The sequence below is a fragment of the Gopherus evgoodei genome, chromosome 3 (genome assembly GCF_007399415.2).
Source record: "Gopherus evgoodei ecotype Sinaloan lineage chromosome 3, rGopEvg1_v1.p, whole genome shotgun sequence".
Taxonomy (NCBI): Eukaryota; Metazoa; Chordata; order Testudines; family Testudinidae; genus Gopherus; species Gopherus evgoodei.
Genome location: NC_044324.1, coordinates 39,782,481 through 39,890,094, shown reverse-complemented (window position 1 = coordinate 39,890,094; position 107,614 = coordinate 39,782,481). Strand labels below are relative to the sequence as shown.

The 107,614-nt window shown below is 45.0% G+C and overlaps 1 protein-coding gene across 3 annotated transcripts; it reads left to right on the top strand.

The window, feature by feature from the left end:
- The first annotated feature begins 13,125 nt into the window (after positions 1 to 13,125).
- GRHL1 (grainyhead like transcription factor 1) lies at positions 13,126 to 85,469 on the top strand. 3 transcript variants are annotated; one of them, XM_030555444.1, is made up of 16 exons: positions 13,126 to 13,193; positions 19,267 to 19,453; positions 23,231 to 23,301; positions 24,484 to 24,868; positions 25,679 to 25,755; positions 26,605 to 26,761; positions 27,291 to 27,402; positions 28,398 to 28,492; positions 48,310 to 48,468; positions 63,552 to 63,603; positions 66,575 to 66,714; positions 67,170 to 67,207; positions 67,819 to 67,907; positions 75,443 to 75,528; positions 80,369 to 80,433; positions 83,221 to 85,469. In XM_030555444.1, the coding sequence occupies exons 1-16, from the start codon at positions 13,174 to 13,176 to the stop codon at positions 83,333 to 83,335; spliced, it is 1,848 nt and encodes a 615-aa protein (XP_030411304.1). In that variant the 5' UTR covers positions 13,126 to 13,173; the 3' UTR covers positions 83,336 to 85,469. The 3 variants fall into 3 exon arrangements, with proteins under 3 accessions (XP_030411304.1, XP_030411303.1, XP_030411305.1); XM_030555443.1 differs by having other exon boundaries at positions 63,552 to 63,639; XM_030555445.1 differs by having other exon boundaries at positions 63,552 to 63,639; positions 83,208 to 83,313.
- The last annotated feature ends 22,145 nt before the right edge of the window (positions 85,470 to 107,614 follow it).

Genomic DNA, 107,614 nt, shown 5'->3' with positions numbered 1-107,614 from the left:
TGGTATTGCCAGCCTTACTTCTGCGCTTGTGCTGCCTTCAGAGCTGGGTGCCTGGCCACCCGCCGCTGCTCTCCGGCCACCCAGGTCTGAAAGCAGAGCAGAAATAAGGATAGTAATCGGGGATGTAAATAATGTGTAAAAACAATAACCATGTAACAGATTAAAATTCTATCTGTTACATGATTAAACATTCAAACAAAGGTGTGGGGGGGTCCTGCAGCACCCCCACATTTTAGGTGGGTTTCCACTGCTGGCCCCATGCCCAGGGCTCTGTGCAGAGTGGCAACAGAGCCCTGGGCACGCCAGGATGCCAAGTGCAGGGCTGGCAGCCAGGACCCCAGGGACACTCAGGGCCGGCACCCAGGACCCCAGGGGGAGTTTAATCACTCACAGAAACCAATAAGCATCAATTTTATCAGTTAACCAGTTAAACTTTTACATCGCTAGTAGTAATACCGCAGCCCCCCTAATCAAACCTTGTGTTCCCCCTGCTTCCTTTTGGGTCAGGACCCCCAATATGAGAAATGCATGTCTGCTCTGTGAAATCTGTATAGTATAGGGTGAAAGCACACAAGACCAGATTTCACGGTGGAGACCAGTTTTCATGGTCCATGACATGTTTTTCGTGGCCACGAATTTGGCAGGGCCCTTATCATAGCCCATGTTTTCACATTGTGCCTTCTAATGGGCTTACATACATTTGACCAGGAGTAAGGAGTAAATACCATGTAGGCTGGAATCGTTGTGGCAGATACATGGTTGCCTAACACCATTCTTTGGTTTCTCAGCTAAAATTAATAAAAGCCAGTACCTCCAACCCCTAATAGGGAGCACAATGTTACCAAATTCAATTATACTAAAATCAGCTGACATCTGAAATGATTACCATGGACAGCATGTCTCATGGAGTGGGGGACGGCTCTTAGGGTTTGTCTACACAGCAAAGAAAAACCTGCAGCTGGCTTATGTCAGCTGACTTGGGCTTGTGGGGCTCGAGCTGCGGTGTTGTTTTCATTACTGTGTAGACTGGAGCCCCGAGCTCTGGCATCCTCCCACCCCACAGGATCCTAGAGCCTGGGAGCCAGCTTGAGGCCAGAAGTCTACACAGCAATGAAACAGCCCTGCAGCCTGAACCAGCCACAGGTATCTAGTTACTGTATATACATAATCTTAAAGAGCTTCCAACTTCTCTCATGAGCAAGGAGCCAGGCCACAGTGGTAAGATAATCCCAGAAGATGGCCAGTGCAGTGGGTCCTCTCTAGACATGATGGTCAAGTCCCTTCTGAAAGGGTTTTATGATCAGTCATAGTTTAAATAAAATTATAAAGTTGAAATCTGAAGACTGAGAATGGATCTTGTGGGTTGTAGAAATGGAGATGTACTGCCCTAACTGTCTGGAACCAAGTGAAAAAGCAACAGTCCAACTGTGAAGATCACAGGGAGAGGAGTCCAGAAATGGTTAGGCAGTCAGAGGTAGGTCACAGAAAGCACCTGGAAAGTCTTGCACACCAAGGGGGAGATTCATTCAAAACTGAGCAGGAGGTCAGTGAACGAGATATCCTGCTACCTGGAAAAAAAAAAATCTGTAATTTAGGGTAGTCTTAAAACAAACAGGGAGTCAGAGTAGTGGGTTTGAGATTCTGACATGCTCTGATTCTAGGGAGATTATCCAGTGCCAACAACAAAAACAAATGTGTGTTCAGGGGGATGGAGGAGATTGAGATGTGACTTGTGTTCATTCATACTCAATGATTCATAGCGCTTGTAGAGTGCGTAGGTGCCTTAGGCATATCTAAGATTGAAATAGAAATTGTACTGGGCACGTCAGACAGGTATAAAGAGAGAGACCCAATCCTGATGATTTTATATGTAAATTGACTTAGAGATAAATTTCATGCATGTGTTTTTAGTGCTCCAATTTTTGTTTAGATTTTAAGATTTGTTATCTATGTTGACCCTTCTTAGAGTTTTTAGGCCTTTTGGAAGAAATATCTGATGTGGTTGTGAGAGATGCAGCCCCAGTTGCTATTTTTATCAGCAGTTAGATTATTCTTTAACAAGAATTTAAGTGTCCTTGTCACTTCTTTTTTAAAAAGTTTGAAAGACCATCTCCTTTTATACACTGCCTTCATTGTAAACTACTTATCCTTTTATTGGTGGAAATCTATAGTATTTATCATTTGTTTCAAGTTCATTAGCTAAAAGACCATATACAGTCATAGTATTTAAAGTAATTCGAAAGGCTATATTTAACTTCATTTGAAAGACTACATATGCTTAATTACAGACACAGCTTTCTTTTAAAACTATTGTAGTGGTAAAAATACTGTGTGCATACACAATCTACGAATGTAACAATGCGCCCTTAGATGTTGGAATAAATTAAAGTTGTGCTTTAATAAACGGGAATAAAGCTTGCAATTCATCACCAAACAGTTTGTGCGCCCTGGACACACAGGGTAAGAGTCAGATTTAAAAGTAAAGGGTGTGCCTGTAATGTGCTTGATGTCAGTGCCATCCAGTTTAATCAGTCAACATTTAGTTGGTGTAATGATAGTTAACAACAAGCTGATGAACCACAGGGTGACTTCATCTTCACTCAAGTGTAGTTGTGCTCTCTTGGGACACAACTACTTTGAGTCCAGTCAACACTGCACTGAGGTGGAGCCACATTTCTTAAGCAGACAACTGGGGCTGGATAGCCCAAGGCTAGGGTGTCCACCTCAACCCAGCAGCTTTAACTACTTATTCTCTCTGTTTTTGTTCCATCTTCTTTTTATAATCATTTGCTAACAACATCCAAGGAAAGTCAACATTTCTTGTTTTGCTCTTTACTTTAGGTACTTGAAAAGGGGAAATTATACAAACGAAAATAATTGATACCTGCTTTTGACCTTTATCATTAAAAGATGAATGATCATTTTACAGTACATAGATTAAAATGCACTAAAGTATTTAGCAACTTTGTCTTTCACAATATAAAGTTATTAATTATTGATCTCCATGAGATTGTGAGTACTTTAAAACTTTTTTCCTCTCCCCCTCTGGTACATATGGCTTTGTGTATTATTGTATATTAATGCATGTTTCCAGCTTCAGGAACGCAAATATAACCTCATGACTTAGAAGAATTCACAGAACTCAACTTGCCCTTCTGTTGACTTAGCTAAGAAAGAAAGGGCAAATGAATACACAAAGTGTTACCCTGTCTGAGCCTCTATCAAGATTTACTTGCAAACATTATATAATGGGAAATCTTTTATTTTTTTAATGGAACCTTATGACTCTCAAAGGAATTTGAGAAAATTTGAATTGTACCTCCAGTTAATTGCCTGTCTCAGTTCAAACACTTGACAATGTTCAACTAATAGTCATGTAGTTACACTAACCCATTGAAATCCTGTGTTATTAATTGAACTTTAAAAAAGCTTTTACCATTCTCCAAATATAGTCATGTAAAAATTGACTCTATTCTCTTATGCTGCTAATGTGGTCTACAGTAGGGCATTTAACTGGTGGGCTAGCACCAGTGTATGTGTCAGTGGTACAGTGTGAAGGCAAGCCAGGCTGGTTCAGGTTTGTTTTCTACCACCCGTGATATTCACAGTTGTAATCGCATTGTTTGTAGCCCACAGCACAGCTTCGTAAAGCAGTGGCTTGTGGGAGATTTTGGAAAGCTTGGCATAATTTGAGAATAAATCAAACTCCCTTAATCCCCTGGAAGAGTCCCCTAAATCCCAGTCTCAAAATGGAAGCCTGAATAAACTCTGTTGTTTCATTGTTCAGCAAATAAGGTTTGTGCTGAAGCTTCCAAAAGGTACTTGTGAGGCATCTCCAGAAGTAGTGGTGATTTGATGGAGGGGCAGTACTTGTGGAGATCCATAGACTAACTGGGGAAAATTAAGGCCTGGAATTATTAGAGATCTCACTTAGCTTGTTGTCTTTTTTTTTCCCCTACCACTCTTGGCTTGAGTGAGCCACCCATCAACTTGATTATTACATGTGTCATGTGCTGCTTTAAAAACATTAGTGAGAAGAAGGAATTTGTTTAGGACTGCTTTTTATGCATCGTTTGTTTCAAGACCGAATGAAATGTGTTTTCAGGTAGGTAAGAGTCATATGTACTATCTAGGTGAGTAGGCTGGTATGTGGGCCAACAGATGAAATGTAACTTGTGCTTTAGCCATAGTACCCTATGGATGAATTTCTTCCAATAGAACTCTTTTGTTTCAGCTACTGTGTTGTTTTCTGATTTTCCTCCACCCCTCATTTATCCACCATTCTGAGTCTGGACATGTGCATAGCTCAGCCAGGCACTGTTTATGTTGAGTTCAGCACTTCTGCCCTGACTTGGAACACTGGCCATGCAGCCAGAAAGAAGAGCCGAAGGAGATGCAAGACTCTGAAAACTGCAACAGGTGTGCAGGAACCAGCTATTCCCACTGCACTAATGAGAGGTAGAAAGAAATAAGAGGTAGAGTGAGGCTAGTAGAGTAGAGGATAGGTGAATGCTTCTGTCATGACCCTGTAGCGGTCCTTTCTACAGATGCTAATGGCAACATTCATAAGAACCAAGAAAACTCTTCCCCTGCCCCCAAATATGAAAAATCAGCTCCCAGCGGTATATGGGATATCAAAAACCTATATAACCGCTCAGCCCCTGGTTTGTTCTTCTGTTAAACCAGCTCAGCTGCCATGGGCAGGATTGTGGGTCTGTGCAGTTTACAGCTAGAATTTTGGATCTGTCTGGAAATCCTGCGAATGTAGCAGTATAAGGGACATCACCTATTCTGGCTTGTCATCCACTTGGGCTGCCAATCCCTATTGATCAGACCACGAGATGTTTCCATGGCATCTAGTAGGACAGGAGTTCTCACCCTTTTCCTTTCTGAGCGCTGCCCCGCCCCTGCAACATGCTATAAAAACTCCACAGCCTACCTGTGCCACAATAACTGGTTTTCTGCATATAAAAGCCTCGGCTAGTGTTAGGGGGTAGTAAACAGCACAGTTGCTTGAGGCCCCATGCCACAGGGCCCCCCACAAAGCTACATGGCTCAGCCTTTGGCTTCAGCCCCATGTGGCGAGCTCATGGCCCTGGGCTGCAGCCCCATGTAGTGGCACTTCAACTTTTTTCTGAGGGCCCTAGTGAGTCTATGCTGGCCCTGCTTGGTGAACCCTATGAAACCTGTTCGTGGCCCCCTCAGGGGCCCTGGACCTCTGGTTGAGAACCACTGTAGTAGGATATCTGGCTGAATGGAGAGATGGATCCTGGGATTTTAATCCAGCATCTCAAACAATGGATAAGTTACCCACTCCAGTCCTGATTGATGATTATAGTCATGAGCTGGACTTCAGGTCCTTTTCATAGAATCATAAAATGATAGAAATGTAGGACTAGAGGGGACCTTGAGGTCATGAAATCCAGACCCTTTTTGTCTTCTTACAGCATAGCTTGATGCTCCTGATGATGCCCATTTCTGCCTGTTGCTTGACTAAGTGGTCACACTCCAGAGTATTGAGCATTATTTTGTCCAACTGGCTCTGGATGTCCTCTCCCCAGATTGACACCAGTGCCTGAGCATCAGCCTAGTAAGATGAGCCATCCCAATATAAGATTGTGGTAAAAATTGTTCACTGTGAAAATGACTTGCAACTGAGATCTGTAGTGTGCAGCACTGTCTGTTTGTACAGGTATGTGGCCTCTGGCCAACTCACCTGTGTGAGGTGATTAGGCAGGAACACTAAACAGTGACTAGGGTGCTGTGAAAAGACAGCTGATGGAGCAGCCCCAATGATACAATCTCTATCCATACTGACACAGTGGAGGACCATGTGGTAGTTAGATTTGCACAAAGGAAGTCTCGTCCTAAGTTCAGTTAAAACACCGATGCAAAGGAGAGAGCACTTTTATGCGTGTATAGGAAGAGTCTTTGAAGGGACTGCAAATAGGACTGCCTAGTGGTTAGTGTGCAAAATTCTTTCCAGTGTATGCCAAATTCTTTCCTGTATACTGAGCTCTAGACCTTAAGTTGAATTTAAAAAAATAATATATAAAATGTGAGCCAAATGAATATCAGATGACTTTGTATTATATCCTTTTTCTGTCTTATGTCTAATTTAGACTGGTGGAGCCTGGCCTCCTAGCGTCTGACTCAGTCTGGAAAAAAATGGCAACTGTTTCAGCTGTGGGTGTGTGAATACTTATTTAAAATAACCAATCAGCTCCTTAAAGGATGCCTATAAAACATAGTTTAGCATGGAGGGATATAAATGAAGTGAAAAGAGAACTTGTTCCATTACTTTCCAATTCTTTCTTCATACTTTCTATAGTTCCCCTTTATTTTCTTTTTTTACCCACATTTGTCCATCTCTTCCCTCTTTATTATTTTCTCCTCTCTCTTTCATACCCCAGGTGCTCTCTCCGTCCCATCCCAACTGCCCTCTCCATATTTCCTGAGTCTCCTTATCTGACTTTTCATTTAATCCGCTTCCTTTCTCTCTTTGCACTCACTTATTTCCCAGTTTTGCAGGAACTTCAGCTCTTGGGCACTACTCCCTCCTTTCTTGGGGTTAGCTATAAGGGGAATTGGGATCCAAACTCAGGGTCTCCTCCTTTTTCCAAATCCATGCTTCAGGGGCCACGGGGAACCTTGTTGAGCCTGTTGCAGGAAGGGGAAGGAAGCTTTTGCTAAAGAGTGCTGAAATCCTTCCTGTTTCCTGTAAAGTTGTTTGGGGGAAATTTATCACTTTTTATAGACACCTACATTGCTAACCCCAAACATGGGATCTGTCCTATGGACAGGGACTTTGTTGTCATACAGATTTTATATAAAGCACCTTGGGCTTGATTCTCCACTGCCTTGTACCTTGTGGAGGCACTGACACCTTTACAAAGTTAGTATAACATTTTATTATTTTTTTTGTTCATTAGAGTAGTGCCACATTGTGGTAGGGACTGTACAACCACTTTTGTAGACATTCCCTACCCAGAAGATCCTATAATCTAAATAGGCAAGACAGATGTGGGGTGATCAGTGTGATGGCAGCAAATAGCAAGTAAATTCCACAATTTTTCTTTTATGTTTTTCTCCTTTTGGAAGGGTTCAGTTAGGAGGTGATTTTCTAAACAGAAGGGAAAAGAGAGGGAAAAGTGAAGCAAGGGTGATGAAAGGGACAGGACAGGGAAAAACAGAGAGGGGAGGAAATAAAGAAGGTATATGGGGCAAGAGTGGAATGAGGCTGAGGTGCAGGGACTGTCTGAGGGAGGGGGATGGAGCAAACAGCCAATCAACATAGGGCAGAGAATCTCCTTTCAAAATGCTATGCAGTCAGAGTGGTACAGCTATATGCCACTTCGCACAAGTGTAAATGACTCTACAAGATGCAAGATAGTAGAGAATCAGGATCCATGTCTCCATGATGTAACCCCATTGCAAACATCCGCTTGGGTCTCTTGCATTCAGTGTGTGCAGGATTTGTGCAGTCCTGTTAGTGACATCAGAGATGTATTTACAATGGTATTACAAAGTCTAGCTTGTGACTGGCAGGTTTGTACCATTATGTCTCCTTACTATTGAAATTATTGCAGTATCACTAAGGTTATGTCTATACTTGGACCTAGTGGTGTGATTCCCAGCTCTAGTAGACATACACTCAAACCCCCGCCATAACGTGCCCTGCCATAATGCGAAATCGCATATAACGCGATTGCAGGTTGTCTCCCCTTAAGGTACAGTATAATACAGTATGGTACTGTACCAGTGGTCCCCAACACCATGGCAGAGGAGAGAAGCTGCAGCCCTGCACTTGCTGGGGATAGAGAATTCTGAGGCTGCCGGCGCCAGTGCTCTCTGTCCCCGGCAGGCATGGGGCCGCGGCTTTCCTCTGGCTTCAAGAGGAGTGGCGGCTCCCCACCTACCGGGGACAGAGAACTTCAGGGCTGCGGGCGCCGGTGCTCCCTGTCCCTGGCAGGCGGGGAGCCGCGGCTCCTCTTTAAGTGGGAGGGAAGCCGCGGCCCCGCACCTGCTGGGGACAGAGAGAACCGGTGCCCGCAGCCCCGGAGCTCTCTGTCCCCAGCAGGCGGGGAGCTGCGGCTTCTCTTGTAGCCAGAGGGAAGCCGTGGCCCTGTGCCTGCCAGGGACAGAGAGCACTGGTGCCCGCAGCCCCGGAGTTCTCTGTCCCCAGCAGGTGGGGGGCCGCAGCTCCTCTGCCCTGCTGGGCACTAGGCACCAGGGGCACTAGGCAGTGCACCTGAATGCACCATTTTGGGGACCACCTGACTGATTTGAAACCCCGCTATACTGCGACCCCGCATTTAGCGCGATGGGATTTTTTGGACCCCAAAGGTCACGTTATAGTGGGGTTTCACTGTACTTGTGCTAGCTCTGACTGAACAAGCCTACTTAAAAATATTAGTGTAGCTGCGGTAGCAGAAGCAGTGGCAGCAAGGGCTAGCCGTTGCGAGGATAACCTGCCTGGACCTCATGGATATGTACTTGGGATGGCTAGCCCATGCCACTGCTGCCATGTTCCTGCAGCTACACTACTATTTTTAGTGCACGAGCTCAATAGTGCCAGAGTCTATTTGAGCTGGGAATCAGACCCAGGCTCCAAGTGTAGATGTAGCCAAAGTTGACTGTTATCAATGGATCAGTTGGGCAAGAAGAGCAGTGCCTTTGAAAAGGCAGGAACTTCTATTTAAAGTTTTAAAAACAAAAAAAATCTGATAAACATTCTGTTTGGAAAGAAATGCAGAACATGTGTAACACTTCAATGGGATTTTAGCAATTCAGACCTAATGTAAATAGGGTGACGCCTGACTTCAGGGGTGTGGCTCCCATACCATGCCTGAATTGAGCCCATATAAAGTCTGCCAAGTGTGGTGGTATGTTTAATATTATTATTATTTATTATTTTATTTTTATTATTAAGGATTATGTATAAGCACTACAGAGAGAATAGACTCAAATGAAATTTGCATCTGTGCACCCCCAGGAACTTCAAGACAGAACAAGTGAGCAGTGCGAAAATAAACAACACCTCAGAAAGTTGGAAATCTCTCCCTATGCTTCTAACTTTGAGTTGCTTTTGTGATTTATACTAGAAACGAACCAACACAGATTTTCAAAGAAATATCCAGCATTGTATTATACAGTTGGATACTAGTTTATCATCAGCTATACAGAGAGAGTAAGGAAATATCTTCTGTTTATTCTGGCTGCAAAAGCGGAATATTTTTGTATGTATTTTTTAAAAATAAAGCAGACTTTTATTTTGTGGCACAAAGGACCATCTAAAGCAGTTTACCATTTACTTTGATAGGACGGAGTCTAAATTAGATTACAGTACTTATCTAAGATATTAGATGTTTGCTGCTCCTGAAAATGTTGGTTGCTAGAATGCTAGTTTCAAAAGAGCCAAAGGAAGCGGAGGAAGATAAACACATTCCAGAGGCAGGGCCCTTAGTGCGGATTTGTTCCCTTCAGTTTCATATTTCCTTTGGTTGGTTGAATTGTCTTTCTATGGGTTTTATGTTGGAGTACATCCCTTAAAGTAGTGTAGGGATTTTTATCTGGGAGAGAGAGAGAGACCTTAGTGTACATTCTTTTAAATCACAGTAGCTATCTGAAGCATCTTGATGGATCAGGGCTGTCCTTAGGATTTATGAGGCCCTATGCAGTATTATTAAACTGGTACCCCTAAGCCTGACTTGCTCTTAGCAACACAAACATAAGCTTATAGTATTGGAAAACTTGCCATATGCACTTTATTAAAACCAGTTTAAACAAATTAAGCACACTATAATGCTGATGGACTATGTCTTCCCCGTCCCTCCGCCTAACACACACCAAGCTTTCTATAGCGTAGACGCTGCCACAGCCCAGTGGGGAAGGGATGAGGCAACAAAAGATACCGAGCTGCCCTGCTGGTGGGGGGGATGGGGGAACTGGGTCTCCAGTTACTCCGTGGGACCCTGGCCGAGGGGGCTTACTTGGAACAAGGAGCACCCACTGGTCAGGGTGTCCATCCACTGGGGGCTGGTGCTGCCTTCTGCCCAGCATGGTCCAGGAGCCCCATGCTCGCCAGCTTCCACATTCTAGTAATGGCAGGGCTGGGGCGAGTGCACAGGGTGTGGGTGGAGAGAGGGGAGGAACTGCACGTACAGCACCCTCCCACCAGCGCTGTCCCAGGCCCAGTAGGGGCCTGAGAGTGCAGGGAGGAGGCGGGGGCCACGGCATTGCAACCAGAAACCCCTGGGCCTGCTGCCGAGCCTCCCCCTCGCACCACCAAGTGGTATGAGCCTCTGTGGGGCAGGGGAGAGGAGAGGCCAGAGCAGAGCCACAGAGGTTGAGAGCTCCTCTCTGCCCCGTAACTGGCAAGAGCCCTCAGCTGCCATTCGGCTGGCTGAGAGTAGCGAGGGGGCAGGGACAAGGCAACCCTAGGCCCACGAGCTGAGAGCAGCTGGTGGGGGCGGGGGGGCTGGCCCAAAGAGGAACCAGCGCATGGAGCATTGGGCTGGACCAGAGCACCCGCCCTGACCGCCAACCCCAAAAAGGCCATCCCTGGTCCCAGTGGTGCCCCAAATTTTCTGGTGCTTTACGCAACTGCCTATGCCTAAGGACGGTCCTGTGACAGATGACTCCTAGTATTAATGAAACTCATGCAGCAATATACTTATAACCCAAACTAGCAGTCTCCCTCCCCTACTCCTTCAGGACAGCTTTAAGATATTTCAGGCTATGTCTACACGTCACTTTTGTCGGTAAAACTTATGTTGGTCAGGGATGTGAAAAAAACACACCCTGTACTCACAAAAGTTTTACTGACGAAAAGCGCCAGTGTGGACAGTGCTTTGTCGGCAGGAGATAGATACTCTCCCACCGATAAAGCTACCACCCCTCATTAAGGGTGGTTTTATTTTGTTGGCTGTGCTGCTGCAAGGTATGCAGTGTAGACAAAATATCAGAGGTGATGTTTGTACCTTTTTGGGTGTATAGATACATTTGGTTGTTTGCATTAATGGTGGAACCCAAGAAGGCTTTGAAGTGATGACTGGTGCAGTTCTAGTTCTGTCTTAAACTTTCCCTTCTTCTGTGTCAAAAAAGTTCTGTTAGCAGTCTTCTATGATGGGTGTGTGTAATTGCATTTGGTCACAATATGATTCGTCAGTATGTGCAAGGTTCACACACATTTCTTGTCTCAGATCTTCTCTAGACTAATTTATTCTATGCATGGAAGTAATGCAGAAAAATAAATGACTATGAGGCTAAGGTGGAGTCAGGGGGAAGAATGGGAATCAATGTGCAATGTGAGAAATTTATTTATTAGAAATTGCAGTAGTGCCTTGGGAACCTCGTCCAGTCAGAGACTGTCTTTGTATTTGGGGCTTCATTCTACACTGAAGAGACAGACCCTGTCGCAAAGAGCTATATATTCTCTTGTCTTTTATGACATAAGAATGAGTTTGGCTGAGGGTAGGGGATGCATGTATGTGCATGCATACCTATGTATAGCTTGACAAAACTTCATACCAGCAAAGTGTCTAACGTTAAAGGGCACCTTACCCGTGTCCACCAGGAACATGCCATTAAGTGATACCATCTCCAAAAGCCCTCTGTTGGATCAACCTGCCAGTCCAGAGCTCTTCACCACCCTCTCTGGGGTTCCTTGAAGGGGTTGCTTAAGGGGGTGAGGAGATTTCACCTCCCCACACAAGCGAGGTTGGCACTGCCCCTTGAGGGAGTGAGAGGCCATGAAACAGGCTGTTCTGGTCCAAATCATTTACACTCCTATAAATCTGAAATTACTGCATTGAAGGCTAAGGCAACATGCTGGATTTGAAACCAGTAGTAGAGATCAGAATAATAACTGTCTTTTTTTCCTCAGAAAAGATTTTCAGTGCTTGCTTTGTATCCACTTACGCTGCATGGTCGCTAAATATTTTCCATAATTTACCTACTGCTACTTGTTCTAGAGGAAGAATTGATAAAGTGTAGATGGTGTTCACTACTCCAGTTGTCTTCACTGGTAGACAGGCTCCTAGCAGGATTTATTCCCTACCAGCTGATATGAAAGTTCCTGTAAATGTTGTCTTTAGTATTGTGTTTGAAAGGTCCTGTTCTAAGAGATGTGTTAGGTAACACAATTTAACATTCTAGTGAAGATGAGAAGACTCAGTATGTTCAGACCAGGTTTGAGCTACAGTGGTGCTGTAGGGGGGGAATTTCAGAAAACATTGTGGCAACAAGCTACTGAAATTGTTCAAGTAAGAAAGAGAGAGATGTGCCCAAATACTTCCTATACTTTGTAACATGCAGATAGTAAGGTGGACTAAAGCAAGCCTCTACTTAAGAGATGGCTGTTTTTTGCAGTGGAAAAGTGACTTGTCCATAGGAGAATTCCCCTCTATAACAAGAGTGATCCCAGTGTTCTGAGGAAAGGTGGACAATAAGGAATCATAAGTCACTTAGTTTACAGTTTAATATAACCAATTCCCACCTGGGACTGGACCAATGCCTAGGCCTATGCTGCAGTGGCTAGTGCTTGCCTAGCAGGCTTAAGGCCTAGCTGACTCTTCCACTTCCCAATTTCTGCCATACTTGGGTGTCTTTTGACCTGTGTTGTAACATAAGATACAAGACCTGCACCATCTGCTTCTCTCCAGCTCGGATCTGGTCGCTGCTGAGGCTGTAGCAGAAGCAGGTCGGGGTAAAGGGGGAGGGCCGCGATTTAGGGTCACATGGGTGCTGCCATGGTGGGAGGTCAGGCTGAAGGCGTGGCGAGGGGTGCAGTTCAGAGGGCGTCTGGAGCTCAAGACGCACCTGCCCAGCAAGCGCGGTCTCAGCCTCTGGCTGCCGAGATTCTATTTAGAACCCGCAACTTTGCCAAACCCCGCCCTTCCCTCGAGCCGCCTAATCAGGCGTCTCCCTGGGGAGTTGGGCGACTGAGGCTCCGCCCCCAAGGGAACTCTGCAAGCCAATGGGAAGCGGCCCACAGGTGCGATCCACCTGCGGATCCTAGAGCCACCTAAGCTAGCCAGAAAAGCCGACAAAACCCGTTTGTGCGGCAGGCTGCGCGCTATTCTGGCTCTAGCCCCCTCCTCAGTGCCCGGGCCGCCGCCAGCCACAGTCCCAACCCGCCGGGCCAGTTCTGCCACCCGCTGGCTGCCAGACATGACCCAAGACTACGACAAGTAAGTGAGCGAGCAGGAGAGAGTCTAGGCAGGTCCGACCAGCGTTGCTGCCTATCTCTTTCCACCGGCTGGGGATCCTCGCCCTGTCTTGTGGGCTCCTGCTGGACGGGTGCTGGGGGAGGAGGCTCGGGAGAAGCAGCTGAAGGTGGCTGTCCGTGTAGTACTGCAGGATCCCTAGGAGGGGATGGCAGCAGCCGCTGGAGTGACAGGGGGTTGGCGTCAGCCTCTCCCTGCTGATGGATGTGGGGTGGATGCCCCGTAGCCGGGCACCTGACCCTACTCGGCCCTTGGGGAAATAGTCCTGCTTCTTTCAAGCGGCCCGGCCGGACGCAGGCAGGGAGGGGGGCACTAAGTAGATCCTTGGGGGTCCCTCACGAGCGGGGCTGTGTGTTTGTACGTTGGCAGACTCCGGAGCACCTGCTCCTGCGGCTGCCGGGGGCGAGGTACGGAAACTTCAGCTAGAGCCTAGCGCCTGCCCCCCTTTTCTCCTTCCACGGACCCCGCCTTCCCAGTGCAGCGCGGAGCCTGTGGGCATGCGGGTGTATCGCTGTCCCGCGTAGGGCCGGCGGATGGCCCCAGGGTCAGGCTCTCCCCTCTCTGAGCTGCATGGTGTAAATCATGCTCTTGCGTTAAATCTGCCGAGTTCCCCCCCCCCCGTCGATTTTCCGAACCCGTTCCGCCCCCTGTTTAAATAAAGCACTCTCCAGGCGCGGATCGGGTAACAGTAACCACGAAGTCAGGCGTTGATTTCTGGCAGAGGGAAATCTCACGTCTTCCGCCCGGGAGGAGCACTTCTGACTTAGCTCATAGGTTTCTGTAGTGGCCTCCGAGCTTTAGCCTGCATCTTTGGGACCCATCCACTCCCTTCCCTGTCTGCGTGCAGCGATGGGCTCTCCCGCTTGTTGCCGGGGGGAATCTGTAAGGATCAGCTGGTCACCAGGATCATCCCGTGTCTGAAGTTTAGTTTAGTGCTCTGTTTTTGGAATCTCTCTCTTCTCTCTCCCACTTTGTTATAATCAAACTATGGAGAAGACAGTCCGGCTTTGAAACTCGACACCTGTACTGAGGCGTTGGTCACCATCATCTTCCTCCTCCTCCTCCACTTCTCTTTAAATTCTGAGTGTGCCGAATAATCAGTCCGTGTCTGTGAGGAGGAGCCTCTCAGCCTTCAGAAGTGCATAGGGGGCTGTAGACATTCACCCCTCCCACAACACTTATTTCGATGGGCTTTTCTAATGCAGGATCTTACCGAATTGCCGTGTACTGCTTTTTTCTCCTCTTGAAGATTTAAGAACAAGGGCTGGGAAGTGAGTGAGAGCAGCGTTAACTGGGACGTCATTATTTGAGGCACACCTAGGGTGTTTTTTTAATGACTTGAACATTGTTGCTCTAATTTAAAGAGGTTTCCTGGGCTTGGCCTTTGGCAGTGTTAGACCTTGATGCACAGATTTGTAAAAACTGTTGTTTAAAATACTACAAGCTTCTTATATGCTGTAGGACCAAGATCTGATGGATTTTTATGAAACTTGCGCTACTGGAAAAATGGACTTCCCCAGGTAATCTGGTGTTTTTAGCAATGTCATCTGAAAAATCTAACGATCTTTACCATTTTCAGAAGTCCAAAATATTATATTGTAAACTTTGGGAGCAGAGGCCTTGTCTTTGTGCCTGTATGTTATAAAGTCATAGTCACTATTTGCTCTGTGCAAGTAGGTACTGTGGTGGGGAAAGGGTAGTCTTGTATATAGGCAGACTATTGGACAGGTCCTTACTATATGTGTAATATACAGATTATTTTTTTCGTTACAACGAAATACTTCAGAACTGCTTGGAATTGAAAAAATTGGGTTTGTTTAGTCTGGAAAAGAGAAGCCTGAAAGGGGAAATAAGTTTTCAAGTATGTAACAGATTGTTACAAGGAGGAGAAAGAAAATGTGTTTTTCTTAACCTCTGAGGGTAGGAATAGAAGCAATGGTCTTAAATTGCAGCAGGGGAGTTTAGGTTGGACATTAGGAAAAACTTACTGTCAGAGTGGTTAAGCACTGGAATAAATTGCCTAGAGAAGTTGTGGAATCTCTGTCATTGGAGATTTTTAAGAACAGGTTAAACAAACACCTGTCAGGGATGATCTAGGTAATACTTAGTCCTGCCACAAGTGCAGGGGACTGCAGTAGGTGACCTCTTGAGTTCCCTTCCAGTTCTATGATTCTATGATTTCATGTAGCATTTGCAGCATGGATAATATAGGTTGTTTTCCATTTAAGAACATGGAATACAGGGCAGTACCTAAAATTACTTTTAAAATGCTTTTTCCCCACCAAAATCTCTTTTAAAAACTCAAGTTTGTAAAAGTTATGAACATGTTATAAAATTTGAAATATAAGAATGTGTGCTTTAAATCTCTGTTCTCAAATTTCGAATGTGTGCTTGATATTTACAACAGTGCTTCTTATTACATGTGGAATGCTCCTGCTTTCTGAGAGAGAAATGTGCATGTATGTATAATGTCAGGCGTTCCAAAATTAATTTGATGTTTAATCTCTGTATGGCAGTTTGTTACAAGTTCCAGTAATGCTAATCAGCCAATCAATCAAATATATACAGGGTTTCTTTGTGAAATATTCTGAGGTCCTTGTTAGTGATTTGAGATCCATCAATCATTCAGTTACTACTACCTCTAGATTTTGACAATCTAACTACTAAAAAGAATAAGATTTCACTTCCTTGGAGGGTATTTACCAAAAACTCATGTTCAGCTATCTAGGTTTTTTACAGTATATTTTATAAAAAACACAATATAGTACTGCAAAGTGTAGATGTTTCTTTTAGAACATTTGTGCTTTAAGTGTTGGCTGCTAGTAGTTGAATTCAAACTGATTTGCAAATATGTAACCTTTATCATTAGCTATCTAGATGTGTGTGTATGTATCGCATACTACTTGTTTGTGTATACAGAACTTAGCACCATGGGGTCCTGGTCCATGATGAGGGTTCCTTAGTGCTATAATAATATGAATAATAGTAATTATTCAAAATTGTTCAAGGTGGCCAAATAGGGTGATGGATGCCAGATAAGTACAGAGAGAGAGAGAACCTTGCTAATTCTCAATTTTGACCTGGAGACTCATTACAAATGACTACCTTTTTTTTGGTAACTTGATAAACGGGCAAATTTAAGTCTGAATGTATTACAATATACTTTGTTTACTTGGATAGTTGTAGGCTGGGTCTTTTATAAGTTGTCATTATTCTAGTAAGTGGGTTGTATGCTACTTTATAAAAGTAAATGTCTTTTAAAATGGGAGACCTCATTAAGGCTTTTTCAATCATAGGGAAATGCTCAACAAAATTCCCTAAGGGAGATGAGACCTAACAGCCCCATGTATAAACCTCACTTTGTCTTCTGGACTATAAACTCATTGGTACAGACTGTCTTTATCTCTGTGTTTGTTACAGCACCAACTCTATGCTCTGTGTAAGACAAATAACAGTAAAAAGCACTCTACTATTGAGTAAATGGATTGTGACAATGGGATTTTTTTTCTTTTGAGAAAGAGTTATTGGGTTTGCAGATTAGCAAAGTCAGAAAGAACAGGTTCTACTGCATGAACAAATTGTGCGCACACACGCACAAAAAGTAGGAGAGTATTGCAGGAATAAGTGTGCAGGAATAAGTGACATGAGATCAGTACTGGCACAATATCACTACAGTGCAGAGAACACACATTCCTGTAAGGTTTTCCTACCAATTTACGGTTTGGTCAAGCAGAAAACAAATCAACTTTTTTTCGAGTATTTAAATGCACAATAGAAGACTTATTTCCAAAACTTGCTAATAGCATCCAGTACTTTTATGCACAGATCACGACCAGTATACATATCGAAACCTAAAACTCTTCACAGGTCTATCATCAGAAAAACACATGTTTGACTGTCTTTTTATAAATATGTTCTCATTTTCTTAAAAGAATCTCTAATCCTGTTAAGGGATTGAGTTACTGCCAAACCCTACACTTTGTTGATAATTCTAAAGATAATTCTTTCTACACTCCTTTTAGAGGAGGTAGGTTACCTTTAGGGCAATTGTGCATTTTATTTGGGTGTTGCAACAAGAGACGAGTCTTACAAAAAAAAACACAACACATAGTTTCTGAGTTAACTGGATTTCAGTTTAGTGCTTGTTCAATTCTGAATGGTTTTGCATTTAGATTAATTTTTCTTCCATATGAATCTTCTCTCATTGCTGAAAGAGAATGGTTTTATGGTCTGAACATCAAGTTTAAATCCAGGCGAGGTTGACTCAGCCCTTCAGCTTCAAGAAAGTAGATAAAATGAGTTCCACGCAGTCTACTACAGGTAGTTCAGTCTTTGATAGGACCTTAATCCGAGGGCCTATCCATTCTGCATGGCCATCTAAAAATTCCTTGTAATTTCTAAAATAGTAGGTGTTTGTCCTGTGCCCTTGGAGAAAATTCAAACTCATTCCATTGTTACGCAGTTTGCTGTGCCAGTTTGCTACACTCTACGCCAAAGGTGGCTCATTTTACAGATTGACACACATCCACTCTGTGAATGTATAAATCCCCCTTCATCTAGAAACTGCAAACCCTTACTCACATGAGTTGTCCTTAAATCATGCAAGTGGTCCCCAGGATGTCATTGAGCCCGCTTAGGTGAGTAAGGGTTTACAGATTCAAATCCATAGTTTGCAAAGCACTTAGGAAAATTACTAGGTGAAAGGAGTTATAAATGCAGGATATTTATTAAGTTGACTGTAGTGTTTTATTCCTTCAATATTCTAATATGTTACAATCTTTGAATAGTCCTGAGAGTAAGTTCAACAAAAAAGATGTTTCTATTTCTTTAGGATGTTAGTTGTGTGGTGATGATTTTCTTTTCTTTTTTTTAAGAATTGCTATCTGTCTCTTTTTTCAAAAGTCGAAACACAAAGAACCTGTAGTACACATCAACTAGGCTTCTGTGCACATTGGGGGTGGGAATAAGCATGGGGGAAACTGTTTGAACTGGTTTAAAACCAGTTCAAGCTAACATGGTTTAAACATTGCCTGGCTAATATGGATGAAGCATATATTTTAAAAACTGAATTGAAAATGTTAACTTGTTTAGGCTGGTAAAATTGTGTTTGCTGCAAACACCATTTCTCCCCGCTTCCACACGTTTTGAGTGCTTGGAGTTTTCTCCTTCACAATAAGAACAAAATGTTTTGAACAAATCTAATTATTTTTCATGGAGGTAATACCCACACTTCCTGTGGGGGGGGGAGAGGGAGGAGGGGGAATTGTGTGTAGGTGGTTTTTCTTTCCTGGTAGCCCACTAGGATATTCTCTCAAGACATTGTCACAGATTATCTCAACGGTAAACATACAATACACAGCTTGGCTTCTATTGCCAGAAAATTGCACTGCCTTATTGATTTATGGTCTCCTTTGGCTACATTCCATGTATAGTATTCAGGTAATCAGCAGCTTTTAATAGCTTTCAAATATACCCCAAGAATTAAATACGTTGTCTTGAGGGAGTTGTCAGACATAGGAAAGTAGAGTTAACTCTGTTTTATAACATGACAGTGGTATTTGTTAATGCAAACTCTATCTTGCATGGCAAAGCATGAAACCATTCTCTGTATGGTGCATAGAGAGAGAGCTTGAATGAATTAGTAAGTAGCAAGTTAGTGCTGTACAATATCTTTTTGTTTAGTAATATGCTAATAGTACCGTGAGTCTTAGAACATTAAAAGTGTTGTGAATTTATTAGCCTATTTTGGATTCCAAATATTTGTTAGCAGGCCAGCTATCATCTTCAGTAATTTTATGATCTCACTGATATAATTCCATTGAGTTCAGTGAGGTTACTCCTGATTTCCACTGACATACGTGAGATCAGAATTGTATCTCGTGTCCTTCTGTTGACTAACCATTGTGTAACATTGTCATAATATTAACATAATAAAAACCTGACCACTAATTCTTAAGTGTTACAGTGCATCCAAGAAGTATATAATAAGCATGTTTCACAAACTTTGTAACAAAGATTCATATTTTTATGACCAAAGCAAAAGGCCCGTGTTGGTTCTTCAGAATGACACTCTCTACTCCCAGAGGCGTCCATACACCAGTGAAGATGAAGCCTGGAAGTCCTTCCTTGAAAATCCCCTTACAGCAGCCACCAAAGCCATGATGAGCATCAATGGTGATGAAGACAGTGCAGCTGCCCTGGGATTGCTGTATGACTATTACAAGGTAGGTTGGCACCAGTAACACCTAACAGCCAAAGATGCACTTGTTTTGCCTGCAAGTGCACCTGAAACAGTAATTTGCTAGGGAATGTAATGTAGCTGTTTACATTATTAATAGCTACTATACAATGAGGACTCTGAGTTGGTGGTTCTAACTCTTTACATTTAAAAAAAAAAACCACTTTGATTTTCTGACAATAGATTTATTTTAAGCTAAATAGAAACCAGTTGTTCTGGAATCTTTTTTGTAATAGGTCAGGGTACTTGTGTAGCCTACTGACCCATGTTTTTCAGGATGCAGTTTTTAATAGTTACTAGCTGAAATGCTGGAGAGTGTGTATATGAATATAAGAATGTGGGGGAAGGGACTGTCCTTTTGTGTTCCGTTTGTATAGTGCCTAGCACAGTGATACCCTGGACCTCAACGGGGCCTCATAGGCACTACCACAATATTAATATTATTTATTAATAAGATTTAGGTTGAGATTTTCTAAAGAGCCTAATACAGACAGGTTCCTGAATCCCATTTACTTTCACTGATCTGTTTGCAGGTTCAAAGCGTGGACGGTCTTCTCAGTGCTCTTCCAGACACCAAACGAACATTGTTAATTATTGACAATCACAAACACATTTTCCAGCCTTTAGAACTACTGCACTTGTTATATACAAAAGTACATGCCTATTATTAAGAGTTTAACCAGTTTTTCAAGCAGTGTAGTTGCATGAAACTGCCTGGTATGTGTGTATAGAAGTATTTTGTAATCTGTAATGCACAACTCAGTTTAGTCCTTTAATGCATATGACAAAATAATTGGTGTAAACGTAGTTATAACTGACACTTGTAGGAAAGCTTGTTTTCTGCCTTAAAAAGCCATACCTCTCTGTGCTTGTTTGTTATGCCAGTGAAAAATTCATTTTTTAAATTTGGCAGAGGCTGTAGTGAAGAGCTTTTAGTGAAGCACAAAGAATTTGCTGTGCATTGGTATTTTCTTCAGGGTTTCCTTCCTTACTCATGCCATCTATAAACTGTAGGAAAGGTATGGGGAGGCAAGCGTACGTGCGAAAAAAGTATAAAATATTGGAAGGATTCATCTGTCATTTTCTGAGACTAAGTTAAAGGAGAAGGTGGGAGCTTCCAAGGTCTGGAGCAGAAAATTAAAGCCTGGTGGGGCTGCCACCTGTAAAGGTTTTTGTAGAAAATTTGTAATTTGTTTTCCTCTGAGCCAAGACTAGCCTAACTCTGACAAAAGCGACAGAGTCCTGTGGCACCTTATAGACTAACAGACATATTGGAGCAAGAGCTTTCGTGGGTGAATACCCACTTTGTCAGACCCATGTGGTGGAAATTTCCAGAGACAGGTATAAATATGCAGGCACAGGGCTACTCCTCTAATACTAACTCTGACAGTGTGGCTTGGAAAGCCTTACATCAACAGTTTCAAAAGTTAGTAGTCATTTTTGGGTGCCCAACTTGAGACACCTTGAAAGGGATTCATTTTCAGTAAGTGCTGAGCACATGCCCTCTGAAAATTGGGCCCCTTTAATATGTCTTAAATTAGGCACCCAAAAATGGAAGTTTCCAGAATCCCTAGTCACTCCAGAAAATCTTGACCTACATTCTTCCGATGCTCTCTTACATTCTCTATGCTACTTAAAAGCCACTGGATTTTAAAGGTTTTAATTGGAAGCTATTTAGAAAAGTACTGTTTCTACTAGGGTTTTCTGTCATCAGCCTATAATTACTATTACAAAAAATTAGGCGTTTCCAATATAATTTAAATAGTTTGTATTTGTCAGGTAAAGGTGCGGTATCTGATCATGCTTATGCAGCATGTTTCAGTGCTGGAAGGTCTGGAGTTAATTCCTTCTAATGTATGAATGTATTAGTTCTTGTTTGTTTAAATGGTGTGTGCTATCAGTGTCTTGTAGCTTTTGTGTTTTATCAGAGTAGCCTGGAACCTCAAGATAAGTAAAATTTAATGGCCAAATAAGTAAGAGATCTGCATTTATATTTTTTAACAATATATTTAGGAAGTTTTAACAAGCTTACAAATCCTTGCCGTGTAACTTCAGAGACAAAATAATTACAAAAGTGATCTTTTGTTTACAGATTACTATATTCTTGTATAATCTGATCTCCCTTTAACAGGGTGTTACCATAGTATAAAGTGAGTATCCTTACACTACCCCATGGCATGTCTATTACCAGTGTGTGTGGGTGAGGTTCTGTGGCCTGCAATGTGCAGGAGGTCAGACTAGATGATCATGATGGTCCCTTCTGACCTTTAAAGTCTGAGACTGAATGCAAATATCCTGTTCTCGGTTTAATCCCTAAAGTCAGGATACTGGTGATCTTCTATTGTACATCATATCTCCCCCACAGCTTTATAAAATACTGGCTGGGGTTTTGCGGTTAGGACTGTAAGTAGCCTTCATCTTTAAAAAGTAAAATGTTGTTGGTGTAAAGTGGAGAACTAGATAGCTCAGATGATGAGTAATTGTAGAATATGGAGCATTTTTCTTTGTCCAGGTTACTGGTTCATATCTAGCCCAAGTCAATAGATGACAAAAGCCATTACTGAGAGCTGGTCAGTGACTTACATCAGAAGCATCATAGTCTAGTCAATAGAAAATCACCCTTTATAAACTATTTATAAATATACCCTTAACATAAAGGGTTAATATATGAGTAATAAATATTTTAAATACATTTTTAGAGTCCTAAAGGTCAATAGGTTGCTTATAACCATGGTTTATAGTTAGCTGTAAGCACATCAGCAGAAGGTTTCTATTAATCATGTTTAATCCTTCATAACTTATCAATATATCTTTAATATAAAGTGTGACTGAACAGGATATGGGACTGGGATGTTAGGAACTCATCCAAGTTCTGCTGTTGATTTGTTCTATGGCCTTGAACAAATTGTTCAGAGCCTAATTTTCCAATGTGTTAACTCCAATTGAAGTCAGTGAGTGTTTGTGAGAGCTCAGATCCACTGAAGAGCAGGCCATCAGCCTCTCTCTCTGCTTTCCCATGTATAGAATGAGGATATCATCTACCTTACAGGGGCACAGTGATAATTAGCTACTGTTTGCATACTGCTTTGTGAATATAAAAGACTCTATAAAGGCCAGGTATTGTCATTATTAAACTTAGTGGTCTCATTCTAGTTCCCAGGGAAAGTCCAGGACTAGTCTCAAAAAATATCTGACCAAAAGTGTCTACAGAGGCAAAGGTGTGAATGGGCAATGAGAAACTGGTCTAGACAGCCTCTGTGGGTAGACCGAGGATGTCGCTCTCCAGAGCTGTTGAGCTGATCTTTCCTAAGTAATAAAGTCACCAGACAAACTGAAGCCTGTTAGTTTTCTTTATCAGAGCTACTAGTGACAACTCTTTATTTTCCCTCCAATTCCATTATTCCAGTTGCTGATACTTGATAAGAGATGGTGATCTTTCCAGCCAGGTTGGAAACTTGTCCCTGTCCTAAGGTTTAAGCAGTTTGTCTTGTTTTTTCTATGCAGGAATCTAAATTCCAAAGTAGCACTCCATTGTATTAATTTGGGATTCTTTTAGCAGCATATGGGATAGACTTGACTTCCCAAAACAACAGTGGTGATGATATGTTTTGGCATTGTAAAGAACTTTACAGGTGTTAACTGTACTTTAAATAATTGATGCATAACAGAGTGATACTTAGCTTTCCAAACTGTGGGGAAAAAAGAATGGGCCAACCTTGTTTGGATAAGAACAGTTAAACTCGCACATGACTTATACCTCCAGGTTCCCAGAGAAAGAAGGACTTCAACAGCTAAACCAGATGTAGATCACCCTGACCAAGATCATGGCAAAAGGTACTGGATTCTATTGTTGCACTTTTGCTTTAACTGACATCCTGATATGTTGCTAAGGCTGCTTAAATGAAGTTTGCTACCATAGCTGCAACAGCTCTCCTGCATTTGTAATGGAGATTGCAATCCTTTCTTCTGCACCATCAAGGCACAGCAACTCTTGTAACAACCCAAGGGTTAGATGGTGGAGTTACCATAGGCTTCGGAGTCAGGGTCAGCAGGTACTTGAGGTGCTCTAGGACCAACTAGGGTTTGAATTTTAATTCAGAAAGTCAAGGCTCCATCCACTTCTCATCCCTGCCCACTCACCACCCCCTGTGCAAGAGAGGGAATAGCAAAGCAGTGGAAATGCTCTCTTCCCCCATGTGACAATATCCCTTTCAGGGGCATAAGGAGGTGGCTGATAAGCATTTACTCCCCAGGGTTTACACAAGGTGGCTCATGATTGAGTCTTAATGGGCAGGTCCTGATCTTCCAACTACCCAAGATCAGGTCTTTACATAAACCCCATCAGTTACTAGGTGCTACAGGACTGGATGTATCTGGAATATGTAGTCAGGATTAATTTGAATGGGGTGCCATAAAACATTGCAATGTATTTATGGTTTGTTAATCTGTGGTTCTGATGCATTAATTTCACTTGGATAAATTTTTGCAGTTTTTTCTTTTATTCGGGGTGGGGGCGGAACCCACCAACAAACTATGGAATTTTAAAACATGAATATAAATTAACCTTAAGTCACACTCCTTACTGCCCTCTTCCTACAACACTAACCTGAAGAGAGAGCTGACCAAGACAAGTTTAAATTGTTCCAGCTCTGATAACAAGCTGATTCAGTAGGCTGAGGAAGACAGAAGCCAGTGTGGTGGTATAGCAGGTAAACTTATATATAAGCCAATCAAGTGAGTCCCTCAGTGCTTGATACCCTGTCAGTGGGGCCCTTAGTGTATTGTGTTTTGGGTGACTCAGTTTATGGGCTGTTACTGCTTTAAGGTCAAATATAGTATTCTAGGAGTCAGAAATGGATAAGATTTTTATAAGTTCTAGAAGCCTTACCCCTAGATATAGTTAATCATCACCAATACAGGGAGCTGGTATTCTGTTTCTCCTTAGCCAAAAGCCCAATAAATATTTCTGGTTCTGCCATTTAATGTTTTGTTTTGAACCCTTTTTTTCTCTTAAAGAAACAGCATCCCAACAGAACAATCGCTCATCTCTACTGGAGAAAACAGAGTGCAGGTTCTGAAAAATGTGCCTTTCAATATTGTTCTTCCGCATGCTACCCAAATGGCCATGGACAAGAGAGGCCATCTGACAACCCCTGACACCACTGTTACTGTTTCCATTGCAACAATGCCCACGCATTCAATTAAAACAGAAACACAGCCGCATGGCTTCACTGTGGGTATCCCTCCCACTGTCTACCACCCTGAGCCCCCTGAACGAGTGGTGGTTTTTGACAGGAATCTCAACCCTGATCAGTTTAGTTCCAGTGCTCAGCCTCAGAACTCCCAGAGGCGCACGCCGGACTCCACCTTCTCAGAGACCTTCAAAGAAGGAGTGCAAGAGGTACAGAGATCACTCACTATGTTCTGCGTGTGTGTGTTTGCGCAACCAAATCAGTGTATGGGTATCACGTTGCACCTCTAATAGTTACATAAACCTGAAATCTCAGTCCGGTGGATTAGAAATAGAAGACTTTCCCAGAAAGGTCCATAGGTATAATTTAGTAAATTAAAACTATAAAACAAAAAATCATTATCAAAAGCAAATGGCTAATCTTACAAATGACGGAAGCTTTGGCTAAATAGCTTGTGGAAATAATCTGTCAGCAGCAACAGTGAAATAAATAGTGGGCCAAGTTTACAAGAGCTCTGCGCCTGAAGCTCCCCTTTAAGCACCTAAATAAACTGGTCAGATTTTTCACAAGTGCTCAGTGTCCATTGTCCTCAATGGGGAGCTGCTGGATGCTTGTGACAATCTGGCCGGTTTATTTAGGTGCCTGAATGGGAGCTGAGCTCATACAAAAATCAGACTTTTTTTGTTTTGTTTTTTGTTCTATTGCATCTTTTGAAATCTACAGGGTTCACCATCACTTCACTAATATGAACTTAGAACTTAAAGGGATGTCCATAACATGCAATAGCTAGCAAGCTTCAGGAAGGCTTGATTTTTAAAAGCTGGCCCAGAATGGGCTTGCTAAATCTTGTGCTTAATCGGCATATAAAGCATTATTTGACTGGGGCCCATAAACAGCATACTCTATATGCTAGCCACAATTCCTAGTTATCAGATATTCAAGCCAGCTGAAACAGGATTGTAACCTGGCAGCTGTTGAATTTTTTCTGTTGTTGCTGAATTAATTATCTGTATTTTCAGGTTTTCTTTCCTGCTGAACTAAATCTGCGGATGGCTAGCATGAGTTCAGAGGACTATGTTTTTGACAGCATTGCTGGGTAATACTTCAAGCTTTTTGTTGTCTTGCAGCCGCCTGATCTCTTATAGCCAGTTTGTTCATGACTAATGGGTGCAGCTTACTTATGAATTCTCTTATGGGTTGCCTTTCTTTAGGCAGGATTCTCAGAGGTGCTGAGCACACCTGGTTTTAGCTGGTGCTGAGTGTTTAACAACCTGGAAAGTCATGCCTGCAATATTTAGGAAAACTATCTTTGTTGGGTTGATAATGGCACTGTACTGCTGTCTGAGTCGTGTTGATTTTCTAACCAACTTGGTAGGGTGTGATCATCTAGTCATTTAAGAGAATAATAATTACTGCAGAACTCTCCTGCAGCTGGCTCCCAATTGCCGCACCCTGATAGATGCCCAGAGATGCTTGTCTGCTCTCTCCACATTGAGAATCTACAGCAGGCATTGGAGGTTTGCTGTGTATGGATTTTGTGTATAGAGACCTACGATGGGGAATGGGTGATGTGGGGTTGGTTTGTTTTTAATTGAGAATGAAACATTGGTGGGGGGAGGAAGGGACCTAGCAGCCTTTGAACGACTCTTAACAGCATTTTGGTCATTGATAGAAACTCTTCTGTTACATAAATGAAACATGTTGCAGTAAGCCTGAATAGGCAGCATCCAATCCTACATGTTGATTTTCTCTGCAAAGAGCTTTTCTAAATGTTTTCTCATGAAGAGGATTGATTATCAACAAAGAGCTAGTCTCGCTTCCCCCTCTCTTCCCTATTGAGGGTTTAGTGTCTCAACTAATAAGTCTGAAACTTCTCCAAATTAAATGTAAAACACTTTGCTAAAGAGTTTGCCAGGAAGCTATCAATGTCCTTTTTGTCTCCTAGGAATAACTTTGAATACACCTTAGAAGCTTCCAAGTCACTTCGTCAGAAGCCAGGGGACAGCACAATGACCTACCTAAACAAGGGTCAGTTTTATCCGATCACCCTTAAAGAAGTCAGCAGCAGTGAAGGAGTCCACCACCCAATCAGCAAAGTCAGAGTGAGTGGCAGTTCTTACAGATTCTTGAGAGAAGTGTTGTGGGTATTTATTGCTTATTGGAGGTGCTGGGCTGACTGCCTTGAAGTCCTGTAGACACACAACAATCTAGACTGAAGCCCTCAGAAGCAGGCCCAGCTTTCCCTTTCTGCCATGCCAGTGAAGAGCAGAAGAGGTTAAATTGGTCTCCAGGCCTATTCAGTCACTGGTGTGTCTGAGTCTGCCAAACAAGCAAGTCAGTAGTGGTGATGGGTCTATGTGACATAGACACCTGGAAAGAGAGCATCCAACTCTCTTTATGTGGGCGACTTCTGACTGCCTTGTTCTTTTATGGCCCTGAAGAACATTAGCATGTTTGCTCCCATTCTAAAGAGGATTCTGCTTTGCCAGGTGTAACTTGGCTTTTCCTAAGTTTTGCACACCAAATGCAGAAAACCTGATACCAAGTAAAAGCTTCCAAAACAAATTTTCTCTGTGGCTTTTTAAGTTTTGTTTTTTTTTCTCTCTCCCTACCCCCTTCCTCTTCACAAAGAGCGTCATCTTGGTCGCGTTTGCCGAAGACAAAACAAGAGAAGATCAGATCAGGCACTGGAAGTACTGGCACTCAAGGCAGCATACAGCCAAACAAAGATGCATTGACATTGGTAAGAAATGCTCTAATTACTGGTATCAAACGCCAAGCCTGACTTCCTTGGCAGGGTTTGACCTTCTATTGGTACTTCATTTTTAAAGGGAACCTTCAGACCAGGCTGAGCACTGTCCTTAGCTTTGTAGCAAAATCAAAGGGATGTTCTTGGCCAAGGTATTTTCAGAGGGGACTAGGTATTTTGGCAGCCTCAATTTGTGTGTGGGGGAGGGGGTGGGGGGGTGCGTGTGCTAATGTTAGATGCCTTGAAGATGCCAGATTTTCAGAAAATGCCAAGTGCTCCCCACTCCATCTGAAAGACTCGCCCTTTTCAGATGTCTTAAGTTGGAGCATCCGAAAATGGAGGTGCCCCCAAATCACTAGTTGCATTTAAAGATCTTGGCTAGTATAGTCAAACAGCACTCTCTGGGCTTTGCAAGCTTTCTAAACAGTCAGTGTTTTTGTCCGGGGACAAACTCCCTGCTGAAATACTTCAGCGCTCCTCAGTCTCCTTCCTGCTGCTGCTCTTGCAGCGAGTCCTCGGTTCAGTTAAAAAGAAAATACTGCAAATTTCCACTTGCCTACAGACAAGGCTGTGACTGGCTGGCTTCCAGATTTCCTTGGTTGAAAGCTGGATTGTGCTCCCAGCCCTTTCCTTCTGTGAATAAAGGCAGGGATTAAGCACTTGGCACTTAAAGCTGACGTGCATGTAAATCTTTATTATTGAAGGAGCTTTACTGAGAGCGTATGCTCGTCATGCAATGTGACATTTTTCATATGTAACTATAGGGTATGGCACAGATACATGCCATGCTTGGTGTCGCTGCCTTTCCCACTTTAGTTTTTGTTTTAATTCTTCTTCTTTATTTAAAAACTGCTTTCAACCTTTAGTAAGGATCTGCCTCTGAAATCCTTTCAGAGCCTTTAACCCTTAGGGTACTGTGAAAGAGCTGCAGTTGCTTTTCAGTTTGTCTGCTTTGTATGATTAAAATGTTCTCCTCTCCCTCCCAACAGCCGACTATAAGGAGAGCTTCAATACAATCAGTAACATTGAAGAGCTTGCGTACAATGCCATATCCTTCACTTGGGACATTAATGACGAAGCAAAGGTATGCGACCCATCTTACGTTTCCTGCTCTTCCAGCATATGGGGAAAGAGAGGGGTGTGTGACACCTGATGATTAGCATGTAATGAGTTTGTTTACAGTCTTGTATTAAGAAATAAGCAAAATCTGGCTGGCTAAGAGGGCTTACGTGAGCAAATATTAAAAGCTTTGCAGTGACTTTAAGTTTCTAACAGGGAAATCAGTCCTGCTGGACAAATACTGACACATGGAGGCACCAAACTTTTTCCTAAACAGTGCTGCGGAGGTGCTGGAGATATGATTTAGTGTAACTGGGAACCAATATGTGGTGCTGTGATAATTGCCAGTAACTTTTTGGTATGCTCCAAAAGAAGGGCCAGTTTGGCAATTTGCCAGGAACCTAGACCACTGCACCTAAATTGCATTAAGTAGAATAGATTGCAGCTGCCCTTATTTATATACAGAGGTATATTCCACTGAGGCTACAGATCCTAGCATGCAATGATCCATTTTAACCTGAGTGGCCTGTAGGTGAATTCATTTGAGCCACCATCTGATCCTCACCCAGTGTTTTGGGCCACTGTGTTAGGAGGTAGATGTACTGTGTCAGCAACTTTCCCAGCTGGTGTGTTTAGTTAATTGCAGCTGTTGCTGTCTGATGCCATAACCCACGTAAATTTGCAGAGGCATTGTGCATCTTCAAAGTTCTAGAAAACCTATCTAAAGACAGCAAAAAAGGGTCCAGTTTCGATCAGATTATACCACTGTTGATCTGATGTAGGGGGGTTAGAGGGTTTTCTGTAATTTTACTGACTCTTGCTCGTCAGTTGTGTAATTCACCAAGGCTCATCCCTATGCTGGAGGTATAGGGCTTAGTCTCCAGTTTAGAGAGTTTTCCTTCCTGTTTGAGACCAGCTGATCATACCTGGCACATCATGTTTGAAGTTAGTAACAACAAAGTGAAGATGACTGAGAATGTGTAGAGCATCTGTCATCCAGAAGGACTCCAAAGTGCTGCACCTGGAAATAGTACTAATGGGAAAATGGCAGAACTCCTCACTGAAAAGCATTTCAGGATTGTCTGTCTGAAGCTCTACATGTCAGTGCTTTGCAGCACATGTAGAAGTCAAGGCCAGTGCCCAGCACAGTCTGTCAGTCTCAGAGATGCACTGGATGACAATTCAAGAGTCTGGTATCAGATTCCAGTCTTTAAAATTCCTTGAACTTAGAACCTAATGCCCTGGCTTTGTTCATGTCACAAAGGATGGTTTTCTGTTTTACCTTGGAATTGGTCAGCAGGATGCCTTTCCCGTGCAAAGATACTGAAAGGTTTGACTAGGTTTTGAGGCATGGAAGTGCTAGATAGACTCTTTCAGGAAACTGGATAGAATAATAGCTGCCATCAGTACAGGATCCAAGAGTAAAGAGCTACATATTTTCTCACTGCTACAGATTAGATTAATAGTCCATCCGTCCAAGGAACTCAAAGTCCTTTACAAACATGAATTAACTGAGCTTCAACAACCAAGAGAGGTAGATAAGAACTATTTAGAGACTGGGAAATTGAGACAGTCTGTTTCACTGTTATAAAAAGGCTAGTTTAGTTCTTGAGACAGCTGTGGCTGGTAAATGCACAAGCAGGAGAGTAGACAAGGATATGAACTAAAGGTACAGTGTTGATCTTGGAGACGTAAGTGAACTTCATTACAGATCCTGTGAAATCTGCTGCACGCTTGCTTGACCAGGGAGAGGGGACGGTATTTGCTGGGACAGTGATGTGCATCCCGGCTTTATGAAAGTGGAATTGAGACCTGAATGTCTGGAAATAACTTTGAAAGGTTGGGTGGCAGAGGGGAACAATTCTCCTCTAAATCACTGGTTCAAGTCCAGTGCAGGGTAGTAGACACTAAAGTCATTTCTGTCCCATTGGTCTGGGATGTCCTGTGTGAAATAATAAACAGGTGGTCTTGGCCTGTTTCTCTAGTGGATGGTGTTCACATCAAAATTACCACTGAGATAATTGGCATCTTTACTGGCAGTTAGCCCAGGGATTGAATGTGGAGAGTGTGAAGTGCCTTTTCTCACTCCTCAGCTGCACCTGGAGGAGTGGCAATGGGGTAGGGGTGCCGTGTGGGGATGCTTGTGCTGCTTGTTCTGTGGCTAAATGGAGACTGGCAGCTTCCAGGGTTGTCAGTTTGGGATTGAATCCACACACACAAGTAGCTTGAGCTGTAGGTTAGACAACACTAATTTGGGGGTCTATCAGGCCTTTGAGCATGAGTCCTGACTGTTGGAAATTTACAAAACCGAATAAAACTGATATTTTGAGTGGAAGTTTTTTAGACTGAAGCAAGCAGGGAACTGGTGGGCCTGGGTGTGGTGTTAGCTAGACTGCTAAGCACTGACATCTGTATAGGGCACCCAGGGGTGAGGCTCCCAGCCTGGGGAGCCACTCACGCTACAGGGCTCAAGCTAGCACTCTAAAAATAGCAGTGAGGAGATGGCGGCTCTAGCAGCGTCTTGGGCTCGCCACCCCAAACTCAGACCCTGTGCAACGTCCACGCAGCTATCTGCAGCGTACCAGCTTGAGTCTGTCTGCCCTGACTGGAAGGCTCACTCCCAGCTGCCACATACCCTAAGGTTTTACATGAGACAGATCCACAAAGGGTTGCCTTTGTAGCAAGCACACTGGGTTGCTACGTCTCCTATTTAAACCTTGTTGGGTGGTGGGTTTTTTTTTTGTTTTTTTAATTTTTATTTTTTTTTCCTTCTTCCCTTGAGCGAATGCATTTGACAGTGAATCTTGATCAGCTTACTCATCAATGGAGCTGTAGCTCTTTCCCAACTCTGATCTTATCAGGAGGAGACTGAGCCAATTTCAACAATTTTATTGCATGGTTCATTTACCTCACTTCTTTTTGTGCACAAAAAAAAAAAAAAAAAAAAGCTTGTGCGGCTCTGTGTATGGAGAGGGTGGGGAATGAGGCAAGAGTTGAGCTTCCCATGCTACAGAAGTCCTTCAAAGCAATAAGTACAATGCTTTATTTTTAATGATGACAGTGATATTACATTGATAAAGTGCTTAACAGACTGATGTACAGTGGAGCCTTGATTATCGGGAGGGTGCTTACTCAGCCCCTTCTGTTATCTGAAATGGTAGGCCCACAGCCAAAGGATTTGTCCTGCGATACTGTGTGGCTTTTTTTCCCCTCCCCCACTCATTCTGGTTTCTAGTCTTCTGTGAGAATGGCTTAGGCTGTTGCTGAATTTGAGATTTGCCTGTGCTAGAGAAAGTTGCAAACAGTGGTGGGTGCTGTGCATCCATACCTGCATGTGCAGAATTTTTACTTTGCCTTGTGTGGGGGCATGTTCTATGCCTCCCACCCCGGCCCGGGCAGAAGCTTGCTCTTCCCTCCCACAGCCCCAAGGCCGGAGGATTTCGGTGCCCCCAATGATTATTTGGGGGGAGGGGGGTCATGTTGCTGCTTCCCCCTCCCCATCCCCTGTGCGTGCCCCTGATACTAGTTGTCTTGGCAAGCTCAGATCTTTGTTCATGTGTATGATGTAATTTATGGGATTGGCAACCTGAGCACCGGACTGACGCTTATAGTTGTGGTTTTTCAGAAGGATGAAGTAAAATATCATCCCATGATGCTGCCTCCAGCAACTGTGATACAGTGCATTGTGGGTACATAGCCTTTCTTCCCAGCAGAAATCCTTGAAGTGGAGTTCCTGGAAGTAACAATCCACAGCTGGGGAGATGCTTTGTATATTTCCATGGCCAACTTTTCTTTTCACATTTTTCTAATGGAGTTTGTATGCAGCATGGATTTGGTAAAATATAATGGCACTGTTATGGCATAAAAATATTCTTTGTCTTTTAAACATGAAAAGCCTTAAGATTTATAAACTGGAATGCAGCAAACAGAAAATTCCTGTTGCATGAAACTGAAGTAGCTGGAAACAGGTGTTTAAGGGACAGTGTGCATTGCATTGAGTGCTGCCTGATTCTTTGCAGTATTCTGCAGGGAGAATACCTTCTAACTGTGCAGCAGCAACCCCAGAGCTTTGCATGTGCGTTGGCACTGTGATGCATCAGTGACCTGATGCAGCGTATAGTGATGGCAAGATTTGCTCTGAGCAAGTAGTGACAGTGTAGCTGACAGTTTGTGCACTGTCTGTGCACTCATGTAAACACGTGTGGGAGGAGCTTGTAACTCCAAAATCAAATAGTGTAGAGAAGCAGTTCTGTGGTATTGTACTACTATCCCTGCAGCAGCTCCCCAGTGCCTCCTGCTGGCTACTCTGAGACAGCACAGGAGTCTCTGGAAAGCCACACAATGGTAGTGAAGTAGGTGGGTCAGAGTATTCACTGGGCTGAGCAGCAGTGTTAAACCCTATAAGGGCAGAGACCCTGGCGCTGCCTTCCCTTGGGGTGAAGAGCTGAGGGTGCTCCAGAAGGGTAGGAGGAAGCCTGGTCTGAGGGGCAGGGGAGAATCCATCCACAAGGAGTTTATTCTTGGAGTCAGCAAAGGGAGTAGGGATTTGGGAGAGGAGGGTGGGAGGTGAAATGAAGGAAGATTGAAAGGTATCCTGGAAAATGCATTGAAACTGAAGGGGGGGAGAGAATACTGAAATGGGGGGAGTGGAAAACACTGAAGGGTGGGGCAATGCTGAAGGTGACCCTGCCAGTTGTGTGAACTGTGATAGATGTAAGATCTTTGACTAAATATTTCCCCACCTGCACTTCCAAATTACTTAATTTGGGAGGAGGTGTGTGAGAGGAAGTGAGAGATGTGTGGGGACTCATTTTATGGCTGATGGCTTAACCAGGGCAGCTGCTTGATGCTGCTCAGAAGTTTGGAGCCCCGGGGGAGGGGGAGGATGGGTGAATAGGCAGAGTGCTGGGGAGAGTGTCAAATGTACATGATTGTTTCCATTGATCATATGGGTTAGGACTTGGCAGATCTGGGTTCAGGTCCTTGTTCTGCCCCAGACTGCATGTCCCCTTGGAGAAGTCACTTACTCTCTCTGCCTGCATTCCTTATCTGTAAATAAGGACAATAGCACTTCCTTGCTCCTACCTTTCCTCTGCCTTGTCTACTTAGACTGTAAGCTGTTCGGGCTAGGAACTGTCTCTTACTCTATGTATACATGCAGTGCCTAGCACAATCAGGCTCTGTTTTCAGGTGAAGCCTCTAGGTACTACTTTAATAACAGTGAATATCATCACGATTGCGCTCACTCTCAGAAATATGGTGTCTATATACAAATCTTATGGCCTGGCCCCAGCACTCTCCATTTTTCCAGGCACAATAAGCACCACTGTCCCACCACCTCTAGTGGTGTGACAATAGGTCTGCAGAACTTCCTGACCCTTACATTTTGGGGGCATAGCCTGGTTTCAAGTCAGTGAGAGTTGGCTGATGCAGCCAGTCAGCTTCCTCAAGGCTGGCTGGCTCTGTAGGATTCAGCTCAGCGCTCCAGCTGAAATTTGTGCTTGAGTCCCTGCTATGCTGGTATCTAAGACCATCCACAAGTTCTACTGTACAAGGCTGCCAATATCCAGGAATCCTTTCCCACATGTGGAAATATGTCCGCTTCTGGAGTGAAAAGCAATAGCAGTTTAATAGTACTAGCCAGTAGTTTGGGGCAAGGAAGCCTGCTCAGCTCAGACTGTGGGGGAGATGTGGCTAGACAGAATGGACTTACCCAGTTTGGAACCTAACAAGGATATAGATATTAACACTCATCTGATTCCATGGGATACTTCAGTGAACACAAGTGATGTTATCTGGGGGATTTTATATCCTGTACAAGTGACATATCTAGCAGTACAGTGCCTTGATGCAACTTTGTGCTGGCTAGAGACCCATCTTCTAAATCAACAGCATAGCTTCCTGCAGTTCCTAGGTAGGTGTCCCTTAGGTCAGGTTATGTCTGCACTGCAGTTGAACACCCATGGCTGGCCCGTATCAGCTGACGTGGGTTTGCAGCGTTCGGATTGCGGGGCTGTAAAACTGAGATGTAGACAATTGGGCTCTGGCTGGAGCCCAACCCTGGAACCCTAGAAGGGATGGGGGAGGGTCCCAGAGCCCGGGCTCCAGCACAAGCCAAATGTCTGCATCTCACTTTTACAGTCTCATAGTCCAAGCCCTGTGAGCCAGAGTCAGCTGACCCAGCCTGACCCTGGGTGTTTAGTTGAAGCATAGACATTCCCTCACTTGTGTTCATTAAAGTTAGGGTATAGAAGGGAGTAATATGTGCAGCACTTCTGGCATTTGTTGCCAGAGAACCTTTACAGAGAGTAAAAACAGTGAGGAGTTCTTGTGGCATCTTAGAGATTAACAAATTTATTTGGCATAAGCTTTTGTGGGCTATAACCCACTTCATCAGATGCATGGAGTGGAAAATACAGTAGGCAGGTATAAATACACAGTACATGAAAAGATGGGAGTTGCCTTACCATGTGTGTGAGAGAGGCGAGGGGTCAATGCTAACAAGCCCAAATCAATTAGAGTAGATGTAGCTGTTGACAAGAAGGGGTGAGTATCAACAGAGGGGAAAATTTTTGTAATAACCCAGCCACTCCCAGTTTTTATTCAGGCTTAATTTGATGGTGTCAAGTTTGCAAATTAATTCCAGTTCTGCAATTTCTCATTGAAGTCTGTTTTTGAAGTATTTTTGTTGAAGAATAGCCACTTGACACATTTGAGTGTTCAGTGAGATTGAAGTGTTCTCCTACTGGTTTTTGAATGTTATGACTCTTGATGTCAGATTTGTGTCCATTTATTCTTTTGTGTAGAGACAGTCCGATTTGGCCAATATACATGGCAGAGGGGTACATGATGGCAGGCACATGATGGCATATATCACATTGGTAGATGTGCAGGTGAATGAGCCCCCGATAGCATGGCTGATGTGGTTAGGTCCTATGATGGTGTCCCTTGAATAGATATGCGGACAGAGTTGGCAATGCGGTTTCTTGGAGGGATTGGTTTCTGTTGTGTGGTGTGTAGTTGCTGGTGAGTATTTACTTCAGGTTGCGGGGCTGTCTGTAAATGAGGACTGACCTGTCTCCTAAGGTCTGTGAGAGTAGGGGATCATCCTTCAAGATGTGTTGTAGATCTTTGATGCGCTGGAGAGGTTTTAGTTGTGGGCTGTAGGTGATGGCTAGTGGCTTTCTGTTACTTTTCTTTATTGTGCCTGTCCTGTAGTAGGTGCCTTTTGGGTATTCTTCTGGCTTTTGTCAATCTGTTTCTTCACTTCCCTGGATGGGTATTGTAGTTTTAAGAACGCTTGATAGAGATCCTGTAGGTGTTTTGTCTCTGTGTGAGGGATTGGAACAAATGCAGTTGTATCTTAGGGCTTGGCTTTAGACAGTGAATCGTGTGATGTGGCCTGGATGGAAGCTGGAGGCATGTAGGTAAGTATAGAGATCAGTAGGTTTCTGGTATAGGGTGGTGGTTGTTACTATCGCTTATTTGCACTATAGTGTCCAGGAAGTGAATCTCTTGTGTGGGGTGGTCCAGGCTGAGGTTGATGGTGGGGTGGAAATTGTTGAAATCTTGGTGGAATTCCTCAAGGGCTTCCTTCTCATGAGTCCAGATGATGTCATCAGTGTAGCGCAGGCAGAGTAGAGGTGTTAGGGGACAAGAGCAGAGGAAGCGTTGTTCTAGGTCAGCCATAAAAAAAACAAAGAGACCCAACAACACAGTGCCGCTGTCTTGGAGGTATAAATCATCCCCGAATGTGAAATAGTTGTGGATGAGGACAGTCACAAAGCTCAGCCACCAGTGACGTATGTGGATGAGGACAGTCACAAAGCTTGCCGTGACATTATCGAGGATACTGTTCCTGATGGCTTGTAGTCCATCTTTGTGTGGAATGCTGGTGTAGAGGGCTTCTACATCCATGGTGGCTAGGATGGTGTTTTCTGGAAGATCACCGATGGATTGTAGTTTCCTCAGGAAGTCAGTCGTGTCTTGAAGATAGCTAGGAGTGCTGGTAGTGTAGGGCCTGAGGAGAGAGTCCACATAACCAGACAGTCCTGCTGTCAGGGTGCCAATGCCTGAGATGATGGTGCATCCAGGATTCCCAAGTTTTATGGATCTTGGGTAGCAGATAGAATACCCCTGGTTGGGGCTCTAGGGGTGTGTCTGTGTAGATTTGTTCCTGTGTTGCTTCAGGGAGTTTCTTGAGCAGATGGTGCAGTTTCTTTTGGTAACCCTCAGTGGGATTGGAGGGTAATGGCCTGTAGAATGTGGTGTCAGAGTTGTCTAGCAGCCTCTTATTCATACTCCGACCTATTCATGATGACTACAGCACTACAGTGATCCCTGAAATTGGAGATAGTTTGGGTATTTTTTTCACTTTTTCCTGCCTAAGGAAAGTTGCAGGGAAACCTGACTTCAGTGACATCTTAAATGACAATCAGCTGTTTAATTGCTATACTAAAGGTGGAGAAGAATCGTACCCAAACCATTTTTAGACAGTTTGGTCTGGTCTCTTGAAACAGGAGGCTGCCTAGCATGGGTGTTCTCTGTACAGTGGAATCTGCCCATGGTATTGTAATAAGCAGGAGTCTGTTTCCCTGAACTTACTTTTCTGAAGAGGGTGGATCACTTACTGTGATTTAAAACAAGACTTATTTTTGTCTGGGTGGTTCTGAGATACTATTTTAATATGTTCTAGCATAATTTTTGTTTGACGTTCACTAGAGGAACAATTTTAACTTTTTCTCTGTGTATATTGCATGTATACCTATCTCATCTCATAGAACTGGAAGGGACCCTGAAAGGTCATAGAGTCCAGCCCCCTGCCTTCACTAGCAGGACCAAGTACCGTCCCTCACAGATTATTTTGCCCTAGATCCCTAAATGGCCCCCTCAAGGATTGAACTCGCAACCCTGGGTTTAGCAGGCCAATGCTCAAACCATCGAGTTACCCCTCTAATGATGGTTCATTGGAATGGCATTCATATATCCTATACCTCAATAAAATAAGGTGTTGCCATCTTTGGCTTCATTAAGAAGGTACAGGTTTGGTTAGTTGGGAATGAAACCATGAAATGTGAATGGGAGGATGGTGAGTCAAATGCCTATTTGCATTTCTAATAAAAGAAAAGTGTCAGGTTAAAGCAATGGCTGTTTTTAAAATTAAAAAAAAAAATCTGGGGCAAAAGTGAGTGCAGCTTATGAAGTGTGGAGAGGAAGTCATAGTAAACGTACACATTTCTGAGGAACAGATTTTTAGATAAATCATCCTGGAATTCCAGAGTGCAAACCCAAGTTTCTCTCATTCTAAACCACTGGAAGCAAATTTCTGACTTAGGTTCTGATGCATTAGAACAGATCCTGTGCAATACAACACAGGACTTGGTGATCTAAGCTTCTTTTTTCCATGGAGTTGCCACCTTTTGCTGCCCAGTGGTAACAGGTACCCACAGCCTTTGGATCTTCCATTAGAAGAGGAGCTAACTGAATGTCTTGAAATATCATCTATTTTTGCTGTAGAAAACGGGAGGTTCCCTCCCCTCCCACCCTACATCCATCATTGTCAAACTTGAACTAACGCGCTCATTCCATGGCAAGATTTCAGCTTTGGAAGTTGGCGTGTATTTCTCTCTCATGCCCTTGCTGGATGTCCTTCATAGGATTTTCTTCCTGTTGCCATTTTCACCAGTCCTGCCACCATGGATTCTGGATAGACTGATGCTATGGCTCCACTCTATATCCCAAGAACATGCAATAGGGCTGCACATCTACCAAATAATCCATATTTTGGGTGTTGAAGCCCACAGATGAATGTATTGCCCACTTTTTATCTCCACGTCTGCTCCCCTGGCTTCCCCTCCCTGTGATGCAAAAACCATGAAGCATGTGGGAAATAAAAGAGTGAATATTGTGAACAGTGCTCATGAAGATCAAACAAGATGTAGCCAATTTTGATGCTGTCTTTTTAGAGGTGAAAATGTTCCCAGCAAGAGTTATCAGTTTGTCTTTTAGAGATTTCCCTCTTTGTTTTCACAATACTTACGGAAGGTGGTCATGGAAAAACAACTTGCATAGGGCCATCCATATTAAATTAAAAATCCCTCTCCTTTAACGTAGCTTTTTTCTTTGGGTGGACAATGAATGACGTGGGTGGAATCCAGGCCCAAAGCTGCTTAGTCAACCATTCGTCAAGAGAAGTTGTAATATAACCCTTTTTGCAAGACTCTGAGTTGACTCCATGAACAGAAGGCAAAGCTACCAGCAGCTCTCTCTGTTAGAATCTCTTTCCCATGCCCAGAATACCTTTTTGTGTCAGGATGCTGACAGAATATCCTAAATTGTAGTGGTGTCAGTCTAGGCACATCTGTCTCTTCCATCTCCGTAGAATATGACAGCTCTCACTACACAATCACAGACGTAGCAATCTTATGAGTGAATCAGTGCAGACAGAATAACAAATTGGCTTGACTATCCTTACCTGAATAATCCTCAAACCCTTTTATTTAATCTGGACAAATGTGCTGGCTTTATCGGCTCCCACTTGAAAGAAGTGGTGAGCGGTTCCCACAGCTTCTTTTCTGCATGCCCTTTCCGTACGCTTTTAAATTTGGCCCAGGCTGGGGCTTGCCCTGGAGTTTGCATCCCCCAGACCATGGCAAGAAAGGTACTGTAGCCCTCCTAGATACATTTGTGCTTATGCAGGGATAGTTTTAGTGTGTTGACAGTCTTTCTGTAACCCAGCAAAGAGACTATATAAACTTGTGCACTGTCTCCAGACAAGACAAGTGGAGGCCTCCTAAGCAAGCTAAGTTAAGGCAAGCTAAGACCCGATGGGCGTCTCTTTATTCAAAGGCAGTTGGCAAAGGCTGAGACGTGTTCCTGTGAACAGTATTTGGTCTGGGGACCAATCCAAACAGAGGCAGCCATGCCTTGTGTTATAGACAGGATTGTCAGAATTCAATTCTTTTAAATATAATTTTGACATATCAAAGTTTGTTTTAAGCATTTTTTAGATTTTTATCAATTTTAAATGTTCAGTTGCAGGAAATTATGGGGGTCAGATTTATTTAATGACAGACATTGAGATTCAAGAGTTAAGATTTTATAAACTGTTAAAACACTAAGTATCAGAGGGTAGCCGTGTTAGTCTGGATCTGTAAAAGCAGCAAAGAATCCTGTGGCACCTTATAGACTAACAGACGTTTTGGAGCATGAGCTTTCGTGGGTGAATACCCACTTCCTCAGATGCATGTAATGGAAATATCCAGGGGCTGGTATATATATGTGTGCTAGCAAGCAAGCTAGAGATAACAAGGTCAATTCAATCAGGGAGGATGAGGCCCTGTTCTAGCAGTTGAGGTGTGAAAACCAAGAGAGGAGAAACTGGTTCTGTAATTGGCAAGCCATTCACAGTCTTTGTTCAATCCTGAGCTGATGGTGTCAAATTTGCAGATGAACTGAAGCTCAGCAGTTTCTCTTTGAAGTCTGGTCCTGAAGTTTTTTTGCTGCAGGATGGCCACCTTAAGGTCTGCTATAGTGTGGCCAGGGAGGTTGAAGTGCTGTCCTACAGGTTTTTGTATATTGCCATTCCTAATGTCTGATTTGTGTCCATTTATCCTTTTCCGTAGAGACTGTCCAGTTTGGCCGATGTACATAGCAGAGGGGCATTGCTGGCATATGATGGCGTATATTACACCTGTGGATGTGCAGGTGTAATATACGCCATCATATGCCAGCAATGCCCCTCTGCTATGTACATCGGCCAAACTGGACAGTCTCTACGGAAAAGGATAAATGGACACAAATCAGACATTAGGAATGGCAATATACAAAAACCTGTAGGAGAGCACTTCAACCTCCCTGGCCACACTATAGCAGACCTTAAGGTGGCCATCCTGCAGCAAAAAAACTTCAGGACCAGACTTCAAAGAGAAACTGCTGAGCTTCAGTTCATCTGCAAATTTGACACCATCAGCTCAGGATTGAACAAAGACTGTGAATGGCTTGCCAATTACAGAACCAGTTTCTCCTCTCTTGGTTTTCACACCTCAACTGCTAGAACAGGGCCTCATCCTCCCTGATTGAATTGACCTTGTTATCTCTAGCTTGCTTGCTAGCACACATATATATACCTGCCCCTGGATATTTCCATTACATGCATCTGAGGAAGTGGGTATTCACCCACGAAAGCTCATGCTCCAAAACGTCTGTTAGTCTATAAGGTGCCACAGGATTCTTTGCTGTTAAAACACTAATTGTCAAATCACATGTCAAAAATACATAAAGGTAAATATCCTTAAATCAACAAAGCATATATGTTTTTACTATTCATTTGCTAGTCCATTTGTAACAAGCCCAATTCATAAGTCTAAATCACCGGATTTTGACTCTAGGTTCTCAACAGCATTTTTGCTACTTTTCCCCTGTACATTTTGATTTATTGATGGAAATATTTTTTGGATGGTTTGTATGTTTATGGCAAAACCAACATTTACCAAAAAAAATCTGATCCTTCCAAGCCTAGTTATAGTGACTGTCTGCCCAAAGGATCCCAAGATGCTAGGTAGAACATACACAGTCAGCTCTCCGATGGAATGTTATACTTATTTAGGAGGACACAGAAACATTCCCTAACATTTTAGGATTGGGGGTCAAGAAGAATTAAGTATCCAAATGAAATCCTTAAGAAGGTGCATGTTACGGTTTAACCTGCCTCTAGCTAATGAGCTAGAAATAGCATAAATTCTATCACATGAATTCCAGATACTCTGCATTGATGCAAAAAGACTGAATCAAACCAAAAACTAAAAGCATCTTGAGTGAGCAGAAAGTGTCCTGTGAGCCAGTGACAGCCAGGCTGCATCCCATGGTGCTGCACAGCTGAGCCCAGGGAATGGACTGGTTGCCTGTGTGCGATCCTGTGTGCCGGCTGGTGCAGCATGTGGCACCTGCTGCCCCTCCCCTCGCTCAGTGCTCCCTGCTGCAGTGCCAAACAGCATCCCTGCTGCAAGAGTCCTCACTATGCTAAATGGGCTCAGAGCACAATAAACCACTGACTGTACACATCAGTTGCTAGGGGTTGGGCGTCCTGTATCATAGACCCGGGGGATACCTGCTTAGCCTCTGCATGCCAAGGCTTGGGGGAGACCTATCCAAGTATTTTAAGCATCTGTGAATAGAGCCCAAAGTGAATGGAAGAATCCCATGCACTGCTACAGATTAGGGACTGAGTGGCTAGGCAGCATTTCTGCAGAAAAGGACCAAGGGGTTACAGTGGATGAGAAGCTGGATATGAGTCAACAGTGTGCCCTTGTTGCCAAGAAGGCTAATGGCATTTTGGGCTGTATAAGTAGGGGCATTGCCAATAGATCGAGGGACATGATCATTCCCCTCTATTCGACATTGGTGAGGCCTCATCTGCCATACTGTATCCAGTTTTGGGCCCCACACTAGAAGGAGGAGGTGGAAAAATTTGGAAAGAGTCCAGGGGAGGGCAACAAAAATAGTTAGGGGGCTGGAGCACATGACTTCTGAGGAGAGGCTGAGGGAACTGGGATTGTTTAGTCTGCAGAAGAGAAGAATGAGGGGGGATTTGATAGCTGCTTCCAACTACCTGAAAGGGGGTTCCAAAGACGATGTATCTAGACAGTTGTCAGTGGTAGCAGATGACAGAACAAGGAGAAATGGTCTCAAGTTGCAGTGGGGGAGGTTTAGGTTGGATATTAGGAAAAACTTTTTCACTAGGAGGGTGGTGAAGCACTGGAATGGGTTACCTAGGGAGTTGGTGGAATCTCCTTCCTTAGAGGTTTTTAAGGTCAGGCTTGACGAAGCCCTGGCTGGGATGATTATTTAGTTGGGGATTGGTTGTGCTTTGAGCAGGGGGTTGGACTAGATGATCTCCTGAAGTCCCTTCCAACCCTGATATTCTATGAAGTGGAAATTTGGTGGTGCCTTGCACACTTCAAGTTCCTGTTCAGTGTATGTGATTCCATTAATTAAATACACACTGGGCTTAAATGATCTCCAGATGTCTGTTGGCTCTAAAGTAAACTTAAAATTGGCTGACATATCAGAGAGCGTTACCTTAAGGAAATGGTTCCAGTACTTATTTTTGAACTTGATAAGTCAGAACTGCTAAACTGAAAACCTCATACTTGCCAAGGAGCCAGTCTTCAATGAAGACCATTCACATCTGAGGAAATTCCTTTGGGAAAGAAGTATGTTACATGTGCGCAGTAAGTTGGTGAACATGCCATCTGCATGTGGAGCTAATGAAGACTTTGGTACAGTAACTTAAAGAGACAGTTGAGGGGTGGTTTGATTACAGTCTATACAAGTACCTCCATGAGGAGCAAATATTTGATAACGTGCAGTGCAGGAGTTTGGGGTGGTGAGGGTGGAGGTCCGGTTGGTCTCCGGGTTGTGACTGGAGAAAAGTATTACACGATCCATTGGCTGGAAGTTAAAGCTAGATGCATTCAGACTGGAGATAAGACATACATTTTTAACAGCCAGAGTAATTAGCCATTGGAACAACTTATTAAGGATTGTGGTGGATTCTTTATCAATGACTGGATTTTTTTTTTCCCCTAAAAGATACGCTTCGGGAATTATTATAGAGAATTTCTGTGGCCTGTGTTGTACAGAAGGTCAGACTAGATGATCATAGTGGTCCTTTCTGGGCTTGGAATCTATGGAAGCTTAAACTTGCATGTAGCTGAAGAGATGCAAATAAGGCTGCAGAACCTTCTATCAAAAACTATAGGCACTTTGCCTTCAGATATATTAGAAAAGAATTGGAACTTTATCTGAATGCTGACTATAAAAAGAGTACCTAATGTGTCTTTGAATTGTTGGATCATGTCTTACTCTTCTGGGTACAAGAATAATGTAGCGTGAATAGAAATTAATAGGATTTGATTTGCCTGCAGTATTTCAAAAAATAAAACCACAGTGAATATTGGGATAGGAATTAATTGCCACACTGGATCGGGCTCTGATCTGGAAGCATAAATATCTCCAAACCCATTTTGTTCGTTGCTTTTCGGTAATTCCTGGTTTTTATTACTATGCATACAGCGAACATAATTTATCTTCGTTTGAAAACTCCGCTATTTAGGCTTCTAACTAAATTAAATTGCGAGAATCGTGTGTGGTGCCAAGATAAACTGAAGAGAAGGGATTTGGGCACACAGGACTTGGTTAAGAAGCCATCCTTCAACTCAGTGACCAGGAAGCTTCTGCAATGCTTTGATTGTGCTTTAATTATACTTTTTTTCATTTTTCCTGGCTTGTTTGAAAGGCAGGTCTTGTTAGTAAAAGCAGCTGTGTGAAAAAGTTTTTGGCTGCATCTGCTGCTCTTTCTTGAGGGCCCATCACAGATATTCTGATTGATTTATCTTAATTGATTTTAAAAGATCTCTGCACTTATTAAAATTAATTAGTTTCTTGTAGATTTCAAGGTAGGTGTACACTAGGTTTCCTTGAGATATGAGATGGTCTTGTGTTTAAAGCACAGCCTGAGAGTCATGATCTGGATTCTCTGCTCTGCTCTGCCACAGGCTTCCTCTGTGACCGTGGAGAAGTTGCTTTAATCTTGTTGCTTTACTTTTCCACTCTGTAAAATAGGAATCCTACTTACAGACTTCAGAGGGGCATTGGGAAGCTAACTTAATTACTGTTGGTAATGTTTTTGAGAGTCTCTGATGGAAAGGACTATAGAAGTGTAAAGTAAAAGTTAACGCATGCATCTTCCTGGATACCAAATTGTATATGCAGTATTTCCAACACTCTCTCACAGTTCCTGCAATATTTTGTATTTCCCCCCTCAATTTCCCAGCTCCAGGAGCTGTGTGATTAGGAGGGAATTTCAGCTTTCCTGTAAAAATAAAAGTAAGTTTCTGGACCTCTTGGTTGCAGAGACAAGCTTAAAAATGTGATTCGGGTATAATCTAAAATCTCAAACCAAGAAGGCAAAATAACCCCAAATGTCTGTCTTCAGTAACAATCTCATTTTTTTTAAGCCAGGCTATTGACTTTTGGGGGCCTGCCCCAGGGGTTTTGAACATTTGGGACTGACAATACTGTGTGTTTTAAGTGTCGTCTCTTTTTAAAGCTGAATCCTGGATGATAGGATGAAAATGAAAATCTTTTTGAAAAGTAACAAGCAAATCTTAATATAGCCAAGAATGCGGAACTGCCCTTAGAAAAAAATAGGTTGGACAGCTGAAGAGGAATCTTGCTGAACAGGCTAAAGATGCTGCGTGACTTTTGTGGTTACATTTTTCTTCTGAAAATGTTGGGGTGGGGATGTAGCTGGGTCAGTCACTCACCCTTTTTTCTTTAAGAACTTGATTCAAATCTGTCCTAAACAAAGTGCCTGAAAGAAATCAAGTTTACGCTTCATTGGAAAAACTGTTCCCAAGAACACAGCTGTATACTCCATTCAGGTTGGATTTTAAAGCAATCTGTCTGGCATCAGACAACTAGCATATTGCCATGGAAAGGGTGAAACTTTCTCTCTAGGTTTGGACACATCATGTTGAATTAAGCGGAGTTTCTTCATATGGACAAGTTTAGACTGGTTCCTGTGTATCTAAAAGGGGTAGAGCGAAAAGACTGGGGTTTAGGCCTCTCTCTTCCTCTTCTAGAATGCAGAAGATTGAATGATGATTTCTGTCCTAGAAATAGATTCAGCCTTTAAAGCCAGACCTAATCAAATGAAGGCTGTTTTCAAATGGAACAAAGATCCTTGTCACCTGGTAGATGAATTGCAAATTCACAGAGAACTAGTGGATTATAAAGGGGATGTGTATTTTGAAGTCCATCAATGTAGTACATGTCTAGACAGAAACTTCTGATTTCATTGCTGAGGATGCTTTGCATGGTTGGTAGATTAGAATTTACATAAACCTCTTCCCCACTCCCACCCCCAGCAAATGCAAAGAAAGCTGTAAAGAGAGGCCTAGAATTCGAAAATGCCAAGACCTCCCAACCAAAGGGAAATGGCTCCAAGGACTAAGGAATTGATGTCCATCTAGTCTAAAGATTCTCTTCTCCCCCCGCTTCCCACTTTGAAGCTTAGAGGTATAATATTAAATCACAGATTTTTGAAAGTTCCAAGACTCTATTAAACCAGTTGTAATGGCTGTATCTGCACATGTGTTCTTGAGGAGAACAGTCCTTGCTTTCTCTTAAAGATTCGTATTTCATTACAGTGATACAGACACAAGGATATAAACAAATAAACATTCATTATGGGCAGGCTAAGCTATATACATGCAACCAATAAAAGTCAGTACTAATCAGAAATAACACTTCTGCTCATAAGGCAACATTATCCATTATACAAATCCAAAACCAGAGGAAACTCCTCCACTCGCTCCCTTATGCAATGCAGAATGCTCTCTCGGATGTTCTCAGTCCGGCAGTCTTTACTTAGACAAAACATTTGTTAGAAGTCAGAGCATTCTACCCATATGAGCTGCATGAACAGGCCCTAGATCTGCATTGCACTAACTCTTATAAATAACTCAATATTGGCTGTGTTGATATGCCCACATCATCTTGTAGGGGATCAGGGAGGAGTGGGTGGCTTAGAAGCTGGCAAACCATTCTGGTCAATTTATTGTAGGTGACTTGCTTTTAAAACTCCTAATACTTTTTTCCAGCAATGTTCTAATGGTGTTTAGCTATATATTTGCCTCCTTTAAATCAAAGACTTGAAGCATTGTTGCTTTAGAATGTTGCACAGAAGTGTATAGAATCAATTTGACAGGATCATAGGGCTTTAGCTGTTTCTTCCATGCAAAATCCATTCAGTGCACAGCCTAAAATATCAGGTCGCAGTAGTTGGTTCTAGGGTGACCAGATGTCCTATTTTATAGGGACAGTCCTGATTTTGGGGTCTTTTTCTTATATAGGTTCCTAATACTCCCCACCCCCGTCCCGATTTTTCACACTTGCTGTCTGGTCACCGTAGTTAGTTCGTTCTTATAAAATTCTCAAAAGTGGAGCTAGTTGCTGCCATAGTGATTCGTAGATATTTATTGAAAAATGTGTGAACAGTTCATACATTTTAACGCTAGATCTTTTCCCAGAGATTGTGGGCAACCAAACAGACATTAAGGGACTGATTCGTAAAACTACACTGATTTGTATAGTTTTAATGATGGAGTGATAATGCAATACTTTGGTAAGGGTGTGTGCCAATAGCTACCTTCATAAATGCCATTTTGCATGAAACTCTCTCCTGACTCGTACAGTCGTGTTGGCTGTGCTCCTTAATTGTACATGCAGTTCATATTAATTGCATGTGCATTTTTGAAAATCAAACTTTAATAACAATTTAATCAGGAAACCTCATCTCGTGCAGATATGCACCTTCTTCAGCTACCTTCTCAGTGCTGCAGACAGTATTCTTATTAAAAAAAATCCCTTGGAAACAGGAATAACTTGTCACTCACCTGTAGTACTTACTAGTTTCCCCCCTTTTTATAATACTTGTAAAACATGTTTCAACCTATGACGACAATGCTGCATAAAAACCTTTATTTTTTAAACTGTGTGTAAGCTTTTGAAAACTTAACTTGGCAAATTGTAGTACCAGTCAAGTACCAGCAGGAGTCCCTCACTCACTACTGATGTTTAGAATTTCAGTTTGTTTTTATTATTATAAGCAAAACAAACTTGCAGTTAAACATTGGGGCAATATTTTTCAAAGTCCTGGTTAAGGTACTTGCTGTGGCCTCTGGCTCTGAAATCCTTGCTTTCTTTAGGGGATGGGAAGGGATTCTTATCTTTTATCCTTGAAAGGAAGGAGGGAGGAATCCATTCTAATGCTTTGGCTGATCTTGATCCATAACTTTCAGGTAAATCATTGTCTTTGGTTTCCGCTACCTCTAACCCCTCATGATAATGAGGACTACCTGTGTATAAGAACCTGGTATTTGAATAGGTGCATCTTTTGGGGAAGTACTAATTCAGTGTGCCTCTAAATAGGACAACTAGAAAATTCCCTTCCTCTGCTACTACTACTAAGATCTTATATTATGAAAGTGAAATTATTTTTAAAAAACTTTTTCTATTAACTTTTTCATTTAGTTTGAACAATGAAAATGGATTCATATTCTGCTTCTCAACATCCTGCTAGAGCTCAGGAAAAGGAACACAGCTGGGAAGCATTCATGACTCTGATCCCATGAAGATTTACACATGTGCTTAACTTTAAGACCCACAAGTAATCCCACTGCAATCAATGGGATTGCTTGCATGCTTAAAGTTAAGTATGTCCTGAGGTTTTTGCTGGATTGAGACCTGTATTAAATAACTATATTTAAAAACTCATCAGTTTCAACAGAAGAATTTAATCCTGGAGCTAACATGGTTTTGCGACTGTCCAAACTGATTTCTGTTGTGCATGCTGCAAACCTGTCTGACTCCTGTTTTAAGTAAGGTTTTTAAACACAGTTCTTTTGGTCAGTGAAAATGAGGCCTGAAAGGGTTTTCTGCCCCCTAGAAAAGGGTTACAATAGACAAAATATTTCTTGGGACATAAAAATCTTCAGACGTTAACTAGAGTCTGCATGAGGTTTGATATTTGTTGCTGTAATCCACATTAGGAGGATGAGTCTTTGTACCTCTATTAGTGGCTGGTCCACTGATTCATGTGAATAGTCATTTAGCTTATGTGGTAGAAACTCACCATTTTAGTTCTGAAGATCTAGGATTGAAATCCTACAGCCAACCCAAGTGGAGTCGTTATATTGTGACTCAGTATGGCTGGCTGAAGCAAACACTGAGAATGTATTAATCGCTGCTGATGGAAGCTTTTTCCTTCTTTTGCAGGTTTTTATTTCTGTAAACTGCCTCAGCACAGATTTCTCCTCTCAGAAAGGAGTTAAAGGGCTGCCCTTGAACATTCAGATTGACACCTACAGCTACAATAACAGGAGTAACAAACCCGTCCACAGGGCCCACTGCCAGATTAAAGTCTTTTGTGACAAGGTAAGGTCAGGCCGGCTTGCAAATGAGGGCTTGGGGAAGGCAGTTCCTCCAGCTCTATTTAGTATAAATGACCTTTTCCTTTATGATTCTAACACATGCTATTTTGGATAATCTCTGAAAACTCCATATGTGTTTGGCATTTGTAAGGGAAAAAATTGCTTCAGAGATGCTGAAGTGACCTCAGAAAAATTTGCTTCCTTCAGAATGCTGGAGTGTTGCAAAATGTTTTTAGGCACAGTTAGTGTTGACTTTGGGAATGGTCCTTGGGAGATGACACTGAATGTCACAGTTGCCGACAGCAAAAACTCTGTATACTTGGTTTTCAGTTCAAACTTGAAACTCTATTGAGATAGGGAACAAGTCTGTTTTTATGAAAAATCACTAAATATGGAATTTTTTTATTTCTTTGTGTGCCGCCTTATTGTTCTCATTATCCAAATATCTGAGAACCTCACCAGTAATGAGTTTGTTTTCCTACTGCCCTGGTGAGATAGGGAAGTATCATTATTAGCATTTTATTGATGGGGAAACTGTGGACAAAATTTTCAAGTCTCCACTAATTTTGAATGCCTCAGTTATGAGCGCTCCGCTTGGCGCTTATGGTTTGGTTTTTCTCCACAGATGTAGAGCACCTAAAGCTGTGAGTGCAGCATTGTAGAAGGTGGAATATTTCCTGAGACTGTGTGAAGTTTTAAAAACTTGACTAGATTTTCACAAATGACAATTTTTCGTGGCTTACAACTCATCCAAATCTGGGCAGACCTTCCCAGGCACAGCAAAAAGCACATCTCCGAGCCCAGGGCTTCTCCTAACCAAATTCTGAACTCTCAACTCCAAAGTGCAGGCTACCGTAAAAAAATCTTAATGTTTCTGTCACTATCACTCCAGTTATAATGCATGGATGGACACTCACCCAGCCTTCTTCTGCCCCACCGCAAGGCCTATACTGTAAGCAGGGCCAGAATAGTGGCTTAGGCACTTGTGAAAATTATGCCCAAAGTGACTTGGACTCCCAAATCCCACAGCACATAAGTTGTTTGAAAATGGGAATTAGGCACTTATGAAAACATTCCCTTTAATCTTAAAAATTACAAATTGCAAAGGGTTTGCAGACTTCCTGATGGTTTCTCGTGCTCACTATTTACTTGGCATTATAAATCTGGCTAGCACGTCCATTCTGCACTATGCAGATCTTCTGACTCGGGTCTGCAGCTTGACCTATTTCCAAACTGGACAGGGCTTGGACCAGAGTCACAGCAGGACTGGGGCTCTGACCAACCCCTATAGCAGGTCCTGACTGCTTGTGGACTCAGGTCAAACTATTTCATGTGTAAATGGAAGGGAGGATTGGGCTCAAACTAGATTCAGAGCCCAGGCTTGGTGGTCAGTATAGATATACCTAGAGAGGTTAAGTGACTTGTCACATAAGAAGTCTGTGATGGAGAAGAGAATTGAACCCAGGCTAGTGCCCTAACCCCTGGACTACTTCTCAATCAGTTGCAAGCTAAAAAAGCAGACTTCCAAACTCCCTTGCTTTTAATAAACCAGTTGTTAATATGGCAAATCCACACTCTGCTCATTGGTTTAGAGAAAAGTGTTTTCGTCTGCATCATACATTTTCAGGAACTCTAGTTAGTTACGCCCATTTTATATAACTTTTCACTTTGGATTTTGTCTGGTCTCAAATATTGGCTCAAGCTCTGTTTAAGTAGTATAAAAATAGACTTGACCAGACACCTCCTATTAGTTGAGTCCCAACCCACAGCAGTGCTTCCATCTGACTGCAGAGAATGACTCATTAGTCACCTTATGTCTCCCCCCAAGTGGCCAAGGCTTGAATCTTAAGTGATCCATCTATTTACCTTATGTACTTAAGTGGCCACCATTACCATGGTAACTGAATGTCTCTCACAGTAAAATTGTGAGGCAGTGTGGGTGAGGTAATATCTTTTATTGGACTAACTTCTGTTGGTGAGACACAAGTTTTCAGGCCTACCCAGAGCTGCTCTTCAGGTCTGGGAAACTAACTTGGAGTGTCACAGCTAAATACAAGGTGGAACAGATTGTTCTTCTTCAAGGGATTGCTCATGTGTATTCCATAATAGGTGTGCATGCTTGCCACGTGCACCAATGCCAAAGTTTTTTTTCCCCTGCCAGTACCTGTAGAGGAGAGCCCGCTAGCAACCCCTGGAGTGGTGCCTCCATGGTGTGGTATATGGCGCTGCACCTTCCCCCCACCCTCAGTTCCTTCTTGCCACCTGTGAAGGTGCACCGGAACTGCTCTGCTCCAGCTTGTCTGCAGCTTTCCTCTAGAACTCTTATTTGTTCATAGTAGTACCTGTAGTTGAAGTAGTTTGGATTAGTATTAGTTTAGTTTAGTGTGCCCGGGTCAGGGCATGCGCCATGCCCCAGGCTTTAAGTCGTGCAACACTTGTCAGCAGCCGATGCAGGTGAGTGACCCGCACATGAACTGTTTACGCTGTCTGGGGGAAACCCATCTCAGCGATCGCTGCAAGATTTGCAGATCTTTCAAGCCTCAGAGCAAGAAAGAAAGGGGCATTTGGCTCAGAGACATTCTGATGGAGTTGGCACTGACACCGACTCTGGTGCACTGCTCTGAGTTGGCACCGGGTACCACAGCGTAGGTGCGCAGTGACCCTTTGGTGTCTTCAACCAGTTGGCACCACTCCCTGTCCACAGGGCACGTCAAGAAGGCCAAGAAGAGATCTTCGCCGAGGCACTGGAGCAAGATGGGGGGAGAGACTAGACCCATATTGAGCAATTCTTGGTCACTGTCAGCCTCCAGGCCTCTGACTCAGGTCGAGTGGAGTAGCCCAGCACAGTCTGTGCTGGCTTCCCTGGATGTGTGGGTAGCCTCCACGCCGGAGACCCTGTAAGCGGCCCAGGGCGTTATGTCCCTGCTGGTACCAGGAACACTGCCACCGTTGGCTTCCCGGTCCAGAGACAAGCCACCACTTGGATCGCCACAGTCGCCTCCTGGTCGGTACCGTTCGTGGTCGAGGGAATGTTCCTGATGCCATTCGCCACTCAGTGACTGCCCAGTGCGTAGTCCACATCGCTCACCGTCGACCCCCACCAGGTTGCCTAGCTGGGTTCCGACTGACAGGGGGTCCAGGCACCGCTCTGCCTCAAGGGACCGCAGACCTCACAAAGGGAGCGGGCCCCATCGAGACAGAGATGGATGGCACCAGAGGCCTTCATCTTCGAGAGGCTACTGTAACCCATTGTGTTGTGGGTGTCGATGCCGTTCCCATTCTTCATCTTGCTCACGGACACCACCTTGGCGCTGCTTCCGCAGTCCCGGGCATCAATCGCCAGCACCTTACCAGCTCGGATCCACCTGCTGGAGCCGATCACAGAGCAGCTGCTACCTGTAGTACCATTCCTCCACATCGGGATCATGGTCTCGTGGTCAACACCATAACCAATGCCACCGCTCCTCCCAGTCCAGGGACAGCAGCAGGTCATAAACCAGCCCGGCCTCCCTTCGTAGTCATCAGTTGATGGGACGTGCTAGTCAGGCTGAACAGCCTGCTCCACTGGTGCTACAGCAGGTGGAGTGGCACCAGGCTCCTTGGCCGGCACCTTGGTACCAGTGGGCCCCGTGGTGGGGGCTCACTTGGTGGCCGGAGCCTCGGAACGACCATCGGCCTCTCTTTCCCAGCCTCCCAGAAAGGCGTCAGTGAGACGTGCATTTTCGGTTCCATGCCTGGAGGGTGACCAAGTGGTGGGACCTCCAATACCGGTGGGTTTGCAGAATACCCTGCCTGCATCCTCACCCTCCCCTGATGAGATGATTATGACCCCTCCTCCTTCTGTTCCACAGGAGGACTCTTAGGCCCACCAGGAACTATTGAAAAGGATGGCATCAAACCTCAACCTTCAGGCCGAGGATGTGGAGGAACCCTTGGACTCCCTCCCCAACGTGCTATCTGCCTCAGTACTGGGCAGGGTGGCTCTTCCAGTCCAAGAAGGGGTGGCAAAAATTTCAAATGCCTTGTGGCAAACCCAGCTTCCTTGTCTCCCCTCCCCCCCATCTCTAAGAGGGCAGAACGGAAGTACTTTGTGCCCGCCAGGTGGCATGAATACCTGTACACCCACCCTGCCCCCAACTCCCTCGTGGTTGTTGGTCAATCACAGGGAGAGGCAGGACCAACTAGCCCGTACTCTGAAAAATAGACTCCAGGAGGTTGGATTTATTTGGGGGAGAGGTTTATTTGTCCTAGAGTTTCCAGTTAAGGGTGGCAAACCATGAGGCTCTCCTGGGTTGGAATGAGTTCAATGTGTGGGGCTCTCTACCCAATTTCGAGGACTCTCTCCAGGAGCATGACAGGAAGGAGTTCAAAGCTCTGGTGGAGGAGGGTACAGAGGCTGCCAAGTGTCGGATGCTGCGGAAACAGCTGCAAGGTTCATGCCCTCCGCAGTGTCCATGAGAAGGGTGTCTGGGCTGTCCAGTGAGGCACAGCCTTCCTTGCAGGATCTCCTGTTCGATGGCAAGGCCCTGTTTGCGGAACAGACAGACATGAAACTTCATGGCCTGAAAGATTCCTGTACTACACTTAAGACACTTGGCCTCTATGTCCCAGCTCTGGCTAGGCCCAAGTTTAAGCCTCAGCAGGCTCCCACCCAGGCCACTCACTGTAAATAAAAGTCTCCTTATAAAAAGTCACAGGACTATAAGAGAAACACCCACAGAAGCAGTCTCGATCTGTCCCCAGCCTGGGTCCTCCAAGGGTAAACAGGCGGGGTTTTGACCGGATGCCCGGGGATGACCTACCAGTTCACACCAGGGATGTACCCACAATAAAGCTTCCCTTCTCCAGCCGGTTGTGTGCTTTTCTCCTGGAGTGGTTGCAGCTGACTTCAGATTGTTGGGTCCTCAACACTTATCTCCTGCGGCTACATCCTCCAGTTTACCTCTACCCCCATCCCTCCTGGGACCCCTCTCACGAGACCCTGTTAGAGCAGGAGGTGGGGCAGATCCTTGGCTTAGGAGTGGTGGAAGTGGTGCCAGCGGAGTTCAAAGGCCATGGGTACTATTTCCGCTATTTCCTTACCCTGAAGGCCCAAGTGGGGCTTGGCCCCATTCTGGATCTGTGAGGCCTGAACCAGTACATGGTAAAGCTCAAGTTTTGCATGGTCTCTCTGGCCTCCATCATCCCCTCCCTTGATCCCGGGAACTGGTACACCACCCTCAATCTGCAGGTCGTGTACTTCCACGTTAATGTATTCAAGGGGCACAGGCGCTTCCTCTGTTTCATGTTGGGCAGGAGCACTACCAATTTACAGTTCTCCCGTTTGTTCTGTTCACTGCTCCCAGGGTATTCATGAAATGTATGTCAGTGGTGGTGACCTACCTCAGGCACCATGGGGTCCAGATCTTCCCCTATCTGGACGACTGGCTGGTCAAGGGCAGCTCCCAGTTGCAGGTGTGTGATCACATAGTGCTCCTCCTGTCCACATGTGCCACCCTGGGCCTGTTGTTGAATGACACCAAGTCCATGTTAGTCCCGGTATGGTGCATAGAGTTTATCGCAGTAGTCCTGGACATGATGTCGGCCAGGGCCTCCCTCCCACCAGACAGATTCAAGACCCTGAAAGGGCTCATCGACACAGTCAAAGTTTCCCATGACGACAGCAAGAAAGTGTCTCCAGCTCCTGGGTCACATGTCAGTGTGCCTTTATGTGGTTCACCACACCAGACTTAGGATGAGGCCCTTTCAGCTCTGGTTGTCCTCGGTCTTCTCCCAGGCCAGAGACAGGATGGACAAGGTCCTCATTGTGCCTGAGCCAGTGATCGCCTCCCTACAATGGTGCTCCTTCCCAGGGAGCATGCTCTGCGGGGTCCCATTCAGGGGCAAGGGCCCATTGCTGGAGCTGGTGTCTGACTCATCGGACTTGGGTCTGAACATTCCCCACATGGGCTCCACACCCCAAGGTCTGTGGTCTGCGCACGACCAGGTCCGTGGCGGCCACCGAGGAAGCAGATCTCCTCACGGAGCCCCTGCTACACATGTGCAGGTGGCGGAGTCCCCCTCAGTGTGCCAGAGGTTGGTCCTGGCAGAAGTCACCAGAGTTGGAGACCTCCTGGAGACTACGAAGGGGGTGACCGGCTGGATCCCCTGATGCACGCTCATCACGTGGGGCTCTCCAGGTCTCATACTCCCCAGCGCATACTTCAGGAGGTGAGGGCCGCTTTGCCGCCCGCTGCTCGAGCCAACCTCGACTGGGTCCTGTGAGAGGGCACACCCCGTCCACCCCAGGCCCTCCAGACGTTTTAATCGGGCCCCTGTCCCGTGGACCCAACCGCTCCCCTCCCGCCCATCCCTTCACCGTGAGCCGGCTGCACAACTTGCAGGTGGTTCGTTTCCAGACCCCACCAAGGAAACACCTATACATGCTCATGCTCCACACCCTTCACCTCCTCACCCTCATGTCCCGCCCCAACACAAAGTGGCGGGACCTCCTGCCACCTCTAGAGGGTGAGGTGTCTCGGTGGGCCAGCCTATACTCTGCCTTGGTCTTGAGGCCCGACGGGGATATCAGTTGGCGGCTCCTTCATGGGGCCGTGAGCATAGGCATGTACTTGGCATGGTTTACCCCCATCCCAGACACATGCCCCTTCTGTGGCATGAGGGAGACCCTGGCAAACGTTTATTTGGAGTGCGCCAGGTTGCAGCCCCTGTTCCACTCCTCACAAATATTTTGTTAAGCTTCTGGCTGCACTTCTCCCCTCATCTCCTTATCTATGCACTCCCCATCTGTGGCCCCACAAAGCCATGGGACCTCCTGGTCAACCTCCTGGCCCTGGCTAAAACGGCCATCTGTAAAACCAGAGAGGAGGTTGGCCAATGGAGTCTCCTGTTACTGTAGGGCCTATTTCTGATCCTCCATCCGCTCACGTATCCGGGCAGAGTTCCTCTGAGTGGCGTCCGCTGGCTTCCTTGACGCCTTTTGAGGAGCAGTGGGCACTGTCCAGGGTTCTCTGGTTGGTTTCCCTGTCAGGTTCCCTTTGTTTGACCCCCATCCCTGTTATCTCATTAGTTGTCCCCCAGAATTATTTGGTTTCCAGGCCCTGTAGATCCTCCTTTTAGGCTGGTGGGGGGAGGGTGTCATTTAGCACTGGATCAATAGGATCGAGGAACTCAGCGTGGTCCAGCTGGCGTGCGTGGCCTTCCGCTCACACCTGGAGGGCAGAGTGGTCAGGGTTCTCACGGACAACATGGCCTTGATGTTTTACATCAACAGGCAAGGTGGGGCCTGCTCCTCTGCCAGGAAACCCTCAGGCTATGGGATTCCATGTAGCCCATGATGTTTGCCTACAGGCCTACCACCTCCCAGGCACCTGAAACTCGCAGGCGGATCTCCTGAGCCGAGACTTTTCTCCTCTCAGCATGAGTGGTCTCTACACCCAGAAGTGGTGCACAGACTTTTCCAAGAGTGAGGAACTCCCCAGGTGGACCTGTTCGCTACTCAGCAGAACTGCCAGTGTCCCTGGTCTGCTCGGGGGGGGCTGGGAATGGGTGCTATCTCGATGTCTTCCTCCTGTCCTGGTCAGGCCAGCTTCTCTATGCCTTCTCCCTGATCCTGCTGATTGGCAGGGTCCTGGAAAAGATAAAGACGGACAGGGTCCGGGTCCTCCTGATTTGCCCTGGCATGGCCCAGGCAGCATTGGTATGGGACCCTCATGAGCCTGGCGGTTGCCCCACCATGACTGCCATCCTGCCCAGACCTGCTCTCCCAGGACCAGGGCCGCCTCCTCCACCCCAACCTAGCAGCACTCCACCTCACGGCATGACTGTTCAATGGTTAGGCCAGGAGGAAAGGACGTGCTCGGAAGGGGCTCAGCGCATCCTCTTGGAAAGCAGGTTACCCTCCATGCATCGAGCCTACTTGGCTAAGTGGTCTCAGTTTTCCCGATGAACAGCTGAGCAGGGCATTTCCCCTGTGGCTGCCCTGATCCAACGCATTTTAGACTATCTCCTTTACCTTAGACCCCAGGGCCTGGCACCCTCGTCTGTCAAGGTGCACTTGGCGGCCATATTGGCCTTCCACCTGCTAGTGCAGGGGCAGTGTTCCCCAATACTATGACTTGCCGATTCCTTAAGGGATTGGATTGTCTCTTCCCGTACATTAGGTCCTTAGTTCTGCAGTGGGATCTGAACTTGGTGCTGGCATGGTGGACGGGTCCCTCCTTTGAGTCATTGGCTATATGCTCCTGGTTGCATCTCTCATGGAAGGTAGCCTTCCTGGTGCCCATCATGTCCACTAGATGGGTCTCAGGATCCTGACCTTCAATCCCCTGTACAGGGTGTTTCATAAGGATAAGGTCCAGCTCTGCCCACATCCTTCATTCCTCCTAAAAATGGTCTCCAGCTACCACATGGTCAGGACATTTTCCTGCTGGTCCTCTGCCTCAAGTCCCATGCGTCCAGTGAGGAGCGTTGCCTGCACACTCTGGATGTCAGATGGGCTCTGGCCTTTCACCTGGAGTGGACTAAGCCATTCAGGAAGTCTTCGCAACTGTTCATCGTCTTGGCTGAGCGCATGAGAGGTCGGCCAATCTCCACTCAGTGGCTCTCCAACTGGATCACCTCATGCATCCGTACCTGTTATGACCTGGTAGGAATCCCTCCACCATCAATTGTGAGGGCACACTTAACTAGAGCGTGAGCCTCGTCAGCTCCTTTTTAGCCCATGTCCCCATTCAGGACGCTTGCAGGGCTGCCACGTGGTCTTCAATTCACACATTCACTTCACATTATGCGATTGTCTCCCAGACCAGGGAAGACGCTAGGTTCGGCAGGGCTGTGCTCTATCCTGAGAGTTTGTGAACACCTACCCACCTCCAGCAGATACAGCTTGGAATCACCTATTGTGGAATACACATGAGTAATCAGCCCAAGAAGAAAAGACAGTTACCTTTTCCGTAACTGGTGTTCTTCGAGATGTGTTGCTCATGTCCATTCCACATCCCGCCCTCCTTTCCCTATCAGAGTTGTCTGGCAAGAAGGAACTGAGGGCAGGGGGAGCACGCAGCGCCCCTTACACTGAGCCATGGAGGCGCCACTCTAGGAGTCGCTAGGGGCACTCCCCTATGGGTACTACTAGGGAAAAAACTTCTGGCACTGGTGCACAGGGCTAGCATGCACATCTATTGTGGAATAGACATGAGCAACACATCTCGAAGAACACCAGTTACGGAAAAGGTAACTGTCTTTTTAGCAAAAGTAAAAACCATGAGGAGTCTTGTAATACCTTAAAGACTAACAATTTATTAGAGCATAAGCTTTTGTGGACTATGGCCCACTTCTTCAGATGTGTAGAGAAAGTGTAAATACAGTTCAAGATGTTACCTCACCCACCTTCTCGCTCTAGTATCCTGGGACGAACATGGTCACAACTACACTGTGTAAAATCTTTTTAGCCTCACAACACCTCCGTAGGAGGTAGGGTAGTTCCCCATTTTATAGATGGGGAACAGAGGCAGAGAAACTTAGTGATACACAGGAAGCCAGTGGTAGAGCAGGAAGTTGAACCTGGGTCTCCCAGGCTAGTATTCTAACCACGGGCCATGCTTCTTGTATGCAGTGAGGGGTGCTGTTGGAATATTGTATGGGTTCATGGGTGGCAGGGGAACCATAGGGGAAGGGGAGTGTGAGAAGAAATGTTCATGAAATGTGCACTCTTCTCAAAAGACTGGCTTCCCAGATCCCCTCACTTAATCTGCTTAATGAGTCAGCCAGTGAAAGATGTGCCTGTATTTTGTTGCACCTGGGTGAATTCCATTGATATCACTGGGGCTCTGCGTGGGCACCTAGGTATGTCTGTGTGCAGCAAGTTGCAGGATCAGGGCCTAAGAGGTGGTTAGGCACGTATTAGGTTTGTGTATGACAGAATAAGGAAGAACCTCTCCTTCTGTCCCTATACAGATCCTTTAACCCTAGATTACTTCAATTCAAGGAACAGATTTACAGTGGAATTTACCTGCAGCAAAACTTCACTGTGGCCTGGTCCACACTAGAGCGTTAAATCGATTTAACGCTGTACCCGTCCACACTACAAGGCACTTTAAATCGATTTTAAGGGCTCTTAAAATCGATTTCTATACTCCTCCCCAACGAGAGGAGTAACCCTAAAATCGATATTACTATATCGATTTAGGGTTAGTGTGGACGGAAATCGAAGTTATTGGTCTCATTCTTTTACTGAGCTACCCAGAGTGCACCGCTCTGGAAATCGATGATAGCCTAGGACCATGGATGCACACCACCGAATTAATGTGCCCTAGTGTGGACGCGTAAAATCGATTTTATAAAACCAGTTTTATAAAATCGGTTTTAATAATTTCGATTTTATGCTGTAGTGTAGACGTGGCCTGTGAAATGAACCCCCCCATGCAGTTGCATTGCCTTGCCAAATGTTCAAACTAGGATTTCAGCTAGAGGGAAGCTTTTCCATGGAGGTTGGATCTGTGTACTCCACTGTCATTAAACATCTGTGTGGAAGTCCAGGCATTATAGACTAGCAGTGACCCACTTCACAACATGCAGCTGAAATGAGCTGTCCATAAACTTCAAAAGGACTAGGAGCAGTGGCCTTTGGCCTTGGGCCTTGCAACACGCACGTGTCATATGCATTATTACTGTATGCTCTGTCCTGTTACGTACTAGCTAGAAGCCTTATTTAATTATTTAATGAGACTTCACACAGTAAGGACATGCCACGTACACCATGTCAGGTTGTTATAGTCTCACTGAATGAAGAAAAATCATCCTCCTCAGACTGCCAAAAAAAAAAAAAAAAAAAAAAGCCACAAAACTCCAGGCAGTTGCTGGCTGTGTACAAGAATTGCTAACAATGAAGAGACAGCAGATCTTATAATTCACCCTGAGCAAATAGATTATTTGCTGAAAAATGCACTTTTGGTTGACCCCTAATTATTTGCAGATTTGATGTACACAGTTTGTCATTCACAAAATGACCAGAGGAGGTGTTGTTGCTGCTGACCTCTGTTTTTAAGCTTCGGCCCAGTGGTTAGGGTATGCACCTGGAATATGGTAGACACAGGTTTGAATCTCTGCTCAGGAACAGACCAGAGTTTTCAGTGAAATAACAATTTCAGATTCAGTTCAGCCTGAACTAAACTTTTTTTTTTTAATTTGATTTGATTTGAGCAGCCACCATCCTGAAAAATCAGTTATTCACCCAGCTCTACTTATAATGATGCCGTTAGTGGCTCTAGGGTTGAGGATCCTGTTACGCTTCCTTTACCTGTCTGTTAAATTGTGAGCTCTTCAGACCAGAGTCTGGCTTCTACAGGGTTAAGCATGTTGTTGGTGCTTAACAAATAAAACTAATTTTTCATAAGGTAACAGTTCTCAAAAGGAAAATTGACTATCACTGTCTCAACCCAGGAGTGAAATTAGAATCTTAAGGATTTAAAAACAAACAAACAAAAAAGAACCCACCCCACAAACCAGAGGTTTTGATAGGGATCTGAACCCTCAAACTCCAGGACATAATCCACCCTCTGACTACTGGGATTGGGAAGAGACTTTCCATGTTGTTTAATCCTTGCTTCACAGGGAGTTTTCCTAGGCCTTTTTCTGATGCATCTGGCCTTGGCCAGCAGTGACAGATAGAACATGGACTGGATGGACCACTGATCTGATGCAGTCTGGAGATTCCTATTTTCCAAAGCTTAGTATGTGGCTTTTGGTTTGTATGTAGAATTCAAGAGGCTCTTAATGTGCTCCAGTAACTCAGAACCAGCATCACTTTTTAAAACTGTATGGATGTGGGTGTGTAACAAAAGAGGATTTCCTCAAATACATATTGGAAATACATAGACATACACACACCTAAAAAAAGTACAACAGAGAAATTGCAATTCTGAAATATTACATTTGAATAACAGTAAATACTTGACATAACCCTCTGTGAACAAGAAAATATAGGGCTGAGGCAAAATCTGAACTGACCCTTGTGACCCTCACTGACTCTGTACTGCAGATGCATCCCGACACTTCTGCTATGTTAATGTTGCAGGCTGATGTTGTGCCCCTTCAGTCTGAAGTTATGGTGGGTTATACAATTGTGGCAGCCTGGGGTATTTTTTTAAATGCCATCCCATTTTTTAGGGGACAGAGTCATACCGTTAACATACGCAAATGTTACCCATGTTAGAATATCAACGTATCCATGCTGCTTTTTTTTCACAGCACCAGAACATTAGGTGTCTTCTAGATTAAAGATATTGGTCCCTGCCTTGAAATGCTGCAAATCTAGTATTGGGTCATCGTTTTCCTCTTTGAACTGATTATTTCTGGAGCTGGCTGGCCTCCCCTCCTTTATTTCTAATTTCCTGTCTGCTCTGCCAGTTCTCCCCCATCCCCCACATCATCTCTGGTGAGGTTGACCTTTATCCTTGCCACCCTAGCCAAAAGTCATTCTGCCTTTCTGATTTTATGTCCCATCTTTATTAAGGAACATGTACTGTCCCCACTCACTAAGGCTTCTGGGGACCTTACTTTAATAAAATGTTTATTCTAGCTTGCCAGAACCCACTGCTTGTTTATCAAAAAGCCCACTGCTGGTTACAAAGGTTGATCATAAGCCTCACTAAACAGATGGGTCTTTGTAAACCACAGCTCAGATGCCATCTTTCCCGGGCTACTGACCAATTCTCCATCCTGGTGCTTGCTTTCACCGCCCCCTTGAATTTACTTAGATTCCAAGCATTCTAGTGTCATTCTGGGTATAGCTGTATATCTTCAAACTGCCATGCAACCGTTAATGAATCCTCATCTCAGAAAAGATATACTGGCACTAGAAAAGGTTCAGAAAAGGGCAACTAAAATGATTAGGGGTTTGGAGAGGGTCTCATATCAGGAGAGATTAAAGAGGCTAGGACTTTTCAGCTTGAAAAGAGGAGACTAAGGGGGGTATAATAGAGGTATATAAAATCATGAGTGATGTGGAGAAAGTGGATAAGGGAAAGTTATTTACTTATTCCCATAATACAAGAACTAGGGGTCACCAAATGAAATTAATAGGCAGCAGATTTAAAACAAATAAAAGGAAGTTCTTCATCACGCAGCGCACAGTCAACTTGTGGAACTCCTTACCTGAGGAGGTTGTGAAGACTAGGACTGTAACACGGTTTAAAAGAGAACTGGATAAATTCATGGTAGTTAAGTCCATAAATGGCTATTAGCCAGGATAGGTAAGGAATGGTGTCCCTAGCCTCTGTTTTTCAGAGGGTGGAGGTGGATGGCAGGAGAGAGATCACTTAGACTCATAGACTCTAGGACTGGAAGTGACCTCGAGAGGTCATCGAGTCCAGTCCCCTGCCCTCATGGGACTTGATCATTGCCTGTTAGGTTCACTCCCTCTGGGGCACTTGGCTTTGGCCACTGTTGGCAGACAGGATACTGGGCTGGATGGACCTTCGGTCTGACCCAGTATGACCATTCTTATATTCTAAGCTAAATGAACCCAAAGTTATGGAGACACACATGAGTCAAGGAAGCCAGCAGAGTATCAGAAACCTGGAAAAATCTCTGATTGGATGGGCTCAGGCATTTGGTCACAAGCTGAGGTGGTTCAAAAGTTTTGAATTTTTTTAAAACAGAAATTTTTTATTGTTTCTTTAAACAAGCACAGCAAGCGGCAAATATTTGGGCACACACTTCTGAAACCCCAAACCATGTTCAGGTTTTGGCAGACTAATTTCAGCTTTTCAATTAAAAAAACCACAACAAATTTTGAAGGAAAGCAGACATTGTCTGGTGTTTTTTTTTTTCCGCTTTTTAAAAACCCCTAGTTTTCTATCCAAAAGAGTTTTGACCGAAAATATTTGTCTAACCCTTTTAATAAGCTTTAGTGCCTTTTAGCACTAGCTCAGGGGTAGGCAACCTATGGCACACGTGCCGAAGGTGGCACATGAGCTGATTTTCAGTGACACTCACACTGCCCAGGTCTTGGCCACTGGTCCGGGGGGCTCTGCATTTTAATTTAATTTTAAATGAAGCTTCTTAAACATTTTAAAAACCTTATTTACTTTATATACAACAAAGTTTAGTTATATTGTAGACTTATAGAAAGAGACCTTCTAAAAATGTTAAAATGTATTACTGGCATGCGAAATCTTAAATTAGAGTGAATAAATGAAGACTTAGCACAGCACTTCTGAAAGGTTGCTGACCCCTGCGCTAGCTGATGCTGAGAACCAGTGATACCTTGTAAAGGTGACTTGAAAAGAAGTTCTCTCAAAAATGGGTTTGTGTCAAGATGCGAAGGGTTTTTAAATGTTTATTTTTTCCAAGGCTTCCTGGGGAGTGGGGGGGGGGAAGAGAGGGGACAGCAAGTGGGGCAATTTGCCTCAAGCCCCGCAGGGGCCCCCATAAGAATATATATTCTATAGTATTGCAACTTTTGTTTATGGAAGGAGCCCCTCAAATTGCTTTGCCCCAGGCCTCCTGAATCCTCTGGGCAGCCCTGCACTGATCTGAAGGATGAAAAGTAATGCTTGTATTATTTTTAGTCCTGTGAAAGATGGCACAGTCGTTGCTGATGAAGAGTCTTTGACACGCTAGTATGTCTTGTTCCATCCTCGTAAAACGCTAGGAGATCTGAATTTAGCTTGATTATAGCATCAGGAATATTTTTGATTAAAAGTTCAGTAAATATTATTAATTGGAGAAAAATTCAGTGATCGCTATCTTATACCTTAGACACTGCTATTCCCTTAAGTGTATGGAAATAACTGAAGTAATTGTGTGGTAACTTGCCATTTTGCCCCAGTCCCATACTTAAAACAAATTCAGGTGATTGTGATACTTTCATTAAATTTTGATTTGATGACAGTACTTCTGGATAAGTACTGGACAGATTGCAAAAGAGAGATTTTCTGGCTGACCTGATGAAGTGGTTAGTGTGAGACTGACCTGTTCTGCTATGTAAAGATCAATGTCATTGACCTGAGGGTATAAAAACAAACAACTGAAGATACTATTTTTTTTTCTTTCTCCCTTCCTCCCCAATCTGTCATCTGACAGGGAGCAGAGAGGAAGATCAGGGATGAAGAACGAAAACAAAGCAAAAGAAAAGGCAAGTGCACTGACTCCAGCTCCCTGTTGAATGCCTGTAAGTAGAAATTATTCCACCAAGTGTTTAAATTATAGGCCTCATGTCACTTACACACTACAGTTTTTCAGTACAGTAGAATTCTCCTAGAAAGGAGTTACTGCCTGCCTTTTTTTTCCTCCCATAAAATAGCTTCGCTTTAATTCACTGTACATGAGATTGTGAACTGTATTTTGCAATGCACAGGATAAATTAGGAACTTCTTCAAGACAACCAGCAGGAGGCGCCGTAGCAGTGAGTTGCACACTGCAACAGCCTGGTTTTGAGAACTCGTGGAGCATCTACAGCTCCAACTGAAGTCAGTAGGAGCTGGAGATAGAATATCAGGGTTGGAAGGGACCTCAGGAGGTCATCTGGTGCAGCCCCCTGCTCAAAAGCAGGACCAATCCCCCAGATTCCTAAATGGCTCCCTCAAGGATTGAACTCACAACTCGGGGTTTAGCAGGCCAGTACTCAAACCACTGAGCTATAGGCCCCCCATATCCAGAACCTCTGCAAATCAGGCTTAAGGGATTTACTCAAGGCTGTGCAGCAAGACACTGGCAGAGTTTGCAGTACAAACCCAGATCTCCTGATTCCCAGCCTTATACTCAACCCTAGAGAGTTGAGCTGCCCCTTTTTAGTTAATAGTCTAGTTAGACATTGTTTCTACGCATGTAAAAGTTAGCCCAAGGGGCCTGATGCTGGAATGAGCAAAAGGCTTTTTAGATTTTTCCTTCCAAATGTGTTTGCTTTTCATTCTTAATTCTCTCCTGCAGATCATACTTTTTATGTTGTTTCCTACAGAGCCAATGTTAGATGGTCAATTATAGGTTAAGAGTTGTTTGGTGTAGAGTTTATATCCCTGTTTCTCCTTCACATTGTGCAGCAAGGAAAAGTGTGTGTTCCTTGTCTCTCCTTTGGGTTGTTTAAAGATAATATTACATCCACATGATGTGCTTGTCAGAAGCTCTGCTTTTAACAGTCTGACTGGTTCAATAAGCATTAACCTCACAGCTTGTTTAAACAGGGTTTCCTGACACAGCAAATGTGGGCTGGCAGTGTGGCTTTAGAAGAAGGCAATGACACAGGGAAATCCAGTTGCTTAAGGGCAGTTACAGGGAGGGCAGAGTTTTCAAATGTATTATAAAAAGAAGACAACGCTGTGCCAGCGTTTAACAAATGTGTATGTGGGGGGTGTCTCCTATCCCAAGTATAGTAGCCCAAGCAGAATCCAGAGACCACTCTGCACAGTACTAGAACTAATGGCTGAGAAATGGCAATTGCATGCTAAACCGTCCGTTTGTAGAAGTTCATATCTTTCTTCATAAATGCTGCTTATGGGGCTAAACTTCCTATGCTTGGGCTGAGCCCAGATATGGTGTTTATTTCTCCATTAAGGTGAATACATATGGTTTGGCTATAAGCATTACAGTTGCTTCCAGAGACCCAATTACTGTATCTATATGGATTGCTCCATAGTACAGCTGGTTGGCAGTTTTTGGTTGAAGTTTTGGAAAATCAGTTTTCCCACAGAAAATTTCCATTTTAGACTAATCATTTTGAAATTTTTTTCAACTTTTTTTTCCATGGGAAATTCAAAATGAAATATTTCATTTTGGGCAGGTTTCATGCAAATCAAAACACTTCAGTTTTTCAACCCAAATTAAAATATTTCATTTTCGGTCAGTTTGACATTAATCGCTGATCATCTTGCGAGCTGTAGTTTGGATACCTCATATTCCAGTCTCTGTAGACTAGGTTTCCTGGCTGAACTACATCTCCCATGATGCACTGTGATTTTTTCCCACTGGTTGAACTGATGTGCGGCATCCATGGGAGTTATGTGACCACAGTGCCCTATAGTACATGTGGTCCACCCAGGAAGTACCCAAAGACAATTCCCATGAGGCACATAGTGGCTAACGGGCACAGATTAATATTGAACTAGACTGAAATGTTTTGTTTTAATTCAGAGTGGTGAACCAAAAATTTTCACAGAACCTTCCATTCTGTAAAATATTGGTATCTTGCCAAACTCTGTTCCACAGTAGTAACAATGCTTCTGTAATGCTTTCCATTTGAGGATCTCCAAATGCTTTTTAATACTCAGTGACTGAAGTTTCACTGAGGCCCTGTGAGGTTGAAGTATTTCCTCTTTCCCCCACCCCTCGTGCAGAAAGGCTCAGTGTGTTACACAGGAAGTCTGTGGGAGAGGTGGGACTAGAACCTAGATGTGACTTTCCCAGTCCTATGCCCCTAAGACCATCCTTCACAAATGTTTTTTTAAATGTGAAACGAACATTGATCAGCTGTGTGCCTTTAAGAGGTGATATGCTACCAATATTGAAACAAGGCACACCCATGTTCTAGGGTGCATGAGCTCACAGAGAAGGAGTGAGGTACTGGGGGAAATCTATTAATTCATTTGTTTACCCGTTTAGACAAAAGCCCATTCTCATAACACCAGCCAAGGAGGGAAGAAGCAGTGCCACCTCACAAACACTTCCTGCCACTCACTGGAAAGGCTGGTGGTAGATTCCTGAGGAAAATAGGAGTGTACTGAAAGTGGAGTACAGTCTCCAAACACTGTCATTTGAAATTGGGGTGTGTGGCAGGAACCGCATGGATTTTTAGCAATCGTTTGGGAAGATTTTGCTGAAAATACCTGACATTTGGCACATTCCAAAAGGAATAAGCATCCTTGACCAGGGTGATTTATGGCCCCCAGAATAGGTGACTCTATCAGAGAAGAGGAAGCCTCGCACTTTCCCCTCCTATCCCCCCAAAAAACTTGGTTGGGAAATTTTAACAATGGGGTCCCAAGACCCTCCCCTCCACACCCACCCCAGCACATCACTGCTTAACAGCAATACATGTCTCTTAAGGAGTACGGCTACAATTGTGTCATTGTTTTCAATATCCATATATTACAATCTTTGATATCTCTTTACAGTTCCCGATGTCAAAGTGCCAATGCTTCCTTCCCACAAGCGGACAGACGTCACTATCTTCAAGCCATCCCAAGATCTTGACACTCAGCCAGTTCTTTTTATCCCCGACCTTCACCATTCCAGTCTTCAGCGTGGGACTCATGTATGTGATGCTACTGTGTGCCCATAATATAAAATTAGGGGCATTGTCTGCCTGCGTAATGATATTGTACATAGACACTGGACTGGTTCTTAAATGTATAACCACTGGGAGCAAAAAGTTCCTGTTAGGTATGTGATCATATAAACCTTCATGTTTCATGGCATAAGCCAAGCCCTAACAAATGGGGGTTAGGAAGAAAACTTGCTTTGTGGGCAGGTAATTCTTCACCTTCCTGTGAAGCATTTAATGCTGACCACTGACAGGATACAGGTCAGACCAGAGCTCCTAGACTAGTATGTTCGTATTGTTGGCTTCTCAGGTCCACTTTTTAGCTAGCTAGCTACACACACTGTAGTAGGTTCCAGTTGATGGTCCCATGTCATTTACCATCCAATAGTCTAATTTAGAGCACCTTTCTCTCTACACTCAAAATCTCTTCTTGTTTTGTTTTAAAGGTCCTTCCTGTTGCACCAGAAGAACTGGAGGGTGAAGGGTAAGAGATTGCTATTTCATTCATTCTGTAACACTATTGAATTGCATGGTGCTGTAAAATCAGCTAGGAAGGTGAGTTCCCTGCCCAAAGAGCTTGCCATGTACCCTAATATTAGGTGTTTTACTCCTCCCCTTATATAAGCCCCAGGCTATAGTAAGACCTGTAAGCAGTACAGGGCCCAGGCTGTCAGTGATGCAGTCATCTCCAAAATGGAAAATCTTGCATAGCAGGCACTCTCCATCACCATGCAGCCAGCTTAACACTCAGGTTTGCTGCTCTGGGCTTTCCAGTGTGTGCCAAAAAATATTCACATTCCAAAGGGACTTGCCCAGAATCTCCAGGTAAATAGCTGATTTGGTGTTGTGTTTAAGCAGCACAAGGAGACTCTATTGTTAGAGAGGGAGCAGCAGAATCAAAGCACTTGGGCAGTTTTAAATAATGAGTATTGACTTGTGTAGAAAGTAATGCTCATTGTAATTAGGGTAATTATTACCCTGGTTCTGAAATTATCTTCATCATAAGATCCATGATGTGACAGTTTCCCTGTTTCCAGGCAAGGAGGCTACTCCTGCTGATGCTACTGTTGATACATTTTCCCCCCCTTATTGCAGCTCTAATATGAAGAGGGGGCCTTATATAACTGAAGATGATTTTATTGCACCTCCCAATAAACTGACCAGAATAGAGGAACCAAAGCGAGGTAAAAAAAAATTTTTTTTAAAGACACATCTGTTGCATTTCCATGAAAGAAAGCCAGGTCAGGGGTAGGAATGCTTTTTCTTTGGGTGGGTCAAGTGTGTGTTGTGTGTGTGTGTGTGTCTGCTTTATTTTGATGTGCCCATCTGATTCCTATCTGTGCATCTCCTGCTAGCACTTATTTGGGGAGGAAAATATTCTCCTTTTTGCCTCAGCAGGGGAGACAGCTAAACTTGCAAATACATAATTTTGGTTTTAATAACAGTGGAAGTTTTTGTCTTGTGATCAGGACTCCTGGGTTCTATTCTCAGCTCAGACACTGATTTGCTGAGTAAACTTTGGCAAGACACTTAACTTCCCTGTGTCTGTTTTTCCCCCATCTGGAATCTCACCACTTTCTCGGGGGCTTTTTCTGATGGTTTGTAACCTCCCAGCACCCTGTTGAGTAGGGAAGCGCTATCATCCCCATTTTGTAGATGGAGAAAATGGAGCACGGAAGAGTTAAATGACTTGTCTCTGGAGTCCCAGTTACAACCTATCCATATGGCTGTCCTTCCCCTCCGGCTGTGATAAACTAATGCAGATGTTTGCTAAGGGAAAATGAGAATTAACGAGAGCTTGGTTTCTTTACTAAATCATAAAACGGGGACCTTATTCTATGGGTAGCTGCCATAGCATCATATTTATACTCTATAATAATACTTAGCTTTTATATTGCACTTTTCATCAGTGGACCTCAAAGCACTTGATAAAGGAGGCCAGTATCATCATCTCCATTGTACAGATGGGGAAACCGAGACACGAGGGTGAAAGGACTTGCCCAAAATCACCCAGCAGGCCAGTGCAAGAACCAGGAATAGAAGTCCAGAGTCCATCAGTGCTCTGTCCACTAAGCTACACTGCTTCCCTTGTATAGATGGTTATTGTTGTTCGCTTTTAAATCCACCATCCTCCTTCTGCCTTCCTTTGGAGGAGGAGGGTTTAAAAATGAAAATCTCCAAGTTTAGTTCGCCCCGTTTGACGTAGATGTTACAGTATATTGTTCCAAATCACAGGTGCATCAGAGCCATGAGCTATCAAACACAGTAAACAATATGTGCCGCAATACCTAGTAATTAGAGGGTGAATTAAGGACTTTGAAGCTGTTACATGTCCTCATTTCCCTGCTCTTATTGGCTGATTGCTCAGCCTTAATGTAGTTTTTAATGGGGCTGTTTTTCTGTGTAATGGCTCTGTCTACATGAGCTGGATGACACTGTGGTTGTCTGGCTTCTCATTCTTTCAGTCTGGTCTTTGGAGCGGGGAATCATATCCATATCCTACTAGATGGAGCAACGTGATTGTTTTTAAATATTGCTGAACATTAGCAAGGAAGTGAAATGGGGAAGCAAAGAGGGGGAGAGAAGATTAAAATGGGAGGAAAGTATAAACAGTTGCAAGAAACTAAAGAGAAGGAATAGCAAGTTCTTCTTCGAGTGATTGTTCACATCCATTCCAATTAGGTGTGTGCACCGAGGTCAGAAACTTTTTCCCTTAGCAGCTCCCGTTGGGACGGCAGGGGAGCCCCCTAGATTCGCATCCTTATGGTGGTGTATATAGTACCCTTCTGGCCTGACCCTCCTTCAGTTTCTTCTTACCGTCCGTGGCGGCCTTGGAACTGTTCTCTCTCGCTTGCTAGTGATCCCTTAGCCTTTCAGTCTTCTAGTTAGAGTTGTTCATAGATAGTTATCAGTTAGTTAAATACCATTGTATTCAGGTTTCTGGAAGCTAGTTCCAACACCAACCTTGGGTTTCAAAGCTTGTGACATGTGCTGCAGGTCTCTGCCTAACAGTGACCCCCACGACTCCTGTCCCCAATGTCTGGGAGAGGCTCATCAGGCAGAGCACTGCAAAATCTGCAAGGCCTTCAAACTGCACACTGAGAGACTTTTGCCTTAAGCAGTTGCTCATGCAGGCCACGTTACAACCACTGGCCCCTGACCGACTGGCACTGGGCCTGGCCTCCTCAGAGCGAAGTGCTCCAGTATCCGTGCGTGACCCGGCACCCCCAGGCACCATAAGTCGCCGGCACCGTGAACCTCGGTGCTAGAGAGGTCGACTAGTGGCAACTAAGCATCACAAGAAAGGGGAAAGAGGGCGCTCTCCCCAAGAGCTGCCAAGGCACTCAGGGAAGCTCCCAGCACGCAGACAGGTTGTGAGTCCGAGTCCGGCACCCAGCGATTTCAGTGCCGATGAATGTCTGGAGGAAGTCCTGGAACACTCCTCCATGGCCAACACTTTTGAGCCAGTGAAAGACCTCATTGAGCTGTCAACGCCAAATCCCCTCTTGTGCAGGGAGAAGCCTCTGGCACTGCCCAAGAGGGTCCCGTCCAGAGGGAAGCTGGCAATGGTGCGCCGCACGAGGTCACCATCTTGGCACCACTCACTGCACTGTTCTCGTTCAAGCTCGGCATCCATCTACTCCCCAGCACCTGCAGCCCAGTGCGAGGTTACAGCACTGGAGGTGAACCTGCCAGCAGTACCTGCAGCAACTACACACACCTGTCCACGATGCCATCGCTCGCCCAGCATCGGAGCGCGGCACCAGCAACCTCACCAGCACCGAGTGAGAGGCATCAGTCCTGAGACTCCCAGTACCATGCGTGGTCCCGGAAAGCCGGGCACCACTCCCCAGCCTGCACCTCGCGGCACCCTACAGCCGCTCAACGTTCGGCACTGCCCTGTTCCTCTCCGTCAGCATCCTTCGGCTCTGAGGCCAACTCCAGTTGCTCCAGCTTATAGCAAGCATCGAACCATGGCCAGCAGAGAGTCCCACTCAGCATGGCAGTCACAGTGGCCTCCTCTGAGTCAGTGGCCCTTCTGGACCCCATGGGCCTACTGTCAACAGGGCACCATCTCCAGAGCCTCCAGGTCCAGGCATTCCATGCTATGCCATTCCAGGTCACCACACAGGCACACATCAATGGCAAGGGAGGCCACTCTCTCCAGGATGCCCTCAGATCCCCAAGAGCAACTGGTGATGGCAAACCCACTGCCCATGGCAGTACCCAAGCAATACAACACCTTGAGAGGTGTCAGCCCTGTCGGGCCCTGAGGTGACCCAGGCCTATGGGGATCCACAGGCGGGTCTAGATGAGGGCAACAAGCAGCAACCCACATCCTCCTCTTACCCAGACAAGGCGGTGGCGGATACATCAGTCTTAGGATCGCCACCAATTGGCCACAGGGCTCACTAGGAGCAGCTCCGCAGGATCGCCCTCAATATGGGCCTCCAGGCAGAAGAAACGGTTGAGCAGGAGGATCCGATGGTGGACATCCTGGCTCCCAAGGGTCCCTCCAGAGTAGCGCTCCCTCTCATAAAGACCATACAGACAAATTACAACAATATATGGCAAACCGTGGCCTCCATCACGTCAACAGCCAGGGGAGTAGAAAGGAAATACTTTGCCCCTTCCAAGGGCCACAAGTTCCTGTTCTGCCATCCCTGCTCCCTAATCATTTCAGCAGCCCATGAGAAGGAATGACAGGGCCAATAAGCCTCGGCCCCAAAGGCCAAGGAGGCCAATCGTCTGGACCTCTTCGGTAGAAAGGTCTACTAATCCAGGGGCCTCCAACTACATATAGCTAACCAGCACGTGATCCTTAATAGACATAACGTCAACTCTTGGATCGCCACATCCAAGTTTAAGGATTGCTTGCCCCAGGATTTGCACTCGGAGTTCGCTGCGTTAATCGAGGAAGGAAAGACGGTGGCTAAGGCTTTGCTACAAGCCTCCCTCAGTTCAACTGACTCTGTGGCTGGAACCATTGCCTTGGGGGTAGTCATGCAATACTCAGCGTGGCTCCAGGTGTCTGGCCTCCCTCCAGAGGTCCAGAACACCCTCCAAGACCTCCCATTTGCGGGCTTGGGCCTTTTCTCAGAGCAAACAGGCTACAGGCTGCACGGCCTTAAGGATTCTAGGGCCACCCTGAAGTCTCTAGGGATAAATACGCTGACAACCCAGAGAAAGCCCTTCAGGCGTCAGCCTCCGCAGCAGAGGCAGTATCAACTCCGTCCCAGACAGGAGCCATATCGCAGGCGGGGCAGAAACAACTGGTGTAGACAGCAGAATAACACGCCCAACCAAGGCCAGAACAAACCCCAGCCCAGAAACAGGCAAGGGTTTTGAAGGCGCTTGAGGACAGTGTGCCAACCCAATACCTGGATCCATCCCCTCAGTTTTTAAACCAGCTTCTACCATGCATGGTCTTGTAGAACATCGAACTGCTGGGTCTTATGCACGGTACAGAGGGGATACTCCCTCCAGTTCTCCACCTTCCCCGTCCCTCTTCAGGGACCCCTCTGACGAGCAACTCCTTATACAGGAGGTCCGTTCGCTCCTCGAGATGGGGCGGTGGAGGAGGTTCCAAGTCAAAGGGGGGGGTCTGACCCATTTTAGACCTTCGTGGACTCAACAAATTTATGGTCCAACTCCAGTTCCACACGGTCTCTTTAAGCACTATAATCCCAGCACCTGGATCTGGGAGATAGGCATCCTTCATGTCAAGGGCAGCATACCAATTTCCATATCGTCATCCATCTGGCACACCGTCACTTTCTCCACTTTGTCATAAACCAACATCAGTACCATTTCACGGTTCACCCGTTCGGCCTGTCCACAGCCCCCCATGTGGTCACAGAATGCATGCAGTGGTGGTGGCCTTCCTGTGGAACAGGCAAGTTCAAGTGTACCTGTACCTCGACAACTGGCTACTGACAGGTCATTCCAAGGACAAGGTCCAGTCCCATGTGACAATGGTCATGGACACCTTTCACAGACCGGGACGACTCCTCAATGTACCCAAATCGTCACTCAGACCTACGCAAAGGATAGAGCTCATGGGGCAGTGCTGGACTCGGTACAGACAAAAGTGAGCCTTCCAGAACCCAGATTCCAAGCCATAGAGCAGATTGTCAAAACAATTCTTCAGTATCCCACCACAACAGTCAGGTGTTACCTACAGCTAATAGGGCATATGGCAGCATGCACGTATGTGGTCAAGCATGCCCGACTGAGACTCAGGCCTATATAAGTGTGGCTCGCAATGTCTTACTGCCTGTCCCGAGACCCCCCTGGACCTCGTGGTGACGGTCCTGGGGCAGGTACAAGAATCCTTGCATTGGTGGCTGGACTGACCAGTGGTCTGTGCGGGGGTCCCCTTCACCAAGCCCCAGCCTTCTCTGACATTAGTAACAGACACATCAGATCTGGGCTGGGGCGCACACTTAAAGGATCTGAGGACACAAGGCTTGTGGTCGCGGGATAAGATGCCTCTCCATATCAACCTGAAGGAGCTCAGAGCAGTTCCTGGCCTGCCAAACCTTTCACACCACTTTGCAAGGTCACAGTGACAGTCCTGACAGCCAACACCACTGCCATATTCTACATAAACAAACAGGACGGAGCCTGGTCCTCACCCCTCTGCCGCGAGGCTCTTCTCCTCCGGGACTTCGGTATAGGCCGATCTGTTCAGGTGGAAGCTTCCTACCTTCCAGGGGTATGGAACGAGCTGGCAGATTGCCTCAGCAGGTCCTACCATGTGCACGGTTAGTCAATCAGATCAGACATCATACAGTCAGTCTTCCAAAGGTGGGGTTATCCCCAAGTAGACCTCTTCACCACCAAGAGCAGCAAACAGTGCCCTCAGTTCTGCTCATTCCAAAACCACAGTCCAGGCTTGATTGCTGACACATTGCTAATACCGTGGGGGGAGGGGCTGAAGTATGCCTGCCTTCCTATCCCACTGGTCCACCGGGTCCTTCCCAAAATTCGCTGGGACAGGGCGACGGTAATCATGATTGCCCCATCCTGGCCGTGGCAGCAATGGTACATGGCCCTACTAAAGCTGTCCGTAGATGCCCCGAAAGCCCTGCCCCTCTACCCAGGTCTGATCACACAGGACCACAGGCACCTTCTCCACCCGAACCTGCAGTCTCTAATCTCATGGCTTGGAAATTTCGTGGCTAAATCCCATAGAGATCCAGTGCTCTCAGTCAGCGAGACAGATTCTACTCAGCAGTTGGAAACCTTCCACTAGGGCTTCCTACCTGGCAAAGAGGAAAAGATTTTCCTGCTGGTGTGAACCCAAGTGCCTTCAACCACTTCAGATTCCTATCCCAGTTATTTTGGACTACCTCCTACACCTTAAGCAACAGGGTCTGTCCCTTTCATCCATCGGGTGCACCTGCCGGCCATTTCAGCTTTCCATCCAGGGGAGTCTGGGCACACGGTGTTTTCAAAACCCATGGTGGGAGGATTCCTCAAAGGGCTGGAGAGGGTATTCCTGTATTCTCGCCTGCCAGCCCCAACCTGGAACCTGAACCTGGTCCTCTCCAAACTCCTGAGCCCTGTGCTTGAGCCCCTGGCCACTTGTTCCCTGCTCTACCTTTCTTGAAAGGTGGCATTCCTGGTGGCCATTACATCAGCAAGAAGGGTGTCCAAACTGAGAGCTCTCACCTCCGAGCCCCTATACATCATGTTTCGTAAGGACAAGGTGCTGTTTAGACTGCGATCTCCTAATTCCACATGGGACAGGACATTTGCTTGCCGGTGTTCTTTCCAAAACCCCACACGAGCCCGCGACACTGCAGCCTACATACGCTGGATATTTGAAGGGCCTTAGCGTTCTACGTAGAGCGCACAAAACCTTTCCGCAAATCAAACCAATTATTCATTGCCAGAGCCAATAGAATGAAGGGCCTTCCAGTCTCTGCATAACGCATATTGTCCTGGATCACAGACTACATTTGCACATGCTAGGAGCTGGCCAAGGTCTCGGCCCCAGCGATTACAGCCCTTTGACCAGAGGCAGGCATCTTCGAGTGCCTTTCTGGCTCAGGTCCTAATCCAGGAGATCTGCAAGGCAGCCACCTGGTCTTCAGTGCACACGTTTACAGCTCACTATGCTGTCAACCAACAGGCCAGAGATGATGCAGCGGTCAGCAGAGCTGTTCTGCAATCGTTCCATAACTCCTATTCTCCTCCAATGGTAAGCTTGGAATTCACCTAATTGGAATGGACATGAACAACACATCTCAAAGAACAACAGTTACGAGAGGTAAGTAACAGTCTTTTCAGCATGAGTAACTGGACTGGATATCTGCTGCATTATTTTATTGAACAGTTTCTCCAGGCAGCTGAATAGCATGGGCCATAGCCAAGAGACTCTGAAGGATGTGTGTTCCACTTGTTCAACTACTGACTTCTCTAAAAGCATTTCCAGTGTACGCTTTTATCTCATTAACAAACGAAGACAAATGCAGGATAGTTTCAAAGGCAAAGGTGTTTAGCACCTGATCTTGGGACACTTCTGCATGTCTTGTTGCTTGTCACTCTTTCAACAAGCATGTAAAAAGTACGTTTTTGATTTAACTATGTTTGTATGCATATCTTTGCTGCATTATTTTAATGTGTGTTACTCTGTGCTTTCACAACACTCACTTATGCCTCGTCCTCAAGGAACAAATATATATTAAATCATTCTCTGGTTTACATTCAGTGTTGCTGTATGTCCGAAAGGAGTCGGAAGAAGTCTTCGATGCACTTATGCTAAAGACACCATCTCTGAAAGGTCTAATGGAAGCTGTAAGTATCAGGGCAGTTCATAAAACCTTATGCTCATGGCTTCACAGACCGGACACAACACCTGGTTCCCTAGTGTTAGACCCTAAATACTTGGAGTATGACTGACCTTGAATCATAGTCACAGCTTGAGTCATGTAAATATTTCTGTTGCTTCCAGTTAAAAAGTAGGGGCTGGTTCTCCACCTAAGTGACCTTTGAGTACAGGGGAGAACACTGCAGTTAACTCGTCAGCTTCTACTTAAAGCTGACTTTGAAAAATAGAGCAAGCAAAGAGTTCTTTACTGCCATCCTTCATTGGTGCTGGGGTGGGGTTAGCTCATCAGGGGAGCAGCTAAGTCTTGGCTCGGCTCCAGTGAGCTTAGCAATAGTTCCTGATACATTCTAAGTAGTGATTTCAGTCAAGAATAGCTGGATTCTAGAAATATTAAACACGTTTGCTTGGGATCTATTTTTCTATACTTAAGAATTCACCGTTTGAATAATCTCCACATAAGAAAGCAGATGTGGCTTAAATATTCATGTAACTAGTGATTTTTTTGGGAGCCTCCATTTTTGTGTGTCCAACTTAGAGACCTCTTAAATGGGTTTGATTTTTGAAGAGTAGGTGCTGCTCAGCACTCTGTGAACATCAGGTACCTTTTAGGTGGTTCAGACTGGACGTCCAAAATCTTGATGTGCCCAAAATCACTAGTCACATTGGAAAATATACACTCCTAGGTTTGTTTTTCATGCAGATCCTCTCTTCACTGAGCTGCAGAAGACGCTTTTTCAGGTTTTCCCATTGGTATCAAAATTAATCCTCAGGGTCCTACTTTGTGACTGTTTTTTTTCATAGTTGGGGGTAACATTTTAATTAGTTGCTGGAACAGTTTCTGGAGCATGTTCAAATTACTTATATTTTTGTCAGTCTCTCATTACTTTGTTTTCCCTCCAAGCCTAGCAAATTGTATCCTCATTCCCCGGGACTATTTTAATGCTAAATTTCAAGGTGTTTTTGAACAAGGGTTACAGCAAAATATCTATTTTTGCAATGAGAAAAGTGGTGGATTTTTTATTATCCATAATAAAAAATGGCTGAAGGGATTTTGCTTTAACTTTATATAGACATGCCCACACGCACTCACAAATAAAATTCTTCTTTAGTCTAAGACCACGTCTGGAAAACATAAATTAAAATCAGGAAGTTGTGAGCATATGAAAACTGGGAGGTGGGAATGGAAACTGCGTGCACCCTTAACTGTAGCTCTTGCTACTGGCTACAATAATGTGAGGTTTTTTAAACTACGTCTGTGCTGCACCACAGTGTAGATTACAGGGGTGTGAATTGCAGAGCATACCAAAAGTTTGTGCTCTAACTGCTCTGTGTGGAGGCTGCTGGTACAAACTAAAAAGGTCTCTGGTTTCAAACAGGACTATGTAAACACAAGCTAGATACCTTCTTAGTTTGCACCAGGGCAGTTAGTGCATGAAATTTTGGTGCACTTTGCAATTCACACCCCCATAGTCTGCATTGTGGTGCAATGTCGACAAGCGTTAGACTGCAAAATATCACCCACTCCTCCAATTGCCCACTGGGGTGCAGGGAAAGTGTAGAGGTTACTTTAGGGAGTGCCTGTTGAATTTACAACATTGAAACTCCTTGGTCATTTGATTTTACTTGCTTGGTCTTTGTCCAACCGGTGCCTTGTTAAGGTTGAAGGGTTTGAGTGCTATCACTTTTATATCACCTTATTAGCCTTAGCCTTGGGATCCAAAATCCATTCCCTAATCTGAGATTCTGTCATGGCTGTTGTGACTTGCACTTGCATCTAATCTTTGGGGGTAAAGGGGGAAGAAGAGGAGTTTATTAACCTAACTGTAGCATGTTCTACTCAGACCCTGATGTAGGAGCAAGCAGAATGTTTGTTTGCACTAGAACAGATCTAAATCAGGGAATCCCCACCTGTTACTGCTTAATGCAAGATGGATATTTGCTATCAGTGTGAGATTAGAACGAAAACAGATTGTAGCTAACGCAGCTTGCCAAAGAAAATTGGATGTAGAACAACAGCAACCATTTTGTTATGGGTTTTATGGTGGTGTATGTAATACAATACTTAATGAGGTGACTGCTGTTTTTTATACTGAGCTCATTTTGCCAGTTTTATTGTGGGATATTTGCAGTCATCTTCTTTCCTTAGCAGAGCATGTGAGTTCCTTACCTCATCGCTTCTGGGAGGTGGGGGCTTAGCATGTCCTGCCCTCTCCCAGGGGTTTCTCCATTGATACTTCCCCTCTTCTAAACCACCCCCACCACTCTGAAATCACATTAGTGTAACTTCAGTAATAGACCTGGTTGGGGTGCCCAATCCCTTTCTCTTGCACGGACGAAGAACAACACAGGCTTCCACTGGTGGGCTGTAAAGTAGCTCCTGAAAGTGGGAAAGTTGTGCAAAACATATGTAAAAACCAATTCAACTACCAGTGTGTTATCTTGAGTGCAAAGAGGGCTGAAGTGTGATCAACAGGGATCCTAGAAATCCATTTGACGTGGAAAAATGTGGAATTTGCGATTTTATAGATTCTTTAGTTTCTACATTTTTTTAAAGTACATAATTAGTAACTACATTTCACTGAAAGTACCAGTCTCACCTATTCAATGTACAAAACCTCCCCCTCTTGTGGTTGGTCTTTTTTTTTAAATGTGCTTTAAATTTACATAGCTAAACATACTCTAATAACCTTTCTATACCGGGAACAGTTTGTGACAGATTGAACTCTCCTTTCTGGGATGCCACCTGATGTGCTGGGGTTTAACTGAGCCGCCTCTGCCCAGTCAGACTGGGTTCCCTCTCCCCGCTTTGCTGAATTAGGCTCTCCGGCCTCTTGCAGGGGGCGTGTGTGCACACACACCCTGCAGAAGTCAGCTCTGTGTGAGAGGGCTCCCCTAGCATTTACCCATCCCTTTTGGGAGACAAACCCAAAATACTACTGTCTTGCACTGTAGAGAATTATTTGTACAGCGCAAGCTCATAAAATTTGCCCTCTTCCTCAGTGTGAAGATATGTGCACGACTTCTTGCGCCCCCCCGTTAGAAATTACAAAAACTAGGTTTAACATTTGTTTTATTATTATTAACTACAAAAGGTAAATTTTAAATAATATAAGAGATAATGGACAGACAGAACAAAGCAGATTACTGACCTAACAAAGCAAAATACTCAAGCTAAGCTCAATATACTTAAGAAACAAGTTAAGAAATGTAATTTCTTACCCTAATGTTGTTTTAGGCAGGTTGCAAAGTTTCTGTGGTTCAGAGTTCCAGTTATTTCTTTCTAGCCTGAGACGGGGGCCCAGCCTGGACTCACCCCACACCCCTGCTTGACTCTATTCAGGTGGCTTTAGCAGTGCTTCTTTCTTGGGCAGACAGGCCATGGAGAGGAGGAGCCTCGTTTGCCTTCCTCCCCAACCTTAAATAGGATTTACATAAGGCGGGAATCCTGTTTCCCAAATTTGACCCCTCCCTCTTCCCTTCCAGTGGAAAGTTACAAGAAGTCCCAGGTAATATTTAGTATCAGGTGTCAAGACCACCTGACTCTGTAGGATCACAGTGTCCATGAGTCAGTGGCAGTACGGAGTGTCCGCAGAAAGACCAAGCCTTTTCACAGTCCACTGTCGTCACTGGTGGGCCATCCTCCCTGTCTGGCTTTTTCTATTGTTATACCTGAATTGTTAGAAGTGGGCGTCACCCAAAGTAGCACAGTTAAAATGCAAACACATAATCAATATTCTTAACTTCAGATACAGAAATGATACAGGCATACAAATTGGATAATTACATTCAGTAAATTATAAGCTTTCCAATGATATCTTACAAGATTCACTCAGTTACGTCATATTCATATCATAAGTATATTTTCATGAAGAATATGGAGTGAAACATCGCAGGTTACGTAATGGAGTTTAGGAGTTTGTGATTTAAGGCATCTGAAATGTCACTTCAGCCTCCAGATGTGCGTAATTAATTATGAAAAGATGCTGAAAACTTTAAAAATCACCCCTAAAGACAGTGTCACTGAGTTTGGCAAGGACAAATTTCACATGGAGGGTGATGTGCTGTACTGTGTGCGGCAAGGCTGTAGATTACGTTCAAAGGCAGACAGTTGTAGAACACGTGGAAAGCGCTAACCATAAACAGAAAAACGAAAACGAGACTGAACAGCAGGGCCATTGACAACAGTAAAATAAGGAAAAAGAAAATATCTTATAGAGCTGGAAGGGACCCTGAAAGGTCATCAAGTCCAGCCCCCTGCCTTCACTAGCAGGACCAGGTACTGATTTTGCCCTAGATCCCTAAGTGGCCCCCTCAAGAAGTAAGCTCACAACCCTGGGTTTAGCAGGCCAATGCTCAAGCCACCTTTAAGGCCTGTTCTGCCATACATAAAGCCACCATGGTGTGGAACCCAGTTACCACCTGATAGAGGCAGTCGTGGTTAGAACATGATTCAGTTGTTTATTGAAATCAGAGGGTTTGCTCAGTCGTGAGAACAATTTTATTTAGTTGTTTAAATATGGATGTTTGAAAAATTTGACAGGAACTTTAAAGTGAAAATAAGAAAATTAAGCATTGAAACTGACTGCATTCCTGTCCTAGTAATTAATCCAGTGGTAAACTGGAAATAATAATAAAAAATTGTCATGTCCTGTTGATTGGATTACTTTTTAGGAATATCAGTGTCAGTCTTGCAAGGCAGGGGTTTTGTTTGATTTACATCATTGTGTCATGCGTCTGAGTAAAAGTGAAATACAAAGTGGCCTACAGTCTCCCTGATTTAGGGACTGTTTTCTTTTTATGTTCTAGATATCTGACAAGTACGATGTTCCTTTTGATAAAATTGGAAAAATCTTCAAGAAATGTAAAAAAGGGTGAGTATGTCTTAAGCAGCATCTACCGCAGCTTTCCAAAAAAAAGGGTGATATCTTGTGTTATTGTCCGGCCCTTAGGGAAAAAAATACACATTATAACCCCCCTGCATGCACACATGCTCCCTTCATACACAACACAGATACTAAATCTGTTCCAAAATTCATAGATTGATTGATTACAAGACCAGTAGGGACCATTTTGATCATCTAGTCCGACCTCCTGCATAACACAGACGACAGTACTTCCCTGAATTGATTCCTGTTTGAACTAGAGCAGATCTTTTTTTAGGAAAACACCAGTGTTGATTTTAAAATGGCTACTGATGGAGAATCCACCACTGCCTTTAATTCCCTCACTTTGTTTTAAACTAAACAAAAACAAAAAATCCCTGCACTTTTATTTCTAGTCTGAATTTGTCTAGTTTCAGCTTCCAGCCATTGGATCTTGTTTATACCTCTGTCTGCTAGATTGAAGAGCCCTCTATTATCAAAATTATAATCTGTTCCCTATGTAGGTATTTACAGACTGTAATCAACTCTCTCCTTATCTTTCTCTCTGTTAAGGTAAATATACTGAGCTCCTTGAGTCTTTCACTGTAAGGTTAAGGCATATTTTCCACCCCTTTAATATTCGCATGGCTCTTCTCTGAACCCTCTCCAATTATTTATCCTCTTCTTGTGAATTGTGGACACCTGAACTAGACACCGTATTCAATCCTTAAATTTTGCATGCCTTTGGAATGTGCTGTAAAGAGCTGTCCTCCTATGAGTCAAAGGACTAAAGCAGAACTGCCTAGGAAAGCTGTGAATTGAAAGTGTGCTTTGCTAACCAAAGGCAGGTCAATTTAGACAGGCATCTGTATCCATAAAGACCATTTCAGGAAAAGAGGAAGTGATCTGATATGTCCAGATTGCAACAATTGAACTGCCATTCTTGTTGTGTTTTGTTTTTTGCCACATCTGTAATTGTAAGGTTGTGTGCAGTGTTGTAGCTGTGCTAATTGGCCATTTCACCTTGAATGGTCCCTTGAAATGTGTGTTCACTACTTATGCTAAACAGCCTGTTCCTCCTTGTATTTAGCCATGACACTCTGGGTATGTCTACACAGCAAAGAAAAACCCACGGCTGCCTTGTGCCAGCTGACGTGGGCTGGCAGGCTCAGGCTTTGGGGCTGTTTCACTGCTATATAGACTTCTGGGCTCGGACCTGGGCCTGCAGGGTCCTAGAGTCTGTGCTCCAGCTCAAACCCAGATGTCTACATAGCAGTGAAAGAGCCTCACAAGCCATGTCAGCTGACATGGTGTCTAGTTGCTGTGTAGACATACTGTCTGAGTACTTTTCCCAGACATGAGGAGGATCTTGGTGAGGCAGACAAGCTTTTGAGCTACACAAACAGAAGTTGCTCCAATAAAAGATACTGCCTCACCCACCTTGTCTCTATATTTGTTAGGTGTCCAGCTGAACCAGTTCAGAGCTTTGTGAACTGTCCATGTGTCTTGAAACTGATTTACAAAGATTGTGGGTCAGGAGTGCTGTGTTGAGAAAAGGTTTTCCCATCCCATGAAAACCTTCAAGATTTCAAAAAATTTCCTGTTCTGCTGTGGGACAAACCTCAGACCTTTTGATATTTTCTGCAAAAATATAGAGGATGCACCTCAGAATAACCAAAGCCCACTTGGTTATGGGACTTGCCTGGGATGCCTCCAGCATCCTGATTCAAAGCAGGGACTTGTACCTGGGTCTGCTGCATCCCAGGTGAGTGCCCTATCCCCCAGGCTATTCTGGGATGGGGTCTGTCTCTGTCTTTCCTGTTGGAGTTGTTCCACTTTTTGTATAAATAAACAAACATTCATTGGGACAGAAAGTGAGAGACTGACTCTCTGGCCCAGTGCTTAGGGCATTCACCTGGGATGTGAGACCCCGGTCTAAGTCCCTGCACCAGTGAGTATTTATTTATACAAAGTAGAATCGGGAGAACCAGGCCCAAGACCATGCTTTGTCTGTGTGTCTTGCATTCAGGTGAGTGTCACAACCAAGCGTGTGTGTGAGAGAGACTCTCTCCCAGCTCTGTTTGTCATTTTTGAGATCATTCTCTCTCTCTCTCTCTCTCTCTCTCTCTCCCCCTTGCAGCTCTGTCAAATTGTGGACAATGGTTTGTAAGTGTGGCTTGAAGCAGCAACTTTTGAAGCAGATTAGATCAGTTAAACCAGTGGTTCTCAACCTTTCCAGACCAGTGTGCCCCTTTCAGGGGTGTGATTTGTCTTCCCTATCCCAAGTTTCACCTCACTTAAAATCTATTTGCTTACAAAATCAGACATAAAAATACAATCGTGTCACAGCACACTATTACTGAAAAATTAGCTTACGTTCCCATTTTTACCGTATAATTATAAAATAAATCAGTAGGAATATAAATATTGTACTTACATTTCAGTGCGTAATATATAGAGCAGTATAAACAAGTCATTGTTGGTGTGAAATGTTAGTTTGTACTGACTGCACTAGTGCTTTTTCTGTAGCCTGTTGTAAAACTAGGAAAATATCTAGATGAGTTGATGTAGCCCCTGGAAGATGTCTGAGTACCCCCAGGGGTACATGTACCCCTGGTTGAGAACCACTGAGTTAAATCATGATAGGAGATGAATTGTCAAAGAGGGGTAGCAGAGATCCCAAGTTATTTCTGGGCAGTCCAGAGGTGTTCTCTTAGCTTTAAATTAGCAACACTTAATGCATTTCTGGTAACTTCTGCACTTTAAACGGTAATACTTACCAGCCTTACTTCCTAGAATCCTGATCAACATGGACGACAATATTGTGAAGCACTATTCAAATGAAGACACTTTCCAGCTACAGATTGAAGAGGCTGGAGGATCTTACAAGCTCACTCTCACTGAGATCTAAAACCAAAGCCATCAAACCTCTGTGGATTTTAAATGAAGGTCTCAGATAAACATTTTTCTGTAATTTAGTCTGCCGAGTAAAACACTAATCACTTTCTCTAGAAGAAACCCAGTGGGTGAGTTTTTCCAGGGATCGGAGCAGTGTTTGTTTAGCCAAGTTGCTACAGTCACGTTTCTGTTCTTCCATAAGGACAAAACAATGCTCGTTAACTCAGTGCACTTGAAATGAGTGAACAAAGATATCAGGAATTAAATAATATTTATGTACAAAAACATTAGCAAATGGGAATAGGGAGAGAAGCCTTGAAATAGTGGTGATATTCTAATTTCTATTTATCTATTAAATATTCATATGAGCCTATCAGCTAATGGTGTCTTATTGGACTGCTCTCTGCTAGATGCAGCTGCACAACTCCCATTCATGCTAATGGGAGCTGCAGGTGGATATGGGAGACTAGACTCAATAATGTTTACTGCTGAACAGGGCATGTTGCTGAAATCACTTGTATAATTTTGGGGAGAATGTAAAACTGCCTTGTTCATGAAGAACTTACCTAAGTTACTATGTGAACTCATTTGACATGAAGCTGTATTGTATATAAGTGCAATATATTTTTGAAGGTTTGTAAATGTGTACATATGAATCATATATAATATATATATATAAAAATATGGTGTTTGTGTGTATATACAGTGAATATATGCAATGAAGCCTCCCTAAAAGGATACTATATACAGGCCAACAGTTATTAAAAAACCTAGTATGTGCCAAACCTGAGCGCACCTTGTATAGCATGCACAGAGATGACTTGTTTAAAGAGGATTTTCCTAAACAGAAGGAATGATGCCTACTATACAGCAGATCCCTCTGTACAGTGAGGTGTGGTAGGTTTATTTGGCAGTATACAACACAAGCTTAAATTCTACAATGGCTGTTGCTCATATTCTGTACCTGTAGTGAGATTGTGTATTCTCAGTCTTGAACCTCAGAGGAGCTGTGGGCTTTGCTTCCCGGGGATAAGCCAACCTCTTGGGTTTATGAAGAAGTTTTCCCAACGGCCAGCTATTCTGTAACTGCCTGCTCCAGGATTTCCCATACCACCTTCTGAATCTGGTGCTGGCTTCTGTCAGAGACAAGATATTGGACTAGATGGGCCACTACGCTGATCCAGTCTGGCAGTCCCTATGATCCTGAGAACTTGATCCTGCCAATAAATAGATAAGGATTGAGAGATTAAGGCCCAAACCACCAGTAGGGCCATGTAGCACAATGCTCGCAATCCAAGAAGGTGTAGGGGGAGTGGGTCCTACAGGCTGTCAAGCAGACGATGCTCAGTGTTCATCATGAAGTATCGAGCCTGTATCTGCGAGAGGAGAAACTGAACAGTGGCTGCCTGTGACCGAAACACTGTTAAATATTAAAATATTTAATATTAAATATTTAAAATTGCTGCTATGCATTGTATCATAGCCTTTACTCTATTCCCCCGTCTTCCAGCACCAGGCCTGCTTCCCCTCCATTACTCCTCAGTGATCAGTTTGATGCAGGGACAGAGATCTGCTGACCTACCAAGCACTCTATATCCCATGCTGGGTGAAAATCTCTCTGTACAGGTGTTCAGCAAACAGTGAGTGCTTAGTGTTTTTGCAGACTGCAGACAGCATGTAGAACTGAACCCTGGAAAAGAAACATGCCTGTAATGCCGTGGGCATATTGATGAGACTAAGCACATCCGGTTTTAAGGAAAAAACAGAAGTCTGCTGTACTCTGTTTCTCTGAATTTACTGCAATTTGGGCTTCCATTTATGAATTCAGGGGGGGAAATGTTACTGTGGTGAGGGAATTCTTATATATTCACGTAGAAGTGGAAGTTTTATTACAGAATCAGTCTAGGGCTAGGGAAGTAGATTTAGATCATTTATAGACATAAACTTGATATGAATGTTATTTCTTATCACTGTTATCTTAATGAAGTATGTGACTTAAATTAGGGAGTGTTTTCCACTATAAAATACTCTGGGAAATGGGTCTTGTAATGGTAGCAACGTTGTATGTTTTATCAAACTGGAGCTTTTGGTCTTGCCTACTGTTTTTTTTATTGTATAATTGAAGAGGTATTTTAAACTAAAGCTATTAAATTTTATATGTCCATTTCTAATTCTGACTCTCTCTCATGTAATTAGCAATCTTTAGCCTCCGTTCTGCAATTTTAAAACAAAACCAACCAAAAAAACCCAACCTCCTCATTTCTCTTACAGATACCAACCAACAGAGGCGCCCTTTGCTTTGTTTTTATCTTCTCATAGCAAACACCAAAATTGTGTTAATAACTTATAATTAGTTTCAAGCCAAATAGACCACTTGAGAGAGATTGTGTGTGCGCATGTGTACGCGTGCATATTTTGACAGTTATTAAGGTAAGGGATCATTGGGCAGCTCCACTGAAATTAATGGCAAAACTCCCATTTGTTTCAATAGAGTCAGGATTTCATCCATTGTTCTTCTAACGACTGTGGAGTTCTGCTGTCACTAGTACTCTAGTTCTTTCATTGAACTGAGAGGTTTAAAAAAGTTCAGATGTTTCTTTCAGTATTGCCACCTTGTCATATAGGAAGCATTTTCTAAACTCTCTGCCTGTCCCTGAAGACAATATGTACTTAAAAAAAAAAAAAATGGGAAGAGTTGCTGCATCATAAGCACCAGTTTGCATAGCCTGATTGCACTTTAGTAAACACAGTTGGCTCATAGTTTACAGTTTGGTACCTCTGAAAATGTAATTCTGTCCAGCTGGAGACTTTACAGCCCAGTAGCCCTGAATGGAACACTGGGCATTACCAGTCCTGCCAGTTCTCAAGGTATCAGCCTCTCCCTGCTTTTAGCTGGAACTGGGTTCCAAGGGCTTTCCTAGGGGAGCTGACAGAAGCCTGTGTAGAGTTACAGTTATGTAGCTGAATGTACAGTTAAGTAGCTGAATGAGTGGATCCTTCTTTATCTTGTCCAGGGGAGAATTAAACTCAAGGGCTTTTTTGCAAGGGGAGGTGGGGTTTATTTATTTATTTTAGTGCTAGTGAAAAGTGCCAGATTGCAGGCTGGAGTGTGAAGATCTCTGCTTAGCCACAGAAGAGGTACAGTCTGGGGAATGGCAACACAAGCTCCCCCACCTTGACCTGCCACACTTCTCAGCCTATAGTGACTCTGCTGATTCTACTAATGAAGGTGCCGGTTGAGGGGAGGATTTGGCTTTTGTGACCTGAGCACCTGACCTGTCCCTGGTGAACACCAAGCTCCTATCACAGTCTGCTGGGGTGAATACAAACTTGCTCAGTGCTTGTTTCAGAAAAGGTAAGCGCAGAGGTAAAAGGCTCTATACCCCACTGCCACTTCCCCAAATGCGCCTTTTCCCCAGTCGCTCCTTCTGTTGGACTCTTAGTGTCTCCAGTTCTTGTCTGCACTTACCTTGCTGTGTGTTTCCTCCCAGTGCTCTGCAGTGAAGGCTATTTGTAAAGAATGCTCCTGTTTCTCTTTGTAGTACTGGGGAGGGACTTGCGAAATAACTAATTTTTTAAATATATAAACAGCAGCTTTGAGAGAAGCTGGAATGCTGCTGGTGCTTCAGTTGCTCTTGGGGAGGCAGCTGCCTTCTCTCTGGTAACCTGTTTACTTGTTTGGAAGATATTTTACTTCTTTACAGCCAGGGTCCCTCTTCCCCATGGCTACTAGGTTAAGCACATCTGTAGCAGAATTGGAACTCAACACTTTCTCCTAGTGGGGAAAAGAGGCTCCTGGGCACACAGGGCTCCCATTGGAGAGGGGCAGCATAGCTGGCAGAATGTCTCCAGTACAGCAGTGTCAGGATCACTTATATCCCTGCCCCCTTAAGGGCAGGGCCACCTTCAGGCACCAGTGAACAAAGCAGGTGCTTGGGGCAGCAAATGGGAAGAGGTGGCATGTCTGGGTCTTTGGTGGCGGGTCCCTCGGTTGCTCTCGGACCGAAGGACCCGCTGCGGAGGAATGAAGCAGCACAGTGTTTTTGCCCCTTCCTTCGCTGCTTGGGGCAGCAAAAAAGCCTGAGCTGGCCCTGCTTAAGGGCCAGTGGATCAGCATCTCTGGCCCTGACCTGCTGCATTCTGGGGCATAGTAAGATGGTAGAGAGAGAGAGTGTGTGTGTGTGTGTGTGTGTGTGTGTACACAAGCATGTTGGGGGGATGCAGAGTCATGAAACCCTGCATGCACCAGAGTTGAGCCAATTTGCATTGGTTCCATTGCAAACCAGCCCTCAGTGGCTGAGGGATGGGCTTGCCTGCAGTGATGTGCCCAGTTTGTGAAGACTGCAACTGCTCTGTGTGGGGGAAGTGAGCAGTTCAGTGGATTGATAGTGGAAGCAGAGCCTTTCATCTAAGGTAACTAGATCAAATTCAGCCTGTGGTGGTGGTGTCCAAAACTGACCATGTAATGGCTTTGGCCTTCATGAAATAGGTTTGATCTCAGGACTCGTTTAAAAAAAACCAAACCAAACAACAACCATTGGAACTGTTAACGAACCAACTCTTGTGAGAGTGTTATGGAAAAGCTGACACTGCTATTGCCTGTTCTCTTTTTGTGTGTCATTTCATTCTCCAAAGATGTCAGTCTGGCAGTTTGTTCACTCTCTCTCTCTCTCTAATGGGGGGAAAAAAAGTTTGGTTGTGGCGCTAATCCTCTTACCTGCAAAGTAGAGGCCTGATGGAGATAAATCAGCTCCTAGAGTTTCAGAATGTGTATTTTTAAACCGGTCACTCTACAGCAGGATCTGAGTTACCTCTCGGAGAGGTGACCCTGAGCTTTATAACAGAGGGTTGGCTGCTGCTTTGACTTCAATCTTTTTTTTTTTTTTTTTTTTTTTAAATGTCAGATCTGAATTCTAAATCTGCCCCAGAGACTGTCAGGCTCTTGGCAGAAAGGTCACAGTGACAGCTCTTTCCCTGGCCTGGTCATTTAGATACATCACTTATGGTGCAGTGAAAGGTATTTCAGGTCTTTTAAATGTTATTTTGGGTAATTTAAATATTTGCCTTCAGCATTTTTTGTGGTTTCTTGTTTGTACAGGGCTATATTTCCATTGTCTGATTTCTTTGCCTGTGCACACAGTTTGTGAATTGATGGCATGCTCAGTAGATTAAGCTTGATTTGTTTTGCAATATATAAAATATGCCCATCGCAGTCTCTGGGTGCGTGTACAAATATACCAAAGAAAACAATCCGGTGCCCAATGTCCACTGTACTGAACTCCAATACTCCTCCTCTATCATCAATCTTTTCGGGCAATCGCCTGAATCAACAGATGAGCTGTGCTCTGCCCTGTAGGTCAATGAACTTCGCCTTCTGTTTGACCAACATGTTGAAGGAGAAAAACTATAGAGTAGAGGGTCCTGCACTGAGATTGAATGGGAGTTAGGGTGACCAGACAGCAAATGTGAAAAATCAGGACAGGGTGTGGGTGTGTGTGTGTGGGGGGGTTAATAGGAACCTATATAAGAAAAAGACCCAAAAATCAGGACTGTCCCTATAAAATCAGAACATCTGGTCACCCTAATTGGATTTCACGGCTAGCTGATCTCAACTGCCATGATGTTACGGAAGGGAGAGGCAATCTGAAAGGAATCCAGGACCCAAATCACCTGGGGCTTATGCATCTTGATTTGCACCCAGCACTAGCTTTGAATAGCAGGTGTAATGCATGGTCTATGATTAACTCTAGCCCTGTCACCACAGGTGGGGGGGGTTGCAGCACCGTGTGCCCCACTGTTAGCTACCCCGGGAGCTGCCAGGTTGGCTGAGGGATCTGACTCCAGTTATTTCAACAGAGTTGCATCCTCTTGTGCCAGTAGTAATTCTAGCCCCAAATATGTAAAGGCAAGAGAACTCCATGCAAACCCAAGTGCTACACTAGGAAGTGCAGGGTGTTCCCAGTCCCTCCAGCTCGACCGCTCCATGGAAAGGGTAGGTGTTTGGGCATCTGAGCGAGGAGAGTAGTGGGACTGCGTGTACGTTCCCTGGGAGGTTGTTCCAAGTAGGTAGGGTTGGTGGGAAAGAAGGTGCAAGTCTGGAATGGATGGAGACAATGGAGTGTTCTGAAGAGAGACTGACAAAGCCTATACATATCTGCACCCACAGCTACGCAGGAGAGTTACTTGAGCCCTTGGATTGTGGTCACCTCTTGGGGTGGGTGGGTGGGAGGGAGGAGATGGGGGAGAGTTTGTGCCCAAGAATGCGGTGGCTCACCTGTCTGTCACCACGGAGCTAGGAGTACTACCTTGGCTCTGGCTCGAAAGGCCGGCTACAGACAAGGATATTGTTGGGATTCTCCCAGCACTATGCCACCTTTAATTTTACTCTTTATTTAAAAAAAGAATTGCATGGACCTTGCAAACAATAATAAATAAAGTCCAGTAGATCACTCCTGGGGCCAGGTGGGTCTCTAGGCTCTCCATGGCTTAACTTCCCTTCAAAGACACTATAATAATTCTTTGTGCTAACAGGCTTGGTGATGTCTTAACTCCAAAGTTCTCAAACAGGGGCATAGCCATGGGTGGGCCTGGGTGGACTGCAGCTTAGCATCCAGGCCCACCCAAATGTGAGCAGGGGTGCAGCTGAAATCCAGGAGGGAGCTATGCACCTTCTCTTCAGAAAGCTGCGCTCCAGCAGCTCTGCCTTGCTATTTTCTGCACTGCCCTATGTGTATGCCCAGCTTGGCAGGTGAAGCCCTGTACCTGGGGGCACCAGGGCTAGGCAGAGGGCGTGGAGGGGGAGGGAGTAGCTGAGCTAGCAGACTCTGTCATTGCCCTTCCGCTCCTAGCTACACCACTGTCTCAAAGCTCTTTACAAGGACTGGATCATTGGCTAGACGTAACAGCGAGCAACTGACAGAGCTGGGCGTAGAACCCAGGTGTCCTGATTCCCAGCCCCCTGCTCAAACCATTTGACCCTACTTCCCCTGTTGTTCACATTCCGTACCAGTCACAGGAAATGTATATATCAGCCACAGGGAAGGAGGACTGATTTAGACATGCTGTTCCAAAAGCCCCTGCCATGACCAAGGTAAGGTCAGTGCCCCGAGACCAAAAGTAAATCATTAAAACAGCCATGAGAACAAACGCTGAGAAACTCTTGCCTTTTACCTGAGCCCTCGTATCACCAGATTTATCAGGTGCTTGGTTCATTACCCCCCTGTGGGACATCTCCATCTGTGTTCCTGCAGTTCAGCTTTGGCAACAGCCAGCTGCTTAGAGGCGATGTGCAAACAGCCTGAGTCAACACGCTTTCTCCTAGGGGAGCTCCAAGGGCTGAAAAACCCTCTCGCATGGCTCTTTGTCTGGAGTGATTTAAAGAGCCAGATTCGTTTCATGTATTGTGGTTTCAGCCAAACGCTTCTGTGCTTTGTGCAGATTCCAAGCTGGCTCTTGGCTTGAGCTGTTTCTGCTTTCCTGGCATTAGGCTGTACCTGTTGTGCTTTGTGGGGAGGGTCAAGCGGCCCAGTTAGCTGTTGGCTGCCACCCTGCCTGGTCATGCAGAAGGCGTGTGTTTTCCTGGGGGTTGCAGGGATGGCGTTAATGGACTGGCTGGTTGCCTATTGTTAGGGTTGAAAGCTGCTGATTCAGTGTTGTTTGGCCACAAGTTGGGGTGAGAGGCTGTGACATAGCTGCAGTGTGGTTTTCTTCCCTTTCTTTGTCCTCATGCAGGCTCTTTGTTCCCCTTATTCATTCTACTGCTTTGACTGCAGAGAGCAGACTCTTAGATCTGGAAAAAACTCAAGTGATCTAATAACCAGTTATGAAGAGTCTCTTATGTGTATTTAATTACCTCCTTGGAGCTACCTGCTATCACCGCTCCTGTCTCCTAGCATTGCTGTTGTCTGCCACTACCCAGCTCCTCCCTGCCCCCCCTCCATCACTGCTGGCTCTCCTCTCCACCCCCTCATGCTTGGGGACTTTGACCTGTGTGCTGATGAGCGCACTTGCCTCTTGCTTTCTCTCACAACCCTACCCATTCGATTTCCTGCCTTGGATCAACTCCAGTGCTCACTGCAAGGGCCACTCCCTCAAGCCTGCCTTTGCCAGCAAGAGACACACAAGATCATGGGACTGCTTGTTTACCTAACTGCAGCCCTTGCTCTCCCTTCATCAGTTGCCACTTACAAGGTTATGTCTAAACCCAGACTCCAAACTCTTCAGGGCAGGGAATGTGTCTCTTCGGCACTGCAGAGTGCCCAGTGGTGGATAAATAAGACACAATAATGCTGTGTTGCTGTTTTTTTTTTCTCTCACCTCCTTTCCGAGATGAAGGGTTGTTTATGCCTCATCCCTCTCTTGCAATGTCACTCAGTTTTGGCCAGCTTTTTCAAAGGCTGGCCCTAGGCACTCCCAGAAGATATGGGAGCGTTCATGCAAGGGAAGGCACAAATGAGTTGTATGGGATGATTTAGTTGGGGTTGGTTGGTCCTGCTTTGGGCTGGGGGTTGGACTAGATGACCTCCTGAGGTCTCTTCCAACCCAAATCTTCTATGAGTCTATATAGATGCCATGTTCCAAAGGGCAGACTGGATCATGCTTATGTCCATGTGTGACCCACTGTGCCTGATGCACAGAGGAGATGAGTCAGTTACAGCTCTGAGCTGTAGAGCCCGGCTCTTTAGCTTAACCTCAAGGAAGTTGTGTCTTTAGCTGTAGAGGTCTCTGATTCCATCCCCAGTGTTGGCCGAGAGGGTGTCTCTTGCACACGCATGCTAATCCACGGGCATGTCAGAGAGAGGGTCAAGCAGGTAAACTTTTATCTGCAGAGCTTTGAGCCTTTAGGGAATCCCTGACTTCGACGTACGTGTCTAGTTGTGCTAAGCCCAGCCCATGCACACTATATTTATTCAGGTTGTTAGGAGAAATGTGCAACCTATATTTACAAATGCAACTGAGGAGGAGGAGGGGGATGACGGATGGAAGAGATGCTGGTGCCTGGAGAACTGGCTGCATAGATAAAGTTTTTCAGAACAGGCAGGAGCAAGTGTTTCAGAGACTGGCACAGAGACTGTGAAGAGCTAATGGACCTGGTACTTCAGGCCTAGCATAGTCCTGCAATACAAATAATGGTCAGGACTGTTAGGGCCTGGCCCCACCACTCACCTGGCCCTAACTCTCTTCAGGGTATGCATTAAGTTCCATGTCTTTCATTAGTCCTAGGCTTTTCATTGGCCAATTCCCCCACAGCCATCTTGGGGTTGCCAGGTAAGCCTTCTCCTTCCCTAAGGAGACTTTAGGTGGTGGTGGGGGAGCTGGCAAGAGTCCCACAAGCACCTGGGCCCACGAGTGAGCTGTGCCATTCCCCTTCTTCAACCTCTGCTGCTGCCTTCTGCACAATGAATCCCAGAAACCCTTGCAAGGCTCTCTGCTCCCTGGTGCTCGGGGAGGGGAGGGAAGACATTGCAGGAGCTAGTTCCCAAGAAGACCCAGAGGAAGGAAGATAGAGGCCTAATGGTGAGGGGATGGGTCAGGGGAGAGCAAGTTCAGCGGGGCATGGTACATGAGGCTGCAGCAGGGAGGAGGTGGAACAGCTTCCAAAAGCAGAAGTTTGGGCCTGTTCTCATGGACTTTTGATCTTGAGCCCCAAACCTGGCAGACGTACTGCTCGCTCGTATCAGTGGATGACAGTGACGTGATCGGTACAATGCAGCATTAGTATCCCGTATAAAAAACCTAATGAGAACCAGGCAGAGAGGGCACCAAATGAGAACCAGTGTAATTACTTGTATGAAAGGTGTAGGGTGCATGCCACAAAGGGTATTCTGGGGCTGGTGAAATCTTGGCACTATTGAAATACATTTACGATAGGGCAATGTACCGAAGCCAGATGCAATTGTTTATTACAAGAGAGGGTTGAAAACTGGAATTTCAACATTTGTTTTCATCCTGAATCAGGGCAAAAACTTCAAGCAGTGAATGTTTTGTGCTGTTCCGAGTGGGACATTGCTGAACTGTTGGGAGCTTTATTTAGGCTCAGTTTGACACTCATCTGCATTCACCCGAATGGCTACAGTGCCTCATGGGAGTTACAGTGCAGCCGGTACCTTATTGTGACTCTGTGTTCATCTGTGAGCCAGGCTCTTCCACTGACCCATGTTGGAGATGTAGGTGGGTGTCTCCTGCAGGCTGCTGTGAGGGGGACCCAAGCCTTGGTCCCTGGATGCTGTAAGTCATCAGAGTCTGAACAGCAGCCGGCCACTGCCCCAGTCTTGGGGGTTCCTAGGCACACTCCTGGAGGGCAGACACATTGTGCACCCCACTTTGAGCCCACTATCCAGCTGCTTAATTGGACTATTTAGACTCCCCCTCTCCTTAAACACACCCTCTCCCAGGGTGTCTCTGCTGCAAATGGGGGGGTGCTTCCCAACGCGGCTTCCCAAGCACTAGCTCAAGCTCTGCTCGCCATCCTTGTAAGATGGTTGCGGTCCCCTCACTGTCTGTCAGAGAGGGAGGCCACACCCTTTCACTGCAGTGCTCCTAGCATGACTCTCTTCTGGGGGGAATTAGCTGACAGTTATGATCAATAAGTCTAAGCCTGCAGTCCAGGCCAGGCAACAATTGGGTCTGAGAGCCTGGCTCTCAGTTGGAGCAAGACAGCACACTGTTAATGCTTCTGGCCCACAGTCGGGCGGGGCAGCAATAAGTCTGTAAGTGCCACTCCCTCAATCAGGGTGGGAGCGTAATCAGTTAATGGCTCTGGCTTGCAGGCAGGCAGAGCAGTATGCAGTCTCTGGTGAGAGAGCCGGCTAAACCATCTGGTGTCCTAGCTCAGGCAGGCATCAAAGCCATGCAGGCCTCCTGGCCTAAAGGTGGGGAGGCTGCCACTCCTGATGGTGGGGTGGCAGGAGGTGGTAAGGGGACACAGGCCCACCCACTCCACTGTGTCCCAGCCTAGGGCCCTAACAGTGGCAAAGTGGTCCGCCACTGGGTCAGCAGGGAAATCTGGCTGCAACACGCTGGCTGACTTACAGTGAGTAATGCAGCCAAACCCTATTCAGCTTCCCTGGGCTCCTTCCAACACTCCCAGTCCAGGGGTAGCTGGGTTGTCATTGGCCTCGCTGGGATAGACAGCAAGTGGCAGCCCCAACAGCTCCTCGGTGTCGCCAGTGTCTGGCAGCTCCGGCAGTCCCTCCAGGTTTCTGGCAATATAGCGGCCTCTGTCAGGTCTGGACTCCGGCAACGGGGGGGAGATGTTTGGCTCCTTTGAGAGCTCTGCTCCAACTGAGCTGCAAGGCCAGCTTTTTATAGTTTCGGTTCCTGCCCTGTCCCAGCGATATCCTGGTTCTGACCATCAGGGGGCGGTCGCCTCTCCATCCATCACGGAGAGACACCACGCCCTCTAGCCACAGTCCTCTGTTCCTGTGTTTTCTTAGTTAAACCCCTCCCAGTCATCTGGCTGCTTTCTTTGTTCTGTGTTTGGGAGCTTTCCACTGCTCTGAAAACTACACCCCACTCAGAGGGTATGGGCAATATTGTTGTTTCTCAGGATGTGGTCACATCTTAGTGACCAAGGGAGAGAGCAATCAGATGTGGAGCTGGGATGGAGCAGTTGGGAGTGGCTAGGTAAGAAGACTGGGGACAAGGGCTCATGGTACGAGGAAGTGGGAGTGGCTGGGCCAGGATAGTGGGACTGGGCTGCAAAGCTAGAGCAGTGGCGATTGGGACCAGTAAGCAAGGAGAATGCAACTGGGATGAGGAACCAGGGATTGGGGAGAGACAGGACTAGAATGGGGACAGGTTGGAAGGGATGGGGCAGAAGTAGTCAAGCTTGGGTGGAAGAGGCAGAAGAATCTGAGCCATAGAGCACACGTCCCTCTAGAGCCTGGAATGGAACCTGAGATTTCCAAGTCTCAATCTGAACACAGCTAGCTCAACTGTTTCATGATGTCTTCCACCTACAACGAACACACCGATCTCTGTGTTTGTCTTGGACCTGGTTGTGCCTCTAGATAAGAAGCTCCAGGGGGCAGAGGAAGAACAGTACAGTACACTACAACTGCAGAATGTTGTGTGGCCATAGCTCGATACACAAACAATTATGTTACAAGTGACCTATTAAGGTTGCAACATCAAGCACTCAAAAATGGCAATGGCAGAATTAAGGTTAGGTGCTTTTGAAATGTTACCCCTTGTCTACATTGGGGCTTTTTCAGCTACATGGGTGCAGCTGACTTGGTGCAGACTTTTAGTAGATGCATTACGCTGGCATTTTTATACCATTGCAACTCATCAGCACTATGCAAGAGTTTTGCACCAGTGCAGCTATGATGGTGCAGAAAAACCAAAACTGAGACCCAGCATGCACGAGAGAGAGAGAGAGAGAGCAGCTCAGCCAAATGTGGTTTCAAGGCAGTATTGGATAGGAGGTGGAGGTGGTCGTGAGGTTGTTCCAAACATGGTGCGGGGTCCTAAAGAAGATGAAAGGCTGGGAGTCAAAAAGAGAGAGACAAACAGAGCAGTCAGGAGAGAGTCTGAGTATAAGGAGTAAGAGCTGGAGGAAATGGGAGGAAGGAAGAATCAGGGGTGGTGGTAGTGCCGGGAAGATGAGGATGGTGAGCCTGAATATAATGCAGAAAAAGAGCCAGTGAAAGGATTTGAAGGAAGGTGCAGTGGTCTTAGTTTAGCTCTGAATTTACTTGAATTTGTAGGCTTAAATCAGAGCACTGAAATTATAGTTGTTGGTGTTATGTTTTAATGCTCAGATATTAAACTGGTGGCTTGGCTGAGCTGTAAAGATGCATCCAAACACACTTCCCAGTTTCTAGGCAGCCTAAGAGAACTGCCTAAGTCTCCCTTTAGAGCCCATCAACATGGCTTTACTCAGCCAGAGATTCACTGTTGGAGAATATGACACATTTCCTCCCGTGCTTTCAGGGCTGAGCCATTTCCCCATGAACTCTGAAGAATTCTCAGCTCCTATCACCCTGGATATTAACTAGAAATGGGTCCAAGCCACAAAGTCTGGATCCAAAATCCCAGAGAGTTTGGATCCAGGGTTTTAATTTGGGCCCATCTCTGTTGTTCCTTCTTTTTTCTCCCTTCCAAATTTCTACGTATTAGGCAGAAACACAAAGTGCCAGGAAAGAAAGTGAGTTTTTTATATGATATCAACTGGTTTTACTTACGGATTTGATTAAAACCAAACCAAACAAATGAGAGGAAAGAAAACAAACAGGGAGGGAGAAGCAGCCCAAGTAACGGTATGTGACTAGGATAAGCCAATTGGTGGAAACCAGCTTCTTTCACTCCTGGGAGCTCTTTCAAGCTATTGAACTTTTCTCCTGGCTGCCTACCAAAGTAATTAGAAAGTGTCTCATGCAACATATAGTAAGGAGGATATTGGACGTATTGCTGGGCTTGAGAGTTTTATTTTTGTAGTGAGAACAGAACAGTCACATTTTGCTATGAAGAACACAGACCACAAGAAAGCCAAAATGGCAGAAATGAGGCTTTTAGAGGAGTTCTATGCTATTGACTCTGCTGAGGTTTTGTACTTGGCCTATTCCCCAGCCGTGCAATGTACATACATAGGAGTCTATTTGTGTGGTCACTGAGCCCCACTGGCACCAATGGGGCTCTGCCTATGCCAGGCACTTTGTAAGGTGGGTGCCTGAGGCTGTCAAAAAAAAAACAACCCCAAACCCTCACAATTTCCACTCCCCTCCCCAACAAACAAAAAACTGCCAAAAACTGCAGGAAGCTCCAACGTGCTCCCAAGGGGTTTTATTGTGGCACCTGTAAAATCAAACCAACTTAATTTAACATAAACCACATCTCAGACCAAACTCAGCCTTCCCTGAGAATCCCACACTCCGGTTACTGATTAGTCTGGGGAGTGGGCCTATCACAGAAGGCAGCATTATAACATAGTCCTTCTTTCCCTTTTCTCTTCTAGCACTGTGGTTCCCAGCCTTTGGGGATAGCCAGGAAAATCTCTTATCATTTATATAGCACAGTACAGCCTGACTACACCAGTGCAACTCTGTTCACTTCCATGGCACTGAAGGGGTGTAACTGAGAAGAGAGTTTACTTCTGAATCTTCAAAGCCCTGTAAAAGCATCACCTAAGCAAGCCTTTGCAATAGCCCCATGTGAGAGGGAAGTAAGATGTATTTCCCGCATGGGAGGAAGGCTAAACTTTTCAAACGTGGGGCCCTAAATCCACGTTTTAGGCACCTAGATAAATTGCCTGATTTTGACATGCTGAGCACCCACGGGTGCTGTTGACTTTGGGTGCTCAATGCTTCAGACAATCAGGTGCATAAACATGGATTTAGGTGACTATCTTTAGGCCGCCCCGTGCTTGAAAATTTTGGCTCAAGGAACTTGTTCTAGGCCAGAGGTAAGTCAGTGACAAGGGCAGGTGTTTGTGGTACCTAGTCCCATGCACAATCCACTAATACGTGCTGCCTCTCTGCTGAATCACCTTGCCAGATCCCAAACTGGCACAAATTGGCATAGCTCCTCTGAATTAAATGGGCCAGATCTCAAGCTGGTGTAAATTGGCACAGTGATGCTGAGGTCAATGGGGTTGATCCTCAGCATAGCTCCACTGAAATCAGCTGTTGATCTGGCCCAATTTGTAATAGTTTACCGGCCTAAGCCGTATCAGCCAGCGCCCACCATTCAGTTTCTATCAGTGGCACGTGAGCTATTCCAAACCTCAGCCTGGGATCAGTTTGTGTTCTGCTGCGAATTAGATCATTTGCTGAATGGGAGGCATGTAATGGTGGGGGCCAAGATTCACCATTTTTGTAGGGGAGGGAGACCGCCTAGTGCAGGGGTGGCCAACCTGAGTCAGAGAAGGAGCCAGAATTTACCAATGTATATTGCCAAAGAGCTACAGTAATACGTTAGCTCCCCGCCACTCCCAGCGCCTCTCACTCACCGGCAGCTCTGCCAATCAGCGTGTCCCTTCCCTCCCCATCAGCTGTTTTATGGCATGCAGGAGGCTCTGGGAGTGAGGGGGAAGGAGCGAGGGTATGGCAGGCTCAGGGGAGGGGGCAGGAAGGGGTGGAGTGGGGGCAGGGCCTGTGGCAGAGCCAGGTGTTGAGCAGTGAGCACCCTCTGGCACACTGGAAAGTTGGTGCCTGTAACTCCAGCCCTGGAGTTGGTGCCTATGCAAGGAGCTGCATATTAACTTCTGAAGAGCCACAGGTTGGCCACCCCTGGCCTAGTGTATCAGCCACAAAAGCCTGCGGTTCCAGTTTCTAAACAACAGGAAATCTCTGCTCTGGCACCCATCCCTGGGTGACGTCGGGTGGGCGTAAAGTAGTTACATTACATCAGAAATAAATAATACCCCTGCAATCTGATAGAACAAACAGGCCTTTTGAAACCAACCCCCCTTTTTAAGTGGTGGTGGTGGAAAAATTAAGTTCTTGTTTTGTTCATGTCACTCAAGTCCCAGTGCTGCAGGTGCTAAATTAGTCCCGCCCCAGCACAGGCAGAATGTAGCCCGTTTTATGTTTACATTAAGTATCCAGATGCTGGGCTGTATGTTTGACCCGTTTTTCAAGACAACACCTCATAGAATGTACAGCACATATTTGCAGGGCTGAGAACAGCGAGCCTGCTGACTTCACTTCCAAAGCCTGCCAGTTATCATTCAAAACCACCTCCCCTTTCTTAAGAGACAGCCTTCCCTGTTCTCAGGTTCATTTCTGCTTGGCTGCTGTTGAGACAGCATGGCCGCTCAGCATTTTGCTTTGCCCTTTCCCCTACTTTCAAGCTGTAGACTCAGTACATTTGCTTTGGTAGCATTTACAGGAGTCACATGTCACATTTGACCTGTGACCCCTTTATTTGTAACTCTCTTGTGTCTGCATCTGGAAAGCTTAGCCTGGAGTGCCTGAGCTATCCAACAAACCTGCCAGCCAGTATAGTTTTCCAATTTCAGCCTGCAGAGTAATTCACTCCATGTTTCCTGTACCTATGTTATGAAAATAGTAGGATCATTCTTGAATATGCTGCTCATTGGTTTTGGGATGTAACTTGAAGTCACCAAGAAAAATGCAAAGTCGAGCCAAGGTAATAAATATTGCAGTAGATGCTGTTCAGAATAATGGATTACAACAGCGGTTCTCAAACTTTAGCAACCCAAGGACCCTCATTTTGATTTTAAAAGTTTTTGTGGATCTCAAGCCAGCTTCTAATTTTCCCCGGGAGTGCTCAATCTCCACTTAGTCCCAGGCTCTGCCCTGCCCCCACTCCACCCCTTCCCCCAAGGCCCCACTCCACCTCTTCCCACCTTGATTAATTTCTGTGCTTTATTTTCAGAGGTGATGTGAAAGCCCACATACACCTCATGTAAGAGCTGGAGGCACCATGCAAAAAAACCTCATTTGATGGCGTCAGGTTTGTGTGGTCAGTGAATGAATGAATTCTCCCTCTCATAGCTTTTTCTAAGAGTCACATTATAAGTGCTTCTCTGGGTGTGTGTCAGGCTTCCTTGCTGCCTCCTGTGTGTGCTTCTGTAGTGGTTCTGCTTGCTCTCTCACTCTCTCTCACACCTGCAATCAAATCAAATCAAATCCCCTGCACCTATGTTTTTTAATCAGATGCCTGGGAAAAGCCATTACCCAGGCTTGCTTGTGCACTGGTCCTTAGGTGGTGGTTTTCTGATGTGTTAGATTTCCCTAAACAAAGGTGCATTTAATTATTCCCTCATTTTAGCCAGAAAGGAAGGTGCCTATCATGCCCAACATGCTTCAATGAGGCAGTGTGATGCCCCCAATCCCTAGCATTGCAATTTGAACCCCATTGTTTTGAACAAGCTGGGTGAAACCACTGTTAGTGAGGTGAGGAGGAGGTTAATATGGCCACAGCAAGTTTGCTCTGCAATAATATGATGTAGTAGATGTGAAGTTTGAATTGGGATAAATCAACGTTTTTGAGCGCATCTGGCTTTTGCCCAAGCAGTCCTAAGAAAAATCTGACAGAGTTGTTTATTGGAGATGTAACAATGAAGTAAACGTGCCCCGGGGGCAGGTTGTATGGGCAGGTGTAGGCTCAATGCTATCCAAAGGGACTCTGAGATTAATGCAGCCAAGCACCAGAAGCAGTAAATAGTCACAGAGTTTATTATTTTTAAACTGCAACACATCAGTGTTAGCAGGCAGGTTTGGTTGTCACTAAAACAAGAAATTGAAGATTAGTTAATGCTCATGAAATTTTAAGGGCCAAAATTCACCCGGTCAATGAACAGTTTGTGGTATTGTCTGTGTGGAAGGGACAAATCACCTTATAATCACCACTGTCTTGTGCACTGCAAGGGTGATTTAAGAAACACAAGCTCAGATGGACTCAAGGCCTTTTTAATAAACATTAAGCAAAATTCTGCTTTAGAGACACATGGTAGATCTTAGCGTCAACAGTGTGCTCTTGCTACAGTTGTAGATCTTACACACATGTTCTCATCTCAATGGAAGGGAGATCTGCATGGAGTGGGAGGACACATGCTGGAGCTGATATTTCCCATGAGTCTCCAAGGACAGAGTTTTCCCTCAAACTTTCTGTCCTGTCCCCGCTGTCCTCAGCATAGGCTCTTCGCTCTCACATTCTCCAAAGGGACTTCCCTGGCATAGTGCCTCCTTGGGGTTTTTCAGCTCCCTTCCTGCTCGCCATTGTCCTTTTCAGCTGCAGTGGAAGATGATTATTTTTGGTGTGGCTCCTTCTTAGCTTTAAATTTCTGCTACAAGAAAGCTGAGATGGAGGGGGAAACATTCCTAGGGCTGCAGGGAGCAGTGGAAGAACAAAGTGATGTTAATTTCTCTACCCCTATAGAACTAGGAGAGCAGAAGAGAGAGAGAATGATGGGAAGCTTGAAGGCTAGGGGAAGTGGAGCAGAGAAGAGCAAGACAACTAAGACTTTGTGGGGAGAATGAGGGAGGCTGGGGCATTTACGATGTGACGCATGGCTAGAAAGGGGTAAACATCTATAGCAGGGTGGTTACCCCACTCCTACCCTGAAGGTCTTAAAACAGCCCTGGGGGAAGGTTGTGGCTGGGAGCTGCTAAACTGGGCTGACTGAGAAGTGGCTGCAGCTGGGCCACGCCCCAATCAGGCCACAGCTGGCCTGTATAAAGTGGCTGGGAGCCAGGAGCTCAGCAGTCTCTCTTTCTCTGTGTGTAGATGGAGAAGGACCTGGCTGCAGGGAGCTAGAGACAGGCTACCTGAGTGGAGCAGGGTTGGGGAAAGGTAGGGGAGTTCCAGGCTGGAAAGTCCCAGTCTGTGGCCTAGCATAAGGCAAATAGGTACTGAGGGTTGCAGAGGGCAGCCCAGGGGTAGACAAAGGCAGCAGGTCCAAACCCAACCTTGCCAGTGATGAGTAGGCTGATACTGCAGTCTGCCCCAGGGTGTGGGGCTAGATGATGACTGGCAGTAGCCATGTACTAAGGCAAGGGGGGGATAGTGGATGGGGGTTCCTTGGGGAGGGAAGACCCTGAGAGAAAGAGGTTACTGCCAGGGGGCATCACCCCAGCTAACAGGGCACCGAAGTCCAGGGAGGGACATGGGAGCCAAGTGGTAGTGGATCACCAGCCTGCGGAGGGCACTCTGGGCTGAAAATTGAGTTAATTCCCTGAGAGACCAGGAGGATGCGCTGCAGGGGTCAGTCCACATGCTTACAACATCCTGCAAAATAAATGGCTTAAATTAAACTCTTAAAGGTGTGTGGGGTGATAATGTTTGTGTCTTTGCATATTTACATGTATATGGGTAATGGTAAACAATATAATCAACAGTCCCTGTCTATGCTGTATTCTGATAATTCAGAGATCAAAAGAACATCCGAGCATTTAAATGAGTTGTAAACACTGGAGATCCTTGTATTCATCTCTTTGAAGTGTATAGCAAATCACCTGTGAATAGTGGAAAAACAGGCAATTGCCATATGTTAATCTGTGTGAATAATTAACAATGATGCTTAGGAAATGAGGGCCCGTTGTTCCCCGAGAGACTCCAACCTGAAATGTATAGTAAATAATCTGTGAATGGTGGAGGAATAAGTCAATTGCCTTATGTTAATTCATTCAGCTAAGTATGGGTAATGGACCTCCTTCAAAGTCATCCTAATTACCTTTAGTTCCCAGAGGAATTCCAGCTTGTCAAAGAGGACATGAAATTGTAAACAAGCTCCTGGGCTCCTGATCCTTTTCATCTCAAATCTGCTTAAGGTTTCATGCACATGAAGCCTAAGCCACAAGGACTGAGATCCCAGTTCTAACTGGATCAGCCTGAAATATAAACATTGGACTATAACCTACTGACTATTTCTGAAAGAACTCTTTGCGACTACAAAGCTCACCATCTCTGCTATGAGTCTGAATCTTAAGAATTGAACTCATGCCTGTATGTATATTGATCTCTTAACCATACTCTCTTTTGTTTTTAATAAGAACTGGCTATAGCGTGTATTTGAGTAAAATCAGGAATATTCAATAACCTGGGAGGTAATGTGTTCGACCCTTTGGGATTGATAGAACCTTTTCTTTTATATGATGAAATAAGATTTTCAGAAATCATCATATTTGACTTAGGTACCTGGATGGAAGCCTGAGGCTGGATCACTTTAAGGGAACTGTGTTGTTTGGACTTCTGAGTAACCAGTGAGGTAATAAAGAAGCTGTTTTATGCTGGCTTGGTAAATCTAAGTATTGGAATATCCACCAGCTTTTCGGGGATTGCCCCATTCTTTGCAGTTCATCCTAATTGAGTGACCACAGCTACGCCAACTGGGACCCCACTCACACATGGACAGGAGGAGACGGGGGAAGGAATCATTAGGGGGGAGGCAGGGGCAGACAACAGGATCAGAACACCAATGAGGTAGTAGGTAGCCAAGCATCTCCCAGCAGGATCTGAGAGATGGAGAGAGGGACACAAGGCTTAAAGTGGTCTGGGTGTTGTACACCTGACCCAAAAGAACAAGAGAGGCAGTTTTCCATCGTGGTTCTTGGAACAGGTTGAGAGACCTCCTTGTTCGGCCAAGAAGAGCCCATTTCTAAGGACGGATGTTGGGGAGACCTCCCTGAGTGTGCTCACTACCATCGTCTGAGGTTGTTTAATGTTGTGGGGAGAAAGCTGTGTGATTTTTACCTGTGCACAGAGTCTGGGTGCTGACCCCACCATGCAGTGATCCACAGGCATTCTGTGTAATGTGAGAGAGCAGGACCTGCTAGGATTTTGAACAAGCTAAACTGGGTGTAAAAACAAATTGTCTGTGTAAGTTTCCTTGCAATAACTCATGTGGGAAGGATGAATTGCCCAGCTATTTGAGCACATATGAACCTTGACCAAGAAACAGGCCAAAGACAACTAAACAAAAAGCAGATAAGAGCCTGAGATCAAACACAACCACAGTTTAGAGAGCTGTGAGCTCAGTGACAGCCAAACAGACCAAACAAGATGAGGGACCAAATTCAAGCCCTCTGATAAGCAACTGTCCTCAGCAGAGTTGCACCCTTTTACACCAAGGATGATTTTGGCCCTGTGGTGTTTGAATTGGCATCCCATGACAGTCACTAAAATTAAATCAGAAAGAACGTAACCTGGCGCCTGTTGCGGAAGCAGCAAGGTATATCTGTGTATCCTTAGCATCCATATAAACCCTTGCCTGCGTACAACTGGCAGGAGCAACCCTGCCCCATCAGGGTGATTCAATATTGAGCTGGAAAGGTCCCCTCTGCCCCCAGGAGCTGGGGCGGGTTAGCCTACACAGCCAGCCACATCCTTTCTGATGACACAGTTGCGAATTAGTAACAGTATCTTTGGGATGGTGGCTTTTGGGAAGTGGCTCCTTCCATGAGAACTGAGCTCTCCAAAGTCATTTCACAGCTGTCACCAAACAGTCACCAGAGGGTTACTCTTTACAGCCACTGCTGATCTAGGTGGGGGCTCTGAGCCACCACTTGAGATATATCAATGTCCTGAGCCCTTCAGTTTCTATGACAACACTTTTATTGATGACGTACTAGCAGCATGTGTTGTGACCCGTACACCCATTCTCCTCCTGACACACACCTGAATGTCTCACTAGCTATTGCTACTGTAAGTTGTGCTGGCTTCATGGTTAAAGGAAGTTCTGTTCAAAGGGAGAACATACCCTCCCTCAGCGTAATGGCTGCAACTTGGATTCTGTGGAAAGGGGAGGTGACCTAATCCATGATTTCTCACAATCTCCCTTTCTTTATGGGTTGATGTCAGTTGGGGAAGGAATTTGTTTCTGTTGTAGCGTAAATTCACTGCACAAAAGCAATTGAGAGTCACTGATTTAATCCCAGGCTGCTTAAAATATACCTGATGGCCTCCTGTTGAAGAAAGGGATAAGATGGCTGTGTACAGTATCTCTCGGCCGGCCTATCCCCACCAGCCATTTCCATGGACATATAATTGTTTCCATATACTTCTATTAGTATTTTACTTATTATTTGTATTCTGTTAGCACCCAGCGGTCTCAGCTGGTTTGGGGCCTCATTGCGCTAGGTGCTGCACCAACATACAGGAGGACAGTCTGTGCCCTAAAATAGCTTTCAATCTACTGTGAGATAATATGCAACAAACAAATGCAACAAACGATAGGAGTGTAGAACCAGTACAAATCAATTTGATAAAATTTCTTTTTGTCAACACAATCTTACCCTAGAGTTCAAAACAGTGCTAGTGCCTTTCAAGGAAGAACCATTTTTCAATATGGCTTTGACTAACATGGTTTGAACATGTTGAAGTCCCATCTATGCTCTAGCAGCTACATTACTGAATAACCCAGCTCAACCAAAGCTCAAAGTCTTTTTAGCAATATTTCTCAAACAGTAACCAGGTCCTCACCAGGATCTGTAAAATGATAGTTGGGAATGCATTTCCTGTCAGCCAACCTACAAGAGACCATGCAAGTGATGTCATATCAATCCTAGAGCATTTACCACACATCAGAATGGAAGGAGCAGAGACTTACGCTTTCAGTCTCCCTTCAGGTAGGAATTCTGAGCAGAGCACTAATTCCAGTACACTGTGAACTAGACATATTCTTAGATGTTCCTGAAAATGCGGTGGGCTCCATGAGTGACAAGAAGTTGTCCAAACTACTGGGTACAATGTTGATATAAAAGACAGTGGTAGACTTAGGGGTAGTACGGCAGCAAGAACATTTAAAACTCAACCTTCTCTGCTGCAGCAGTCTGCAGTCCCCCTCGTATCTTCTTAAATTTCAGATAAAAGCTTCTGTGTTACCAGAATCACTTCAGATGCAAAGTTTTAATGGCAACCCTTGTACCAGGACTCAGCCCCAGTGATACAGGACACAATTCTAACACTACCTAAAGGTGCATTGCGTAAAGTGTACATCAAAAATTGGTAGTAAGCAGTGAAGGACAAATTGGGATGAATCAGTGTCTTTGTATGTAGCATGAAACATGCCCAAGCAAGTCCTGAGATAGCAAAAAAAGAGAGGAAATCTGTCAATGTTGATAGTTTAAGATTTAATACAGCATATGGGGTAAAATATGCTCAGGCTTTAGCTAGGATAAACAAAAGTAATATCAGTACTATCCAGAGAAACTGAAAAAGATAAGACAGTTGCATTTGAGCAGAACAGTAAATAAATAGTGTTTCATTTTTATTCTTGTTTAACTTTAAGATGTTTGTATTGGCATCCATGTTCCATTGTCACTAAATCAGGAGATAAGAGAAGGAGTTACTGTGGGGAAAGTAGCAGGGGCAGACAAGTATTAAATCGTTGTTATTATTATTATTGTATTCAGTGTGGTTGTGGCCATGGCAGTCCCAAGACATTTGAGAGGCAAGGTGGTGACCTGAAGAAGAGTTCTGTGTAGCTTGAACGCTAGTATCTCAGTGACAGAAGTTCGTCCAATAGAAGATATTACTTTACCCACCTTGTCTCACTATTAATTATTATTTTATTTTATTATTTATTTGTATTGTGGCAGCACCTGGAATGCCAACTAAAGATCAGGACCCCGTTAGCTAGACACCATACACACACAAAACTCCACAATATTTGTATGATGTTCAAATCCATATGAAAATGTAATGTTAGTTTCTTGGATGACACAAGGAATTGATACTGGATTTCAGGGTTTTTCACTCCTAGATCACTGGTTTGAATGCAACTAGATTGTCTCAATTTTACAGGGACCGTCCCGATTTTGGGGCTTTTTCTTATATAGGCACCTATTACTCCCCACCCCTGTCCCAATTTTTTACGCTTGCTATCTGGTCACCCTAAATACAACCCAAGAAACTAGTTACCATAGTTGTGGCTCTTAGGTGGGCTATATGAAATTAATTGGTGACTTCAGATCAAGTCCTAGAAAACAAGTCCACATTCAGAAACACCCACCAGGCCATGTCTACATCTAAAATTTTGCAGCGCTGGTTGTTACAGCTGTATTAGTACAGCTGTATAGGGCCAGCGCTGCAGAGTGGCCACACTTACAGCAACCAGCGCTGCAAGTGGTGTTAGATGTGGCCACACTGCAGCGCTGTTGGGCGGCTTCAAGGGGGGTTCAGGGAACGCGAGAGCAAACCGGGAAAGGAGACCAGCTTCGCCTCGCCGCGGTTTGCTCTCGCCTTCCCCGAACCACCCTGCAAACCGCAGGGAAGGAGACCTGCTTGCACGGAGGTTCGGGGAACGCGAGAGCAAACCGGGGAAGGAGACCAGCTTCGCCGTGATTTGCTCTCGTGTTCCCCGAACCACTCTGCAAACCGCAGGGAAGGAGACCTGCTTGTTCGGGGAACGCGAGAGCAAACCGCGGCGAAGCTGGTCTCCTTTCCCGGTTTGCTCTCTCGTTCTCCGAACCCCCGAGCAAGCAGGTCTCCTTCCCTGCGGTTTGCAGGGTGGTTCGGGGAACGCGAGAGCAAACCGCGGCGAAGCTGGTCTCCTTCCCCGGTTTGCTCTCGCGTTCCCCGAACCACTCTGCAAACCGCAGGGAAGGAGACCTGCTTGTTCGGGGAACGCGAGAGCAAACCGCGGCGAAGCTGGTCTCCTTTCCCGGTTTGCTCTCGCGTTCCCCGAACCACCCTGCAAACCGCAGGGAAGGAGACCTGCTTGCTCGGGGGTTCGGGGAACGAGAGAGCAAACCGGGAAAGGAGACCAGCTTCGCCGCGGTTTGCTCTCGCGTTCCCTGAACCACCCACCCTGCAAACCGTAGGGAAGGAGACCTGCTTGTTCGGGGAACGCGAGAGCAAACCGGGGAAGGAGACCAGCTTCGCC

Bases quoted from the DNA above. Each gene is read 5' to 3' on its own strand.
- GRHL1 (XM_030555443.1), top strand. From the start codon at position 13,174: ATGACCCAAGACTACGACAA. The intron at 23,302-24,483 runs GTACTGGATTCT...TTTCTCTTAAAG, and splicing joins GACCAAGATCATGGCAAAAG to AAACAGCATCCCAACAGAAC. The intron at 67,208-67,818 runs GTAAGAGATTGC...CCCTTATTGCAG, and splicing joins GAAGAACTGGAGGGTGAAGG to CTCTAATATGAAGAGGGGGC.